General features: G+C 47.2%; 5 protein-coding genes across 20 annotated transcripts; 4 read left to right on the top strand and 1 right to left on the bottom strand.

The window, feature by feature from the left end:
* Positions 1–22492: 22492 nt before the first annotated feature.
* SMPD4 (sphingomyelin phosphodiesterase 4) lies at positions 22493–46461 on the top strand. Of its 6 annotated transcripts, XM_081338708.1 has the most exons (19): positions 22493–22594; positions 24683–24769; positions 26456–26598; positions 26832–26907; positions 27552–27660; positions 28681–28733; positions 30398–30549; positions 31217–31349; positions 31834–31905; positions 35137–35217; positions 37280–37425; positions 39581–39671; positions 41058–41158; positions 41584–41747; positions 41971–42176; positions 42900–43133; positions 43847–43978; positions 45517–45645; positions 45978–46461. In XM_081338708.1, the coding sequence occupies exons 1-19, from the start codon at positions 22520–22522 to the stop codon at positions 46296–46298; spliced, it is 2505 nt and encodes an 834-aa protein (XP_081194834.1). In that variant the 5' UTR covers positions 22493–22519; the 3' UTR covers positions 46299–46461. The 6 variants fall into 6 exon arrangements, with proteins under 6 accessions (XP_081194834.1, XP_081194835.1, XP_081194836.1 ...); XM_081338709.1 differs by lacking the exon at positions 35137–35217; XM_081338710.1 differs by lacking the exons at positions 26456–26598; positions 26832–26907.
* A 1702-nt stretch (positions 46462–48163) lies between these two features.
* On the top strand, positions 48164–55138 carry CCDC74B (coiled-coil domain containing 74B; the record flags this gene model as incomplete). Its single annotated transcript, XM_081338810.1, has 7 exons — positions 48164–48404; positions 48492–48536; positions 49188–49344; positions 52603–52822; positions 52915–52997; positions 54025–54075; positions 54648–55138. The coding sequence occupies 7 exons, from the start codon at positions 48164–48166 to the stop codon at positions 54784–54786; spliced, it is 936 nt and encodes a 311-aa protein (XP_081194936.1). The 3' UTR covers positions 54787–55138.
* Positions 55092–90999, bottom strand: MED15 (mediator complex subunit 15). 4 transcript variants are annotated; one of them, XM_081338929.1, is made up of 18 exons: positions 90881–90999; positions 76776–76863; positions 75605–75656; positions 74851–74880; positions 74382–74597; positions 73915–74162; positions 73319–73597; positions 69561–69701; positions 64078–64197; positions 61480–61622; positions 61254–61381; positions 60559–60693; positions 58293–58356; positions 57859–57925; positions 57175–57335; positions 56370–56536; positions 56049–56147; positions 55092–55771 (listed from the first exon to the last, which is right to left on the bottom strand). In XM_081338929.1, the coding sequence occupies exons 1-18, from the start codon at positions 90934–90936 to the stop codon at positions 55635–55637; spliced, it is 2331 nt and encodes a 776-aa protein (XP_081195055.1). In that variant the 5' UTR covers positions 90937–90999; the 3' UTR covers positions 55092–55634. The 4 variants fall into 4 exon arrangements, with proteins under 4 accessions (XP_081195055.1, XP_081195056.1, XP_081195057.1 ...); XM_081338930.1 differs by having other exon boundaries at positions 76776–76858; positions 90881–90898; XM_081338931.1 differs by lacking the exon at positions 64078–64197.
* Positions 91000–91072: 73 nt separating this feature from the next.
* On the top strand, positions 91073–123868 carry KLHL22 (kelch like family member 22). 6 transcript variants are annotated; one of them, XM_081338922.1, is made up of 8 exons: positions 91147–91343; positions 93297–93512; positions 99492–99846; positions 101536–101701; positions 102463–103181; positions 103688–103880; positions 119111–119344; positions 122553–123868. In XM_081338922.1, the coding sequence occupies exons 3-8, from the start codon at positions 99620–99622 to the stop codon at positions 122928–122930; spliced, it is 1917 nt and encodes a 638-aa protein (XP_081195048.1). In that variant the 5' UTR covers positions 91147–91343; positions 93297–93512; positions 99492–99619; the 3' UTR covers positions 122931–123868. The 6 variants fall into 6 exon arrangements, with proteins under 6 accessions (XP_081195050.1, XP_081195048.1, XP_081195051.1 ...); XM_081338921.1 differs by having other exon boundaries at positions 91167–91688; XM_081338924.1 differs by lacking the exon at positions 93297–93512 and having other exon boundaries at positions 91073–91151.
* An 81-nt stretch (positions 123869–123949) lies between these two features.
* CRKL (CRK like proto-oncogene, adaptor protein) lies at positions 123950–140373 on the top strand. 3 transcript variants are annotated; one of them, XM_081338928.1, is made up of 4 exons: positions 123950–124783; positions 125905–126358; positions 136754–136793; positions 138685–140373. In XM_081338928.1, exons 1-4 carry the CDS (start codon positions 124422–124424, stop codon positions 138831–138833), a joined length of 1005 nt encoding a protein of 334 aa, XP_081195054.1. In that variant the 5' UTR covers positions 123950–124421; the 3' UTR covers positions 138834–140373. The 3 variants fall into 3 exon arrangements, 2 of the variants coding, with proteins under 2 accessions (XP_081195054.1, XP_081195053.1); XR_014027888.1 differs by having other exon boundaries at positions 124326–124783; positions 136754–137095; positions 138685–138822; XM_081338927.1 differs by having other exon boundaries at positions 124326–124783; positions 136754–140373.
* Positions 140374–140769: the final 396 nt, after the last annotated feature.

The raw sequence follows: 140769 nt of genomic DNA, 5'->3' as shown, positions 1-140769 counted from the left end.
TTCTCAGTGGGTGCGCCTGCCCTTTGGAACCAGCTGCCCGTGGAGCTTAGGACTGCCCCCGACCTTCGGTCATTCCACCGGGACCTGAAGACCTGGCTCTTTGAGCTTTCCGGCCCAGGCTGAGAGTTTTTTTAACTGTTTTTAACTCTTGTATTGTATTGATGTTTTTAAATACTTTGTAAACCGCCCTGAGTCCTACGGGAAAAGGGCAGTATATAAATTCAATAAACTTAAACTTAGATTGCAGCAAATGTTCAATCTTAAATCTTTCCTGACCATAAAGGTAGAAAAGTTCTGAACAAACCTGTATCTTCTACAGACTCAAATATTAATTCTGTATTGCTTCCCGGTCTGTTCCCAAATTAGATCTTCACTAATAGAAGGAATTCAAAATCCACGTGGTCTGATACCAAATACAGAGATTTGAGAAGGCTTGGGAAGAAACAAATGAAAAGAGAACATAATTCTTTAAACTACAAAATCTTAAAATTTATGCTTGATCTTGGACAAGTATCAAAAAAGAGTTCTAATAAAAAAGCTGCCTATTTGGAGGAAGCTTGACAAAATTGGAACAGGACTCAAAATAGAAAACCTAACACATTTGCGGGGTTTAGTTGAAGCTGGACTAAGAGCTTCATGAAACGGTCTTGAATCCATGTGTAGGCTCCTGCTTCGGGAGATTTTATGCAGCCATTCTGTTTGTCAGGAAAGGGCTTTTGTTGCTCTGCCAAATGACCACTTATTATTGCACAGAAAATAAAATAATTAAGTCATTAAAATAATAAAGTCCAGAGAAGATTTTATGCTCCCAGAGCTTTTTAAAGACAATGTGGATTGGTGGGTTATCATATTGGCCATGTTCTGTTCCAGCCTACAACCGGCCCTGCAGAAATGTCGGGGACAACCCCTTTGTTATATTCAAGAGGCTGGATTTAAGCCAACCAAATTTATTTACAAAAACTAAACAAAACAGTTCAAAACAGAGTAAAACAAATACAGACCGAGACTATATCAGAAGCTCTGCAAACGGTTGCCTTCAGCAACCAACACCTCCCACACATTCCCCTTTTAAACAACAGTCTCAGGGCGTGGCTTCTCTTTGCCTCCTCCCGAGGTGCCTCATTGCTTTTCTTTGTTCACTTCTGCTTGTCTGCCTCCTGCTTCGAGCATCCTTGAACAAAGCCAGCTGAGGATCGTCTTCGTCTAATCTTTCAGGCTCACACAGCTGGGTCTGAGGAGGAACAAGATGGGAGGGGCCTGGCTGAGAGCTCTGCGATGCATCTGCAACCAAAGGCTCTCCAAACCCCTCCTCCTCCTCCTCCTCCTCAGAATTGTCCGATTCAGCTGTCGAAACCACAGGCTGATGCTGAATCACAACAGGCCATTCCATAAATAATTCAGAGTACAATCCCAAAGAATGGAAGTTTAAGAGTTCCATTGTTTAAGAAAGGGAACTGGGCAGATCTTAAAAACTATGGTAGTCTTCAACTTACAACTGTTCGCTTGGTTACGCCACTGAAAAAAGTGACTTATAACCGTTTTTCACACCTACAACCGTTGCAGCCTCCCCAGGGTCACATGATCAAAATTCAGACAACTGACTCACATTTATGATGGTTGCAGGGTCCCGGGGTCACGTGATCCCCTTTTGCGACCTTCTGACAAGCAAAGTCAATGGGAAAGCTGGAGTCGCTTAATAACCGTGTTACTAACTTAACAAGTGCAGTGATTCACTTAAGAACTGTGGCAAGAAAGATCATAAAATGAGGCAAAACTCATTTAACAGATTTCTCACTTAGCAACATAAATATTGGGCTCAATTGTGGATGCAAGTACAGGCTAATTAATTCAATCGGAGCCTCAAAAGAAAATTGCAAAATTCTTGCTCCAGAAACTGCAGTATTGGACAGAGAAAAATTCCATCTTTGCAAGGCTGGTGTTTGCCCTGCAAGCTGGTCCAGATAAGAACCACCACCAGGACAGGCCACCTCCCCACTCTGGGAAGGGTCCCTTCTGAGGTGCTTTCTCCATCCCTTCTTTTTCAGACTCAATTTTCTTTTATCAGGCTGCTGTCTCGGCTGTGGCTCTTCCTTCTGTCCCCCAAGGTCATTCCCATATACCATTACAATTACCGGAGAGGGGGGTTGGATTGTTCTAGATGGCAACTCCTCTTGAACCCTTTGAATCAAATATTGGACTCAGGGATTTATATTGCTTTTTGTTCTTTGATATACAGTATTTTTTAAAATGATTATAAGCTGCCCAGATCGTGTATTTTAGGGTGGGGCATATAAATTGATGTAATAAGTAAACACATAAAATCTTTAGTCTTGAATAGAATAACACTTCAGTGTGGTAGCTTCTCTGAATTCACAGCTGAAAGAACAGGTGGCATTTGTGGCGAGGAAGGCCTTGAACTTCAGTTGCCCTTGTTCCTGGACTGGGAGCCCTTCCAAACACCTCCTCATGCCACAGTTTCCTCAAGAGTAGTTGTCAGAACCCATTCCTATTTCATTTCATTTCTATCTACCATCTAAAACCAAATCCCACCTTTCCATGGGTTCTGCCATTCTCCCAAGGGGGAGGGGGGATGTTCCTGCAGGGCTATTACTTTCACTTCCTCTATTCACTAGAATGTAATCCTTTACTTCATTTATTGGGTCTGTATCCTCAACCAGCCCACTGAAATGTAACAACTTGTTTCCTGCGTTATCTCTCTCTCTCTGAACTCTTATCTTTTAAACTGTCAGAAGAACAAAGGTGGGAATAAGGAATGTCACCTCAGTGCCTGGTTTATATCTACGCTCTCAGAGGAGGGTGTGAAGAAGCTGCCAATCCTCACTGCGTGAGCTGGAAATAGGCCAATGTTATCTCCCAAAGTTCCCACAACGGACTTAACACTTGGGGATTGGCCATCCCACATTGGGCGGTCGATCTGTGGGGTGGGGTCTTGTTTGGGGATACTATAATCTACAGCGCTGTGCAGGAAATCTCAGATCCTGTCTATTATGCCTGCTATCAACTACTCTTAATAAAAGTTCCTATTGGAAGAAACTGTTTCCAAGAGTTCTGCTTGCTTAAGATGTGGAGTTGAAGTGGGTCCTGACAGTAGTTGATCATAATGCATTCTACATGGGGCTGCCCTTGAAGACCATTCAGAAGCTCCATCTTGTGTGCAGAATGCAGGAGTAGGTAACACCTCTGCTTTGCTAGCTGTACTGGTTGCCAGTCAGTGTCTCGGTGCAATTCAAGCTACTGGTTACCACATCTAAAACTCTTCGTGGCATTGGACATAGCTATCTGAGGGACCATCAAGTCATTTCTGGCCCAAGTGTTGGCATGCTCCAGGTCCCATCAATCAAACAATGTCACATGATGGGACCCCCAAAGCAGGCTTTCTCTGTCACTGCACCTGCTCTCTGGAACGACATTCCTCAGAGATCTGTATGGCTCTTACTCTGCCTCCATTTAATAGGTACAAGATTTTACCCTGGCATATTTCCAGCCAGTGTATAAGGATACAGAGTAGTTGAAGTCTGCTGTGTGGATGAGCCCTACTTGTTATGTAATTCAAACTGGTTGATTCATAGCTGTAGACATACTTAATTATGGACTCCTTTTGTAAGCAGGATCTCCAGGAGGGACTTAAAGGACCTTTCCTACTGCACCATTGCTCTCTGTCTATCCCAGAGTCAGCAGAAAATTAATCTCACATGGGACATGTCCCTGTTGCCACCGCTTCCTTCATCACTGTTTCAAATTGCAGCAGCCACCTGACTTGCCTCCAGAAAAAGGAGGTTTAAGGTTAAGTCAGCACCAGATCTTCGGGTAGCTTTAAGGATTTGTTACTGTCTTTTCAGGCTAATCTCTTTCTTTGCCTGGCATGAATGGGGGACAGTAAAGAGAGTAAATGGGAAGAGGAGCAGTGAAGTAAAGTCCTAAAGCAGCATAAAGCAATATTGCTGGGGGCGTGGCACAGCAGGAAGGAAGGGAAAAGGAATTAAGATCAGAAGAAGTGCAGATGGGCCCTGGAGGGAGGTCATTTGGTGGGGATGCTACACATCCTGAGACCATGGCGGTAGGAAGGTGCTTTGCCAAAGTGCCCAAAGTGGCAAGCAGGAGACTGTTCCCCAGAAGGGAAAATGTGTGGACTAGAAGGCAGAGGTGCCCTGGCTATACTGGAAGCAAGTGGTGGGCAAGAGCAACAGTCTGGAAGCAGAGGAAGGGGGGGGGCTAGGTAGGGAAAAACCCTCCCTCTGCACCCCCAGAGACAGCAGGTGCTGAGGGACTGAGAGGGAGTGAATTTCCTCATTGCCGGACTGTCTTCTGTTTCCATGATGAATCTGTTGAGTTGTGGTTATTTGCTCCATAGGAGGGGGCGGGGGGAGTTGTGGAACTTCACAAGACTTTACACATGGAGATCTATTTCCACACTGTGGTGGACTGTCTTTTGTGGAAGAAGGGGATCTGCAATACACTGCCGGGGATCAGTCAACAAAGCCAAGTGGGAGATATAACGTTGAAGAAAATGAAGCACATCACTAGTCTGTGGAAGTAATTTTTGCATAGCTTGGATGGCCTCAAAGGGGACTGCATAAAGGCATAGAGAAGAGGCTGAAGAACTGTTGGTACTACAGGCTCAAAATTAGAGCCTGTAGCGGAGATCGAAGAAGATTCTCAGGCATCCAGGTAGACTTGTCTGGAAATTGAGTTATGGCAACTGGACTTCTTTTCTGTTTTGGTTTGAAACATTTTGCTAATTGGATAAGAGCAAATATTTCAAACCCAATGTGATGACCCAGGGCACAGCACAGAGGCAATGCAGTCAGCTGGCAATTCAAACCGCCCTTTAATTGTTCCAAATTTTCCCCAAATGCTCCCACGTTTCTGGCAAGCCTCAGAACAAGGGAAGTCACAAACACTTTCAGCTGCCTCTGGCTGCAAGTAGTTTCACATACAATTTGATTAGAAGAATAATTTACTCAAGGTCACGTAGATAACCAGGAATGAAACATAGATCCAAAATCTAACAAGTCTGTGGAAATACAAGCTTGCCTGAGCAGTTTCAGAAGAGAAGCCAAAATACAGTCTGAGGCCTTTGAACATCCAAGCAACATTGTCAGTCAGTCCAATGGTCAGAGTTTCAGGGTTTCCAAGCAGAAATCACAACACAGAACAAGAGATCAGCACAAAACTCCAAGGAATCAGCGTTTGTTCCCGACAAATGCCTCTCCCCACAGCGTCTCCTTAAGTCTCAGTCTCCAGGTGTGCCTTGTAGAGAGGGCGGGATGCTCTCCTCCCGAGTAGTTGAGCCTGCCTGCGTTGTTCCCTCCTTCTCTCCACTCTCTATGCTTTAGGATCAGGAAGGGGTGACCCTTGCTCATTGCCTGAACTCTGTCTCTCCTGTTCATCCTCTCCCAATCCTGAAAAGCCCTGGCCTGCCTCGGCCTGCTCTTCCCCACGTTCCTCTGAAGCCACAGACACCTCTCCCTCGACTTCCATAGGGTCCTGTCCAGCAGATTCAGGCTCCGATGGAGGCATGACACCCAAGAACCAGATGTTCCCTGGTCAGCAAGTCTCCAAATGTTCTGTCCCAGCGTACGTGAGTCCTTGTTATGCTCACAAGGAGAAATCCCTCTTCCAACAAGCAGGCAGGAACCGCAGGAAAAAACCAAAATCCCTTTTATTATTCACAGACCTGAGTCAATGTCCAAGGCAAACAAACACAGTCCACAGAAACTCGATCCTCAACAGGAACGGTTGCCTTTGGCAACTGGCACCTCCCACACCTTCCCTTTTATAATTCAGCCAGGGCATGGCTTCCTAATGCCTTGTTTTTTGCTGTTGGAGCCACCCCATTGTATTCCTCTGTCCTACTCTCTTTTCTTGCCAGTGTTTTCCTGCATCCTGAATATTTCCCAGCTGTGCTTCATCGCTGTCCAACTCAGACTCCCAGCATAGCTGTGTCTCAGCCTGAGGGCGAGTAGAGGAGCCAGGCTCCTCGTCAGACTGTAAGTCTTGGAGCTCCTCAGAGCCTTCCTCTGACTCTGATGTCACTCCAGGCCCCTCCTCCTCATCTGATTCCTCAGACTCAGCTGCCGGATCCACTGCCTGGCAAGGAATCACAATACCAAATCCCATAATGATGGCAGGCAAGAATTATGGGGGGAGTCCTAGGTCTTAGCTCCAGTGGTGGGATTCAGCCAGTTTGCACCACTTTGGAAGAATCAGTAGCTAATTTTTTGTTGCCCAGGCCCAGAATGGACTTCCGGAAGCAGCATCCACACAGAGAATTGGTTGTTCACATATTTGAATCCCACCACTGCTTAGCTCCTGCTTGTAAGCACCCAGAAACAACTGGATGGCCACTGTGAAGAACAAAATGCCTGGCCTTGGACTGAACCACAGCCCATTGTCTTCTCGATGGTGCCCACTGTGCCTGTTGTTTTGGCAGAGATAGAAATTAGATTTGAGATTTTTGTTTGAAAGCAACCAGAATTTGCTTCTGTCTCATACAGCCAGCAATGGCTTCCTTTGTGCACTTAAAGACTTTTCCCACAGAGAGGGCCACAAGATCTAAAGATCTAACAACAACTTGCACCTAAACATCGGCAAGATGAAAGAGATGGTGTTAGACTTCCGGAGAAAAAAGGAGGAACCTGCCCCACTTCACATCGGAGAGAACTGTGTAGAGAGAGTTTCCTCCTTTAAATTTCTGGGAGTCTACCTCTGTGAAGATCTGACCTGGAAAGTTAACACAACTCAGGTGGCTAGAAAGGCCCAACAGAGGCTTCACTTTCTTAGGGTCTTGCGGAAGAACAGGGTAGAACAACAGCTTATGACCCTCTTTTACCGGTCTACTATAGAGAGCGTCGTCTCGTATGGTATTGTGGTTTGGTATGCTGGTCTGACAGCCGTGGACAGGAAAGTATTACAGAGGGTAGTGAGCACAGCACAAGACATTGTGGGCTGTTCCCTGACAACACTGGATGACATCACCAGGGCTCGTTGCCTTGGAAGAGTGAGGAAGATTCTCAGGGATGACTCACACCCTGGACGGTATCTCTTTACTCTCCTACCATCGGGTAGGAGATATAGGAGTATAGCCATCCGCACCAACAGGCTGAAAAACAGCTTTTATCCGTGGGCTGTTAGGCTTTTAAATGGGACATAATCTTATGTAGAATTGACTTGGGAGGCCGGTGTGTGGTGTTGTTGGTTCACATAGTGTGGTAGGAGGGAGGGTTTGTTGTCACTGTGTGTTGGGGGGAGAGAGCACGGGGGGAGGCTCAGCTAATCTCAATGTACACATGTTGTACTTTGACAATAAAGGTTTATTATTATTATTATTTATTATTATTACATTGTCCTGCTTATTCCAGAATTTATGGCTTGTTAAGCAATGCACAATTGCAACATATTAATTTCCAATAGGGAATAAAATGTACAGATTACAGATGCCAAAGAGAGAAAGCTATTTCTCCAACTGATTCCAGCTGTTCTTCATTTAAGTCTTAATTGATTGCAATCACTGGGGAACTCTGCCAGCTTTCATGTTGAGTATGCAAAGTTGGCACTTTTTTTGAGATGTTCTCTCCTGACTATTGGACCAGAGTAGCATTCATGTAGTGTTGGCATCATGCCAGGATCTCGAGAAGGGCAACCAGGGTGCACCATTCTACTGGGGTTCTGCTGCATCTCTTCTCACACTTTCTGCATTTCCCCCTGCCAGCCTTCTTTCCTTTGGCTGCACCCAGGCCGGAGACCCAGAATTGCCTCTTATGGTGATCTGGAGTGACGGGTGGGGCTCTCTCCTCCCCTTCTGTGCTCAGCTGCCAGGCAGTGGGGGGGGCAGCATGGGCAGCAGACCCCTTGGAACAAACCCAGCATTTGACACAGGCTGATGCTTGAGCTTGGGCTGGCCATTTTGAAGCTACTTTTTAGAAGTATAGCCTTCCTTTCCTTCAGGAGCAAAAGAAAGCATTTTCCATTTTGGTTCAACATCCGGCTGTATCTCCCCCCTTTCAGCACCAGAACAACCATTTTCTGCCAATATTTCATTAGCAAATGAGGAATGTAGGAACAAGAAGAACTTCGAAGAAAACAGCAACCAAGAGCAAAGCCCCTACTATCTACCCCGGCCCACTCCAGTGAAGCCCCTCTGGAACTGAACGATCGCTTTCCTAGCCTCCTCCTGGAAGAAAATGTGCAGACACTCACAAAAGGGCACTCATCGATAGTTTCTAAAAATCAGACACAACCCAGCATTCCTGCGACAGGAAGAAAAGTATTCCAGACTTCTCTAAGGAAAAAAAGGTGAATATTGGTGATAGGAGATTCAATGCTTTGGGGAATAGAAACTATAGTCTGCATTCCAGGCAGTCAATCTAGGGAGGTATGTTGTCTCCCTGGAGCAAAAATCAAAGCTGTAACTGAGAAACTTAGTAAAATAATCCCATGGATTACTACCCTTTCTTTTCCTACACGTGGTGACCAATGACACAACAATGACTCTGAAAACAATAAGAAGAGATTATGAATAGCTAAGGAAGAAATTTAAAGAATTAGGAGCACAAGTGGTGTTTTCATCTATACTTCCAACAACAGGCCAACATCCAATAAGGGAGCAAAGGATTTTAGAAACAAATCACTAGATTAAAAACTGGTGTCATCAAGAGAACTTCAGTTTGTATAAGATTGTTATACACAATACCCTGTATTCTGCTTTGGGAAGTCTGGGGGGGAGGGGTGATGGGGAGGGGAGTTCAATTTATATGTTTTTTAAATTTTGTAAAACTTTTCAATTAAAAAAAGAGAACTTCAGTTTCCTAGACTATGGTTTGCATTACCTACATGAAGGGCTACTGGGAAGGGATGGACCGCACCTCACAAGAACTAGAAAGAATATATTTGGAAACTGACTGGCTCATCTTATCAAAAGGGCTTTAAACTAAAAATGAAGGGGAAGGGGGGCAAACTTCACGACCTATAGCAGTGATGGCGAACCTTTTAGAGACCGAGTGCTCCCAAACCGCCACCGCCCTGCCCCCCATCCCGCCCTACACCCCCCCGCAGGGCCACTCACCACCTCCACAGCCCACTGTAGATCGCCCAGGCAGCCCAACAGTGCCATGGCAGCCACAGCCTCCGCCTGCACCCTAGAGCATAATTTTTTTAAAAAATTCCATTTATATCCCACCCTTCTCTGAAGACTCAGGGCGGCTTACAAGCTTAGCAGTAGCCTTCATTCTATGCATATGCCTGCTTATTAGGGCTTTCACACACAGCTGGTGTTACTTAAGGAGGCATTAGCCCACTGCTCCACCAAGGCTCTTTGCATGCGATGGGGCGCGAGGGCAGTCTTGTCCCCGCTGCCCGGCTGCCATGTCCTTGGCTGTGCTGCAATGCACGGGCCGCGCTCAGGGGTGACTCTCCTGGGGGGGGGCTGCTGGTAAGGAGGGAGCCGCGGGGGGAGGCAGGGCTGGGGCGACGGCATGTGTGCCCATAGAGAGGGCTCTGAGTGCTGCCTCTGGCTTGCGTGCCATAGGTTCGCCACCACTGACCTATAGAACCTAGTTCCAAGCAAAAACCACTAGATAACCAATCACATAAGAAGGAAGGGAGCAAAGAGAAAAAAGAAAGTAAAAGAAGGAAAACATAATGAAATAGTGATGGAAAGGATGGATATCCCAGTTACAAAGTAGAAGATACAAGAAACATACTCAAGATACATAAAGGACTCTAATGGCTATACATGAATGCTGAAAGTTTAGGGAAAGAAACAGGGTGACCTTAAAGTATTAATACATGAAGGTAGATACGATATAGTTGCCATTACTGAAACCTGGTGGGATGAAACTCATGACTGGAATGTAGTGATTGAAGGATACAAACTATTCAAAAGAAATAGACCCAACAAAAGAGCAGGTGAAGTTGCATTATTTATATAAAATATCACTACATCCCTATAGAAATACACAAAACCAAGCATGAAAATCTCCTAGAATCCATATGGGTCAATGTAAAAGGGGGGAAAATGACATTGCTATAGCCGTATACTACAGGCCATCCATCAAGCAGAAGAAATAGATGAACTCTTTGCTAATCAATTAACGAATGTATGTAGGAAATACACCACAGTAGTAATGTGAGACTTTAACTACCTGTCAGAATCCATTTATATCACATTTCATAATTGTATAGGTAGAACAACGTGCTATTTCTGGGGATTCTGCCATCTCTCCGAGGGGGGGGGAGAGAGGATGGTTACTAAAGCGATTTTCAAACAACAGGGGATGTTTTAACTGGGGGAGGGAGGGGGACAGACAGGTCTGGATTGTATCTTCATTTACAACTGAAAAGAAAAGCAATAACCATAAAACCAAGGAGAGTTCCCTTTCCCATGGAAGGACCTGACACCTAGCAACTGATGACAGCCTGACCAAATGGATGAGGGGAGGGGCTGGAATGGGAATGGTTTATATAGGATTGAAATGTAACTTTGTTAGATTCCGTCTTGTATTCCCACAATCGATTCCATCCTAGTAAACATTTTCCTTTTGGACTAAACTTGCATCCAAGAGTTCTTATTTCCTAAGATGTGGATTGAGGTGGGTCCTGACAGTAGACGGAATCTGCTTTAAGAGTCAACCTGGAAGGGAAAACCTTACCGGGGGACTTTGCAACAAAAAAAAAATGTCTCGCGACGAAGCAAGAGAGGAGGGAAGCCCCATGGAGGGGGAATCTTCCCCCCCAATGGAATCCCAGAGACAATGGGAAGCTGAAGCAGCATATTCCCCCGGGGAAGAAGCGGTGGAGCAGTACGACCGAAAACCCCGGTGGTTGATGGGCGTTGGAAGGAAAAGTGAGTGGGAAAAGGCTTCGGGAGAAACGACCCTGAGGCGTAGTAACCACCAACCGGAATGGAGGCAAGAGATGGAGAGTTCCCTGCACGCCAGCGAGGAGGAGCGGATCCTGGAAAAGGCCATTGATCTGATGAAAGCAACCCTGAGTTCACTGAGGGAGGAGAGAGCTGAAAATCGCAACCGAGGCAGCGCCTGGGGATGCAACTGGAAAGGTAACGGAGGGGATCCAACACCTGAAACCCCGGGGCCGTCCAATGGAACAGGAATTGCTGCCTCAGCAGTACCCACCCACCCCAGAACCACAGACGGGGACCAGGATGAGGAGCGATACCGGCCACGGCGCAGACAACGCTCCAGCCAAAGACTCCCGCCCCTGGAAGTCAAATTCAAGGGGGAGCCATCACGACTGGGATTTTTCCTAACCCAAGTCCTCAGCTACATGGAAGAGTACGGACGGGACATCCCCAGTGACAAAACACGCATCCGAATTGTGCAATATGCCCTGGACGGGACGGCTGCAGACTGGGTGGTGAACTTGCATGACTCCAACGCCCCAGAACTCAACGACTTCAACCGATTCATGTCATCTTTGAGGCGACGGTTCGAGGATCCTTTGGCTGACCGTAAGGCCCGGGAGAGAATCAAAACGGTGAGGCAGGGCAGGCGAGCAGTGGCTGATTATACCCAAGAATTCCGAGCCATTGCCAGCAAGCTGAACTGGCCAGAAGACATCCTCCTTAGCCACTTCAAAGACGGTCTGAACTACGACCTGTATGACGCTTGCCTGCCTCGAGGAGACCCACCCCACCTCGACGACTGGTACATCCTGGCGGAGGAAGTGGAAATAGACCTACTGAAGAGACACTGCAGAGGAAAACCATGGGGCCGCCTGCCACCCGAGCAAACACGCGAGGGGGAAAAACCACCAGCCACAGCCAAAAAATCAACAAGTTGCTTCAACTGCGGGAGAGAGGGCCACCGTGCTGCAGAATGTCGTTCAAAAGCCCCCCCACGAAAACCAGAGGCATCATCCTCCAAGAAGCCGGGGAAGCCCCAAGGCAACACAAAAGAATCTTCCATGAAGGGGACAGAGGCTGTAGAGTCCACAATTCCTGCCAGGAACTGGGACTGGACTCCGGCCTGCACCGCAGGGACGGTGGACAACTCGGAAGACAGCTCAGAGGGAGAACCATTGGTAAGTGGACCCCTTCCACCCATACTTAAGACAGTGACTATATTAGCTTCCCCTATGCCTGAAGCAGCCAAAATAAAAGCTCTGATAGACTCTGGGTGCATCCGCTGCCTTATCAGCCCAACGCTGGTGGAGAGATTGAGCATCCCAGTGAGGAGGCTAAAACAACCAATCTCTTTTAGTCAATTAGATGGGACAATAGCAGGGGGAGGACCAGCCACCCTAGCCACTTTACCAATCCACCTATCACTGGGGTCCCATGAGGAGGACATAACGTTTATAGTGGCCCCAGGCATGGAATGCCCAATGATCCTAGGACTGGAATGGCTGAAGAAATGGAACCCCGGGATAAACTGGAGGACAGCAGAACTCAATTTCCCAAAGGGGGGGCAGAAGAACTTAGACTCCAAAAGCACCCCCCCAACCCAGAGGGAGGAGACAGCAGCGGTGGGGAAAGAGAAGGGATTACCAGAGATACCGGAGGAATACAGGGACCTGGCTGAGGTTTTCAGTGAGGAAAGAGCAGATGAGCTTCCCCCCCACCGCCCCACAGACTGCACCATAGAATTCAAACCGGGGGCAAAACTCCCAAAACCCAGGATGTATGCCATGAGCCCAAGGGAAATGGCAGAAATGGAGAGATTCATAAAGAAAAACTTAGAAAGAGGATTTATTGAGCCTGCCAAACCCAAAGTGGCCGCCCCGGTTCTGTTCAGGGAGAAGAAGGATGGGTCCTTTCGTTTGGTTGTGGACTATAGAAATTTGAACACAATTAGTGAATGTAATCTGTACCCCCTTCCCCTAATGAAGGATATGTTATCCCACCTATCGAAAGGAAAGATTTTTACCAAACTAGACCTGAGGGAAGCATACTACCGTATTAGGATTAAGGAAGGAGACGAATGGAAGACTGCATTCAACTGCCCAATGGGGTGCTATCAATTCAAAGTATTGCCATTCGGACTGCAAGGGGCCCCCGCAGTCTTTATGCAATTAATTAATGACGTGCTGAGAGAGCACCTATATAAGGGGGTCCTGGTTTACCTCGATGACATCCTTATCTTCACAGAAACCAAAGAGGAACATATCAAACTAGTCAGAGCAGTCCTGAAGAAGTTGCGAGCTGCCCACTTATATGCTAAATTATCGAAGTGTGAATTCCATCAGGAAAAAATCGACTACCTGGGATATCGCATATCTCCAGAGGGCATCGAAATGGACCCTGAGAAGGTCAGGGCAGTACTAGAGTGGGCACCCCCCCGCACACGGAAGCAATTGCAAAGCTTCCTGGGGTTTGCAAACTTCTACCGCCAATTCATCCCCGCATTTGGCCAAATAGCCATGCCCCTCACAAATTTGTTGAAAACGAAGGGGGGGTCACCCGTGAAACCCAGCCAGCCTCTGAAATGGTCAATGGAATGTCAAGCATCATTTGAGAGGCTAAAGAGACTTTTTTCTGCTGAACCTGTCCTAAAACACCCAGATCCCGACAAACCTTTTGTAATACAGGCAGATGCGAGTGATGTAGCGGTAGGAGCCGTACTATTACAAGAAAATGATGGGGGGACATTGCAACCATGCGCATACACATCCAGAAAACTCACAGAAACAGAACAACGCTGGCCAATATGGGAAAAAGAGGCATTCTCGTTGAGGTGGGCATTACTAACATGGCGCCAATTTTTAGAAGGAAATAAAATACCTTTCCAGGTCTGGACAGACCACAAAAATTTGGAAGCACTAAAAACGCCCAGGAAACTCACTCCTAAGCAAGCCCGCTGGTCCCAACATTTTCACCGATTCAATTTCACTCTCAAACACTTACCGGGGGGGAAGAACTTCCTGGCAGATGCATTATCCCACATGCCCCAATATAACAGCACAAGAGTTACTGACTTTAAACCACTTGTACCGGAACAACAACTGGCAGCACCAGTCACCACCAGGGCACAAGAAAAAATGAAGCCGAAGGTAGATAGCCAAACTGGAATAGAATTCAGGAAATCTTTGGAAAGTGATGAATGGTTCCAGAAAAATAAACATGTGTGCACAATTAAAGATGGACTGCCGTGGGTGGGGGAGAAGCTATATATACCTGCCACACAGAGAATCAATTTCATGCAACTGTGCCATGATACAAAATCAGCAGGACACTTTGGCTTTGTAAAAACCTTACACTTAACTAAAAGGCAATTTTGGTGGCCATCTATGAAAAAGGACATAGAAAGCTATGTGGGTAGCTGTCAAATTTGCGCAATGGCCAAGAGACTGCAAGGGAAACCGCCAGGTCTGTTACAACCGGTGGCAAACCCCTCAGCCCCATGGAAAGAAATAGCCATGGATTTTATCGTAGAACTGCCAGAAAGTAATGGAAACACCGTAGTCTGGACTGTCACAGATCTGTTCTCTAAGCAAGTACATTTCATACCTTGCCAAAAAATCCCGACTGCAAAAGCATTAGCAAAACTTTTTGTACAGCATATTTACAGATTGCATGGGGTACCACAACGCATCATATCCGACAGAGGGGTGCAATTTACGTCAGCATTTTGGAAAGAATTTTTATCCCTCTTAGGAACCACCCATGGACTGTCATCTAGTCACCATCCTCAGACAGACGGAGCTTCTGAAAGACTTAATAATATACTTGAACAATATCTGAGATGCTATATTAATTTTCAGCAGTCCGACTGGACGGACCTACTGCCTTTTGCAGAAGTAGCATATAATAATGCAGTCCACTCAAGCACAGGTTACACTCCTTTTCAAGTAGCTACATGCCAGAGTTTCAACCCAATACCAGAACTAACCCCAAAAGAACCGGTTATCCCTGATCTGAAGGAATGGATTGCTCAATTACAAAATACATGGCCAATCGTTAGGAAAGTGTTGGAAGATGCCAGAAAAGCATACAAGACACAGGCAGACAAAAAAAGAACCGATCCCACACCATTTAGGGTAGGAGAGATGGTATATTTATCCACAAAATACCTGAAATCACTCCAACCCTGTAAAAAACTAGGACCAAAATATATTGGACCCTTTCCAATTAAAAGAATCATAAACCCAGTAACAGTTGAATTAGAACTACCCAAAAATCTTAGACGAATACAACCAACCTTCCACTGCAGTCTATTAAAGAGAGAACAACAATCACCACTACGAGAAAAAATCCCACCACCACCACCCCCCATCATGGTGGAAGGAGAACAACATTTTGAAGTGAAAGAAATCTTAGATTCCAGAAAACACCATGGAACGATACAATATTTAGTGGCATGGAAACACCTCCCCTCCTCAGAAAATGAGTGGGTTAACAAACTCCATGTTAAAGCACCTAAGTTGCTTAAGAGGTTTCATACAGAATATCCGAACAAACCAGGCTAACATTTATATGTTTTCTTTCCCCACAGATGGACTCATCCTTTTTCTGAAAGGAGAGCCGAATGTCAGAATCCATTTATATCACATTTCATAATTGTATAGGTAGAACAACGTGCTATTTCTGGGGATTCTGCCATCTCTCCGAGGGGGGGGGAAAGGATGGTTACTAAAGCGATTTTCAAACAACAGGGGATGTTTTAACGGGGGAAGGGAGGGGGACAGACAGGTCTGGATTGTATCTTCATTTACAACTGAAAAGAAAAGCAATAACCATAAAACCAAGGAGAGTTCCCTTTCCCATGGAAGGACCTGACACCTAGCAACTGATGACAGCCTGACCAAATGGATGAGGGGAGGGGCTGAAATGGGAATGGTTTATATAGGATTGAAATGTAACTTTTGTCAGATTCCGTCTTGTATTCCCACAATCGATTCCATCCTAGTAAACATTTTCCTTTTGGACTAAACTTGCATCCAAGAGTTCTTATTTCCTAAGATGTGGATTGAGGTGGGTCCTGACACTACCCTGTTATAAACTGGGACACAAACAAAAATGCTAGTGAGAAATATTACTGGGGAAAAAAAGAATTGATGGGAAAGCTAGATACACAGATAATAAAGAAGGTAAAATATCTGGGGATTCACCTGACAGCAAGATGCACAACAATTAAAGAAGATAACTATCACAAATTGAAAAGACAAATCGAAGTAGATTTGAATAAATGGAAAAATGTGCAACTATCATTAATGGGAAGGATTGCGATAATCAAAATGAATATACTACCACGATTGTTGTTTTTGTTTTCAACAATACCAATAAGATTGGAAAAGAAATATTTTGAGGGGCTTAATAAAATAATTTTGAAATATATTTGGCAGGGAAAAAAGGCAAGGATTAATCTAAAAATGTTACAAGATGCAAGACTCAGAGGTGGGTTTGGTTTACCTAATTGTGAATTATATTATCAGGCTGCAGCATTATCATGGATGAGAGAATGGACCTTACTGAGAAACATGAGATTATTGACATTAGAGGGACATGATTTACAGTTGGGATGACACACTTTCATATGGTATGGGAAAAATAGATTACATAGCTATTTTCAGAGACATCATATAAGGAATTCTTTATTGGTAGTTTGGGAGAAAATAAAGAGAAAGCATTATTTGAGGATTGCAGATTGGCTCTCAACTGTGGAAGTGCTAATACACCCCAATATGTTTAATATGGGAAGTATTATAAGATATAAAGACTTACTAACAGACATGGGGGAACTGAAAACCAAACAATTAGGAACAAGGAATAAAGATGGGATTGGTACATGAGAACGCAAATACAATCTAGATACGAAAAAGATGTTAAAATAGATGGTTTTAATTTGGGGACAACAGAGTTAGATGAAATACTCACGGGAACTGAAGAAAAATGGATAAAAAATGTATAGCTACTTACTACATAGGGAATTAGAGGAGGAGCAAGTGAAAGAGTCAATGATAAAATGGACAAGAAATTTTGGATATACGATTGAATTAGATAGATGGCAGGAATTACGGGAAAGAAACTATAAACTGACAATGGCAACAGCGTATAAAGAAAATATGTACAAAATGTTTTATAGATGGCACATGTCTCCAGAAAGACTAGCTAAAATGTTTAAGGACAGATCTATGAAATGTTGGAAATATCAAATACCAGGCTCTTTTTATCATATGTGGTGGACGTGTGTAGAAGATAAAACTTATTGGAATATAATCAGAACATGGATAGAAAAGATGATACAACAACATATTGAACTAAGACCAGAAATATTCCTGTTGGGTATTTTTCCAGAGAAATACAGAAAAGAGAAAACATATTTGATTATTCATATAACCACTGCAGCTAGGATTGTGTTTGCACAAAACTGGAAGGCACTGAAAGCCCCCCCCCCCAAGAGGGAGAGGTGATTGGGAAAATATAAGAATGTGTGGAAATGAATAGATTAACAATGATAAACATAAGATAGAGTCAAGAGTATTATGAAATTTGGGAAAATTTGTACGATTGGGTAAAAAAGAGAATATGCCTAAAAGATAGCTAACACTAATTTAGATGGAAGAAAAAGGAGGAGATAAGGAGGGAGACCCAGGCGACACAGTATTGGATAACCAGAGATAGTATAAATATTTAAAGTATATACCAAGAAGGTCAGATTTATAGAAGTATTAGCGTAATAGAAAATTAATGTTATTATACCTAATATAGATATTGAAAATCTAGGGAGAGGAGTTGCTCAGACATCACCCCTGAATTGTATCTGAAGAGGGATGAGAGGGAAGAAAGGAGAGGAGAGAGGGAAAGAGTAGAGGAGGGGGAAGGAAGTAAGAAGGTTGGAGGAAAAGAGGAGGATAAGTGGGTAGAAACGGGAGGGGAGCGGTGAAGGAAAGAGGAGAGGAGAGGAACAAGAGGGAAATAGGAAAGAGAGAGAAGAAAGGGAGAAAGAAGGTAGAGAAGAGAAAAGAGAGATAAGGAGTGTAGATACAGTGAAAGGGGAAATGGACAAACAATACCAAAATTTACGTGTATGTATTTATGCTGTTGTTGTTAGCTGTGAAGTCGTGTCTGACCCATCGCGACCCTATGGACAACGTTCCTCCAGGCCTTCCTGTCCTCTACCATCTTCTGGAGTCCATTTAAGCTCACGTCTCCTGCTTCAGGGACTCCATCCAGCCACCTCGTTCTCTGTTGTCCCCTTCTTCTCTTGGCCTCAACCTTTCCCAGCATGAGGCTCTTCTCCAGTGAGTCCTTCCTTCTCATTAGGTGGCCAAAGTATTTGAGTTTCAGCTTCAGGATCTGGCCTTCCAAAGAGCAGTTAGGGTTGATCTCCTCTAGGACTGACCGGTTTGATCGCCTTGCAGTCCAAGGGACTCACAGGAGTCTTCTCCAGCACCATAGTTCAAAGGCTTCAATTCTTTGGCGCTCAGCCTTTCTTATGGTCCAGCTTTCACTGCCATACATTGCAACTGGGAAGACCATAGCCTTGACTATACGCACTTTTGTTGGCAGGGTGATGTCTCTGCTTTTTAGGGTGCTGTCTAGATTTGCCATGGCTTTCCTCCCCAGGAGCAAATGTCTTTTAATTTCTTGGCTGCAGTCCCTGTCTGCAGTGATCTTGGAGCCCAGGAAAATAAAATCTGTCACTACCTCCATTTCTTCCCCATCTATTTGCCAGGAATTGAGAGGGCCGGATGCCATGATCTTGGTTTTCTTAATGTTTAGTTTATGTATTTATGTATTACAGTATATTTGTTGATGTGTATGGGGGAAAAAGGGACGCGGTGGCTCAGTGGGTTAGGACACTGAGCTTGTCGATCAGAAGGTCGGCAGTTTGGTGGATCAAATCCCGAGTGCCGCGTAACAGAGTGAGCGCCTGTTACTCGTCCCAGCTTCTGCCCACCTAGCAGTTCGAAAGCACGTAAAAATGCAAGTAGAAAAATAGGGACCACTACGGTGGGAAGGTAACAGCGTTCCGTGCGCCTTTGGCGTCTAGTCATGCCGGCCACATGACCACGGAGACGTCCTCGGACAATCGCTGGCTCTTCGGCTTTGAAACGGAGATGAGCACCGGCCCCTAGAGTCGGGAACGACTAGCACGCATGTGCGGGGGAACCTTTACCTTTACCTTTATGGGGGAAAAGTTGGAAAAAATAATAAAAAAATTTAAAATAGTAAGAGGAATTAACTGTAAGAGAAAGTAGCTTCAAGAGGAAATAGGTAGCTGAAAGATAAAACTGAATTGGGTAACAGGAAAACTAGCTGAATGGGATAACGGGAAAATCAAACTAAACTGAAAAATAGGAAAGAACCTATTGTTCTAAGGAGCCATAAAATATCCCCAGAACTCAAAACAGGCAACTGAGCATGTCTAATATCTTATTGAATATTATTTGACACATCTTGCATATATTGTCTCCTAATTTTAATGTACATGTGATGTATGATTTAGTACGTAGGAGGAAATATTTAGAAGGTGGTCGGGAAGAGTGTAACTTCATAGTACCTCAGCCAGTGGGGAATGAGGAGGAATGGACAACCAGTGCAGGGAATGTATAAAGATGATCATCTGAGATGATGAATTTTGGAGAACCAAGCCTTGATGGCTTCTTCCTACCTATAGCAATAAACGAAACAAAAGGGCTTCCCTGTGTCTTGGCTGGTTATAAGTCAGACGAACTTGCCATTGGTTGTGAAGGTAGTCAGGAGCACATAAGGATACTGCTTATAAGCACTATGTGCTTAGAGCTTGACGCATTGTTAGAAATCCAGTCACTTCACGGTCTGCTTCTGTTGCTCCCCCCTGGGATGAAGTTTCGAAGTATTTATAGCGGAACTACTAGATTCTAATAATAATAATAAAGTCGGAAGATACCTTGGAGGTCATCTAGTCCAACCCCCTGCTCAGGCAGGAGACCCTATACCATTTCAGACAAATGGCTGTTCAGTCTCTCCTTAAAAACTTCCAGTGTTGGAGCATTCACGGCTTCTGGAGGCAAGTTGTTCCACTGGTTAATTGTTCTATCAGGAAGTTTCTTCTTAGTTCTAGGTTGCTTCTCTCCTTGACTAGTTTCCATCTGTTATTTCTTGTCCTGCCTTCAGGCGCTTTGGAGAATAGCTTGACTCCCTCTTCTTTGTGGCAACCCCTGAGATATTGGAACGCTGCTATCATGTCACCCCTTACCCTTCTCTTCATTAAACTAGACATACCCAATTCCAGCAGCTGTTCCTTATATGTTTTAGCCTCCAGTCCCCTGATCATCTTTGTTGCTCTTCTCTGCACTCTTTCTAGTCTCAACATCTTTTTTACATCGTGGTGACCAAAACTGGATGCAGTATTCCAAGTGTGGCCTTACCCAGGCATTGTAAAGTGGTATTAATACTTCACATGATCTTGATTCTATCCCTGTTAATGCAGCCTAGCACTGTATTGGCTTTTTTGGCAGCTGCAGCACACTGCTGGCTCATATTTAAGTGATTGTCCACTAGGAACAGCTTTGTTTTGTTACACCGTCTTGTAAATTTCTCGGATTTTTTTTGGCCAGATATATGTATACATTCAAACTAGACTATGATGTTTCTGTGTCATGTGTGTCTGTGTATGTATAATGGTATTTGAGAGGTGAATGCAACAAAATTTCATTTTAATGTATGCTAATGCATACTATACATAGAATCAAGATCACAGAAAGTATTAGTACCGCTTTATAAACCCCTAGTGAGACCACACCTGGAATACTGCAACCAATTTTGGTCACCATACAAAAAAAAGTTGAGACTTTGGAAAAAATTCAGAGAAGAGCAACTGAGATGATCAAAGGCCTGGAGGCTAAAACGTATGAAGAACGGCTGCGGGACTTAGGTCTGGCTAGTCTAAAGAAAAGAAGAAATAGGGGGGACATGATATGAAATGAAAAAATGAAATGAACCTTTATTGTGAAAGTACAACTATGTGTACATTGAGATTAGCTGAGGCTCCCTTTGTGCTCCCACCCCACAACACACAGTGACAACAAACCCTCCATCTTACTACACCATGTGAACCAACTACACCAGACACCGGCCTCAAGTCAATTCTGCATAAAGTTCACAAAAGTTATTTCTCATTCAAAAGCCTAACAGCTCACGGATAGAAGCTGTTTTTCAGCCTGTTGGTGCGGCTGGCTATACTCCTATATCTCCTACCCTATGGTAGGAGAGTAAAGAGATACCGTCCAGGGTGAGAGTCATCCCTGAGAATTTTCCTCACTCTTCCAAGGCAACGAGCCCTGGCAATGACATCCAGTGGTGTCAGGGGACAGCCCACAATGTCTTGTGCTGTGCTCACCACCCTCTGTAATACTTTCCTATCCACGGCTGTCAGATGAGCATACCAAACCACAATACCATACGAGAGGACACTCTCTATAGTAGACCGATAAAACAGGGTCATTAGCCGTTGTTCTACCCTGTTCTTCTGCAAGACCCTGAGAAAGTGAAGCCTCTGTTGGGCCTTTCTAGCCACCTGGGTTGTATTAACTTTCCAGGTCAGATCTTCACAGAGGTAGACTCCCAGAAATTTAAAGGAGGAAACTCTCTCCACACAGTCCTCCCTGATGTAAAGTGGGGCAGGTTCCTCCTTTTTTCTCCAGAAGTCTAGCACCATCTCTTTCGTCTTGCCAATGTTCAGGTGCAAGTGTTCCAGTATTTGAGGGGCTGCCACAAAGAAGAGGGGGACAGGTTGTTCACCAAAGCACCAGAGGGCAGGTCAAGAAACAATGGTTGGAAACTGAACAAAGAGAAGCAACCTGGAATTAAGAAGAAACTTCCTGACAGTGAGGACAATCAACCAGTGGAACAGCTTGCCTCCAGAAATCGTGGGTGCTCCATCACTGGAGGTTTTCAAGAAGAGACTAGACAATCACCTGTCTGAGACGTTATAGTTTCCCCTGCTTGAGCAGGGGGTTGGACTAGAAGACCTCCAAGGTCCCTTCCAGCTCTATTCTATTATCCTATTCTACTCCATTCCATTCCATATTCCATTCCATTCTATTGTTTATTCTATTATATTTTCATTAGCGTACACTTAAAGTGACAATAACGTTTTTATTCTATTCTATTATTCTATTTTATTCTTTAGTTGCTTAGTGCCAGAATACGCTCCCTGCTGTTGCTGAAAAGCAGACTTCCCGGATTCCTACAAACGGCTTTGGATAGACGAAAACAAAGTTTCCCAAACTCCAGAAGGAGCAGCGCCGGCCATGCTGAAACGCGAACCTCTCCTTCAGGAGAAAGGAGCTTGCAGAGGGAGCAGACCCCCCTCCGGGCACCCGCCGTCCGCACAGCCACCGTCGCGCCATGAGAAACCCGATCCCCGCCCAAGGGAGGCCCGTCTGGGGGTCTCCAGGCCTCCTTCGGCCCCTGGCCCGGCCTCGTCCTCCACAGCAGAGCCGCGGGGAGTCGCCGCGCCGAAGCGGCCTCTCTGCTCTGACGGGCCTCAGCGCCGGAAGCAGCGCGGCGGTCAGTGACGTCATCGGGGCGCGCGGCAGCGACGTTTCCTCCGCCATGAGGGCCGCGCCGGGCCGCGCCAAGAGCCCCGAGCCGGCCGCGTCGCCTTTCCCTCTGCCCAGCTACCTTCTGGTAAGCCGGGCCCGAAGAGCGCGAAGGGGCCCCGGATGGCTGGCTGCGTTTGGGGGGGAGCGGGCTGGGGGGCGGCCCCCTCCCTCCCTCCCTCCCTGAGCGGAGCCCGGCGGGGCGGGCGGGCCGGAGGGGGCTCCCTGGGGAAGGAGGCTGTTGGGGCCCTGAAATCATCGCGGCGTCCCCTCTCCTCCTCCGAGCAGGAGGGCTTCGGTGAAAGGAGCCGGTTCCCTCCGCTGCTCTTCCCACGACTCGGCTTTTGCTCTTTCCCCAGCACCGACCCGCCCACCCATTCACCCCGAAGACCCGCAGCCTGGGACCCACAAAACATATTTTCAAAAGTCAGATAGAGTAAAAAGGAAGCAGCCTTGCCTTCTCCGCCTTAAAAATGTACACAATTAATAGAATTCATACGCATAAAATACTAATAAAACATATCTGCTTTTTAAAATAAAAGTTAAGTCATATATTAATGCCGCCAAGAAAATTGTGAACATTACATTAAATTTTTAATACTATTACTTTTTTGAAGGAAAAGGTCCACAAAGACAAAAGTGCCTAGGGCCAAAAGCAGGTCATAATGCGGCCTAGACTTAGCATGAGAAAGGACTAAAAGGAAAAATAAAACTCTGCTGATGCCCACATTGCAGTGACGCTGGATATTGACTACAGAGTAGTCATTTCTATGTTTATTATAAATTTGGGTGCGCCTGACCTGTGGAACCATTTACCGGTTGAGCTCCGGATGGCTCCCGACCTTCGCTCCTTCCGACGCGACCTAAAAACCTATTTGTTTGAACAAGCCGGCCTGGTCTGATGGGTTTTGTTTTAATTATTGTTTTAATGTAATTTATTTTCTGCATTGGGCACTAGGGTTTAATTTGTTTTTAATTTCTGTATTTTGGGTATTTTGGTATTTATGTCCCTGTTCACCGCCCTGAGTCCTTCGGGAGAAGGGCGGTATACAAATCAAATCAAATCAAATCAAATCAATAAATAAATAAATAAATAAATAAATAAATAAATAAATAAATAAATAATAAATCTTGATCAGAATTCCCCCCCTGAATTGTATGCAGCCTTTTATTTGGCATTTGGATAAGCTAGCTAATAAGTACCACTTCTAGCAAAATTTGTCTTGGGTCTCTGGCAAAATATTGGGTCGCACCTCTTCTTTTACTTTCAGGCAAAGTCAGCGGCACACTTTAAAGTGTTTCTTTTCTACTCTGTAAAAAGGGAGACAGAAGTCTATGCATTTGTTGACTCACAAGGAGAGTGAACATGGGTCTCGAGCAGAGGATCATCAGCAGGAATTTTTGAGGTTTATATGCCCCCTCATTGCCAGGCCCAATACAGCCTTAAACCAGGCCTGAAAGAAAGGGTATTATAAGTCTCTATTAAGACTTATGTCAGGGGTGAGCAACCTGAAACAGTGAAAGAGCCACTCGGAACCGGTTCCCTCACAAAAGGATAAACTGGGAGCTGCAAAAAATGTGTGCACATGTACGTACATGCGCACATGCGCAGAACAGGGTTTGACTGAAGAGTGGAGCCAATGTGAGATATGCACCTACCCTGCATATTTGAATTGATTGGTTGAACTTTTTTAGTCCCACTTTTTTTTTTGGACTGCACATGGCAGAGGACTGGGAGCCGCAGGAGACGGCTGAAAGAGCCGCATGCGGCTCCGGAGCTGCAGGTTGCAGACCTGTGACTTAAGTCATATTCCAACAGCATATTCCGAGTTTATTTACCACTAGCTTAAGTGGTTTCTTGTAGATAATTGGAATTAAAACATAATTCTGTGTAAAATTCTGTTTGAATTAAGAGAAACAGAATTGCTGCTACAGTTCTCATCCAATTCATATTTGCTCTGGTTCTAGGTTGCTTAAATGTTGAAATCAATCAATATGGTAATTGTGTTGATATGAAGGAAACATTTGCCAAACATTTAAATAGAGTTTCATTGCTTTGTTTCAGAAAGGTGAATTGACAGGTTCTCCTGCTTGAGCAGGGGGTTGGACTAGAAGACCTCCAAAGTCCCAGCTCTATGCTGATTGATTGATTGATACGCTTTTCTGTTTGAAACAGGCTAATTTAAAGGCTGACTGTCTGAACAAGCCTTTCGCTCAGAGGTGTCATGATCTCATGACAATCATTGAAGATTTTCCTGCCAAGGTAGGAAGTTTGCCCCTAGTCAGGGCCTTTGATAACTTATTTTTTCTTCTTTCAAGGGAAGAGGCCTTATTGCTTTCAGGCTAAGGCAAGGTATGGACAGGAAGAAGTGGCTGGAAAGAGGAGGCCTTTTCATATTTTACCTTGAAATCAAGATTTTTAACCAGGCTAATTAGACTGAGAAAGGACCAGAAGAAGAAATAAAACTCTGGGGCTCTAAATAGAAAAAGTAAAAGATGAATAGTCAGGAGTCTCTAATAGTGACCTACACTGCTTGTGCCATGGGTTTTTTCCTGCTTGAAAGCAACCTGGCCTCTTTTTCTAACAAGCACAAACTCTCAGCAGCTCTGGAAAAGCAGTGAGTGGCTGTGCTTCAGCCAGTAGAAAGGGCAATTGTTCATTAGGTGTAAAACTATAATTGTGTGTGGAAATGACCTTGGACACAGGAGGAAGAGCTGCAGACTAGATAATGGTCAGGTAAGAGGCAGCTAAGCCTGCAGAAGTGGTGGTGGGGGGCATGACAAACATCTCAGGCAAACATCTTCCTAGTTTCTTGGACTATAAAGGCAAGAGGAGAGGATATTCCTTTCAGACTTGCTTCTGTTAATGTAACCTCACAGTAAAGTTACTGGTATTACTAGTTCTTCCGGGGATGCTTTTCGTCTGGGCTACCTCGCAAGGCTGACAAGAACGGAAACTGATCTCGGAAGCAATTCTCTGTAAGTTAGGCTGATTGCGCCCTCTGGCCTGTGAGCCCTCTGGCTTAGCAAGGGAAGCAGGTCAGGGATTTGACAGAAGCGCTTCTAGAGGCATGCAGAGACACGTGGTACTACAAGGAATCCGAAATAAGCCCAAGAGTCTGTGGGCATGAGTGGTATTCTCATCTGCCTTCCAGTCCCTGAAAAAGAACCAGAAAGGGGTTTTTTAAAAAAAATAAATAAATCTGAAAAATTAATTCTGAAAATTATGGTCCACTTGAAGCTGCCAAGAGGGCTTTTCAGAAGGCTGAGGAAGTCACAAGGATCAACTGTCCTTGAAGTGATACAAATCGATATGAGAAATGTTTGTGGGAGTGGAAGTAGCAGGGACTTGAAAGAAAAGGACCTCTGCGGTGCTTCAGATTCTCCTAGTAAGGCAGACGGAAGCGATGCAGGCAGGTGAAGTGGGCTTCAAAGAAGTGGATTTTAGTAGACCCAGAGCAGAGGATCCCATGGGAAAAGGAGCCCAGGAGAGGCGGAATGCTGAAATAAGGGGATGCTAAGAGCAGAGTTGCAAACAGTGGAGGAGAAAAGAGGGAAGGCAGCAGAAGAAGCCAGGAAAGAGCCTAGTGAAGCTCTAAAGACAAACGTGGACCCGGGCAGGTAGTCCTCGAGTTACTATGCTAATTGGGACCAGATTTCCTATCACTAAGCAATGTGGTTGTAAAGCTTGACATCGTGTGACCATATCGCTTAGCAACAGCAATCTCAGCAGTCACTGTTGCTGTTAACCGAATCCCGTATGTCATTAGGTGAGGACCCCCGCATGCGCGTATGTGTGATTATAATTATAAATAAAAATTAAGCCAAAGATTGAAGTGGCTCTTCTGTCCACCGGCAAGGAAAGCCTGGCTCTCCCGGGAGCCGGAAATGGCCCAGGGGGCGCGAGGCTCTCTTCTGATTCCAGCCACGGCTTTTCTCTTCTGCAAAGGAGCTGCACGCCATCTTTCCTTGGCTGGTAGAGAACATTTTTGGCAGTTTGGATGGCATCATTGCAGGGTGGAACCTCCGCTGCCTGCAAGCCAGAACAAACTACACCGAGTACAACGTCGCTCTGGACTTCCTGTCCCCCGGGTGAGTTGGCTCAGTCCTGCGCCAGTGCCGTTTGGAGCCCTTTCTGGAGAATTGTGCACTAGTTTATTAGATCTGTGACCGAAATCATCCAGTGGTTTGGTTAGATGATAATGCTCATCGAATACACACAAACGTTCACGTTAAATAATAACAACATAAAAACAAAGCTGGCTGTGGGAGATCCCCAGGGTGCTTCATTAACTTTTTTCTTTTCTTTCTTCCTTTCTTTGCAGAGGCCCAATGATGAAGTTGGTCTACAAGCTGCAAGCTGAGGAATACAGACATGAGTTCCCCGTCTCCTACCTTCCCGTTAGTGCCTGGAAAGGAAATGACATGAGAGGGACAGAGCTTGGCAGTCTTAATTCCTTGCATGGAAATTCTATTCGGCTATGAACTTTCTGAGTTGCTCTTCAACTCCCCCACCTGCCTTTCTCCCAGCCCCCTTTTGGCCACCCTGCACAGTGCCACCTGGCAGCAGTGGTGATGCCAGTGGTACTGGGGGCTGAAGTAGCAGCCTCGGCCAGCTGCAGCTGCCCCTGAGCCACTATTCCAACGCTGGCGCAGTCACCGTGGCTGAACCGTGATGCTGTGCAGGGCAGCCAAAAGGGCAGAGATGGGGGGAGGGAGGATAAGGTGGGTAGGGGAATTCAGGAGGAGGCAGTCCCATCCCTTCCCAAGGCTTGGGGCTCAGAGGGACCACACCGGGAATGGTAGGATCGGTGTAGGTCCTCACCTAACAACCAGTGGGATACGATTGGCAACAGGAACGGCTGTCAGTAAGTGATGTGGTCACATGACATTGTGCTTTGCTTTGCCTAGCGGTAGAAATGCTGGTCTCAGTTACCATCGTTAACTGAGGACTACCAGTACAATTAAGGGCAATTCTTAGCCTATATTTGATGTGTTTTCATTATGTTGCATCTTATGAGACATGTCCCTGTTTACCCTTTCAGGGCCCAGTGAAAACTTCGATTCAAGAACGGATTTTACCAGAATGTTCTTTATATCACAACAAAGTCCAGTTTTCTCCCACCGGGGGCCTGAGTTTGAACTTGATTCTTAGTATCCTTTGGCCTTGTGAGTGTGGAGTGGTTTCCCTGCAGAGGGGTGAGTGAGTGAGTTGATTGTCAGAGAGGGGCTGGAGGGAACCAGCAGAACACAGGCAGCAGCTGCCCCCAGTAATGAATGGAAGAGAGGCCCCCCGCTTTCTCCCCTGCACTTGGCTGGCACCCTCGAATTGGGAACCATGCTGCTCTCACTGCTGCTTTGACCATGGAGCTCGGCAGTCCGTTTGCTCTTCCAAGGATGTGGTTTGCAGACCAGGTGGTTGCATGCTGTGACCAGGAAGACAATTGGCAGCTGCTTTGAACCACAAAGCAGTTTCCCACCATTCCTTTCACCCGGTTTATTGAAGGGGAAAAGGGATTATTCTACAGCAGGGGTGTCAAACTGCCGGCCCGCAAGCCGGTTGCATCATGCAGAGGCTGCACCCACCCCAGCTCCAGCAAAGTGGAAAAAGTCACGTCACATGACACGGCGAGTTTGACACCCGTGTTCTATAGCAATCTTGGCAAATGTTTAGTGCTTAATTTTTTCTAAGTTTATAATGTGCTTTCTTGATCTCTTGCTAACCACCTGCTAATGCATTGAGGAGATGGCTGCCTGCTCTCCTGATAAAGGAAGAATGTACAACTGTCCTGTGCTTGCAGCAGCCTGCAAACCCCTGTGCTGTTGTCACTTTAGAGAAGGCCATTACAGTTGAGTTGCCTGCTGTGAAGCCACTAGCTCTCGCTCCCCGCTGAATGGATGGGGAGCCTTCCCCCTTCCCTGCTTTCATGGGGAGGAAATTCTTTGGGTGGGTGCGGCTTGCAAGGCATGAACTTTCCTGCGAGTCGAGGTGTGGCAAGCAAGATCGACACTCTTGGAGGTTCCTCCTGCTACTTCAGTTGCGTGGGAATCTTTGTGCTATGAATGAAGTCGTCGTAATCTGAAGGACTGTGTAAAACTGGGGTCAGGGAGTCTTAGCCAGCCTGCTTTTCTTCTTGCTTGGAGGAAGTTGCCCCCTTGACTCACTCCTGCCAGATCCATATGAATACTACATGTTCTACTTTGCCATCAGCCTCCTTACCCAGAGGGTGAGTACACCTTGGCCTTCCTTGCTGAGGCCACTCTCCTTGTTGACAGAGGAAGGGAGAATAAGCTGAAGTGCCGTTTATTTACCCCCAGTGCTTTTAAGCCACTTTGTTATTAATCAGCTCTACTTTCTAAAGCAGGGCTCCCCAAGGCCCAGTCTGCAGCCAGGTACTGGTCCGTGGCCTGCTGGGAACTGGGTTGTGCAAGTGGCAGGCGTGCACGCAGACCCATCCCTTCCTACCCCCACCCCCACCGTTGCGAGAGCTGGAAAGATTGGCAACTACTGTTTTTTTTATTGAAAAGTTTTATTAAAAGTTACAATATTATCCTCTTCCCTAAGCCCCCCTCCCCCACTTCCCAAAGCTGATTACAGGTTACAAATATATAGTAATCATAATCTAACTAACATTAATCAACTATATAAAAAAACAAATACATAATGCACTTTAACCTGCCTTTAACATAATTACCAACACTCTAAAATACCCAACTTCTAGGAACAATTTAAATTATAACAATAACAATCTAAAATTTACTCATAAGCTAAATGGAACTTTTTAGTCCCATGTTTTTTCTGAATATAATCTATCCATCTTCTCCAAACCAAAATGTATCTCTCTTGTGAATGATCTTTCAAGTAAGCAGAAATCTTAGCCGTTTCTGCTAGATTTGACACTTTAAGCGTCCACTCCTCTATAGTAGGCAGACAATCCTTCTTCCAATATTGCCCTACCAATAACCTTGCAGCTGTTATCAAATTCAACATCAAATTAATTTCTTTAGTGTCACAGTCTGTAATAACACCCAATAGAAATAATTGTGGAGTAAACTTTTATCTTTCTCTTAAAAATCTTCGTTCCACCAAATTTTAATCCAAAAAGCTTTTATATTTCTACAAATCCACCAAATATGAAAATAGGTAGCATCCAAATTACCACATCTCCAACATTTGGGCTGTAAATTGGAATACATACAAGACAGCTTTTTAGGATCCAAATGCCATCTATAAAACATTTTATAAAACATTTTATAAAAATTTTCTCTTAAGTTTTGGGCTTGAGTAAATTTTACATTTCTAACCCAAATTACCTCCCACACATCCAATGGAATCGGTTCTTGAATATTTTGAGCCCACTTTACCATGCAATCTTTCACCAATTCCATTTCCGAGTCCAGTTCTATTAAAGCATTATAAATTCTCTATATGCACTCGAGTTTGATCTTTGATCTGTTTTACAAAACAGGGCAACTACTGTTTTAAAGTGCTGGAAATATTGCAGCTGTCTCTGCCATTCAGGTCCGTTATTGTTTCATTGCTCATCCAAACCCTTTGTGGGGTTTCCAGTTTGAGCCAGTTCTGCTCATCAAAGGAAAGTTTTCATTTTTGTTAATCTGCAGGAGTTGATCACTTTTAGCACTGGCCTGTTGTTTGCCAAAGTTGCCATTTGGTGGTTGTTCGTGAATACCAGATGGGGTAATAAGCTTGTGTGTGCATTGTGCCATATTAGGTTATATGGAGATGAAATAGTGGCTTGTTGCTCCAGATGGAAAGTTATCTGAGCCTTCCTAGGTGGCAAGGAAGCTTTAAGCATCTTGAGTTGAAGTCTTGGCCTCCTGTAGATTGGACTGTGAAACCCTAAGATGACTCTTTCTGTTTGTGCTTCAGAGCATCTCCACCACCTGTCCCATCAGCATGTCAAACAGCGCTTACTTCATCCTGGTGGACCGGTACTTGAAGTGGTTCTTGCCCACAGAAGGGAGTGTCCCTCCCATCCCTTCCTCAGAGCCTGGAGGGGTGGTCCCTTCACCTGCTCCCCGGTGGGTGCTTGCTGTCCTGCTCTCCTCCTCTGCTGGTTGCAGCTGTAGAAAAGGCAGCACTGGGAGGTGGGATGGGGGGAATATGTGGAAGGAGTTGCAAATTAGGACTCTGCAAAGAAGAAGCCTCCAGTGGCTTTTCAGGACGCCAGGAATTTATAAGCTGGGATGCTAACAGTTGGCAAATTGCCATGTGTAGCAAGTGTATTATGTATGTTTGCCGCTTTAAGTTACCAATAAGGTAATACAGGTAGGATAAAATCTAATAAGTGGCAGCAACAGGAACAGTGCTACAAAATGCAATTTCTGAAATAGTTCCTGTTTTCATTTTCTGCAAATAGGAATAAATTAATTGACTAAAATGTATTCAAGAAACTGACTTAGCAGCACACTAAAGACATTAACCTCTTTGGCCTTTTTCAGTAATGCTGACTAGATATTTAGCAAAGCATTTGCAAAAAAAGGGGGGGGAGCAAAAATGGGTGTATTCTTCATAGAGTAAAAGTGGAGGCTTCGGGCGATCAAGCTGCTCTGCTCCGTGTCAGAAGAGCTGTCCCGATCAGGTTTGAAGCTGCACACTGAGAAATGGCTAGCTTGCTCCGGCCTTGCATGTCCTTCTTCTGGCGTGTCTGGATTATCTCTTTTGACGTGGCCTTCTCCCTTTTCAAAGCTCTCCCACAATGCCTTTCACCTCCTACGGGATGCATCCCACCAGTCTTCTGAAAAGGCACGTCGCTCACCAGACTTCGGTGAATGCAGACCCTGCTTCCCAAGAGATCTGGAGGTCTGAAACGTTGCTTCAGGTGTGTGTGGCTGGCAGGTGCTTGTGCCCTCAAGAGAGCTGCCCTCCAGCTTGGCGGCGGCTGTGAGGGCTCTTTCGTTGACGAGGGGAGAGAGCCCTCCTTGCAAGGGCTGTGCCTGGGCCTTGGAAGGGGCCCTGTGGCTGGTTATGCAGCATTTCTTCTGGAGCTGAGAGGCCCCTTGCTCCTTCATGGGGAGCTGATCTTAGTCGAACGGGGCCCGTGGATTGAAACACAGCTGTCCTTTGAGGGCGTATGGTTCAGCTTATTAGGGCAGATAATTAATATCTGGTAAAAAGAGTAAAAAAAGATTTTAGTGGCACGTGTTGCATAAGAGTGCCTCAAATTGTATGATTAATAATGGAATAAATAGTCATAACCTTGGAAAGATGGGGCATGATCTGGCAGGTCGATGCCTCCTTGTCCCTCCCTGAGTGGCTCGTTTTGGGGTTCCCTTCGGCTGCTGATTGAGCCCCTTCTCCCTCAGGTCTTTGTGGAGATGTGGCTCCACCACTATTCGCTGGACATGTATCAGAAGATGCAGTCTCCCCACATCAAGGTAAGCAGAGGGACGGTGCTTCCTTTGGGGAGGGAAGGAGCTGCTAGACCTGGGCAGAGGCAGGGAATGGAGGGAGCTCCTCTGCAGCAGGGTGATAAACAGCGGCCACCTTCATGAGGACTTAAGGAGTTGGAAAAGGTGGAGGTTTTCCTGGAATTAGGAAACGATTTGGTAAGGCTGGGTGGCATGGATTACTCAGAGGAAGGGCTTTGGCTGCTGTAGCCACTGGAGTTCACTACCAGAAGCTCTTGCTGGCGAATGGGTTTGACAAGAGGTCCTAGAAAGTCGTGGGGGAGGAGGCCTTTCTGACTGGCAGCAGCCTTCAGAGGGACAAGAGGCTCTGGCCGTCCTGTTGGGCTCTCCAGAGGCAGCTGCTTGACCACGGGGAAGAGCGCTGGCCTTGGGTCGGACAGATGTGGGCCTCTAATCTCATTAGACTTTGCATAGCCATTAGAATCAGGAAGTGCAGGCAGGGCCAGTGTGGCTACTGCTCAGCCTTTTCACGCAACCCTAACCTGAGCTAGATAAAAGCTGGTGAAGAGCTTAGGACGGACGGAGCCACTAGGGCCAATCCGGTATTTGGACAGCTGCGAAGAGGCTTGGGAATCACAAGCTAACCTGATGCAGGAACTGGTCGGTGTGGAACCGCTGTACTCTCTCTGTTGAGTTAAAATAGGATTGCTCAGTGAAAGCCTGGCAAATGGAATTGCCTCCAGGTTTCCTGATGTAACAACAACATTCTCCTCTCTCTTGCTAATAAGAAACAGAATTTCCCTTGCCCTTGAGGATTCAGCATGATCAGCCCTTGTAATGATCCACACAGCCCCGTCTTATCCATAACCTGCAATGGAGGCTGAGAGCGTGAATCTCTCTCTCTCTCGATCCATATAACAGCAACAAAGCTTAGAGAAGCTGTTCTAAAATTTTAGATCTCAGAATGTTTTCAACAAACGTGTTGAAATACTGCCAAAAATACAGAATTCTTTGGAGTCTCACCTTGCTCCTCACTCCCAGGGTTTCCCAGCCAGCAGAGGCCATTGGAAGCGCAGTTCCCGTTGTGTGTCGTGCCCGGGTGTTGCTGTCATTAAATGGAGGAAAGCTGGATCGGGGCTCCCTTGGAAAGGCGCTCTCTCAGTGAAGCTCCTTAGCGGCTGCGTCCCGTCTCCCTGCCCCCTGAAAGAGGGAGATGGAGGAGCCGGGGGGCTGCCTGGTTGGGCCTCCGGCCGACCCCTTGCTAAGTGAAGGGGAGCTTTTGGCAGACCCGCTTCCCCTCTGCACCTGGAGTGGTGGCGCCGCTTGCTTACTCCTTGCCAGCGGCTTCAGCCGGCTTGTTATTTGTGCTGCCCCGGCTGCAGTCCCTGGCTGCCTGTCCTGACTGGTGGCCCTGCTGCTCTGGGAGGCCGCTGTCATTTACGTGATCTGCCAGCTCAGAATCCCAGAAAGGTCCCCTTCATTTCTATGGGCCCCGGCTGGGAGTTGGCAACGGAACCCAGTTTTTGGCCTCTTCCCTCGAACGAAGACGGAGTTGCAGTAAGGGTGGAGTCCAGAAGCAGATCAGGGGATTGATTGGTTGGTTTGTTTGTTTCTTTTCGATAGCGCCCAAAAGACTTTCCCCAGAGTTTATCTTCTTGGGTGGTTCCTTTCCTTGAGAACTCTTCCCCCCCCCCCCCGTGAGCAGCACGCTTGTTTGCCACTCTGCTGGGTTCTTGGCCAGCTGAGCAGGGCAAGTGCTGATGCCCTTCTGCATCCTGTTGGCACTTGAGAGTTTAATTTGCTGAATTCTTAAATGCTGCTGATCCTCATAAGTTGGAGGTGAACAGCTGGAGGCGTAGAAGAGCTCTGACTGGTTTGAGTAGGCGAGGTGGAGGGGACAAACGAGCCACCAGATGGACATAGGTTTGTTTCTGCAAAAGTGAAATATTACAGTCTCGGTTCTTTACTATATGTGAAAGTTCTGTGCAGTAATTTTGGGACTTGGTTTTCTCATTTTCAGAGTATTTCTAGGTGATGGGACCACAATTTTATATGCTATGATACAGGGGGGAAATGCCTGAGCTGGCTGTTAACTCCTTGCCATAGCACAGCCTACAACCTCAGGTGTCCTGTGAACAGAGCCGTGCTTTTCTCTCCCGTCCTGGGTTCCTTCCAGAACTGGATAACCTATGGGAAGTCCACCCTTGGTGGCTGGTAGCACTTATCTGTGGTCTGTAGGACTTGCCGGTTCTGGACCTGAAAATAATAAAATATTGGGCAAGAGCTCTGGATAGAAAAGATCTGAAAGCCCTTTGGTTCAAATTAAGCCTTTCTGGAGTGTTCTTTGTTGTTACTTTTTCATATCATTTATATCATGTGTGCCCTGAGACATGTATAGTTTACGGGCGGGGAAACTACGGAGGAAGGGGAAGAAATGTTGCCTGGAAGCGGTACAAGTCTGGATGGGGAAGAACAGGCTCCCACTCAACCCGGCCAAGACCGAGTGGCTATATGTGCTGGCATCTTGGGTAATCCAGGATATTCCATCTTTGGTTATGGGGGGAGAGGTGTTACCCCCCATTGAAAGGGTGCGCAACTTAGGTGTCCTCCTGGATGCACGACTCAGTTTAGAAGATCATATAGGAGTCGTGGCCAGGGGGGCATTTGCCCAGGTTCGCCTGGTGCGCCAGTTGCACCCCTATCTGGACCGAGATGCCCTGCGTACGGTCACTCGTGCTCGTTACCTCCCGTATAGACTACTGCAATGCTCTCTACATGGGGCTGCCCTTGAAGACCACCCGAAGGCTTCAACTGGTGCAGAATGCAGCTGCGCGGGTTGTGATGGGAGCATCCCGATACTCCCATATTACACCCATATTCAGAGTCAGGAAGCGAGCCAGAATTAATTTCTAGGCAAGGACAATGCAGATTGAACATGGGGCCAGAACTTGGTTAGGGCTGGTTATGGTAGAAACATGGGGTGTGTCATAGGGCGATCCTCTGCAGGCACAGCTGCCAAGGGGGCTGTGGCATTGTGATGATTGACTCTCTGGGACCTTGTCTTTCATCCCCATCTTCCTGGGTCCGTTCTCACTGGGTTTTTTTTTTTGTTTCTTTTTCATCTCTCTCTCTCTCTCTCTCTCTCTCTCTCTCTCTCTCTCTCTCTCTCTCTCTCTCTCTCTCTCTCCTCCCTCCCTCCCTCCCTCCCTCCCTCCCTCCCTCCCCTATCCTCTTTTACATCCTTCTCTTGTCTCTCAGCTGGAGGTTCTCCACTACCGGCTCTCTTTATCCAGCATCCATCCTGCCCAATCCAGCCACCAGGCCCTCCATACATACCAAGTATTTCCATCTTTTCATTTCATTTCATTTTCTTTGTATTTTAAACAAAACACCCGTTGAAATGGAAGCACATAAAACCTGCAGGGCAGAAAGGAGCTAAATAACTCTCCCCTTTCCCCACGGGGGGGGGGGTAGCTCTCCAGGGACTCTCGGGAGCCTGTGGCCAGGGTCTTCAGCCCCCACTGCACTGATCATTGCTGCTGTGGTGTTAGATAACCACCCAGCAAGATTAAAGGCCAGGAGAATTGGGGCAGTGTGGAGGCAGCAGCCCAGCCACAGCAAGAAGTCTCCGGAGTCAGCGCAGCTAAGGAGAAGCTCAGAGCTAAGAAATGGGTCCTGCCGGTCTTGGCTTTGCGGAAGGCTCCACGTGACCATGTCCCTCATGAAGGCGAGTGCCTCAGGCCTCGGGGTTTGAGAGATGTATCCACAGGAGGGACACCAGTTCACTTCTAGCCAAAATCAGCTGCTCACAAATCAATTGAGGAGGAAGCCCTGTAAGTTCTGCACAGCCGGTCCTGCTGGGATCAGATTTTCTGCATCCTTTCGTTCTTCCTTTGTAACATCTGCGGCCAAGAGATTAATGGCTCTCTTGAGAATGAGCATTTTACCTGTCACTCTGTGCCATGAGTTCTGATTCATGACTTGTGCTAGACTGGGCTCTGTCCCCTTACCTGCCACATAGCTCTTTCACACACACACACTCCTGCTGAGCCACAATCAAACCAGGTTCATCTTGGCCCAGCCATTCTGAGTGCTGGGGGCCTTTTATTCTTTACGCCCGAGTCCCTGCGGCTCAGAGGCAGGTGGGGAAAGACCACCAGCCCTCCTTGTGAGGTGCCCCAGTCGAGAGGTAGCAAGTTAGCAGTGATCCAAACTGTTTAGCATCTGTTCTGTGTGGAGCCCTATTATTACCCTTCCACCACAGTCTTAATGAATTTTTGCTTATATTTTTTTTATCTCATCTTCCATATTTTTATAAATAATTCAAGGCGGCTAACATATCAAATACCCTTCCCCCTCCTGTTTCCCCCACAACAACCCTGTGAGGTGAGTTTGGCTCAGAAGGAGTGACTGGCCTAAAGTACCCCGGCTGTCTTGCCTAAGGCGGGACTTGAACTCACCACCTCCTGCTCTTAGACCAAACCGGTTCTTATGCTGAAAGGGCCAGTTTGAGTCATGCAGATTTTTTTTTTAGATTTTGAAGTCTCTTCACTCTGTTGGCCCATAAATGTTCTAGGGAGGCTTTGATAACATTTTGCATCTTGGCTGTGTATTTAAAAGAAACGGTCTGTCTCAAACGTCCTGTGTTTTAGGGTGATATGATAGCAGTAATCTATAAGCCTGAACTCATCTGACCCAGATAAGTTCTTCTGCACGAACTATTATTCAGTTCCCCCCCTCCCCCCATTTGTGTGAATTCTTCACAGGGTAAATTTCCCCTCCTAAAAATAGTTTGTAGGTACAATATTTTGATCCATGAGAAGGTATCCAAATGAATTCCGTCAGTTGGCTTGTGCTAATTGGCAGAATTCCAAGGGCCCCAGGAGTGGCAGGGAGGATGGGGGACTTTTGCATGGGGTGCTTTGAACCATGTTCCCCCTTATCCTTGGCTGTCCAAGCTCACGTTCACATAGAAGGCGGGTGAGAGCCAAGAGAGAGCGCTTGTGAGGAAACATGTCCTCCTTACTTGTATTTGCTCTACAGAGATTGTATTTGATCCTTCCCGGTGACACCCCCCTCCCCCGTCTATTCATCCACTGGGGCTCGTGTGTCTAGGAAGCGGAGAAAGCTGGCCAAATCCACTCTCCCTTGGACAACCACTTTAATTGCTCCCTCCTTAGTAGCAACCAATTTTGCTTTCTGAGCTCAAGTTGTCAAGTGTATTTTACTTCTGAGCCATGGAATTAGTTGGCCCCATTAGTTGTGCGTGTGTAGATGTTCTTGGTTCAGGTGCCTTTTCTGTGCCTCTTCTGGACTTCCTTTGTGATGGGGACCTAACTTTACTTCTCTCCTTCTTCTTCGTTTTCTTTGTCTTTGTGTTCTGCTGTTGCTTTCAATCTAGGAGTCCTTCAAACCCACCGAGGAACACGTCTTGGTTATCCGGTTGCTTCTGAAACACCTACACACTTTCAGCAACAGCATAAAGTCAGAACCAATTTCTCCTTCAGGGCATTCCCACACTGCCAGTTCACTAGAGGAATTCAAAAGGTCTGTACTTAACAGAGAAAATAAAACCTGGGTTTGTTGGGGGGTTGGCTCAAACAGTGTTTCTCAACCTCGCTAGCCTGGCAGGGGAATTCTGGCAGTTGAAGTCCACCCATCTTCAAGCTGCCGAGGTTGAGAAATGCTGGGCTAGAAACACTGGTTTTCCTTGAATAAAAAAATGTGTGCATTCAACAAAATAACACTGTTTTCTGTACTGCCAGGGCCCTCTTCTTGTTCTCACAAATGGTGCCTCTTCTTCAGTGGTGATGGCAAATGAGCTTAACAATGTGGAAGCTAGAATACTCCGTACTTCAGCAAGCATAGTTTATTTCTGTGCAGCCAGACCACTTTGCCTATTTTGTGTACATTATTAATTTAGCAGTTTTGGGAAATGTTTTGCCTTAGTTTCAGGAAAAAAGTCATTTTGAAAAATAAAAATTTACTGCAAGTTGAACCTGAACCTGAAAATTAATAACAACAAGAAGAACAATAGCTCTTAGGTCCTTGTTAAGTTTTTGCCAGTTCTAGACTGTGAATCAAATTGAAGACTAAATCAACAACAAGAACTATAATAATAATAATATATTAGGATGTTGTATTGCTATAAATAAGAGGGAGGGTGTATTCCTTCTATTTGGCTTTCCTGTGGTCAAACTTCTGGGATGCTGTGTTGTTTTGGATGCCACAGAAAATGTAGACAGATTGGAGGAACAAATTTCAGGGATTGTGGAAGCTAACCAAAAATTGGAAGTTATTGGGTGTATTTTGTCTGAAGCATTTAAGATGAGAGGTGGGGCACATGTGGCTTCTCTACAAGATATTGACACGTAAAAGATCTCTGGTCTAATAAATCGAACTGCCTGGGCACACAGCCTGGTCGAGAGCTTGTTGGGTTTTTTTAGTCTTAAGAAGTCTAAGAAGTGAGCTCTGGACTGAGGAAATTCTGGGCTCTGGAAGGTGTGAACAAATTCTCGTCCTGCTGTTGTCTTGAGCCAATAGTCTAAAGTAGCAGCTCCCTGATTCAGTATTCTGCAAAACTCAATTTTGCTCTTTGAAGAGAAGAAAAAGGTCACACACACCCCAACTTGTAAAGCTCTCTTTTCCAACTTCCTTTACCCCCTGAAATTTTCAGCATAAACCAAAAGGTTAATTAGAACGTTTTGGTTTTTTATTTTTCCAGGAACTCTGGAGCTGAAGCTTTCAACTAGCCTGATAAGATACTTGCTCAGATGGCTTGGCAGGAAATCAGAGTTGGCAGGAGGAAGCATTGAGGCCTCGAGTCACTAGAACCATCCCAGTTAAAGCCCTGCAGGCAGTTGACTGTCCAGTTGCTGCTAGAATTTTTTATTTATTTTATTTTAATCCTATTTATATCCCGCCCTTCTCCGAAGACTCAGGGCAGCTTACAATTTAAGCACAAACCAATGTGCTTAGCAATAGCCTACATTCTATGTATATGCCTGCTTATTAGGGCTTTCGCCCCCCCCCCCAGCGGCATTATTACAAAGTCAGCTTATTGCCCCCAACAATCTGGGTCCTCATTTTACCTACCTTGGAAGGATGGAAGGCTGAGTCAACCTTGAGCCTGGTGGGACTCGAACCTGCACTAATTGCAGGCAGCTGGTGTTACTTAAGGAGGCATTAGCCCACTGCTCCACCAAGGCTCCTTAATTGCTCCGGCAAAGGAGGGCCTCCACCTTTTGGGGTAGTTGGCTCCTTGTCAAACTGCCTTAACACTTAAAGAAAGTGTCGGAATCTTCCTTCCTCTAACTCAGAGGTCTCCAACCCCTGATCCGTGGACCGGCACCAGTCCACAGCATGCCAGCAATCGGTCCGCGCAAACAAGCCAAGTCCCAGCATCCGAAACCAGGCCTCCTCCGGTCTGTGGAAGAACCTTTCTCCATGGAACCGGTCCCTGGAGCCCAAAAGGTTGGGGACCTCTGCTCTAACTGGCATCACTGTTTCCTGTGCTATTACAAAAGGCCTTACACTTCCTGTGTATGATGTCAAATGTGGTACTTGTAGAAAGTTGTCATGAAAGTTGAACAGGTTTTGTATCTATGGAGCATAGCTGTCTCCTTTGCATCACATTTAACTGGGACAGAGTGCTTTTTTCCTTATAGGGACCATTGACTAACTTTGTGAGATGTCTTTGCAGGATTGTGATCCCTCGGTTTGTTCAGCAGAAACTCTACATATTCCTTCAGCACTGCTTTGGTCACTGGCCTCTGGATGCGTCTTTCAGAGCCGTAGGTACCGTTTGGATGTTGGTTGTGCTTGTATGCATCCTTTCAGGGTGAGGATTTGAATTTCAGAGCATTGATGGAAGTAGTACCACTAATTTCTAGGAAGTCTTGGAAATCCTGCCATGTCTTGTAAAGAAGGATCAAGTTGCACAGCCTCAATCAGTAAAATAATAGTGGTGCTTAAAAAAAATCTCAAGATTATTAAAAATCTCACTCTTACCTTCTACAGAGAAATTATTCTACATAATAATAATAATAATAGCATATTTACTGATATTTATCACACAAATAGGAATTAAATTACATAATATCAGCTGATTATTCATTAAAGTAATAATATGTGATCTGTAATGTAATCGAAAGGGCCAAAAAAAGAGACAACTAGCAAGTTTTGTATTGGAAATTAAGATGATGGAATGAGAGAAATTACTCTTGAAAATGCAGCTAACAGTGAACAAAACAAGAAAGGGACCCAAGTAAATGCAATAACAATTATGGCATATAAAATTTACAACCCAGATTTAAACAGTTAATTAAATCTTGACCCTACGGAAGGACAGTGTGGAGTCTTTACATTAGCAAAGTGTCCCTTAAAAGGCAGAGTTCACAGCATCATTTTCAAATGGAACAGTTGGGCTTCCAGGGACCTTTTTAGCAATTCTATAGGTATGGTAAGTCCAAATTTATTAAGAGAGAGATAAATTCCAATGTTGGGAATATAATTGAACAAGGTATCGACATATTCAAATGATTTTCAAGAGCCTGGTTTACTACGATGAGATAATCATCTGACGTAAGGCAGTTGAAATGGGCTATGAGGATAACCCTTAGGAAGAGGAAGACAACAGATGGGAGAAATCTTGGGCCAAAGCAGGAAGTTGGAGAATGCATTTCACTGGATCTCCTTCGTTCTCTTTAGGGTAAAGGTAGCAGAGGAAGGTGGCACATCCAAAGTCCCAAGGCTCTATTTCTGTGGGTCCAGGACAAAGCACGTGGCCAACTTGCCACGGCCAACTAGCCGTGGGGCAAGATTGAATATTGAAGAAATGATGGAATAGAATAACTAAAGAAAGGATGCTAAAGGGACAAAATGAAACGGGAATGACAAAAATTAGAATATTTGTAAAATTATTTTAATTAAATTGCATTGTTGAATTGTCCTGTGGTGAGTTGACCATGGCGAGTTGCCTCGTTCCATATTACCATAATTCTACATGTAATAAAAGTAGTTTCGGTATTCATAACTTTTGGTGTTCACATCTGGTCTACCTTGTCGCCCCATCCACTCTGGGATGGATGTTGGTATCCTTAACCATAAGTTCACAATATGGTTGATGAAGAAAGTTTTAAGTGCAGATGTACATTTAAACACCACATTTGTTCCTGCAGGTTCTGGAAATGTGGTTAAGCTACTTACAGCCTTGGAGATATGCACCAGAAAAACAACCGCCAAGCGCAGAGGCCCCACTTCGTAGCGTGTCGGAGAAATGGTGTGTCCTGGGCTGGGGACCTCGGGGCCCCTACAAATCTGGCCGGCTGCCTTTGCTCCAGGCATAGGGCGGGTTGGGTACAGGAGGGAGGAGGTTTGCCTGGGTGAGCTCATTCGAGGTGGCTGGAGGCAGCAATGGGTGTGGCTGCAGCATGAGCATGTGGGGCAGGGGGGAGTTGGGGTGTTTTTCTGGCCCCTCTTCTCTCCAGCCCTGGCCGTTGCTGCTTACACGGGGGCATTGGGGCCCATGGAAATGTCCCTCTGGTGTGACGGTCTTTCCGCAGCCTTCTCTCCAGTGCCAGGAAGTGCCCCGCATGCTGTAACCCGGATTTGCTGGAGCTGATTGTCCTGGGTGTCTCTGACCCGGGCAGGAGAGAAACTCTCTCCTCTGACTGACCAGGCCCTCCGCTGGCTCTTTTCTTAAAGGGAGCCTTTTGTCCAGGAGAATCTGCTGTTGTACACGAAGCTCTTTGTCAGCTTCCTGAACCGAGCTCTCCGCACAGACCTGGTCAGCCCCAAGAATGCCCTGATGGTGTTCAGGGTGGCCAAGGTTTTTGCTCAGCCCCACCTGGCTGAGATGATCCAGAGAGGTAAAGAAACACCCCCACCCCACCTTCTCTCTGGGTGCAGCCTTGGGGGAGGGCGCTTTGGGGGCTCTTCTAGACCCTTTTCCGGTCAGTGTATCCCAGAAGGCCAGGCAAGAGCCTGAGCCCCCGCCAGCTGCTTGGTCCTGGGACGCGGCCCCCTTCATGGCGGCCAGAAGGAGCTTGCCCAGGCCTGAGGCCGGCCGGCCGTTGCCGTCTCTCTCTGCAGCAGAGCAGCTCTTCCTGGAGGCCGACCTGAGCCTGCCCCCCCGCCAGCACCGCCTCTTCGTGAGCCCCTCGCTTGGAGGCAGCTTCCTGTCGGGCCGGGCTCCCACCGTCACAGACGCCTCCTTCAAAGTGAAGAGCCACGTCTTCAGCCTCGAAGGACAGGACTTCCAGTACAAGCAGATGTTTGGGACAGAAGCCAGGAACCTGGTAGGTTGCTTGGCGCTGCTGAGCGGACTGGGAAGCCCCTCCAGCAGCAGAACTGTGGCACCAAAGCCCCCCGCCCCGGCACAGCGCCGGATTACTGGGTGAACCCCTCCCTCGTCCGCTGAGCCTGCCCTGCTCCCTACCTGCCGAGGATCCCGCTCGTCAAGGATGAGAGGATCTGGGAGGGGAGCCGCCTCTGCTGCAGTGTTGGCCCTCTGGGATATCCGGCCCTCCCCGGGTGATGTTTGCTTCCACCCCCCCGTCCTTCCAGACGAGCCTGAAGGTCTGGGGGGGCCGCAGGGGAGTCCATCACCGGAGGAGGCTGCTGACCCCCACCCCTCCCTGGTGCGCCCTGCTCCCCCCCCGTCTTCTTTAATTTCATATTATTGCACTTCCAGTTCACTTTTTTGTTTTATTCCTTTAGTATTGTTATTTTTACATTTTTTTCTGTTTTATTGTAAGCCGCCCAGAGTAGCCCCATGGCAAGACGGGCAACAAATAATAATAATAATAATAATAATAATAACAACAACAACAACAACAACAACAACAACAACAATAATAATAATATAGATAAAGACGTGCAGAAATGAATCATTGCTTAACTGGTTGTTTGGGGAGAGGTGCTGCCTCCCGGTTTCCTAGCGAAGGGGGTCCCTTGCTCTTGGCTGGGCCTCAGGCCGGCCGTCTTCTGAGCTGCCCTGACTCAGCTGCTCTCCTGTCCAGGTGCTGCGACTAGCCCAGCTAATCGACCAGGCCCAGCAGGCGGCCAGATCCCTCTCGGACCGCTCGGCGGAGGCCAGCTCCGGCCAGTCCTTCCTCTCCTGGCTCTGCTTTGGCTCAAGCGACCTGAACGGCTCCTATCTGGGGAACGACATGGACGACATGGGGCAAGAGCATATAAGGAAAACGGATGAATACCTGGAGAAAGCGCTGGAGTATTTATGCCAGATATTCCGGGTAGGAATTGGGGCTCTCCAGGCTCCGGCGACAGCCCCAGTCAGTGCTAGGAATCCAGCCTGGCTCCTGGCCTGCGGTTGAGCCCGGCTCACCTGTTCTAGCCCTGGGTTTGTGGGCGTTGCTGGAGAGGTCCGGGCTGGAGAGGTCAGCGGAACAAGAGACCTCTCGGGCTTCTGTGCTGCCTTGGGAGGGGGAGGGCCGCCCCTCCTCTGCAAGTGAAGAAGGGCGGCTGTTTCGCCAGGCCACGGACACAGGCTGCAGCTGGCTAAAACGTGCCAGCCACGCGAAGCCTCCCTTGGGCTGCATTTGGTTTTTCTGGCAGCTTTTTCAGTTTAATTAAGGGATTTTGAGCAAGAACACCTTTAAAGTTGCCAGCATATATCTTCTAGAGCTGGGGTCCCCAATCCTCGGTCCGTGGCATGCCAGCAACCAGTCCGCACAAACGAAGCCCCATTTGTGGGATGCAGGCAGCACACAAAACCACGCGTGCTCTGGTCCGTGGAAGAATCTTTGTCCACAGAACCGGTCCCTGGTACCCAAAAGGTTGGGGGCCTCTGTTCTAGAGACGGAATGATTTGGGGTCCAAATTCCCCAAATTCTTCTGAGATGTGAGAACCATTAAGCCTTGCGATTAGAGGCCTCTCACATTTTCTCATGTAACAGGGCAATTAATGTGCCTAATAGATGGGGGTGTCTTGTTTCATTTTTGCCAGTTGAACGAAGCCCAGCTGAGCCAGCTGATCCTGAACAGGGGAGCGGCTCCCGAGGAGAACGGCAAGAAGTTGCTGCCAGACTGCGTTGAGGGCGAAAATGGGCTGATGCTCACGCCGCTTGGGAGATACCAGGTAGGCCAGTGACCTGCTCAGGAAGTTATGTAAAGTAGCAGATAAGAATATAGGCAGGGCTCTGATATGAGAGAGAGAGAGAGAGAGAGAGAGAGAGAGAGAGAGAAAGAGGATGGATGGATAGATAGATAGATGATAGATAGATAGATAGATAGATAGATAGATAGATAGATAGATAGATAGATGATAGATAGATAGATAGATAGATAGATAGATAGATAGATAGATGATAGATAGATGATATTTATTTATTTATTTATTAAACTTATATACCCCCCTTCTCCCGTAGGACCCAGGGCGGCTCACAAGGCAATTAAAACAACATTACAATACAAAAATTTTAAGAAAAGATTGGACAGTCATTTGTCTGAAATGGTCTAGCTTGGAGCTTGGAACTAGAAGATCTCCAAGGTCCCTTCCAACTCTATTATTCTGTATTTAGTAATTTATTGTTTGTAGCAATTTCCACTATGTTCTTGGAACAGATGTTAATCAAACATGCCTAAAAAACTTTGTGCCTGCCCATGAGCCAATTCTTAAAAGTTTGATTTCCCTTCTGGTCTTCAATTAGAGAGGCTGAGTGTAGAGGCGGGTTGCGTGTGTCAGTTGAGAAGCCCACAGTCTCGGCTTTAACGATTCTTAACAACTCTTAGTGGGGCCTTCAGAGCCTGCTGAGGTGTTGGTGGCCTTCAGTTTGTCACCTCTTGTTGCACTCTGCGGCTCAGTTCCTCTGATTCCGTCCCTGAGGATGGAGTCACGTTTCCTTTTTTCAAAAATGATTGTTTTATGTTGCTGCTAAAATTAATACATTTATTGGTAAGGAAGTAGGTGGCTCAGGAACAAATGTAAGAAAGAAGAAAATGACATGCATTTTGACATTTCATGGGAAACCAATTATTCAGAAAAGTTTTCCAGCATATAATCGTGTCAGCCAGAAATTTGGCTACCACCAGAAATAGCAGGAGCCCAAAGTCAGCTGAGAGAACCCTTGAATATACATAGTTTAAACATTCTGGTTGAAAAACATTATATAAATAAAGATTTGTCTCAAATCAGTATACACTCCACAAACTGTTAAGCTTCTGTGGTTTACAATAACTTTCATCAAAGCTCAATATCATCTTGGAACTGAGTATTTTCACACTTCTGCTGGTACACATATCTGTGCGCACACACACACACACCACACTGTTGAAGGCTGAAGAAAGCAGGAGATAGTTAAAAAAAACCCCAAACATCGTGGATTATGATGAGCTAGAGAGCTTTGCTGTGGGAGAGAAGACCGCCTTGCCGGGGGATCAGCTGGCCCCAAGAAAGGCTGCTCCTCTGGGAGGCCAGCCGGCTGTTTCCCGTGGTGGGGGGAGGCAGCGGGTCACTGAGCCACGCCCTTGGATCCAAGGCTCTTGGAGATTTGAGGGGGATGCAATTCACCCGGTTGTCCAGCTCAGCTGGAAGGCTAGATTGCAGCAGCTCTCCTGCAGGTTCTCTCTGAGATAGGCGATGGGTCTCACGATCCAGGGCTTTCCTTCTTGCGCTAGATCATCAATGGCCTGCGCAGGTTCCAGATAGAGTACCAGGGAGACCCGGAGCTTCAGCCAATCCGAAGTTACGAAAGCACCACCCTCGTCCGGCTGTTCTTCCGGCTGTCTTTGGCCATTAACGAGCGCGTAAGTGAGCGGCCTTTCTTCCCTTTGCCTTCACATTCCGAGCGCCTCCAGACTGGCCTCTTCTCACCACCAGGGTCTAGATGCCAGAGTAGATCTAGATCTGGCTGGCATCGCCTCATGAGGACTAGAAGCCCGTGGCGTGTTGGACAAGGCCACAGGGGACTAGGACAGCGCTCTTTTTGGCTAAGCAATTTGCCGTGGCAGCAAACTCTGTGATTAGCCGTCCCTCAGGCGGGGGGGGGGGTTGTCCCTTTGGCTTTCACGCTTGTGATTAAGGGCTCCTCCGTCTCATTTCCCTCATCTTGCATTGCTTTCACCTTGCTCCCTTCTAGTTTGGAAGCCGGATGGAGAGGCTCTGTGCCAGAGGAGACTTCCTTGGCAGTTTCTGCCGCTATCACCTCACCAACCCCTCCCTGGCGACCAAGGCCCAGCGCAGCCCACAGACCCAGTGGCACGTGGGGCAGATTCAGCGGCCGAGAGTCAGCCTGAGGTTTCTGGCCAGCTACAGGGCTCTCTTCTCCACGCTGATAGTTTACTTGGTGGCATCCTGGTTCTGCCTTGGGCCAGCGGCCTGCACCTTCCTCCTCCTCCTGGGATACCTTCTCTTTGCCTGCGGGATGACCATTTGGACTGAGAGAACGCAGCTTCATTGACAGAGAAGGCCCAAGTAAGCCCTACTTTCAGCTGGGTGTGCAGACTCTCCTGGCTGCTGAAGAAGTCTCTCACTGCACATCCAGAGGGTGTAATTCTATCTGTCAGACTGTTGCTATGTATACATTCTATTTTGATAAAGTTTTTTTTTAAAAAAAAAAAACCAACAGCACAGCCTTGGGAGATTCCTGGTGGCACGGGGAAGCCGAAAGAAGCAGGGCCTCTGAGCCACTCTGGCGTCCCCGGTGTGGCAAGGCTGCTTGGGCTGTGCCGGCTTCTGCACCTGGGTCCCAATCCAGTGCCCAGGGTAGCCAGCCGTTGCATCAGTCTCCTTGCAGCTTTCCAGCTTAGCAGGCTTCATTTTGCAGTTTGAGGACCCGTTCACTTGTGCAAGCAGTGCCTTGGATTGCAATATAATGTGGGGGTGCTTTACTGAATTGTGGGGTCCAGCTGTCGGCTGCCCCAACTTGGTTAGTTAGAAAAGAAAAACTCTTAGGCCCATAGGTACACTTTACTAAAGCCAAGCAGTTACGGAAGAAGCAAAGCTGGATCTCAGGTTTTCCTGCCCAAAGTATATGGCTAATCTTTCCGTGTCCCTCTCTACCCCCCACTATCAAGAAGTGTCCAGTTAGGTGCTAACAAATGGTTTTGGGAAACAGTCCCTGTCCCTGGACTTTCTCATGGGACGGTCCAAGGCTTGGTTTCATTTCCTCAGGCTATCCCCTGGCAACCCTCCCTCATACACGCAATGCCCTCCCCCTTTTAATGGCAGGCTGCAACAGCAAGCAAGATGCAGCTAGTAAGGGCACCCTGACACCAGCCCTCATGCATCGTAAGGGGAGGGGGCTGAACGGACAGAAAATAGTGACTGAAAAAGTGGCAAACCACGGTTCTGAGGACCAGGTGGATGCAAAACTGGTCATAAGTGATCATTTATTACCTAATTTCTAGGCTTCTCTTTGTAGCCTAAGGCCAGTGGGCAAGGTGTGACAACAGCACCCCCCCCTGCACCCCCACATGTAGAGAAATTTAAGGAGAGTCTTGTTCTCCTGTCTAAAGGCCTCTTACAGGGCACACCCCAGGGAAAGAAAGCTTCCTGCCCCCCCCCCCCCATCCCTGCCCTGTTAGTTCCATGGAAGTTGCACAAAGTACCTTCCCAACAATTCTACCTGGAGCAGGGCATCCCAAAGGGCTAAGCAGCCACAATAGCCGCCAACTCCGTGATGAGGGGCGACTGTGGAGTCGGCCTCCGCCTTCCCATCCGCACCTGGCCACACCTGCATTAAGGGGGGTCTCCAAAGGGGCTGCTCAAAGGAAGGGCTGGATGTCGGGCTGAAAGAGGCCAGGGAGGAGCAGAGTCAGGAGCGTCCAGGTGGAGCGGCCCTTCGGGGGGGGGGGGCACCGGGGCCTGAGGGGGGCTTCCGAAGAGCGGGGGGGTTTCTGAGCAGCCCCTTTTTCCCTTCGGGGGGGCTAAAGCCAAGCGCCCTCCGCCCGGGCCCGCTCCCGGCTTCCGTCGGGCCGAGGGTGCAGATGGACGCCCGGGCCGCCGCCGCCGCCGCCTCGCGCAGTCCCGCCAGGAGGTTTCGGAGCGGGGAAGCCGAGGGCCGCCGGCCTGGCTCCCACCGCCGCGGCCTGCCCAGAGCCGCCTCTCCCTCCTCCAGCGCGCGGCGGCCTCGGCTGGGCTCTCTCGGGAGGAGAGCGCGCGGGGGGGGGCGGCCCCTCCCCGGAGACCCCGCGCGCGCCCCCGGCCCTCGGCCGCGCGTCCGGTCTCCTTGGCGACGGGGACGCGGCGGCGGTCGAGCGAGCGAGAGAGGCTCGAGCGGCCCCGCTCGGCTTGCCCGCGATGCGCCCCGGGCGCTGGTAGCGCATGCAGGGCTCGGGCTTCCCGCCGCTGGGCCACCTGCCGCACTGGCCGCGCGCGGGGCAGGCGGAGCGGCCCGGCCGGCCCTTCGCGCCCGGCCCGCCCGACGACGCCCCGCCGCCCGCGCCCCCCCCGAGACGGGCGGCCCCCGAGCTGGAGCGCAGCCTGCAGTTCCTGCAGCAGCAACACGGCGAGACGCTCCGGCTGCTGCACCAGGAGATCGACCGGCTGAAGCGGCGCAACCAGGGTGCGGGCGGGGGGTGGAGGGGGCGGGGCGGGGCCGCCTCGACCCCCCCCGCCCTGACTCCGCCCTCTCCGCTCTCTCTCCTCGCAGATCTGCAGTACCGGCTCATCATGCAGCCGCTGCTCCAGCAGGCAGGTGGGCGAGCGGGCCGGGGGCGGGGGCGGGGGCGGGGCGGGGCCTTCCGGAGCGCCCTCTCGCCAGGCTTCCTCTCCGCGGGCAGCGAAGGCGCCTCTGCTCGCCGGGACGAGGCGAAGCGGGCCGGCGGCGGCCGCGGCGAGTTGGCGGGGCGCCCGGAAGGTAGGCGGGCGGTTACCCGGGAGGGGCTCCTTGGGGGTCGGGCGCCGCCGGGAAGTAGCTCGGAGGGGCGACGGGGGGCGCCTGGGCCCAGAGCCGGCCCGCCGGAACGAGCGAGGCGACTCGGCTGGAGCGTCTGGCGGCGGCGGCGGCTCCCTCGAGGGACTCCCGGGGCAGCCCGCTCGGCCGGACGCCGCGAGAGAAGCCGCCGCGGAACAGCGTCGCTCCGGGTTCTGACTCGGCCTGGCGGGCAGCTGGCGAAGGAGCAGCCCCCCTTCAGGCTCTCCACCGCTCGGCCTTCCTCGGGACGGGCCGCCCAAGAGCTCCGGTCGGTCGGGTGCCTTCGCGCCCGGAGCCGGGCCGGCCGGCTGACCGGTGGAAGGAAGGGTCGGTGCCGCCGGAGGCCGCAGAGGGCTTGACGGGCAGCGGCCTCGGTTGCCGCCCCTGCCCGGGTTTGCGAGCGGGCGCCGCGGCGTCTCCCTCCTGTTGCAGATGCGGAGCCCCCGGAGCAGAAGGCCGGCAAAGGCGAGCGCCTGGCCGAAGAGGAGGCGGCCCCGGAGGGGAGCCCCGAGTGGGAGAGGGATGCCGACGGCCTCGGTCCGGAGCCTCAGGCGGCGGCGGCGACGGCAGCAGCAGCAGCCCCGGGCAGGTGGGAGAGCCCAGCCGGCCGCGCAGCTTCTGCCCCGGTGCAAAAGCGGCCGCCTCTCCCCGTGCGCCGATGAGCAGAGGAAGGGGAGAGGCTCTGCTGGCCGGTCCGGAGCCGATTAGATTCCCGCGATCCTCCCTGGGGAGGGGGGGGAATTGGCCCCGCTGCCCCTCCGGAGTCCCCCAAGCCCTCGAATCGGCTTTGCACTACTAGCTGACCCGGGTGGCCGGGCAGTCGTAAGAGAGCTCTTGTTCCGTGTTGATGAACTTCTGAAGTCCGGCTTTGTACGTGTGAACCGAGGCTTCCGTGCAAGCCTTGAGTAGGCTGCTGGTCAAGATGTGTTCGCAAGAGCTGACCGCGCTTTCCCTCGGCTGGCAGAAAAGCGCCCCCCCCCCGGCTGTTTCCGGCTCTTCGAGTGGAGCTGGGGAGGGAGGATGGCCGACTGGTAATTCCAGGAGGGTGTTTTTGTTTTTGCCTTTTTGGATTATGAAAAAGAGAAATATACACAAAGTTACAACGAAGAAACAGAGAAACACATATTCACATATAAAGGCATTTCAGTGAATGGAAGTCATAGTTCATCATAATCATCCACAGCTGATCCAACACATTCTGCAGGCAGTTGAGTAATTGGAACAATGTACTAGGGTTGATTGAAAAATATTCCCTCTACTGCCATTATTATCTTAATCAGAAATATTTTAATATATAAACAGGAAAATAGCCCTTATAAATTAGCTTTTTTCCTTGCATTTATTTCTTTGTAGAGTCACCTCCATTCACTACACATTTCTGCCACTGATGGTCAGGTCCCTTAAAACCATCACAAAGGAACTCCACCCTTTGTCTTTTCAACCAGCATCTTTCCTTTTGTTTCTCTTCTTAATCAGCCTCTTTCCTTTTGTTCATTCAGTAGACACCCAGGAAGGTTTCCTTCCATTTTGAGAACAGATGGAAGTCTCATGGTGCCAAGTTTGAGCTGTGTGGTGGGTGGAGGAAGCCAGTGAAATGCAAGTTTGTGTCTTTGGTGGCTCACCAGGTGTGAGGCCTGGCATTGTGTGGCAGCAAAATTAACTTTCCTTTGCAAACTCCTCTTAACCATTATTTCAAAGTTTTGAGCCTTACATATAGAACTCTGAGCTGATAAAGAGGTCAGATTTAGGAAATTCATGTGATAAACACCGTCTACATTCTCAAAAAGTATAATCCTGAATTTTCCTGCCAAATTTCCTGAACTTTGAATTCTTTCCCCCCCTTACATGAAGTTTTGTGATGAAATTCCATGGACTTGCACTTTGTGGGTCCAAACAACGATCCCTTGTTTTTTTGGCTGTTATGATGCTGTGAAGAAATTCCTCACCTTCATTTTTATAATGTCACAATTGCTGGCTTCAAGCTTTCATTTCTGTCATTTATGTGGAAGCAACTCAAATGCACAAACCTCCCAATACTGAAGAACATTAATAATGACCTGTAAATTCCCATGAAATCCCAAGCTTGAGAACAGATTCCCTTTGAATGATTTTCTGAATCAGTTCATGACCCTTTCTCATGTGAAACTGATAAGTTGCTGTCACAAATTATTTCATCCTTTTTCAAACCAACAAATTCTTGGTTCACCATCTTTGCTGTCTTGGCTCAGAGGGGAAGTGGATTCATGTCCTCACCATAAGCAACCTGCATTCAGTGATGAATTTTAGTTGGGGGCGCTCCGACATCCAATCCTGGCACGTTGCTTAAACTCTCACTGTAGGCTTCCATTCCACAGACAGGAGCAATCACACCTTTTCTCCCAACAACTGCAAGGGAACAACTGCCTGGAGATGAATCTCTTCCTATATTGAATAAATGCATGGAATATTATGCAGAAATGGAGTAACTACAGGATAAGAAGGACTGACTTCCACTGATTTCCAACAATTTGACAAACTGCTCGAGCCTGGAGCTAAGCAACTCCAAGATACCTTTTGTCCAAGTAGACTACTCTCTACTAAAGTTTTTGCTACCATCAGTGTTTTGTTAACACTTTTCCACTGTGCAGGCAAAATAGGAATCCCTCATTTTTCATTCCAGCCATTAAAAGCTCTATTTCTCCCACAGATTCTTCTGAAGGGTAATTGTAGGTTGTTAAAGGATTTAATTGCCATTTGGAGTAGATTAGGCTTTTGGTAAGGCTGAAAATTATGCATATTCCAATTAAGGTGCCTGGAGATGTTGCAATGGCCAATAGCGGGCAAACATTTGTCCTTTGCAGCAGAAAATAAGAAAAGCACAATCGTTCTCAAAATCAATCCATAACTTAATCCCACCTTCTATCCAGATTTTCCATGTATTCATTTTTAAAATTATTTCTGAAACGTAGCTTAGTTCGCCTGTAGCATCAACTTAGGTTGGGAAAAGAAGATCAAAAGTGCTTTTCTGGAAGTCATTAAATCATTGCAATGCTAAGAGAACTTTTGAAACCCATTATATTTGCATTCCAAGAGTCTATTTAACATGCCACATATGAATGTTCTGGAGGAGGCCCAGAAGAAATATTTCAACTAAGCAGATTGTCCCAAATTTAGTCCTAGCCAACAGATGCGGCTAACAAATATACAGTAAGATTTGATATACAGTAAGATTTGAAAAAATCTAATTGACAAGATTTTGAAACATCTAATAGGTGCATCTTAGTTCCTCACTGGAATTTATGAAACATATTAAATATCTGAATTTAAATTTGAAAGTATATTATGTATGTGTGTATGTATACACACACACACACACACACACACAAACGACTTGCATGTCAGGTATATAGTATTCTAGGGAATACATTCTACTAAACTTGCCCCAAGGTTTAAAGACTGACATCTCTGATGTACTGTATTCATATTTTAAATTATTAAATGATTTTGTGTATTGGGGGATTGGAGTCACATTCTACCTAGATCATTCTTATTGGTTCTCATCTAAATTTGATAAGATTTAATTTTTAATTTAAGCCCGCTTTTCTGGTGATACAAAAAAACTGAGAAATAATTGTATTTATTTAAGCTCCTGGTTTTTTTAATGTCGGAGTGTTATTAACCTTTAGTTTTTACAGTTTAACACAACTGTGTTGTTCTGTTGTCCACATTTGTAATGACTTGAGCTTTTTGTGATAGTGACCAGCATTCCTTTTAGAGGGTCTACTTTTCAGAGTCCTGACTTTGAGAGCCTTGTGGAGGCTGTGCTGGACTCTTTCCAGTGCTAATCCTGCCCTGCCTGGCATTGCAGAGACATTGTGGATGTCTGCGAGCGGAGGATGTCACCGCTGTCTCTGCCTCGTCCCTCAGCAAGCCAGAGCAGGGCTGGAGACGTGAGAATCCCAGCTGCCTCGTCCAACCCCTTCTTGGTGAATGTGCTGCCTTCCTACATGCGGAAGCCCCCCAGCCTGGAGGAATGTGAGGTGGTGATTCGCCAGCTGTGGAACATTAACCACATGCAGATGCAAGAGGTGAGGCCTTTGCTCACTGGGGGTGCCCAAGATGCCCTGGGCCGGACTCATGGAGGGCTCTGCAAGAGCCATTTTCTGCTCTCTTCCCGCAGCTGATGTACTTGAGATCATGCCTGGATGATATACACAAGACCAAAAGAATTCCTGAAGATTACATGTTAGCTGGTCAACTTGGGTAAGCTGGTTTCAGAGCTGAAGGTTGAAAGGTCCAGCACACTTTTTTCTGGAGCCGAGAGTCTGAAATGAGCATTGTGCAATTATTTCCCCCCCAACTAAGAGGGCTGATTGGTAAATGTCAATTGCCTTCTCAAATTTTAGAAAATACGTGTTTTCCTCACAGTCTCGGGTTTTAAGAAGACCTCTGTGGTCTTGACTCTCCAGGGGGGCTTCCAGGGTCCTGAATGTGGCACTGAAGAAAATGGGATCACTTCTCAAGCAAGAAAAGTTAAGATGCCACATCTACTGGCCTCGTAACTGATTCCGCTCTGCTTCACCGAGTCCCACAGAATCGACCTGATTTGCTTATGTTCTGGCCAATTCAACCCTCTCTGGTCCTACTTCAGGACTCTCGTTCTTGGACTGGGAGGGAGAAGCTGGCCTATGCCGCCCACCCCCCGGCCCCAGTCAGGGAAATCCATGGCCAAGGAGAGGCTGGAACTGGATCCACCCTCCTAGCCCACCCTCTTCACCACTACCCTTACCACCTGGCTCTTGTGTTGGAGCAGAGCAGCCGAGACACATCTTGTGAGCTCCAGTTGTTAAAGGATCCCACTGGATCATGCTGGCGCTCTTGGTAATTTCCATTGGAAAAATACAGCCACGGAATACTCTTCCTGGGATTGGTTTGGTGATAGTGGGGTGAAAAGGCAAAGATTGGGTTCTGCCCACTCTGATGCCAGGTTCAGGGCAGGACACACACACAATCCATGGGCTTATTTGTAAAGGACACTCCATGATTGTTAGCTTGTTGTCTTGTTAGTGATTATGAAGTTGTGGTTGAGGGAAGAGCATGCCCCCTCCCCAGCCCACCTGAGCCTCTGCAGCCCCTTGGTCTCTGGCATTCTCTTTGCTGGCTCTTTGACCAAGAGCCAAGGCTGACCGCAGGCTCCCTTCAGCTGGCTGGCTGGCACTCTCTGTCAAGGGGCCAGGCAAGGTTTCTGGGCCAAACCCTTTGGGGAACTTATCCGAGCCCTTTCATTTAGGAGCCAGGAGAGCACCAAGTTACCCAGAGTGAGGAACGCCCCAAAGAAATGGTAAGCAGGCTTTCTGGCTTTACACAGGCCCCTTTTAATATTCCCCTTAATTAGTATTATGAAATTAACATTCTGCACTGTGCACCTTGAAATATCTCAGTTCAGCAACAGAAATGCTTCCAGGTTCTGGTTTTACTTGTAGAAAAATACCAAATGCAGACAATTAAGATCATAGAAAAACATCCAAATATGTTTTGCCTACATCTGGGCAAGACAAAACATGGTGCTTTGCCTTCTACCTCTTGAAAATAATAATTTGGAACTTTTAAAGAACTTCAGACCTTAAAATTTGAAATGAAGCTGGGTTGCTTGTTTGGAAGTGTACCTGTATGCAGTTGTGCGCTTGGTCTGCACGGCTGAAAGCAGCTTTTGACCAGCATATTCCAAAACATGTTAATACTGACATCAACCCATTATTCTTGATGTAACCCCAATAAAAATGTATTTTTGAGCATTTTCCCTTTGTTGGCTGCAACCAGAGAATAGCTTTTGCTTGAAAATTGAGTCCCTTACAAGCCCTTAAGGAAAGGCGTCCCCCTTGAAGTCTCCCCTCGGCACGCTTTGTTTTCCAGCCGGATCCTGACCCCGCTGCCTGCTGCTGAGAGAGCCGTGCTGCCCGCCCTGAAGCAGACGCTAGGGAACGCCTTTGCCGAGAGGCAGAAGCGAGCACAAGCCGTTCAGAGGAACAGGCTGCACAGGACCGCCTTGTAGCCAGAAAACTCCACAGCCGCCTGCCCCTGGCACCGCCGTTCAGAGCCCCTCAGGCTGTTTCTGAGGCCTTTTCCCCTCACCTGATTTTTGTTAGACTTTGTATGTATGCCGGCTTTCGTGCTCACTACACTGCAGAAAGCCACTGTTATAGTGCTTAACTGCTAAGACGGGTTTGCCTTCAAAAGCAGCGGTTTACTCTGCCTTTAATGCCACAGTTGGAGCTTGGAGGCCAAATACAGGCAAGCCTGCTTAGATCAAAGGGATTTGTGAAAATACAAGCATGGGTTGGCAAAAAAGCCTGGATGTTAAGTACTGTAACAATAGATTTATTACAATAAAACAAATGCAATGATTCGTGTCTGAAAGGTTGCACCTGTTGTACTACAATTAATTAGCATCCTGCAAAGTAATTACTTGAAAATCTTCAAAATGGCAGAGTGCGCAGAGATTGACAGAAGAGGCAGCATCCAGGATGCCTTCATAACAATGCCAACATTCAGAAAGGCTGCCAAGGCGGAGAATGGGGGGTCCAAACAGTCCAATCCCTGGTAGACACCCACCGGCCCCCACGATGCCTTGTGAGAAGCACAGCGCAGAGGTGGTCTTGCCGATTGAGGGCAGGGCTGGCACTGGACCGGCTGCCCGTCTTTCCATGGGGGGGGGGCTCCCAGGACTCAGTTCGCTTTCCGCAAACTCTTCTCTGCAAAGGCATTTTTAACCCTCCCCTGAAAACTAGACATTCCCGTAGGCCTCAAGAGCCTGGCCAGGCGCCAAGGCAGAAGCAGCGCAAGCAGAAAGGCCAGCTCTGAGCCCACAGAGGCTCTCAATTCCGGTGCCTGACCAGCCGGTCAAGCAGCAGACAAGCAGGCCTGCCGGATGCTCTGGGCCCAGGTGTGGAGGAGGGCGGTGACCGAGTGCTTGTCCGGCAGCTGCAACAATTTAGACATCATGTAGCGATACACCGACTGCAGGAAAGGGTTTGCTTCTGCGAAGGGAGACAACATTACAAGAAGAGGCACAATGACAGGCTGTGTGCGTCGCAATACCCTGAATAATCAGGAGAGAAAGGCTGTTCTTCCTCTTATCGCTTCCTTCTTTAAAAATGAAGCATTAATCTCTGGAAGCAATTTCCCCCCCTCCAATCATACAGATCCTGAAAGGTCTTTGGCTTAGCGGTGTGATTCCAGGATTTTCCCCCACCGGCTTAGGGGAGGACAGGAGAGAGCGGCTGGGCACAGAAGGGCCGGCCCCCAGCGACCTACCGTATTGCTGAGGGTTGTCAATCCAGAGGGGGCTCTGGTCCGGGTAGTCGGCCGGGACGCTGAGCTGCAGCGGAGGAACGTTCGGAAGGTTCTTGTCATCTGGAACCAGATGTGCCATTTGTTTTTGGGGGGGAATCTTGCAAAAACCACCTGAAAGCTTTTTTGCACATCAATCAAAAGTGCCAACCCTTCTTTCCTATTCCAAAGGTCCCCAAGTCCCCTTTGGCCTCAGCTGCCGCCCCTGCCAGGCACCGACTGGCACTTGGGGGGGCCAGACCCTGCAGTGGGTCCACCCTGGAGGCCGCCGTCTTCGCCACTCACCTATCTTGCATATGAGATGGACTGTGCCATTGTTGCTGCAGTGGGCGGGGTCAAGGTTGACTAGGAACTTGGGGTTTAATCTCGCCACCTCCCCTTGCAGCACATTTGGGATGGTCTGCCTTTCATCCTCTTCGTATTTCCGCTTCCGAGGAGACGGCGCCGGAGCCCTGGGCAACGAGAGGCCATCCAGGCAGCCAAGCGTTTATGACTGCCTCAGGATATCCGGGTAGTCCTCAACTTACAACAGTTCATTTAGTGACCTTTCTAGGTTGCAACAGCACTGAGAAAAGTGACTCAGGACCTTTCTTCACACTTATGACCAAAGCAGCCTCCCCAGGTTCATGTGATCTAAATTCGGATGCTTGGCAACATATTTATGATGGTTGCAGGATCCTGGGGTTGTGTGATCCCCTTTTGCGACCTCCTGACAAAGTCGATGGGAAAGCCGGATTCACTTAACAACCATGCTAATTTAACAACTGCAATGATTCACTCAACAACTATGACTAGAAAGGTCATAAAATGAGGCAAAACTCACAACTGTCTCACTTAGCAACAGAAATGTTTGGTTCAATTGTGGATGTAAGTTGAGGACCATCTGTAAACACAATTAAGCAAACTTGATTTTTTATTTTTCTTATTTTTAATTAAGACAAGGGAAGGCGTAACAGGACATGTTTTAGATCCCATTTATGCAAAACTATGGCAAATCCCCAAACACTTCAGCCCCGCTGCGCTTCCCAAAACCTCCCCCCATTTGAGACCTGCTTGCTCCGTCCCTCAAGAGTCCAACAGCAACACCTACGTGATTGGGGGCCCATGGATAGCGGTCACGGCCGGCATGAAGGTTCGATACAGGGAATGATTGAAGACTGGCGAGCGGATATTGGCAAGGACAGCATCCAGCAACGGTTGGCACAAGTACTGCTGCTTTGTGGGAGGCACTGCAGGGGGGGGAGGGGTGGGCTGGCATACAACAGAGACACCAATTACCTGCGCATGAACCAAGCACCTTTGTGGCTACCTCTATCTGCTCAGGTCCTAAACTTGGCAAAAAGTCACAAAGAAGATGGCACTTGAAATGCCAAGTCTGTTTCTTGACCATCTTTCTAGTGATTTAAGTTCAGACACTCTCTGGAGACCCGTTTTTCCCACCCTCATCAACACAAAAGAGAGTAACTAGGATCAGAACGGGAGTCTTTCCAATCCGGTGCTTTTCCACTGGTTGCCCCAGCTGCCGGCCCTTCTCGGCTCGGCTCTGGGCTGACCCATCACTGCCAGCCTGGCTCCCCTTACCTGCTGTCTCCTGCACAATCTGCTCCCTGCTCAGCATCGAGAACTCAAGATTCAGACCCTGCTTAGCCAGCATTTTTTCACCTGCAACTTCAGGTCCCCACTGAAGTGCAGAATCCAAGGCTCTGAGGAACGTGCAGGCTGGCATATTACGGGATATTAGAAAGGTGAGAAAAATCCTCCTCCCTTCACTTACCACGGCCATGTCGTTCTTGAGCTTCTCCAGAGCAATTTCACATTTCTGCAAAGTTTTCAGAGGACAGCTAAGAAGGGAAGAAGGGACTCTCAGACTTCCCTCTTGGGGAAAACAGGACCGCACAGACATTCCTCGGATCAGCTTGGCCAAAGCCACTACCAGGATGCTTGGCTGGCCATCTCCAAGGAAGTGAATGCGGTCCCTGCTTCTCAGCATGCAGGTGGGGCCGGGAAGAACAAAGGCTACAATGGGGCTGCTAGTTGCTGAGAACACCTGTGTGATGCTGTGCCCGACCGTAGAGTGGAGGCTGGTGGTGGTGATGAGGAGCAGGTGAGAGGCCCAGCAGAAGAATAGAGGTTTCCCCCCCCCCCTTCATTGCAAGAGGAAAGCAGCAGAGACTCACAGAGGGAAACATGCAACCGCCAAGAATTTACCGCTTCTTAGGATCTGTCAGAATGTCCAGCAGACTCTTCATCTTGCTTAGGTCCTTCTTCCTGTCTGAATGGAAAAAGGCAGGGAGGCCCAGGCCGGTCAGAAGAAAGCAAGGGGGACCATGCGTGATCTATTTAGTGGCCGTTTAGTGCTTTTCCTTCACTGAGGAACTCAGAAAGAAAATGTAAAATTACCCCAAACACAACAGTCAGAAAAAACAGCAGTCAAAACACAATCCCACCCTTGAAGGCCTGGCTTTAAAGAGAAAACCCACCAGCTAAGCCACCTCAAAAGATCAGTTCTTCAAGGGGACTGAGGAGACCTCCTTTGCTGCCGGCCAAGATGGTGAAGAAGCCAAATTTAATACCCAAGTTTGTGAGGGCCCAACTGCAAGAATGCCATCATAATAAAATTGTAAAAGATTCTGACAAAGAGGTGGCTGAACACCAGTCAACAGAATCTTACATAAACCAGTTTCCAGATCAGACAAAGCAACCAAGAGTGCTGCCTTCTTTATGACTCTTTCAGTAGCAGCTGGCACAAAAGTCCTCCCTGCCACGCCGGGGCCAAGATGGCTGCAAGAGGCTGGTGGCTCCTTCGTGGGACCTTGTGCACATTCACAGTCCCAGAATGCACCCCTGCAGCTCACCAAGTAACTATTGCCCAACTTCTTCCTCTTAACTTCCCAAGCTGAACAATATCTGACAATGAAACAGGACATGCCTGGTTCTACAAGATCCTAAGTAAGAACCTGGGATCTCAGATCACTGACAGATGCTCTCAAGGCCCGTGTGCACCCAGGGACCCTTCAGTGGCTGTGGAGGAGCAGCCACACATCCTGCCCAGAGACTCCTATGACAACTGACTGACTCCAACCCACACATGTGGGGTGGGGTGGGGGGGGGGTTTCCGCTGTTCTTCTCCCATCCTTCTGGACTTCTAGTGGAGAAATGTCAGACTGAGTGGCTCCCTTGAAAAGGGAGAGGTCTCTTCCCCCCACGCCCCCAAAGCTGACCCGGGGCTCAAGGTAGGACTCTCGCAGTCTGAAGAATTCTCTGGAATCAAATGAGAATCCAGGGAACTACCCCTGGGGAGTTGATCTGCAATCAGCTGGCAAACTGAGTGGTGCTCCCAACGTACGTGGAGCTATGGTGGCGTGGCCAAATGAGACAGGACCCGAGAGCCGATCTCCCCTTTTCTAAAGCACTTCCTACAGTTTTATCCCCTTTAAGCAGAAGAGAGACTTTCTTCAGATACAGGTAAGCATTTCTGCTGGGAGTTTTCCAGTGTTTTTGTGGCTATGATATAAAAACTGGACATGGATGTTGGGATTTGCACATTTAGTAAAAAAGAAAAAAAAAGTTGGATTACTGCCTTTATGAGGGAACTTGTTTTTAATGGATGGAGCTCATCTACGGCAGGTTAATCCCAGGCTCCAATACCACAACCACAGATTTGCCACAGGTGGCACTGGAGCCTGGAATTCCCAATAGTGACCTTGCAGGAACACTGGGGTCCCGTTCCACCCTCCCCTCCGCCATCTCCCCTGCGCTGAGTGGTCTGAATCAATAACACAAAGGTAAGTAGGGAAGTTTCCGATTGCTTCTTCCTTTTTCTCTGCTTCCAGTGGCATTGCTAGCTGAAATGTATGTTTTGAACCTTGAAGAGGGGGGCCCTTGACTAACGTGTGTTGACGGTCATGGATTTACACGCAAAGAGTGTGCTATTCACTACGGCTGCGAAATTAAATCACAGCATCAAGGATTGGATGAAAATGATTTTTTTAGATCCAGGTATGATGAAGTTACATTTAAAGTGACAAAGTTTATAAAGCCTAAATTTGAGACTTTGGCAAAGCAAAATGACAAAGTGAGTAAAATTATTGATGATACTAAGGAAGAATGACAGGGTGAACTTTTTAGAAAATAGTGGAAACCACTTTTGCACTTTTTGCTTGAAACTGGAATGAATGAAACTTTAATTTGGGGATTAGATTATTAAAACTGTTTTTGATTACAGAAATACTGTGTAGCATTGAACTTTCTAGCAAAAGGTTAATGTTTTTTTATATTTGTAACTGTACTGAAGGAACTCAGAAGTTATTCTATTTTCTTTATTCCTTGCACTCTCCATTTCTTTCAATTTTTTTTCTTTTGTACAAATTCAATAAAGTGTATGTGGAGAGAGAGGGAGAGGGAGAGGGAAGAGGGAGAGGGAGTGTGTGTGTGTGAAAGGACAAACACCCCCTCTCCCCCAAAGGACCCAGACCTTCATTTTTGTCGATCTTGTTGATCATTCGGCGCAGAGGCTCAATGTATTTGGACAGCTGCTTGAGCTTCTCCAGGTACTGCTGCTCCTCAGACTGGCTGGAGCTGGCTGGGCTCATGACAGAGCCGGGGTTGCCTTGGGGGAAGAAAAAGCAGCATGTTCAGTGGTGGGAGGGTTGGCTTAACAGGAAGGGGCTGACCTCATCCTGAAACAGGGCCCGTTTGCAACATTCATTCCATCGAGTGCAGGCAAAAGAGCTCCCCACCACACAAGGAGAGGCACCAGGCAGAAAATTAAACTGAGTTTCCTTTACTTTCAGTCAAAGTAAGATTAGTCTCCTGTTACTAGGTAATACTTTCCTCCCCTTATCATGTTAAAATACAGTTTAGCTGTAACTTCAGGCAGTTTATAGGAGCTGGAAACTAACCAGAGAGAGAAGCAACCTAGAACTAAGGAGAAATTTCCTATCAATGAGAACAATTAACCAGTGGAATTAATCTCTGGAATGACAGAGGGTCTCCTGCTTGAGCAGGAGATAGAAGACCTCTTCCAACTCTGTCATTCTGTTAATCGGCTCCCAAAGGAAGGCACTGGGCCTCCTTCTCTGACCTGGCCATGCTGCCAAGATAGCTCCTTCTGGAGGGATCCACCACGGACACCACCCTTGTTTTAGAAGCCTGAGGGATGCCAGTTACCGGGCGTGTTGAGTGGCCCTGGAGATGGGACGCTGAAATTCTGCGGGGTCCGGGCAGCTGCTGGGCTCTGCGAAGGTTGTGGAGATGGACTGGGAAGGAAGCTGCTGGGAGACGGGGCTGGGCCAGAACTGGAAGAGGAGGAAGAGGTTTCAGGCCCGCAGCAGAGATGGGCCAGCGGCTTCCACTTTCCTCAAGAGGAGCTGCCCATCGAGAGACTGGCCCGCACCTGACGTTGGAGTTGGGCTGGGAGTTGGGCTGCCCAGACTGAGGAGAAGGCTGTGGCTGAGGTGGGGGAGGCATTGGCTGGGGTGTCTGGGCTTGCTGGACAGGCGACGGAGAAGACATCAGGGTGATGCTGCTCTGGCTGACCTGGAAGAGAAAGACGGTCTTTGGAAAGAGAGGCCTCAGCAGAGCAGGCAGCCTTCGGGCCCCACGCTCAGGCCAGCAGGGAAGGGGCCCAAGGAGCCCTTGGGAATCTTTGGAAATCTGTGCCAGAGGTCCACAGGGAGGCACCATCTCAGCTGAACCCCAACATTCCTAGGGGACCCCGAGCCATTTCCTCAGCTGCACAAAGCAAGTCCATAACACAAAGACTGAAAATCCTCGCAGAGAAGTTGGCCGATTTGTGTCTCCTATGACTCCACCGCGCTTCCTGGGTCTGAGCGGCTCTGAGTAATTAATTCAAGAGGGACTAGGATAAACTGGCATCAGAAAATAGGGGCCTTCGGTTAGCTGATTAATATATGGCTGCCCAGTTCACAAACTGCAACTCCTCAGGTGCAGAATTAGCTCACCTTAGCCTAAGGTCCCCAAATCCTATCCACTTCCCTCATAATCCACAATTGAAAAAGATGCCACGCCAGCAACACTGAGGCTCACTGACAACTAAGGGAGCCTTAAAGACGCTCGGGGACAAGGTCAGCCAGCCAGAGAAAGCCCAGCAGGTCTCTGCCAGTGCCCACCAACCCCTATTTCTACCAGAGCACAATGGCTGGGTTCTGCCAGGGCTCAGCTTTCCATAAACCTTAACTAGGGACCTCCAGCCTGGAGTTACAAACATGCCAATGTTAACTCTTTCCTCTCAGGATTGACCCACTACTTGGCAGCAGATGTTTCCCTTGGTTGTTTTGAGCGTAAAGTATGTTAAAATTAGAAGCTTCTTTATTTAAGCTCTCAGCTGCCTTTGCAGAAAGCAAATTTCGTGACCCAAAGCCTGATCAGATCTGTCCTCCATCCTCACCACACAACAACGCCTTTAGTCAGGAGCTGCTGTGTGAAGGAAAACTCTCAAAGACGAGACAATGGAATTTAGAGGGTTGCAGCCTTTTCTCAGCCCCAAAGAACAGAATGGAGTTTCCAGAAATCGCACTTGGCAGAGATGCTACAGCACTGAAGAGGAAGGAGGGCTGGGCCGGCCCGGCAGGAAATTCTGCAAGCAGAGCTGATGGGAGGCCCTAGGGCACGCCAAGAGAGCCAGAAGAACGGAAGTGCAACAGGGGTGCTGCTATAAACCCAAGTCCCCTCTTGCCACAAAGAGCCCTGAGCTGACTCAGGGCCACACTGTTTCGGGTTGATGTGCTGCCAGCTAAGTCAAGTGCAAGCTTTGCTGCAGACCAAAAATGGCTTTCAAGACCCGTCTCTATCTTGCCAGCAAAAGATGACTAAACCTGAACGTGGTCTCACCTTTTCCTAGACTTGTTCTGTGTTGGAGCCACTTTCACCACCAGTCCAGAGCAATGAAGCCAGAGATTTATTGCTTAATCTCCAGGTTCAGTTCCGACTGGTGGAATGGGAATAGCCAGAGGAAGAGAGAAGGGCAGCTGCTGCAAGGGGGTGGGGGTGGGGGGTACCGGGCAGACCTAGCCAAACTGGTCACAACCCGATGGCTGCCCGAATGAGGACAGAGGCAACCCCTACAATCAGCTGGTGGGAACTCCTCCAAGGAGGCCACCGGCACAAATAAAAGGCAGGAAAAGCAGAAGGGAAAGGAGGGTGTGGCTATTCTGACCCAAAGCAGCCTGGGGCACGGGGGAGAAACCTACCCAGAAACAGCCCAATTAACAGGACCCTTCCCAGTTCTTTAATGACTTAATTCACAGGACATGGCCAACCAAGAGTAAAGATAGATAAGAGGAAGCCAAGCTGAAGCCAAGCCAGCAACCTGGAGGCTGTTATTGGGCGATCATCCTTGGAGCTCTTTCTTGCCCCCACCCTGACACCCCCAGAGATCAAGGCAGTGGAAAAAATGAACCTCTTAGATGCAAGTTCAGTGAAGATTTGGACAGTACAGCAGAAAGCCTGCAAAAATGATAAAAAACTGAGAAAATTACTCTTTTAGCTCCAGGAACTGGAAATAAGTCTGATGTGTAAAGTTCTCTTCCGTTTACCTTCCACCTTATTAAGACTTGCACAGTGGAGCCCAGGGCCGCCACTGATCTCTGTGGACGGGCGCAATTCCAGGGTTTAAGAGAAGAGGCAGGAGGGAATCTGGAGCAGAGGAACCATCTGAATGGCGGTTGGGGTGGAATTCAGTCACACCCCTCGATGGAAATCTCCCCCAGGACTCAACCCCACACTGTCCAGACCTGTCATTGAGGATGTGTCAGGTACATCTCACACCGGAGCAGGTGTGGTGTCTCCTTCCAGTTCGAGAGACCTCACCTGCATCCCTGTCTCGGCCCCCGGGCACCATCTGCCATCGGTCCGACGTGGCCCCCGAGCAGCAGCTGCTCCAAGTGTAGGTCAAAGGTGGGAGACGACCAAGACCAGACAATGAGCCCTCGCACAAGCCCCCAGCCACAACCCACTCCGTTCCACGAAGTACCTGAGGCATTTGTGGTCCACCCAAAGGCATGGTGCTTGGAGGCGTGGCAGAGACAGCGGTGGTGGGCGGGAACCGTGGTCTTATTGGCATCCCACCTCGGGCCATACTTGCGGTGATCATCTTGGGAGGACAGAGGGACAGACAAAAGTAATCGCAACACGAGAAATGCAGCACATTGGCAGGATAAGAAGCACATGCAGCATCTGGGCAGCTGGAAGCCAAGCGCACTCATCCAAGGAAGGCGCCTGGCAGCAGCCGGCTTACCAAAGTAGCTATGGTTAATGCGGTGGGAGGGGGCGGCTGCGGTCCAGTTGCAGGAGAGAGACACACCATTGCCCAGGTGTGATGGGCGTGTGTGTCACATCTAGGTGGGAGCCTGGAGGCCACTAGCCCTGGGCTTGCCTCCTTCCAGAAAGGTGGCCCAGGCTTGGACTGGGACACAAGCCGGGGTCCAGACACAGATGGACAGGCCACCCACAGCTCAGTCACTATCTGTGGCTGGATCAGTGCCTGACAAGCACTCAACTAAGCAAGCAAAAAAGCATTAATGTGTTGGCACCAATTTGACAGCCTCTTTGGGGAATCGCCACTAAGTCGGAGACTGCAGCAGCCTAGCACACATTTCAGGAGATCAGTGCTGGCAACCACCACTGCAAAACAGAAGCATGCGAGCGTCACAACCAAAGGGGAAAAAGGCCACAGCTTAGGAGCATCAAATGGAGCGTCATGGTGAGTTCATGGGGAACAAGAAAGCTCCGTTCCCAGCATGGGTTGGGAAGAGTCATTCAGAAGCCACAATGGGGATGAGACACAGATCACATGCACACGCGTAACATCCACCACATGCAGAGGAAGGCCAGAAGGACGAGAAGGGCAGTGCTGTGCAACTCCAGCTTCCAAGCAAAGGCAGAGGGATGATGGGAGGCAGCGCCAGCAAGACAAGGGGGGCAGCGGCAGATGGACTCCCTCCAGGCATTCCTCCACATTCTGAGCCACACAGGAGGCCTAGCATGGATGCAATGCTGCAAGAACACTGTGGCTCAACCAAGCGGGCTGCCTTGGCCTTGCCTTCTGCCACACCGCCAAAGGAAACCCAGCGGGAGCCAGAAGGCAGCCCTGACCCGGAGCAGGAGCACCACCACCACCGTCAGCACCAACAGGGACCCCCGCGGGCAGCAGCCTCCGTCCGAGGGGAGGCTCCAGCAAGGCAGCCACCCCGCAGCTTCAAAAAAGGCAATTCGTCAAATCTGCCCTCGTTCGTGAGTGGCGCCTGACCCGGGAGAGAAGCTGCTGAATCGCTCAGGGCAGGAACAGGCAGCCCAAAGGAGAGGCAGGCTCAGAGGGCCCTTGTGCTCCAGCCAGGCCCGGGGAAGGTAAGGCCTGCTTTTCTCTCTTACAGAGGCCAAGAGGAACGATGGGCGAAGATGCTGCCTCTGAACAAAGAAGCTGAGAGAGTGAAGCCGGGACAGCGGCCCAGGAGCAACTGCCTAATTCTGCCCCCTCCCAAATGGAGTTATGAACGGCCAACCTGACTGGAAGACTGGGCAAGACAATGCACAAAGAGTCGTGTGCTTGTCCTAGAAAGCCTTCCGGAAGGGAAGAGCCACTCCAGGTGTTCTCCGATGTGGACAGAAGCGCCTGTTACCGGCTTCAGTCCACCAGAATGTGCTCAAGTGAACTGCAGGGCCAGTAGCCCATCAAGACAGAGCCTCAAGCAACTCTTCTCTGCCCCCCCCCCCTGAGATTCCACTGCACGGCCAGAATCACCCCTGGGGAGCCGAAGAGCTGGAATTATCAAAAGTGAGACAGGAGCGCATCCCCTTTTACCACTTTCAAAGAGGCACCAAACTGGCTGTCCCAGAGGGGTCTTCTCATCCAGGTGGAGGCCATTTTGGAGCCAGCTGGGCGCCCTGGAATTTTCAGCAGATTCGCGGCTCCCTCCCCAAACTGAGTCTCTAGTGTAGCTACCCAGATAACTTTCTACCCCTCCAGCTCCTGCCCTTTTCTCCCCGAGATGTGTCTAAAGGCGCGGGGGGGGGAGAGACTGTAGCTGCCCCCCTTTCCTTCCCTAAGCATGCCAAAGAGGCTTTCTTAAACAAGGCGATGCACACTAGAGGGGCTATACTCGCTCTGCGGTGTGCCAGTCTGCCTCCTGCTCATTTTAGGAATGCAGGTAAAAGAAAGGAACAGAGGCGGTGAGGCACCAAGTGTGGCACCTGCTGGCAGCTGGAGGTCAAGGTCGGCCCGCGGTCGTCCTCTCGCACTCTCCCTCTCCTTGACGATCCGGGGAGCCCCGTCTTAAGGTCATCAGTTATTTCTGGAGCTGCAGCTCTTGTCACCAGCTGAGGCACTTCTTCTCCCAGCCTCCCACTGCCAAGGCCCTTAGGACCCGGTGCCACAGCCGGGGCGGCCTCTAACCAGACAGGCTTCCTTGGAAAGGGTCAACGGCATGGAAAAAGCTCAGAGAGACTCCCAGCTCCATGTCACAACCCAAGTTTCCAAGAAAGACCACAGAACACGAAAAGCCACCCAAAGACAGCAGTGGCGGAGAATGGGATCGCTCGCAAAAAAGGTTTCAAAAAGTGCCTGGGACAAACCCAAATGATGCAAGCTGGATGTGGGAGCAGGGCCAGCCGTTCAGCTCCCAGAAACCTCTCATTTTAATCCATGAGGACTTTGCATTATCCTTCATCCCATCTACAAAGTTTTAGATGCAAGCAGCCCCTGGGCCTCTGCCAAGCCCCTTCTTTTGAGACCCTTTCCTACACCGCACAAGATGCAGCAACCACTCAGCCACTATGAGCTTCTTGTTTTCTCTGAGCCATTCCTGATCTTCTGAGCCCCCCCCCCCCGCAGCCTCTCTTCCCCCAGTGGGGACAGCCCAGTCTGCCCCAAGCCCCCACCCTGGACCCTCCAGCAAGGAGAGGGATCCCTGGGAAGGCTCACTTTTCAGATGGCGTCTCACTCTCACTTGCTGCAAAGGCCAAAAAGTTCCAATGGGGTTTCGGGGGGGCAGGAGAGACATCTCCCCCCCCCACACACAAACGCTTTGGGCATGATATGGCAGAAAGACAAGCCCAGAAAAGAACAGCTGAGAAAGGCAGGAGAGAAACGGTCCAATATGCTCCAATAGGCCTTTCTCCTCTTTCCTGCCCCAGACTTTGAGACATTCTACAAAGATCAGGGAACCTTTCCTGCAGGGGAGCCGGGGGCACCGCAGATCTTTCAGAGCTGCTGTTTCACTGGCCACATGCAGCAGCCACGGCTGTGGCCCTCTGCCTTCCTAGCACTCAGGACCTGGAAGGACCAGGACTGCTGCTGCCGCTGGGTGCTGGGAGTCTGGCGGCTTGGGATCCCAACTGGGACAGGGCGAAGCTGAACTGAACTTATCCCTCTGGGGGAGAGAGGAGAATGTGTCGGGAGAGAGCAGGGCCTCAGAGGGAGAGGCTGGAGACGAGGTGAGCTAGAATGTGGGATGGGTTGCCCAAGCCAAAGGCCCCAAAGGCCGGCTGGCCTTTGTGTCTCTCACACTGAATGGGCTGAGCTGGAGAGTTTGGGATGGGCAAGGCCATTCCTTGGCACTGGGGGCAGGATCCTTACTTTGCTGGTGATATTCGACTCTCCATTCCCCCCCCCCAAGCCAGGCATGTGGTGCCATTCAGGGGCTCCCCCAGACACGTCAGGCTGCGGGCATCTGGACGAGGAAGAGCTGGCTGCAACTCAGCCTAGTGAGATGAATCGAGTCACCATCTCTGACGCTCGACAGGATGGAGCCAAGGACAGTCTGGGGCTCCTCAGGGGGCACCCAGTGCAAAAATGTCAGTTCTGTCCCTTCCAGGATTGGGAGCCGCTGCGCAGCATCACTCGGGTCTTAAGTTACTTCCCAACTAAACTACAGCAATGCTCTCCACTTGGGGCCGGAAGCTTCAGCTGCTCCGGGATGTGGAGGTTTGTCTCTGTTGCACTGGTTCCCCGTCACCCTCCGGCTGCGATGCCTTGGGGCCCTGGGACCCCCCCAAGGTCTTCTAAGTGTGGCTCTGCTTAGAGTCGAGACAGGGAACAATGACTTTTACATTTGTTAACTGAAGTTATTATTTTAGGGCCCAGTTTGGACTTCTTGCTGACAACTGGGTTAGAGAAGATGTTATTTATTGGATTTGCCTATACACACCTCACCAAATTATGAGCTGAAGAGTTTTATATTTGTTAATGTCCAGCTGGCTTCAGACAAGCAAAGTCAATGGGGGAAAGCCAGATTTGCTTAATGAATGAACGATTCCTTTAACGCACTGATTTGCTTAACAACTGTGGCAAAAAAATTGTAAAATGAGGTGCAAATTCACTTAACAACTGTCTTGCTTAGCAATGGAAATTTTGGGCTCTATCGTGGTTGTAAGTCAAGGACTAGCTGCAGCCCCCAACCCAGAAGGGGAACTCACATCTCTCTGAAATGGCAACGCCTCCAATTCAAATCTGCTGCAAGATCTTTGCTCACAGCATTCAAAGAGCAGCCAGCCTCTTATTCTTCCTCCCACATGTTTATTTAAGTGGGGCAGCGTTTCTCAATCTCAGCAAATCTAAGAATTTTCCAGCCAGCGTGGCTTCCAAGTTGCCAAGTCTGAGAAACGCTGAATTAGGGATTTTATGCTAAATTTCCAATGGAAGCCATTCGAGTTCTCTCTTTTAAGTCAGATTTCTGCAGAGCTCTGAAGATCCCAAAACATTCACCCTCCCCTGCTCTTCACTCTGCGCAAGAGAGATGCAGCCCTCCACTGCTTGGCCCTATCCTCAGTCTGCTCCCGACTTGCCTTCCACTCTTCCAAGGGATCCCTGACAATAGCAGAGAGGCTCTCTCTCGAAGAGGCTTCGAGGGCTAGGCAGAGATAACAGACTTTTCCCAATGCCAGCAAGACTGAACTCTCCTACCGAGGGCGCCCAGCCAGGATGCTGAGAAGGAAACGGAGCCTCCCTAGGGCAGCCTCCTGGGGCCAAGGGCTTCCAGGGCTCCTGCAGGAACAGCTCCAAGTGAGCCAGGAAGGGAAAGGCTGCACAGGGATCAGTTCCAGGGATCTTTCCTTAGCACTTTTTTCCTGGAAGAACAGCAGGCAATCAGGCAGCGGGCTGGAAATGAGTCGCCAGCCCAGCATGACAGGGCCACGATCAGGGCCACATGGAACTGGCTCCTTGAAACAAGGCGGCACCCAAAAGTTCAGGTGACCCAGACGAGAGAAGAGGAAGGGAGGCGTATCCAACCAAGCCTTCTGGTAGGAGAAAGGGATAAAACCTCTTTCAGAAAGAGCCAGGAAGCCCCTCTAAAGCGGCCTGGAGGCCTCGCCAAGCACAGGGCAATGATGCCGGGTTCCCCCACTGCAGGAGGCAGAAACTGCACTCGAAAGAGGGGCAGAACTGAAATGCCCCCCTCCTCCCCCCAGGACTAGGAAAGAGGTCCTACCCAGCCTGCAGCTTCTGGGGTAGCAGCTTACCTGGCTGGATGCTCCCATCTGAGCAGCCTGGACTTGGGAAGCCTGCTGCTGCTGCTGCTGCTGCTGCTGCTGCTGCTGCTGCTGCTGCTGTTGCTGCTGCTGCTGTTGCTGCTGCTGCTGCTGCTGCTGCAAAGCTCTGACCTTAAGGAACAGAACCAAGAGTGGGTTCTATAGCGCTCAATCTCAGGGCCATCGTCTCTCAAGCGTGCAGGGATTCCTGCCTGCCTCTTTCCCATCTGTGTCCTGAGGCCCAGACGCAGCCCGATTCCTGGGCAGCCTGGCAGCCGCTTCCAAGGTCCAACTGAAGGATTTCTTTCAGGCCTGCTACAAATTTGGGAACCCCCCAGTGGGAGCCTGAATGGAGAGCATGCTGAGTCCATGCACAGAAATGCCAACGCTGCCAGGGGAAGCCTAGCAGGGCCTCCTCTGGTCTGCTAGACTTTAAAAGACTGAGAATCACCCGGGTTTGTGAACTGCACGCCCAGAAACTGTTGCCCACAAACATGAATCCAATATTAAAGAGCAGGCACGTAATTTCACAACAATTACCTTTCAGGGTAAGAAGTATTATACCAAGAGTATGAAGACACAAAGGAAAAAATCAAAAGGCAGGAGATAGAAGAAAAGAAAATTCAGCAATATCAGCGCTGGTTACTGAATTCCTCAATAGCTCTCTATCTCGCAAAGCTATCTTGCTTATACTATACATTACCTCATAATTGTACTGTTCAAATGTGTTATTTTTCCACAAAACCAATTTTCTTGGTCTTCCTTAATTTTGTTAATTATTTATATATAATCGAACTATCACAACATACTTATTTCATACAGTCACTCGCTTTTGTATTCCTCTTTGCAAATGAGCCTGACTGCAGCCATTTTCATCTCATTTGAAGTTGCCACATGGAATGGAGCGGGGGGGGGGAGTTTCCCAGGTGCTTTGCTAGTCAAAACAGACTACTGTCCCGTGGGAACCAAGGTCAAAGTCAACCATTAAAGTGGACGGGGGACAGCCAAGCTGCTTTCGAGAAACTTAAAATACTTTTTTTCCATGGAGCTGGTTTTGAAGCATCCGGAACCAGAACAGCCGTTTATAATTCAAGCTGATGCCAGCACTGTGGCTGTGGGAGCAGTTCTATTACAGAGAAATAAAGAGGGACAATTGCAACCCTGCGCTTATACCTCTAGGAAATTATCTGAGACTGAACAGAGGTGGGCGGCTTGGGTGAAGGAAGCTTAGGCTGTGCGAAGGGCTCTCCTCACCTGGAGACATTTCATAGAAGGAAGTGAAATACCATTTCAAGTATGAACCAATCATAAGAATCTTGAAGCGATGAAAACTTCTAGGAAACTCTCTCCTAGACAAGCAAGATGGTCCCAACACTTTCACCACTTTGATTTTACTGCCTCTATAAAACCCCGTTCTAAATTCTTTTTGATGAACTTTCCCAGTTCATCTAATTTCCTCTGCAGCTTACTCAAACCGGAGGTTGCCTCCAGCACCCCAGGTGCCCACACCTATCATGATGGAAGGGGAACAACATTTTGAAATTAAAGACATTTTAAATTCTCACAAACACCATGGGGACACACAATACTGGGTAGCCTGGAAGGACCTTCCTTCCTCTCAAAACAAGTGGGTGTATAAGAAACACGTTAGGGCATTTCCATTCTAAATATCCTGATAAACCTAAATAATGTAAATATTTTGGCTCTGTTTCCCTCTCCATTTTTAATGTCTTCTAGGTGGATTTCCCGTTCTAGGGGGGGTTGTATGTCAGGTCCCCAAATCCCTATTATATCCCTGCTTATTTAGCTATACTTTGGGGCCTGCCATTCTGGTGAGGGGAGGGAGAATACTTTCACTTGGGGCAACTTTCACTTTCTACTTTCTCTATCTATGCTTAGTCCTAACCCTTCCTCCTTCCCCTATCCTCCTGGGAAGGGAAGAAACGAAACTGGAAAAGACCTTGAGAAGCGAGCCAACTGTACCAGTTACCCAAACATTCTGCGACCTGTGGATTGGCTGGATTTCAAATGAACTTTATGACTTTGGCAGGAGGAGGAAGAATGCCTCTTGAATTATACCGTTTATGCCGGTTTTCCCCCAGATCTCGCCTTGACTTCTCTACTGTCACTAACCCCCAATAAAAGTGCCTTTTGAGACGATGCCTGTTTCAAGAGTTCTGCTTTCTTATTAGCTGAGGTGGGTCCTTACAGGACAGAAGCATAATCTTATATCTAGCTACTTTATAGTTTTTTTAAAAAAAATAGATTATATACTATCAGTTTTTTTGGCCAGTATTTGCATTTCTTCATTTAGCCATACTTAGAAAACATTTCAAAAATTATAATAAAGTTGGAAGGGACTTTGGAGGTCATCTAGTCCAGGGCTTTTCAACCAGTGGTACGGGTACCACCTGTGGTATGTTGGCACCTGGCAGGTGGTACGCGACCATCCTAGAGAAGTTGTAGTGGGGGAGGGGAATGGCAGCACCACACAAGCCTGAGCGACAGATGGCTGGAGCTGCAGGGCTGTCAGGGCTCAGTGGAAGTGCCAGGATCAGCACTGGAGCTCGGCGCTGATCCCGGTGCTTCTGCTGAGCCCAGAAGAAGTGCCCCCTCGTCTTTCTCTTCATTAAACTAGACATATCCAATTCAAGCAACCATTCCTTATATGTTTTAGCCTCCAGTCCCCTAATCATCAACATCTTTTTTACATTGTGATGACCAAAACTGGATGCAGTATTCCAAGTGTGGCCTTACCAAGGCATCATAAAGTGGTATTATCACTTCATGTGATCTTGATTCTATCCCTCTGTTAATGCAGCCTAGCACTGTGTTGGCTTTTTTGGATGCTGCTGCACACTGCTGGCTCATATCTAAGTGATTGTCCACCAGGACTCCAAGATCCAAGATTTTCTCATCTATTTTTGTAATAAATTGATATATAGATAAATACAACTTGCAACTGTTCACTCCATTTTCACCGACAAACACATTGATCCTGCTTTGATACATTAACTTTCATATATTTTATTCCTTGTTGTATCGCATTATCTATTAAAGATTTGCTGAAGACCAGGTTTTAATCAACAAGCTATGCATTTCTGTCTCTCTACACTTCTATCACCACAAGCATTTCATATACTTTTAATCCACAAATATATTTTTCTGAGCAAGGGGAGATCATCTCAGTGCGAAACACTGCTAGGCATTTCATCTACATTTACATAAACTTTACTTTCAAGAAATGCCACTCTTAATTACATTCAGCAACACATCTTAAACTGCACATTCCTGCAACTCTCTCTCAATTCACATTTATTCACTCTATCATGCTTTAACATCTCTAAATATACACCATCTAAATTCACCGCCTTACAATTGTTCAACATTTTTACACTTACTTTTCATCATTGTTTAATCCTAACATTTATATCATTATAGTATCCACCTCTTGACATCAACAGCATTTCTCTACGAGTTCCAAAATATTATCGCCAGGTATCTCTGACTGGAGCTGCACAGCAAATAATTTCCTGAGTTTTAGTTTCAATTCCATTCTCTCTGTTGAAGACTTCTTGCTTAGCCTTTTTTCTAGTTTCAAAATTAATTATTATTTCCATCAAAACTGTTCTGCATTTTGTTAATCTTAGCCATTTCCTTGCTTTCTTTGACTATTCTATATTACTGGCTTTAGGGGCCAGAGGGAAAACGGAGGTGGGCAATCAGAGGCAGCCATTCTGAGCACTTACCTGCATGGCTTTTAACTGCTGGGGCAGGATGGCCATGGACATGACCTGGCCAGGGATCTGTCCCGGAACGGTCTGTGCCTGAGAGACCAGGGGCTGGGGAGGGGCCTGGGCCACCTGCTGCTGCTGCTGCATCGGTTGCGGCGGTGGGGGCTGAGGCTGCTGCTGCTGCTGCTGCTGCTGCTGCTGCTGCTGGGCCTGAACAGCCTGAGCAGCCTGCTGTTGCAGCTGTTGCTGCATCTGAGCAATTCGCTGCAGTTGCTGCTGCTGCTGCTGCTGCATCTGAAGTCAGAAGTGGAAGAGAAGGAAGTGCTAGCAGAAAGGCCCTGGGGAGGCTCCGCTGCCCCAGGTGCTGGAGGCCTCGGGAGCTGCACCAAAGTCCACCTGGATTCCTTTTTCTGCACTTGGGAGCAGATTCAGAGACCCAGCTATGTAAATGCAGGCTCTCTTTCCCTCGGGCCCCAAGTGGAGCAGACTGATGGCCTCTGGGGAGCCAGCCCAGCCCCTTCTCAGTATGCCCACAGTAACTGGCCAGCCCTTGGCCACCAGAGCCTGCCTCCCTCTCCTGCTGCTGGAGACTATGAAGCTTTTGCTCTCACCTGCTGCTGGCTTTGTTGATGCAGCTGCAACTTGAGCATTTGCTGCTGCTGCTGCTGCTGGGCCACCTGCATTTGCTGCTGAGCTACTGCTGCTGCTTGCTGCTGCTGCTGCACCTGGAACTGCTGCTGCTGCATTGCTGACTGCTGGGCCTGGAACTGCTGCTGCTGCAGGGCAGCCTGCTGCTGCTGCTGCTGGAACTGCTGCTGCTGCTGCTGCTGCGCAGCCATCTGCTGCAGCTGGAGCTGGGCTGAAGTGTCACAAAGGGCCACATGCTGAATGTGCACCAAGAGACGTTTTGGAGTGAAGGTCCCTGATTCTGCACAAGAGCGGCCCTCCTACTTGGCTGCCATCTCGTGTTCAAAAAGACCCCCTTGCGATCGTCTACTGAGACAAAGCGTTTGCTGTCCCGGGGGAGGCTTCCCCACAATTCCGAACCCATGAGAGGGAACCTGCCCCAAGTACTTACTCGGCTGGCTGGCAGCAGGGATGTTGGGGATGCCGTGAGGGGCCATCCCGGCAGGTCCAGGAGGCTGCTGTCCTGGGAGATTCATCGGCTGCCCCATGGGGGGCCCGAGCCCACTCAACCCGGCCAGGGAGGCCCCCTGAGGACGAGAAGTCATCCCCATGGCCCCTGGTCCTGCTGGAGGACCACCAGTCAGGTTCTGCAGCGCATTCATAGGGTCTGGGGAGAATAAACAGACAGCTGCATCTGCTCTGCTCCCTCAACTCAGACGAAGATGTAGCCGTGCCCCCCCTTCCCCCAGCGCCAACCCGTCTTCCGTGCTGATTCTGGCAACCTTGGAAGAGGCTGAAGCGGTGTCACTTCCTCTTTCCATCCAGCAGCCTCGGGCAGCCCAGGATACCCACCCCTCCAGCCTGGCCTTCGCTTTCGGAAGCGTCACTACAAAGGAAGGGGACAAAGAGGGGCTCCTTACCGCTGACAGAGGCCAGGGACTTCTTGTTGTCTAGGAAACAAAAGGGGGTAACAGTTGTACACAAAGATTTAGGGAATGACCCAACTGGGCCAATCGGGCTTCTGCTGGGGAACATGGGTTTTTCCTTTAAGGTCTTTTCAAATTTGTAGCTGGAAATGAGAAGTGGGGCTCTGGAGCCCCTAAAATCTTTGGCTCTCCCTCCAATGGGCTTTAGGCCCAAAACAAAGTGTCATTTCTGAGGATGTTTGGGGGCTCAGAGTTAATGCCAATATCCCTCATTCCCTGGAAAAGACTCATTTTCCAGAAATATAATTAGGCCACCTGAAACAAGATGAGTAATTATATTCTCACTATTATTATTGCATAGGATCCTCAAATGCAAAGGAGACTCCTTCCCCCGAGAGCTGCTCAAGCCCTTCAACGGGAGGACTTGGATGCTGGGCTTGGCTTTCTCATCCCTCATTTTCAGCTCCCTCCCTCCCTCCTCTTTCCTTCCTCCCCCGCTTCCCCTTCCCTCCTCCTTCCTTCCTTCCAAGAGCTCAGCATCACACAAACAATTCTCCTTGGATTTCCGAGACCAGGCCCAGCTCGAGCGCTTTCTCCACTGTTGGGAACCTGGCTCCAAATTCCAGCTTGGGGGGGGGTGTTTAAGACTTGATGCGAGCTCCCCAATCTGGCTCCTTCCCACCCCAGGACAAGGCAGCCAGGAAAAATGGCCTTAAGCCAACCCACAGGAACAAAAAGGGCTACTTACGAATATCCCGGAAATGGATGATGAGTCTTGCCACGAGAGAGAGATATTCGTCCTGAAATTAGGAAATTAGGAAAACACACTGTGGAAGGCAGCAGGGAGGCAGGCCAGGGCTGATGCAACTTGTTGCCCCATCAGGCTGGGGCTGCCGGTCTTTGCGGAGCAGGGGAGAAAGGCCAGCCAGCCACCACCGGAGCAAAAGGACTTGGCGGGTTCCAGGGATCTCTCCTTGGATCCAGTGGAACCGATCTCCTCGATCCGTGGGGCTCAGAAACTCACGGCCACAGCTTCACAAACCCCTCCTGCACTGTATTGCATACCATGCAGTCTGGGACACCTGGGGCCACAGAGCTGGGAAGAGCGGATTACCAGTTCACTTCAGGTTACAGTGACGGGGTGGGGGGGAGCCGGCTGAACTCTGGGGGGCGGAGGGGGGGCGCCGTCCCTGCTCTGACCCTTCGACTTCTCAGCTGCTTCCACTCGCCTGGGCCCTTCCCAAGCAAGCAGTCTCCCTGCTCCTAGTCTGGCACCTTAGCCACTAGGACACCCTTCCTTTTGGCCCAGGGGGGAGGGGAACCTCCTCCCCTCAGGAAGAGTTTCCAGCCTACAAGCAGAACCTCCTTTTCTGAAACCTAAGTCCCATCCTGCTCAGGGCTCCTCCCCCCTGGAGAGAGGGGTCAGAGCCTTCCTGAGAGAACATCTCGAGGAGGCGGCGGCAGGAACCCAGATTCTAAGCACCTTCACCGGAAAGTACCTCTCACCTACTGGGTCTGGATGCCTTTCGCTCACACGAAGCGAATAATGTGCCATCTCAAGCTGCTTTCTTGACGCAGCTGGTTGGGCATCTTCTGGTGCCTCCTGCTTGGGCCCGCAGAAGTGCCCCATGGGGAGGAAGGGAAGGGGCTTGGTGGGGGGCGGGAGCAGCCCAGCTGGGCCACACAATGTCCAGAGCGCAGGGAGCAGCCCCTTCGGCTTTCTTGCGGTGCTGCTCGGCAAGGTGCCCGCATGACGTAATCTGCCAGGTGGGGATGGAGCCCTGGACAGGACAGAACCCCTGGCAGGCAGGGGAACGTGTGCGGAGGCCGCCTCGCCTGCGGGGCCACCGGTCAGCCACTTCTCCTTGCAAGGGGCTCCCTCCCACCCGACTCCTCCAGCCAGGAAAGGAACTTCTTACCCGCGTCTTGGCCTTCATGAAAACATGGTTTTCCATTTCTTTGCTGGTCTTACTGTGAGCAACGCCAGCCTTTCTCATGGCATCTTCACTGCAAGAAAGAAGAGTCTGCTCAGGCTCAACTGGGGCAGCCTGAGAAAACTTTCCAATATTTATGGCACGTCTCTTATGAATGAGCCCGGTGCTTCGGCTGGCTCCTCTTCGTGAAAAGAGGTATGTGTCAGAATCCATTTATATCACATTTCATAAATGTATAGGTAGAACATTGTGCTTATTCTGGGGATTCTGCCATCTCTCCGAGGGGGGGGGAGAGGATGGTTACTTAGATTGAAATAGGCGATCTTCAAACAACAGGGAAGGGGAGGGAGGAGGAGAGACGGATCTGGATCCATCTTCATTTACAACTGAAAAGGAAGAAGCAATAACAATAAAACCAAAGAGAGTTCCCTTTCCCACGGAAGGGCCTGACACCTAAGTAAATGATGGGAGCCTGACCAAATGGATGAGGGGAGGGGGCTGAAATGGGAATGCTTTATATAGGATTGAAATGTAACTTTGTTAGATTCCATCTTGTATTGCCACAATCGATTCCATCCTAGTAAACATTTTCCTTTTGGACTAAACTTGCATCCAAGAGTTCTTATTTCCTAAGATGTGGATTGAGGTGGGTCCTGACAGTATGGATTTTGTTTAGTAGTGTTTTTCTACCAATAATGAACTCCTGGGAAATTTGGTGGACAAAGCCTCTTCGCCGCCGGTCAGGTGGCTCTTTCTTGAAGGGATGCTGGGGCTTCTCCTGCACCAGCCCCACAATCTGGATTGAGCTTGGTTGCCATGCAGGACACTTCCTTGCCTATAAGCCACCAGGGGCAGGGACAGCGCAAGGAACCACAGCTGCATGGGCTCACTTGGGCCAAGGAGCCATGGCACTCGCCATCGTCTGCTGAAATACTTCTCTTGAAGGAGGAATTCTGAGTCAGGGCATCTAAATGGGTCCGAATTGGGAGGGGGTATCAGAGGAAACCCACCCCCATTTGAAAGCTGAGGAAACTAGACTCCTCCAGTTATATGGAGGGCTTTACTATTCATTTATCTTCATTTATCATTTCAGTTTGTGATTTCCATATACAATTATAGCCAGCTTCCAAGAGTGGGAAACAAAAATATAGACAAATTAACACAGGAGCAGAAAGGCCTGTACACCTACGAACAAGCCATTCAGACTCAACAGCAAGCTCATGGACATCCTGGCACGAGGCCTTCCAAGGCCTTCCTGAAGGTCTGAGGGGGAAGAACATTCCAGAAGGCATGCCTTCCTTGTGCTGGAAGACCAAACAACCCACCTACTCAAGTCTTATTGGTCAGGCAGATTCAACGGAAGATGGGTGATCCTGAAAACAGGTTATACAGATGGCAACCAGCATGCTGGATCACATCTGGAAGCCAGCCCATAACCACTGCAGCTCACACCACTGTATTCTGAATAGGGCTGTGGTTTTGAGGTCGTCTCCAAGGGCAGCTTCATCCACTGTAACCTCTGTCCTCTTCTATAGGTACATGTCATAATTCATATACAAGGCTGACTGAGCCATGAGTGGCCATGAACAGGGTACCATGATCCAATAAAAGGCACAATTAGTACAATGTGTGCAAAGCCTTTCTTGGCTGTAGCTGCTATCTCTTCCTCAAGCAACAGCTATCATTCCAGAAAGAAAACCAAATTGCACACTGTAACATGGTGAAATGCAGCTCCATTGAAAAATGGGATTAATAAATTCCTTGAACTAGATGATCTTGCTCTAGTTCAGTTTCAATTTATTCCTTCCCATCCAGACCTGAACAGCCTCTAGAAACTGAGATATTCTGACCACACTATATTTGATCCAGATGGATACCATGATTGATAGTCTCCAAGGCTGCTAAGAGATCTGAATTTGACGTGAATCTACAAATGCAATCTATTTATTTATTTGTTAAATTTATTTGTCACCTATCTCGCCATGGGGCTACTTTAGGCAGCTTACAATAATAAAAAGAAACAAAAAAAGTATAAACAGAAGTAAAACAGAACAATAAAGCAAAGAAAAAGAACACAATAAGAATACATCAATATGATAACCAAAAGATGGATGGGTGGAAAGCAGAAGGGGGGAAGTGGAGTCTGCCATCAATCCAGCAGCACCCTCCAGCGTAAAACTCCCCAGTCTTCAGGCTGTGAATGCCATCTCCCTCTCCATCCTACAACCAGGATTGAAACTGGACTGAAAAAAGGCAGCTAATCCACTTCTTCTAGCCCCCCGCCCTCCCGGAGCTGCAAAGTGAATGCCTAATATCTCAACAACCTTCCCCCAAAAGGGAAGGCTGGAGACTGGATGGATGAACACTGTTGGGTCCAGAGATGTTTTAAGGTGCACTTCTCCATCAATGGACCATCCCCTTAACTCAAGAACAAATTTACCACCACTTGGACCCTCCATATCCCACTTCCCAGGAGGCCTTAACCCAGTCAGGAGGGGCATGGATCTAACATTCATTTGGTCACATTTGCAGTTCCTACTCTACTCCAGTTCCTCAAGGGTTACAGACTCAAACTCTTCCCAGAAAACAGGCAATAGCCAGCTTCGATTAACCAGACTGGAAGTTCTGAAGTTTTCCCTACAATTAGCAGGCACCCCTCTCAAGGATCTTGCCCCCTGTAGCATCAGGCCCTCCTGCTTCTACACCCTTTCTTACACCTCTGGCTGATTCCAACATGCCTCAAAAACATGCCAGTCCAAAACAGGGGTAGGAACCTTTAGATTCTTCATGGAATTGGAAGGAATGTGTCTTAAATAATTAAGGAAAACATTTTACTCCTTAACCCACCTGCTTTGCAATATTTTGGACCCATTCAATACAGGGAATAGGAACTCTGGTGGTTATATTGGGAGGATAAGAGAGATCCCTGGACTGTCCACCCTTGAGCTGTTAGAAAGGATCTTCCCTTTTGAATATCTAAATCAAAAGGGATCTTCCCTTTTGAACAGATCTGTAAACATAGCATATTTAGTATATTTAGACTTCAGCAAGGCATTTGACAAAGTAGACCACAACATACTTCTTGATAAGCTAGAAAAATGTGGGACAGACAGCATCACCATCAGATGGATTTGTAACTCAAACCGTACTCAATGAGTAATCCTTAATGGTACTACATCTACAGTATATAGGTGGAAAGGAGGCAGCTGACGGCAGCGCGAGGCAGACCGCTGGTGGGATGGCTGGGGAAGCGAAAAGGAGATGGCCAGCGGAAATGTGAGGCAGCGGACTGGTGAGGTGGCTGGGGACAGCACAGAGGTGGCAGGCGGCGGCAGCAGGTGACTGGGAGGCTCGTGGGCGATGGACATGCAGCAGCAATGAGCCGGGAGGACTACAGATGGTGGTGAGGCAGCAGCAGCAAACCAGAGGCCTGCAGGCGATGGCATCCTTTTCTGAGGACTGGCAGGCCTGCAGGCAGAAGTGAGATAGCAGCAGCAAACCAGGAAGCCTGCAGGTGGAGGGAAGGCAGCAGTGGCGGACCGGGAGGCCTGCAAGTGAAGGCAAGGCAGCAGCAGCAGACCGGGAGGCCTGTAGGCAGCAGCAGTGAAGCAGCAGCGGACCAGAGGCCTACAGGTGGCAGCAAGGAGGCAAGACCAAACACCAAACTCATGGAACAGACAACTGAGGCTATTGTGGTATGCAATACATGTTCCATGTATGCACTGATGCCCAAAGAACACCCCAATATACATGCATCAAATGTAAATTATGTGAACTACTACAGGAAAAGGTTAGGAACTTAGAAGCAACTCTAGCCAAACCCCAGTTCCACCCAAACAGAACCAAACAACAAATAACTCCTAGAGGACTTGACCCCAGCGATAAAACCCTCGGAGGAAGACACACACAGAAGAAAACACAATACCCAAAGAAACAGCATACAACAAATCCCCTCTGCCCAACCTTGCCCAACCAGAAACAGCCCCACTAAAACTGATCAATCAATTTCTCCCCTTAGACGGAAACACGCAGACACACAACCCCACCCCCCAGAAGACATGCAGAGACCTAGCAAAAAGACAACTTGAAACATCCCTAAAAAGGTCACTTCAAATATCCCTAAAAAAGTCACTTCAACAAACACACCTGAGATAAACAGAAAAGCACCCCAGACTGCAGCCCCCCCACCAAAAATAAGAAAGGAGAGTGTTCTTAATAGGAGACTCCATCCTCAAAGGAACAGAACCATCCATCTGCAGACCAGACATACAATCAGGGAGCTTTGCTGTCAGGTTTCCGACATATGGGCTTTTCAAGTGACTCTGAGGCATTGTTTACCTTAAAAGTCCTTTGTTAGCCTAATACACCGGCAAATGCTTGCTCGAAGGAAGTTGGAATCTGAAATCTCCGCCCCTTGCACATCTCTTAGTTACAGATGGCCTTGAAAGGTGCAATCCTACTCATCCCCCCTCCTAACCTTAAACTAAAGCAATGCAAAGTCTTAAAGCAATACTCAAGTTTAACATATAAAATAGCTACTTCTTCATCTCTTGTCAAGCAATAACATTCGATGTTAGCAGCGTTGACATCCACCCCCCCCTTAGAAAAAGGACAGATCTTGTAATGTAAACAAAACACAAGCTAGGAACTGGCTTTTGGTTTGTTGGGGTGTTTCTCATAAAACCTTTTGATAGGTCTGTCAGCTTTCACATCAGTAGATTTCACCCAAATGGCTTCCTTTCCATTGTACTAGGTATTGCAATTTTCCCTTAAAGATTCTAGAGCAGGGGTATCAAACTCAATTTCATTGAGGGCCACATCAGCATTGCGGTTGCCCTTAGGGGGCCGGGTGGGTATGGCCAGGGTGAGTGTGGCCTACTGGGTGGGCGTGGCTAGAGCGCGTATGGCCTACTGGGTGAGCATGGCCAGCTCTACATCGTTCACATCAAGGGTGCCTATGGGGGCCTGGGAAGGAGTGGGACAAATCTGAGGGTCTCTGGCAGGAGGAGGGTCTCTGGGCCAGGGCCAAGGCAGTGGGGGCCGTTCCCTCACTGTTTCCAGGATGGCTTCGTGGGCCACATGAAACCACTTCGCGGGCCGGATCCGGCCCCTGGGCCTTGTGTTTGACATGTCTGTTCTAGAGTCAAGAATACGGGTCTGACCTGCTACCATGAGGGGTCTAGGTGCTTTCTTAGGGGGAGGTCTTAAAGTGGAGGTTCGAAAAGGTTTCAGCAAGCTACAATGGAACACCCGGTGAATTTCCCCCAAAAGTCTGGGTAGTTTCAACTTTACTGTGACCGGGTTGATGATTTTCCCAATGGGGAAAGGCCCCAAGAATTTCGGTCCCAATTTCTTATTGGGTAGTTTCAGGCATAAGTATTTGGTCGACAAATAGACCTTTTCCCCAACTTGGAATGATTTTTGGGGAGCTCTCTTTTTGTCAGCTTGCTTTTCGTAGGTCTCAAAAGTCTTTTTTAAGGCCACTTTTGTATTTTTCCAAACTTCTTCCCAACCCCTCACCCACTGATCGAGAGTCTGGGAAGCGGAGGGTAACTGAGGGTATTCCGGTATGGGGTTGAAATCTTTCCCTGTGGCTACACGGAAAGGAGTGTAGCCGGTGCTGCTAAGTACTGAATTATTGTAAGCCACCTCTGAAAAAGGGAGGAGGTCGGTCCAGTTTGTTTGTTGGTAAGAGACGTAGCATCTAAGGTATTGTTCCACCATTTTGTTGGCGGATTTTGCAGCTCCGTTAGTAGCCGGGTGAAAAGCAGCTGATAGGCCTTGAGATGATCCAATTAATTTAAGAAAGTTTCTCCAAAATTTTGCTGTGAACTATACCCCTCTGTCCGAATTATTCGCTTAGAGGCACCATGTAGTCGATAGATATGTTTTAGGAACAATGTAGTCAGGCATTGAGCCTGTTTGAAAATAGGTCTATCACAGTCCAAATGACAGTATTTCCTCTACTGTCGGGTAGGTCTACTATAAAGTCCGTAGCTATTTCTTCCCATGGTTGAGAAGGTTCGGCCACCGGTTGCAGTAACACAGGGGTCTTTCCTGAGATTCTTTTCATGGTGGCACATACAGTACAGCTCTTGACATAGTATTCTACATCTCATTTTAGTCCTGGCCACCAAAATTGCCGGCGAGTGAGATGTACAGTTTTTAGATATCCAAAATGTCCAGCCTGTTTGACATCATGGCTGTGTTTGAGGGCATTAAGACGAAGACCTTCAGGCAAGTACAATTTTCCCCCCTTGTAAGCCAGACCATCCCTGCATGTTAGGGATGTCTGATTGTCTTTAAACCATTGATCAGTGAGGAATTCTCGCTTTATTTTGTTTACCCCGGGGTCATCAGGAATAGGGGTCCTGCGAGGTGTGAGTTGGGACACAGTTTGTGGACTGGAAATAATTGCCTCGTGAACTTCTTCGCATTCGCTTTTGTATTGTGGCAATCGGGAGAGCGCATCAGCTAGGAAGATTTTCTTCCTGGTATGTACTTTAGAGTAAAGTTGAAACGACTGAGGTACTGTGCCCATCGTACTTGTTTTGGGGACAATTTGCGGGGGGTTTTTAGTGCCTCTAAATTTTTGTGATCTGTCCATACTTCAAAAGGCACCTTGCTCCCTTCTAAGTAGTGCCACCAGGTTAATAGCCCCCACCTAATAGCGAAGGCCTTTTTCTCCCAGACTGTCCATCTTCTCTCGCTTTTAGTAAATTTCTTAGCAGGACCCACTTTTATTCTTTTGCAATAACACCACTCCGACTGCCATGTCCCTGGCGTCTGCCTGAATTACTAAGGGCTCCCCTGGGTAGGGGTGCTTTAGGACTGGTTAAGCCGCAAATAAGTCTTTTTAAATTCTCAAAAGCTTTCTGATAACTCATAGTCCATGCTAGCGGTTGGCCAGGTCGCGGTTTCCCCCCTCCCTTGCCCGTTTTGAGTAGTTCTGTAAGAGGTAGAGCAATCTCGGCAAAAGAGATTGATGGTAGAAGTTGGCAAAACCCTAGGAAGCTCTGGAGCTGTTTGCAGGTTTTTGGGGGCTGCCATTCAATTATGGTTTTTACTTTGGCTGGGTCCATTTCGATACCCTCATTGGAGATTCTATAGCCAAGATAATCTAATCGGGTTTGGTGAAATTCACATTTCGACAATTTGACATAAAGTTTGGCATTCAATAGTTTCTTTAACACTTCTCTGACCAGTTTTATGTGGTCAGTCATATTCGTGCTGTATATCAGGATGTCATCAAGGTATACTAGGACCCCTTTGTATAGGTGTTCATGTAGGACCTCATTAATCAACTGCATAAATACAGCTAGGGCCCCTTGCAGTCCAAATGGCATGACTTTGAATTGGTAGCTCCCCAAGGGGCAGTTGAAGGCTGTCTTCCACTCATCCCCCTCTTTTATTCTTACCTGGTAATATGCTTCTCTCAGGTCTAACTTGGTGAAGATGCTCCCCTTCACCAGGTGGGTTAGCAAGTCTTTCAGTAGGGGAGAGGGTATTTATTTCCCACACTCACAGCGTTTAGGCCTTTATAGTCCACGCAGAGACGTAGAGACCCATCTTTTTTCTCTTTGAACAACACAGGGGCTCCCACAGTAGACTTGGCCCGTTCGATGAATCCCCTCACTAGGTTTGTATCCACATATCGCTGCATCTCCTCCGTTTCAAGGGGGGACATAGTGTACATTCTTGGTCGGGGGAGTTTGGCCCCTGGTAATAGTTCAATGGAACAATCATTGGGACGGTGAGGAGGCAAGGTGTTGCATTCTTTTTCAGTAAATGCCTCCGCTAGGCCCTGGTACTCGCTGGGGATGAGCAGCTTGCCAGGTGGCCATAAGGCAGCCATGTGCACTCGCTCATTGGGTGGGCTAAATTCTCCTGCAACATCAGTTGAATCAATGGGGGGATCGGGCCCTATGGGTAGTGTCACAGTTCTCATTCCCTTTTCCCACCAGATCAATGGCTTCCATTTGTCTAGCCAGGCTAGTCCTACAATCACAGTTTCAGACATCTTTGGAGCTACCAGGAAGCGAATAAATTCCCACTGCTCGCCTATTTCTAGGCGTAAGGGCTCCGTTAATTATGTGACTAAAGTCCCTCCCATTAGGGAGCCATCAGCTTGTTCAAGCCTCACAGGTTTGGACAACGGCTTAGCCCGTATGCCCAGTCTCAAGGCGCATGACGGCTAATGATGCATCGGGAACAACCAATATCGACTAGCACTTTCAGGTCTACTTGTGTCCCTGACTTAGGGACTATGAGTTTAGCTGATAATAAAAAAGGTAGGATACGTCCACCCACCATCGGGTCGTTCTCCCCTCCATCGTCGCTGTCAACACCGGGTAAAGTGGGGGTGGGTCCGGTCAGTGGGCCAGCGTTCTCCTGGGTGGGGCACGTAACCTGGATAACAGGCTCCTGGGTGACCCAGTTGGACTTTTCTCTCAGTGGCTGTTGTGCAGGTTTCTTCCTTGTTGTTGGATCTGGTCTACTCTGCTGTTGCGGGTAAGGAACTGGGCAGGTTGCTGCTCGATGTCCCTGCTGTCCACATCGAAAGCACTTGATTGGCAGACCTGTAGGTGGTCTAGGTCTTTCGGCAGTAGCAGTTGTTGGGGGTTTTCGAGGGGGTGGTAGCCATCTGGATCCTGGTTTTGGCACAGTTTTAGGTGGGGGAGGCTTTTTATAGTGGGCGAGCTGGACATCTAATTTCACCGCTGCCTGGTACCATTCACACAGCTGGTCAGGTACAGCTCAGTAGATACATGACTGAGAGAGGTGGTCATCTAACCCTTCTCTAAAAAGATGAATTATTGATTGCTCAGGCCATCTCTCTATCCGACCTGCCATCTTTCGAAACTCCCGCACGTAATCTAGGGCAGGCCGGTCAGCTTCCTTTATCTTATGGATTTGTTCTTCTGCTTTGAGGGCAATGGATGGGTCCTCAAATCTTTCCCTCAGCCCCAGGAGGAAAAGGTGGGGGTCCTGCTCGTTATATAAATTGTTCAGACGCTTCTCCCTCTAGGTTGGATGCAATCACATCAAGCATCGCACCCGGGTCCGGGTAAGTGTGACCCCAGCGATTCAAGTGAGAGCGTACTTGGTTGAGGAAAAAATCAGTTTCTCTGGGTCCCCATCAAAGGTTGCTTTGAAGAGTGGGCTCATCGCTTGCTGGGGCCCCCATTGCTGCTGGCCCCACCTTGGCTGTTGGATCAACAGTTGTTGGGGCCCCCACTGCTGTTGTTGTGCCCCCAGGTGCTGCTGGCCCCCTCCTGGTTGTTGATTCACTGGCTGCCAAGGCCCCCACTGCTGCTGTTGGACTCCCAAATGCTGTCTACCCCATTGGTGCTGTTGTAGACCCAGGGGTTGCACGTTTGGGCCCTGCTGCTGCCTCCCCTGCTGTGGTTGTCTGTGGGGAGGATGCTGTTGGTCGGCTGGACGTTGTGGCACCATCTCCTGTTGTAGGACCCTCAATGGTTGTTGGATGGGTGGGGGTTGCTGTTGTCTGCTCTGGATTTTGGCTGCAGGGAATGGCAGCGCCCTCTGCTGCTGATCTACTAACAGTCATGGTAAGTCTCAAAGGTTGTGGTGTCTCCCTCACTTGCGGGCCCCTCAGTGGCTGCTTGGCACTCGGGGGTGGTGACCAGTCTCCATGGGATGGTTGTTCCCCAATTGGCTGTTTCCCTCCAGGCTTCTGCAATACCCCAATCTGCTGCAAGGCCTCTATCAGCTGATTTAGGCTCAGAGGTTGCTGCCCCTCCTTCTGTGGGGGCTGCCACACTGCCCACTGCTGAGGGGCCCCTAGTTCCTCTTCTTCTGTGGGACTGGAGGCCCTAGCAGGGAACTCCAGGGGTTGGAGGGCCGTTAGCTCTGTGTAAAGGGGGCTGGGGGCCTCTTTTGGTAGGAGCTGTTCTGAGCTTCTCACTCCTAGTTCTTCAAACTTTTCTGCTAAATTGTCAACTGATTGGCTTTGGGTTGCAGACGGATATTTCCACTCACCCGAGTCTTCAATCTCAGCTGGCCTGGCTGCTCCCCACCGGTCTGGGGAATATGATGTGCAGGATTCTCTTTGTTGCCGTCCCACCTCCTCTGCCTTTGAAGCCCTTGGGGATGGCCTGGCTGCTCCGAGTCTCCACTGGGCTTAATCCACTCTGACGACCAGACCAATCCTCCTGGTTGTTTGGGTCTAGCTCCCAGCTGGGAGGATTGCTGAAACTCTTTCTCTGCCAGCTACTTTGTTGGCCCTTCCCCCACTGGGGAGGCTGCTGGTGCCGGGGAGCTAGACAATTTTTCTTCCTCCATTGTGGGATCTTTTCCAACTCTTTGCCAGACTGCCTCCCAAACTTAGAGACAGTGACGGGAGGTCGGGACTCCCTAATTAGTTTAAAAAGTAGGAAGATTCCAGCTTGATGTCAAGCTTCCGAAGTATGGGCTTTTCAAGTGACTCTGAGGCATTGTTTACCTTAAAAGTCCTTTATTAGCCTAATACACCGGCAAATGCTTGCTCGAAGGAAGCTGGAATCTGAAATCTCCGCCCCTTGCACAATATATTAAAACACAATTCTCCACCTTTCTAATTTTGTCATTAATTATATTCTCCAATTAATTTAAAGAATCAGTTTCCCTTCCGTTAGAAAACCCACCAAGGCCTTATCTTAGTTAGAGATGGCCTTGAAAGGTGCAATCCTACTCATCCCCCCTCCTAATCTTAAACTAAAGCAATACACAAGTCTTAAAGCAATACACAAGTTTAACATATGAAATAGCTACTTCTTCATCTCTTGTCAAGCAATAACAAAGTTGTGGCTGACAACCTAACCAAAATAATTAGGCTACAGATTACTACCCCTTCCTCCTCCTCAACATTGGGACTAACGACACAATAAACAACCTGAGTGCAATAGTGAGGGACTACAAACAACTAGGCAACAGAGTTAAGCAGCTAGGAGCACAAACAGTGTTCTCATCAGTGCTCCCAACGAAAAGCCAACACCCATTGAGGGGGAAAAGACTTTTAGGGACTTCCGGTTTTGCGCCCGTAGCGAATGGCTGTGCGAGAGCGGACTCCACTTCTTACAGCTAGTTTTGTCCTGCCAGGGGGACCCTAGATAGGTCTGAAGTCTCCCTGAAGAGGTGACTGTGAAGGAGGGGCACCCCACTGATCATGAAGCGACAGCAATCGCTTCGTCTGATCCAAGAGAAGCCCTCCGAACCTGACAGGAGAAAGGCTAGCGTGAGATCAGCATCTCGCCCAAGCTACTTGCAGCCGAAGTCCCAGAGCACGAACCTGAACATCGGTGAACAGCCTGCTTGGAATTGGTGACAGTACTGATCTTATTTCTTCTATCTACTAATTGAATCCTTGAGAAAGATCCCCACAGCAAGAAAAACTCCGAAAGTGAAGGGAGGGGACTATATACCCATTCCCTTACAGATGGAAGTGGCGAATTAATATTAAGGAGGAAAGAGATATACTAAAATTTGATTTAAAATACTACAGTCTGCATAAATTTAGGAACTAAAAAAACTGTCAAGATTATACCCTAAAGAGTTTTTGATGGAATTATAAAAATATATAACAAAAATAACTTTTTGATTGGAAAAAAAACCCTGAAAAAAGAAATAACTGCTGACTACTGGAGAATCAGAATCTGTCATGGTTTCAACAGATGAAACTCTTCAAAAGAACTTCGAGGGATTGTTATTATTATTATTTATTATTATTATTTATTAAATTTATATGCCGCCCTTCTCCCTAAGGACTCAGGGCGGCTCACAACAATAAAAAAATAAAAAACATAGAATACAAAGATTAAAAAAGAATTAAACAATAAATAAAGGACATTTTAAGCCGATAAAGAATCTTACCTTAAAGAATCTTTTATTTGAGAAACAACGTACTGGCACTACATAGTAGAAACCAGAAACTAAATTCCCCTCCCCTGGATACAAAGTAACAAAGTGCAATCCCCTCCTCCAATAAACAGTCATAAATCACATTCCCCAATTAGCTTGAAGCGCGGGCTTTCTCCCTAGCTCTCCAGCCTGCCAAAATGCTATCAGCTCTGAGCCCAATGTTCTTCGGTTACCATGACTAAATTATTATTGTTATGACTAGCTGGACTCTCATCCCTATTCCTCCTCCCAGCAGCAACTAATTCTAAAAGCAATAGAGAAAATGGCTGCATTTCCATCTGTTGTCAAAGCAAGAACATCTGATGTTAGCAGCGTTGACAACTATCCAACAAAATGAATTTCAATGTGGAAAAAAGCAAAGTCTTACATTGAGGCAAGAAAAATCATTAGCTGCTTCCCCATCGCCCACAAAACCAAAGCCAGGAAAGGAATTGGGGCTAATATACTAAAAATCTTGCAATGCTAACTAAAAGCTTTGAAATAATCCATTTCCAGGCATTAAGTGCAAAGAAAGTTAGTCGGAAGATCAATTGTAAGCCCAGAAAATGTTTGCTAATGACAAAATCTTGAATAACCGACTTAGTTTTCTAGGATCCCAAGTAGAAAACATCCGCGTGTCACAGGTACTCCTGCTCTTTGGGTAGAGTAAATCAGAAAGCTTTGCAGAGATATGTTTACGCTGCTGGCTGACTTAACTGAAATCGAGCACGTTAACACAATCACCCTGATATAAATATTTATAGCCCGCTTTGGTGTCATAATGAAGGCATCAGGCTAGAAACAGAGATGGTGAGTTATAGTCCTGCCTGAGGAAGAAGTCAACTGGGAGACTTTGGGGCAGTCTCTGAGAATCAGACATGAAACAACAGAAGGGGAAAAAACCCTAAATTTTACATCAAAGGCCAGAATCAGTTTAATTACTGCCACTCTTGTTTGGCTACTACAAGAGAAAAGATTCTGTCTGACAAGATTCAGTGAACTCTCAGTTAGAATTGGGTCCCAGCAACTGAAGCATAAAATACCCACTTCTACTACACTACCAAAGATGTAGCACAAATGTGCTTTTCTTTTATGTGTTGCATCAGCTTCCAAGGGGAAACGTAAACATTTTTTATATTTTTTTTCTGTTTTATTGTTAGCCACTCAGAGTAGCCCTTTTTTGTGTTTTGAGGGGAATATGAAAAATATCAAATGTGATTTATAAAAATTAACTGGAGTCTTGACATGTCTAACTCCTTCTTAGTATAGCTAGCTGAATAAGCATTTAAGAGTTAAAATCATATCATCTGCAACTAAATTTAAAAGATACATCTTATCTCCCATTTCCACCCCACAAATCTGATTATAGGATCGGAGTACTATTACAATGCTTGTATGGCTATGTTAACTAACAAAGGTGATAAAAGAGGCATTTGCTTGGAACCATTTTTAAAAAAGTAAGGGGATATGAATCATAGCTGTTGAGTCATATCTGAGTTTAGTCTATAAATATGTTCAATCATCTTAAGAAAACTGGTCCCAAAATTTAATATTGGTTTAAAAAATAGTATTTCCAGGGAATCAAAAGCTTTACATGTATCTAAGGAACAAATGGCTAGGGAAGTTTAATTTTACTAAATTGTAAAATAATTTGTTATGGTAGATACAGATCGCACAGTGTTTGTACAGAAGAGGTATGAATAAATCTTTGGGTTACCATGAGATCAAAAGAGGTTCTATGCCCTGAATTCTAGCAAGAATTCGCAACAGCCCCTCATTTGAATTTGAGGGAGGGGTGACCTTTTCAGGTATCCCTGCAGGCCAAACCTCACCTGCCACCACCCCCCAGGCAAGGCGGCCCACCTGGCCGGGCCCCTCCTTCCCGCCCAGCCGGGCCCAGCAGGGGGCTGCATCGCGGGCGGCACCCGGCCTGGCTGTTCCTCGGACGGGGCAGAGCTTCCGCCCGCCTCCGGGGACGGCGGGGCGACTGCGGCCTCCGCGGGGCTCTTGCCCAGCGCCCAGCTTCGGCCTCAGGCCGGACACCCGCTGGCGCCTTCTCCCCGCCCCGAGCCCGCCCGGGCAGCCCTTCCCTTGGCGCAGATGTCCGGCCACGCGGGCCCCCCGCCGAGCAGCTCCGCAGGCGAGGCCCCCCCGCCCGCCGACCCCGCGGGGCTCCCCGCCCCGCCACTCACATCTGGCTGACCAGCTTCTGCCGGAAGTTGGCGCTGCGCCAGTCGCCGTCCTCCATCCCGCCGCCGCCGCCGCTGCCGCCCGAGCCAGAGCGCCTCCGCAGGCCCGACGGAAGTGGGTGGCGGCGCGCGGCACGCCGGGAAATGCAGTTCCGCACCCGCGCTTCCTGCTTCCGCCCCGGCCGATTCCGCGGGCTGGGAGGCCGCCAAAGCAGGCGCGGGCGGAGCCTCCTGCGGCGCTGGGCGGGCCTCGCCGAGCCTCGTCTGCGGCCAGGTAGGGGCGGCGGGGGCCCGCGGCCGGCCTCGGGGGGAGGCGGGCGTGAGCGAGGCCGGCCCCTGCCCCGGAGAGGCCCCGAGCCTGAACCCGCGGTCTCCCCGCGGGGCCGGTCGGCGGCTCCTTCGCGTGGAGCCTGCCCGGGGCAGAGACCGACGGGCGAGCAGGGGCCCCGAGAAGCCCCGCCGACAGGTGGGGAGCCAGAGGGGGCTGTCAGGGGGTCTCCGCTGGGTAAGCGCCCCCCCCATTCACGGGGTTCCCTGCTCCCCTCCCTCAGGCTGGGCCGTTTCCCTTCAGTCTGGGGGCTCTTCGGCTCCCGCCGTCTCCCCTTGGACTGAAGGGGGGCGGCCGGGGGGAGGTTCGCCGTTGCTGCTGCCTCTTCCCCGCCCCCCCCCCCCGAGTCGGTGCCTGGGAGGAGGCCGCTGGGCATAGCCCAGGGGAATCCCCAGAGGGTGTTGGGGTGGGTAACATACCGGCGCTGCGTGGAAAGTCCAGGCGCCCAAAGCTTTGGCTGCAAATCCAGGCAAGATCTTTGGGGTAAGAGTGGAGTAGTTCTGTTTCAGAGGATCGTATTGTCTCCCTCAAAGAGTGTATACAAATTAAGGGGAGGCAAGAGATTAAAATTAGCTGGAAGGTGAAGGGAGGATTAACCAGCCCCACCGGTGACTATTCTCCAGGGCTTCTGCGAGGCCGCAGCACCATGCCTAAGCTCCTTTTTGGAAAGCCAAGGGAGTTGGGGGCTGCCTCACCTCTGGGGGAAGAATATTCCACAGAGAAGGCCGTCTTCCTAAACCCCACCAGTGGGGGCTCTTTAACTGACAGGGCCTGCAATATACCTTCCCTGCCTGACCAGTGGGATGGGCTGGTGTAATTGGACAAAGGCATTTTCATTGGTAGGCTAGGCCAATGTCAACGTAGGGCTTTGTAGGTCACAACCAACACCTTGAATTGGACCTGGAAACAAACTGGCACCCAATGCAGCTCAAAGAGCACAGGTACACTTTTTGGGTACCTAAAATTGGCTGCATGGCCACAGCTAAAATGTCCATGGGGTAGCCGCATATAGAGCATGTTGCAGTAGTCCAGGGCATGAGTGATTGGTGATTGAGTGGAGGTCCTCCCTATCCAGGAAAGGGTGTAATTAGCACACCACAGGAAGCTGAGCAAAGGCCCTCTTGGCCACAGCTGCCACCAGCTCTTTGAGCAGGAACTATCAGTCTAGGAGGACCCGCAGGTTACTCACTAGCTCTATACGTGTTAGTGCAACCCCATCTAAGACCAAAGTTGATAAATTCCTGGATGCAGAGGGGCATAGGTTTGAAGTCTTGCCAAGTAGCCACTCAAAAAGGGGTAAAACCAGTATGTACAGAGGTATAGAGCCTTGGTGGAGCAGTGGGCTAATGCCTCCTTAAGTAACACCAGCTGCCTGCAATTAGTGCAGGTTCGAGTCCCACCAGGCTCAAGGTTGACTCAGCCTTCCATCCTTCCGAGGTAGGTAAAATGAGGACCCAGATTGTTGGGGGCAATTAAGCTGACTTTGTAATAATGCCGCTGGGGTGTGTGTGAAAGCCCTAATAAGCAGGCATATACATAGAATGAAGGCTACTGCTAAACTTGTAAGCCGCCCTGAGTCTTCGGAGAAGGGCAGGATATAAATGGATTTTTAAAAAAAATTGTAGGCCACTTCTGCAATCAGCAGGAGGTCAGTCCAATTATCTTGTTGATAATAAAGCATTTAAGGTATTGTTCCAGTACTGAGTTTTTACGTTCACCACCACCATCCCAATTTGTTTGGGGGTGATGACTAGAACTAAGTCCTTGGACGCTCCCCAATAAGTCCAGAAAGGCTCGCCAAAACTTGGATGTGAATTGTACCCCCCAATGTGAGATAATGCTCTGGGGTGCTCCATGTACTCAATAGATGTGATGCAGGAACAGTTTTGCCAGGCCCCAGGTAGAAGTGATTTTGACAAGGGATAAAATGCACTTGCTTGGAGAATAAATCAGTCACCACTCAAATCACTGTGTTTCCTGAGCTTTGGGCAAATTCTACGATCAAATCTATAGAAATCTCTCCAAGGTGCTAACAGCTCAGCTACTGTTTGAAGAAGCCTTGGAGTTTTCCCTTGCTGCCATTTTGCCTAGGCATGTACTGGACAGCTAGCAACATAGCTATCAACATCTTTTTTGAGGGACAGTCACCAGAACTGTCTTGACAAGGTATAATGTTTTCACAAAACCAAAATGTCCTGCCGTCTTTGAGTCATGACAACTCCTCAAGACCATGAGTTTCTGGCTGTCTGGAACATAGAGCTTCGCCCACACTGAAAATAGTCCATCTCGGATTGAGCAAACGTTGCTGTGAGTCTGGAACCATTTATCATTCCTTAGTGCTGCTTTTAGGACCAAGGTCACGTCTTTTGAAATTTGAATTTTTTCTCTTCCCTGGGCTTGAGTGGTCACCTGAGCAGCTAGTTGATGGGATGGAAGCACTGGTTTGACTACTTCCACATTTGAGCAGTTGTACGCGGTTGCTCAGCGGGTTAGGACGCTGAGCTTGTCGATCAGAAGGTCGGCAGTTTGGCGGGTCGAATCCCGAGTGCCGCATAACAGAGTGAGCGTCTGTTACTCGTCCCAGCTTCTGCCAACCTAGCAGTTCGAAAGCACGTAAAAATACAAGTAGAAAAATAGGGACCACTCCGGTGGGAAGGTAACAGCGTTCCGTGCGCCTTTGGCATTAGTCATGATGGCCACATGACCACTGAGACGTCCTCGGACAAGCGCTGGCTCTTCGGCTTTGAAACGGAGATGAGCACCGGCCCCTAGAGTTGGAAACGACTAGCACGCATGTGCGGGGGAACCTTTACCTTTACTGTGGCATATGTGACTGTGTCGGCCAGGAAATTCTTTCCCTCAGGGAAGTAGCATAGGGAGAAATCAAAGTGGTTAAAGTACTGTACCTCCTTTAGGAGAGAGCTTGCGAAGAGGTTTTCAGTGCCTCTAGGTTTTTATGATCAGTCCAGATCTCAAAAGGTATTTTACTCCCTTCTAGAAAATGCCTCCAGGACAGGAGTGCCCATCTCACGGCGTATGCTTCTTCTGCCCACACCACCCATCGTTGCTGAGTCTCAGAAAGTTGTAAGCACAGGGCTGCAGCTGCCCACTTTCATTTTCCTGCAGCAGGACTGCTCTGATAGCTACGTCACTCTCATTGGCTTGTATAGCAAATGGCTTTGTTGGGTCAGGGTGCTTCAAAACTGGCTTGGCTGCAAAGAAGCGCTTGAGCTTCTCAAATGCGGCTTGGCATTCCATCGACCACTTAAGCGGCTGACTGGGTTTGGGCTTGTCTCCCCTTTTGTCAAGTAAGTTCATGATGGGGAGAACTATCTGGGCGAACGAAGGGATAAATTGCTGGTAAAAAATTGCTTCCTAATGCGGAGTGGCGCTCAGTCCAACACAGCTCTGACTTTTCAGGGTCCATCTCAGTTCCTTCATGCAAGATGCGGTAGCTAAGGTAGTCTATTTTACTTTGGTGGAACTCGCATTTGGAAAGTTTGGCATACAGCTTGACAGCTCATAGTTTTTAGAGAACCGCCTTCACAAGCTTCAGATGCTCCACTTTAGTTTCAGTGTAGATTAAAATGTGATCCAAATACACAAGCACTCCTTTGTACAGATGCAGGACCTCATTGATCAATTGCATAAATACAGCTGGGGCTCCCTGCAGTCCAAATGGGAGTACTTTGAATTGGAAACAACCCAGCGGGTAATTGAAAGCAGTTTTCTATTCAACCCCTCCTTGATTCTCACGCGGTAATATACCTCCTTCAAATCCAGTTTAGTAAATATTTTTCCTTTGGCAAGATGGGCCAGCATATCTTCAGAGAAAGGGGATAAACATTCTCCCCACATACCTCATTTAACCCTCTATAGTCTATGCATAGACAAAGGGTCCTATCTTTTCCCGGAACAGGACTGGAGCCAGCATCCATGGCTGTGCTGGCCGAATGAAGCCTCGAGCTAGGTTTTTTTCAATGAATAACTGAAGTTCTTCCAGCTCTCTGGGGGTCATTGAGTATAGGCTTGGGTTTGGCAATTTGGCAGGATTTCTATAGCAGAGTCAATAGGTTTATGAAGGGCATCCGAGCCCTTCTCGCTAAACATCTCTCGGAGGTGTTGATACTCTTTGGGGATGACAGGAAGGTCCTTTCCTTGCATGACTGCCCCTAATTTGCACTTCAGGATATTCACTTTAGGTTCCTTTCGGGTTTGGGAGGCATGGTTTATCCAGAACTTTTAGCAGTTTTTTTTTCTCCAGTTCACATAAGGGTTCCACTTTTTTAACTAAGCTAGCCCTAGAACTAGTGGTCTCTCCATCCCGAGTGCTACTACGAAGCTCATAACTTCTGAATGTGCTCCCATTTGCATTCCTGTGGGTTCAGTGGCAAAAGTGGCTGGGATGCCCCACATAACCAAATGGTCCAATTGACAAAAGGCCACTGGGACTTTTAACCGCCTCAGTCAAATTCCCAACTTCTCAACCAGTGTTGGATTTACTAAGCAACTGGTGCATCCCGAATCTAACTGGGCTCTGAGATTAGCCTTTAACACAGGGAGGCTCAGTTCTATAGGAACCATCACTGGCATGACTGGATCAGTTACTAGGGGGGAAGAGTCGGTGTCTGTGAACCCCTGGCCATCATCTGATGAGGTCGGAGTTCCCTCAGTACTTTTAGGTGGTGAACTACACGACCACCCCCTTCAGCACCGTCTCTTTGGCCTGTGATGGCACCTTGGTAGGTTTCCCCGTGTGATTCGGGCTGGCCTTCTTGGCCAGGTTTGCATTCTGCAGCCCAATGCCCCCTTTGGCCACATTTAAAGTAGGTGGTTGATCTGGCTTGCGAAGGTTGAGGTTTTGCTGTTTCTCTCTTCTCAAGGGGATTTCTTCCAGGACCTCGCTGTGCAGTATTTGTTATGGGCTTCGTCAATTTCCACCACCTCAACAAGCACACACCAGTTGTGTGGGGTTGCCAAGGCCCCTCTGGCCACACAAGCATTGTATAGGCCGTCGTTCAGTCCATCTTTAAAACAGCTGATGAAGATGTCTTCCTGCCAGTTGAGTCGGCATGCCAAGTTGCGGAACACTTTGGTGTACTCTGCCACAGCTCTTGCCTCACGGTTTGACGCAATCTAATTTTTTGGTCAGCGAGGGGGTCCGCAAACCAACAATGAAGCATAGTCATAAAACGGTCGAAGTTCCTCAATTCAAGAGTGTTTGCATTGTGGAGGATTACCATCCAGCAGGTTCTGCTCCTTCCAGAGCCAATGTAACAACCCCCACTTTGGCACCTTTTGTAGGGAAATCTGGCCCATACTCTTGTACGTAGGCCAAGACGTGGGCCAGGAAGAATTCCAGTTGTTGGGAGTCCCTGTCAAATTTCACTCCCAGCAGTGGAGCTTTTCTTCTTTGTGGATTAGAGGCTCCAGTGGTTCTGGCACGACCCCTGCAGTTGCAGCTGCTGTGGCTGATGTCGCAGAGGGGGTCTCCATGGTGTCTAAGGGCGAGGCTCTCCCACTGGCATCTTCCTCTTGGGTTTGATGAGTATCCGTAGAGATCGTTCCGGTTAGTGTCTCGCATGCCTTAAGACTCTGGAATGCTTCCATCATCTTGCGCTTAGCTTGCTTCATCAGATGTTGCTTCAGCAGCGTGATGGACTTCACTGCTTTCTTCCTGTTCAACTTCAAACTCTTCCAGCTCTGCTTGCCACTCGCGTCATCAGCTGCCCCTGGTGAGAGTCACTTCTGCCTTTTAGTTCTCCCTTCCCAGTCATCTTTCTTTCCGACGCCAGTGGACCACCTGGGTTTGGACCAGTCTCCCAGGCTGGTGGCCTCTCTCATCCATCTGGAGAGGTCTGTCCTAGGCTTAGCCTTGGTGTTGTGGTCTGTCGGCTGCCAGCAGAGCTAGCAGCAGAGTCAGACAAGGAGGGGCAGGGGCAGGGGCAGCCTGGGTCAACTTCAGAGCCTTTGGAAGGCTCTGATGAGGAAGCAGAATCGGAGGCAGAGCTGGGCCATCAGTTCGCATGCAGGTGGAGAGGCCGCTGTCTTCAGGGCCTCTACCGAGTGAGGGAGAGGAACAGATGAGGCCCGTCTCAGGTGTGTATGCGTAGAGAGGAGAGGAAGGTAATAAGCTGGCTCTCAAGGAAAAGAAGAAGGAGACATTAGCCAGCACCCCCCTGGTTGGGAAATAAAGAGGGGTTTGGGAATGGCCTGTTGTCTCAGACAACCATTCGTTTTCTAGGATACATCAATCAAGTCAGATTCCTTTGCCAGGACCCAGGTTTGTCGGGACTACTTGCTCTGTATTTGAAGTGCCAACTGAGTCATCTTTCTGGGAATTTGCCTCAGCCAGTGTGAACAGGGACTGTTTGTGCTTGGTTAATCATTGAAAGACTTGTTATCTGGAGTTCTCATGTGAACAGAGACGGTCCTTGCCCTGTTTCAGAAGGGGAAAAGACTTTCCTTTGGGACTATTTTTTTTTTGTCTCCCCAACGTGAACAAAGGTTGTTCCTGCTGGTTTAATAAAAGGGGTTTACTCATGAGTAAACAGTTTCTCATTATTTGTAAAGGCTGGGTCAGAACACTTGGCAGAGGCTTCTCCCAAGCACTCAGCTTCCTCTTGGTCGCTACCTTGTGCAGACATTCCTTGACAGTCCCCACGGTAGAGGTTGGTGCTTCTCCAGGTTGACCATAATTGCAGATTCCGCTTAACGTAAGGACTTGCCCCAGTTGGCCCTCTCAGGAAAGTACGACTCTTGACTCTATATGGTTAATCAAAAGAAATTTTACTGAGAGACAGTGGTGGCAGCAAAGTCAAGTGGAATCTAACATTCCCATGCAAAGCAGTAAGCCAGGGGTGCCAAACTCGCAACATCACATGACATGTGACGTATCGCAACTTTTCCCCCATTGCTGGCAATGGGGTGGGAGCACTTTCACCGGCCAAGCTATTCTTCCCACTTCACCCCCCCAGGCCCCCAGCCCTCTCCCTGAGCAGTCCACCGGCAGCCAACACAGTTGCCACAAGGTTGTTTTGAGAACACTGAAACGACAAACAACAGGTCATCTTCAGGGTGCAGCAACCTTGGAGTCAGGCTGGAACCAGCTGGGAGAGAGTCCGTTCCATCTCCAGAGATGATCCCCCTTCCTAACTCTCAAGCAGCTATAGGGTTGCAGCAAAATTGAAAGAATGCAAAGAATGCTTTCCCAAGGCGCCCTTCTCCCCGCTCCACCAGAATAGCAGGGGTCCCCAAAAAGGGGACCTGGCACCAGGTCGGTATGGGCTAGTGCAACCCCATCTAAGACCAAAGTTGATAAACTCCTGGATGCAGAGGGGCCCACCCAGAGCCAGTACATCTTACCAGGCTTTAGCTGAAATTTGTTGTTCTCCATCCAGGCCTCCAAAAGGGCATCCACTGCATTACTCAGTTCACCTGGGACGGAGGTACAGTATATAGAGCTGGGTATCATCGGCATATGGGTGACACCTCATCCCGTGTTGACGGATGATCTTGCACAGTGGTTTCATGTAGATGTTAAAAAGGAGTAGAGGGAGCCCCATGGCACCCCACAAAGCAGGGGCTGAGAGCTGGCTTAACTGGAATTGACGTTGGAGGAAAGAACTATGCATCCCACCCCAAACTCCCTAAATCAGCCCACAAGGCTATCCTAGTTGATGGTATCAAAAGCCACGGAGAAATCAAGAAGAAAAAGGATGGAGCAGCACCTCTATCCTGCTCCTACCAGAGATCATCCATGAGTGTGAACAATGCCATTTTGGTCCCATGTCCAGACCTGAAGCCTGACTGAAAAGGGTCCAGATAATCCATCTAAAAACTATTTAAAATAGTTTAGTGCTCTTCCAGAAGAGAGCTACACCTAAATGGCTGTTACAAAATGCTGATTGGGCCTCTGTCTTTGGTCCTGAAGACCAAAATGGCTGGGGGCAGGTGGAAGAGTCCATTGACTGAAGATGAAAGCAGCCTAATGTCATCTCCAGACTCCATCACCAGTGAGATGTCCTAGGTTGTACTACAAGACTTGCATTGGTAGAAGGGGGAAAATGACACCAGAACAGCTAAAGAGGAGTTTAGGCTGTCTCTGAGGCAGGATGGGGCAAACCAAAGACCATACAAGTGACAGGCAGTGTCTTCTTTGTGATGAGCCACCTGCCTTCCATGCATTTCAAAGCCACAAAGCCCGTTGATGTGTCAGTTAGGGGTTTGCCTTGGGTTGCCTTTTTGTGCCAAAATGATTGGATTCCATTCATCTCTTTCTTGTAGGTAAGAACCTGCAATTTGTGTTCGTGGCAATGGGTTTTGAATGAGGAAATCAACCTAACTGAAACCAGTTGCTCCTCAGGAAACACCAGTTGCTCTGCCCTCTGATTCCCGAGGAGATTCTGCCCAAGATGGCGGGTCAGCAGGAGGAAATGGAGCCCCTCAAGATCCCTCTGGAGCCTTTCACCAAGAAGTGCTCCAGCAAGACCTACCATAGCACTGGGCACTCCCAGACGCTGCTGAGTGGCCTGGGGTCTCTCCGGGACTGCGGCATCCTCTTTGATGTTGTTCTGCATGTAGAGGGGAAGACCATTGATGCTCATCGCATTCTCCTAGCAGCATCGTGTGATTACTTCAGGTCTGTGCCTGTAACAAAACTAAAATCTGAAATTGCTGGATCCTGAGCAGTGAAAAAGTAAAACCCGGCTGTTTGAGCTGGCAAACACTGACTTTTGTATGCTTGATGATTAAGCAAAGCTGCATCTAATTTAATCATTAGATTTAATCAAATTTAATCAAACAAAATTTAGCATTTGTCTTCCCACTTCTGACTTGTAATGCACACAGCAAGTTCTGCCTGTTTAAAAGTATTTGCAAAACATGGATGTTGCTTGGCCCATTGTTTTGTTTGTATCCTTCTTTACAAAATTCTGCAATAGAATCAGCCAAAGGGAGCATTAAGAAGCCCATTCTCTTTTCAGTGCAGAATGCTGACATGGCTGCTCAGCTTTACCTAGAAAGATCCTCAAGTAACTAAATCAGTGTTTTGACTTATATAAACAGCTCTGATAATGGGCATCTAAAATTGCAGTGCGCTTTCCTGAAGTTAGTTGTAGCATAATTCCCTGGAGGAAACAGAGTGTTTGCTGTCTTCCATCTCCAGCTGTGAGGACTAATTGTGCCTCCCTTTAATGGATAGCTTGGGTGTGTGGTGGCTCAGTGGTTAAAGATGCTGAGCTTGTCAGTTGGAAAACTGACAGCTGGGTTCGAGACTTGAGTGCCGCACTATGCGGTGAGCTCCTGTTACTTGCCCCAGTTCCTGCCATCTAGCACTTCAAAAGCATGCAAATGCAAGTAGATAAATAGGTGCCACTTCGGTGGGAAAGTAACAGCATTCCATGCACCGCAGCGTATAGTCATGCTGGTCACATGACCATGGAACTGCTGGCTCCCTTGGCCAAGAAATGGAGGTGAGCACCACCCCTAGAGTTGGATATGACTGGATAGAGGAAACCTTTACCTTTTAATCTGTAGACTAAATATGCTCCCTTCCTCCCATGACTTGGTCTCCAGGTCTTCTCTCCCCATCACAATCCTGGAAGTTCTTCTCTTATGTGCCACATTCTGTCACCCTTAAAATGTGAGGGGGGTGGGATTCCAGATTCTTGAGACCCTCACCTGCACAAAGACAAGCTTTTGTTTCCTCTAACTGGAGCATTGTGCATCTGTTAATGCAACCTGGCTTTTTACAAATCTGAATTGAGTTCCTGGTTCAGGTTCTCTTTGTCACTTACTATGGCCACAGATTCCATTCCTTTGTGCTGTGTCTCTGCCAGTCATCCTGATCTCACTCAGGCTCTCTGCTATCACTTAAAGATGAGCCTTGGTGGCACAGTGGTTAGAATGCAGTACTGCAGGCTCAAGATTCTCAGTGGCTCAAGGTTGACTCAGCCTTCCATCCTTCCAAGGTCGATAAAATGAGGACCCAGATTGTTGGGGGCAAGAGGCTGACTCTGTATACTGCTTAGAGAGGGCTGTGAGGGTATATAAGTCTAAGTGCTATTGCTATGATGGTTCAGAGAGAAATCTCAGATGTGGCATGCTGGTTGTGTACAGAGGTGGTGGTGATGTGGATCCCAGCTTGGCGAGTCATCTCATGCATGCCTGAGTGGACCATAAAAGTTGGTTCCTACTGTCAGCGCATCTCACCTTGCCATCTCTGGAGGAAACAGGGCAGCACAAAGATGAGTTTAAAAACTGCCTTAGGGGATGTTGTCCATTATATTTTTCATTAGGAGGAGTAACTGAAAGATCTTTCCTTTTGTAGGGGAATGTTTGCTGGGGGACTCAGAGAAATGGAACAGGAAGAAATTCATATTCAGGGCATATCTTATAATGCCATGTGCAAAATCCTGAACTTCATATATACTTCGGACCTGGAACTTGGCTTAAACAATGTGCAAGAAATTCTAGCTGCATCCTGTCAGCTTCAGGTGAGCTTTGGCAGATCTAAAAGATGTGAGGTGGGTTGGGGAAGACAGCTTCTTCATTTATTAAGAGATATCAGATTGTTTTGTAGCCAGGAAGAGAGATGAGCCTGCTGTACAATATGATTTATATGTTTGCTTTTTTCCTTTATTACTTTTATTAACAAGTTCCTTACACTGGATAATTTTAATCTGTGTTACCGATCCAGAGTTGCCTGGCAACTGATAACAGAAAATTGTTACTTTCAAAAGGCGAGAGATGCCATACAACAAGGTAACTTCTTCACCATATTTCAGATTAGTTGACTTCCCAGCAGTATTCAGAATCTGGGTTACATTTGCATTTGTTTTCTCCTATAAATTTAGTATTTGGCATGTTTATTATCCAACCTTTTGGTAATAATCTTGCGATGTGTTTAGTGTTACTATAGAAACCAGAGAATCAACCCCATGGAAACCTCCTCTTGGGTTGGATCCAAGATGTTCTCCTCTTGCACTATCCTGATGCTTGAAATGGTCACTTCTTGGGGAAAAGGATATATTGTCCCTTTCTTGCATGAATGTTCCATGTTGTCATTAGTCTGGTCTCAATCCATCAAACAAATAATTTTTGCAATAGTGATATTTACAGTTTAAGTTTATTTTGATCCAATCTATGAACTTACCAGAAACATGCAATTACAAAGATTAGGTATATCATTTTGAAAGCCCAGAATTGCTTCCTCTCCTGTCACATTCCTATCCATTCGTGCCTTTCTCCTTTGTAGATCTCTGAGATCATCAAGTTCTGCTGTGATTTCCTGATGCTTTGGGTGGATGATGAGAACATTGTGGATATGTATAGACTGGCTGATCTCTTTGATTTGTGTTACCTGACAGAGAAGCTGGATTCCTACTTTCTGAAAAACTTTGTTACCCTCTCAAAGACAGAAACGTACCGCCAACTTCCCCTGGAGAAGGTCTACACGCTCCTCAACAGTAACCTCTTGGAGGTGAACTCTGAGAATGAGGTCTACGAAGGGGCCCTCCTTTACCATTACACACCAGAACAACTGGAGACGGATCAGGTTTCGCTGATGGAGCCTCCTAAGCTGCTGGAGACAGTCCGTTTTCCTCTGATTGAGTTCCAAATTCTGCAGAGACTTTACAACAAGTTAAGCTCCTGTCCGTTAAAGGAGACGGTAGCTAATGCCCTAATGTACCATAAGAACGAGTGCCTCCAGCCGGTGCTTCAGAACAGGCATACACAACTGAGGTCTGAGTTCCACTGTGTGGTAGGCTTTGGGGGGATGCATTCAACCCCCTCTACTGCCCTCAGCAACCAAGCCCGGTACTTGAATCCACTTTTGGGAGAATGGCGGCATTTCACAACAGCCTTGTCCCCAACAATGTCCAATCAGGGAATAGCTGTTCTCAACAATTTTGTATATCTGATTGGCGGAGATAACAATGTTCGAGGTTTTCGAGCAGAGTCCAGATGTTGGAGGTAAGAGAATCCCTTTCAGAAATGTATAAATTGCCAACATTCCCAGTGCCTGTGGTGTGTTCAGCTTCGGGACAAATGGGCCCAGAGCCCTCCCAACAATCCCAGAGCCACCTTGAAGCATGGCTCAGTTACTTCAGCTTGGTTCTTCAACACACCTTCCTTTCGGGGTGGGAAAGATGAGCAGATCCGTTTTGGCAATGGAAAGATTGCAAGCACAACTGTTTTAGTCCTGTGTCGTTTCAACAGAGCAAAAAGTGGAACAGAAATGGTTTGGAAGCAGCTGATGATGGTGACTAACCAGATGGGTGAGAGCAGAAGAGCACATAATGACAACGTACCGCTGCTCAGTTACTCAGTGGGAGACAGTTGTGATTTGCACAGGCAGAGTCCAAGAAATGCTGGTGGCCCCCACTCGTGGGGCAACAACCATTAACCTTGTAGTGGGATTTGCTTGAGACCCCACCCCTGTACCTCTTGTAGAGCTATCTGTCCTGTTTCTTTGCAAGGTATGACCCAAGACACAATACGTGGCTTCAGATCCAGCCCTTGCAGCAGGAGCACGCCGATCTCTGTGTCTGCATGGTGGGCGGGGCGATCTATGCAGTGGCTGGGCGCAACTACCGAGAGGACCTTCGGGAAGTGGAAAAATATGACCCCCAAACCAACAGCTGGGAGTACGTGGCTCCTCTCCAGAGGGAGGTAAGGAGGGAGAGGCAGACGAGTGAGGGCAGGCAGGTCTTTGGCCTGAAGTGGCCCCCGGAGATGAGTGCCACACCTTGTTAGGCTGGCAGGCTGACCCATCTGAGAACACCAAGGCAGTTTGGTGGGAGTCTTGCCAAAAAGCTCCCCAAAGCTGGTCCTGGGGATCAGAAGTCGATCCCGCTGCGTCTTGGAGTGGCCCCACTAAATGTGGCTGTGTCCCTGATGTGAACAAGGCCCTCGCTAGAGGTATCCAGGAGGGAGGGAAAAGCTTTGGATTCCTCAGCCCTGCCCACTTTGTGAAACTTCCCTTCAAGCCACACTCTATTAGTGGAGGACCAATTCTGGGTGCAAAAGCAATCCTGGGGTATTTGCCTCTCAGAGGTTAAGTGCTGACACTCACCTGATGTCCCAGGATAATTTGCATGACCAAATGCAAAACTGCTTCTGTGCTCTTTATGGAGAGTTGTGATTCTTTGCCCTTTCCTGGCTCCCAGGGGGCTTGGAATAAAGCCAAAGTGCATTAAACACACCGAAGGGATATAAAACAAGCTGTTAACATGAACCGAGAACAGAGTTAAATCACCTGCCAATTTCAAAAAGATAAACTGACTTTCTTAGGACAAATCAGGCTTTTGCCTGGTACCTAAAGGTAGCACTGTGTAGCAGGGCCAGGTTACAGATAGTCCTCGTTTAATAATGACAGTAAGGACCAGAGTTTTCCTCGCTAAGTGATACGATTGTAAACCAGGATGTCATGTGACCAGGCTGCTTTGTGAAGGAAATTCTGGCTCTTCCAATAGCCATGTTAAGCAAAAGAGCAGGGCTCAGTAAGTGAGAATGTTAGCTAGTCACTATGTGCAATAACACTGGCCTCTGGCTTTTTGGACACTCCCTGGCAAGAAGAAATTTGGTGGAAAGGTAGACAAAACCATAGCTCTGGGAGGCTTAACTTACTGGGAAAAGTAAGTTTTTCTAATCCTCTGGAATAGTTGGGTGGTATTTCACATCAGATAGCAGCTACTGAGAATGTAATCTTTTGGGAACTTCTCAGAAGAGCCTTACTTGATATGATTTATTGAACAGAAAAGCATAAAGCTATAGGAATTTCAGCAACTGAATTTCTGTTAGAAAAAAGCTGATTTACCTCTGAAATACCTTAGGGCAGAAACTTACTCAGTTTCTTCTTGATAAATTTCCTGTGAAGTGGCAAAGAAGTGGACCTCTTCGTGGATAAGCCAGGCTACTGGTGGCAGCCACCTCTCCGATAATGACAATTGCAGAAGCGGAGGGGAAATGCCCCCCACTCCTCTTGTATATCTTTGGCCAGCTGGCTGGGTTCACAGGCAGAGCTCCTGCTTGCTGATATAAGCAGCCTCCTAAACTACTACTCTCCCCTCCGCCCCACCCCAGTTTTCCTGCCCTGAGGAACTTCTCCTGAACTGGGCTGGGGAAGGGTGAAGAAAGGAGGGGGTCTCCTCTGCGATCCCTGCCTGCTTCCCCCACCAGTCCTGCAGCCTTAAAACTTTTCTGGAGGGAAAGTTTTCCAGTAAGTTCCTGGACGCAAGTAAATGCAAAATGTGGAAGGTGGGTGGTGTGAATTTATGAACTATTTGTGGGTTATAGAAGTTAGTGGATTATACGTACTTCATCAACTATTAGAAACTCCTGGTTTAAGACAGCTGTTTGCAAAATGCCACCCTTCCCACAACATCGTTGATGCATTGTTGAAGTATTAGCAGGACAGTCTTATGTTGAGTCTGTTTCTTTTGAATAGTTTGTATCTTTCCATCAGAACATTCCAGTCATGAGTTTCATCCCACCAAGTTTGAGTAATGGCAACTGTATCATATCTGCCTTCATGTACTAATACTTCATGTTCATCCTGTTTCTTTCCCTAAACTTTGAGCGTTCATGTATAGGCATTTGAGTCCTTTATGAATCTTCTTAGATATGTTTCTTATAACTCCTACTTTGTATTTGTTTTCCATCCTTTCCATCATTCTACTTCATTGTGTTTTTCCTTTTTCTTCTTCTTTCTATTCACTCCCTGCCTCCTTATGTGATTGGTTATCTAGTGGTTTTTGCTTGGAATCAGGTTCTAAAGGTCTTGAAGATTGCCCCACCCCCTGATTTTTAGTTTAAAGTCCTTTTGATAAGATGGTCGTTTTCTGAATATATACTTTCCAGTTCTTGTGAGGGTAACTCCATCCCTTGCCAGTAGCCCTTCATGTAGGTAATTCAGACCATGGTCTAGGAAACCGAAGTTCTCTCGATGACACCAGTTTTTAAGCCAGTGATTTGTTTCTAAAATCCTTTGCTCCCTTATTGGATGTTGGTCTTTTGTTGGAAATATAGATGAAAACACCATTTATGCTCCTAATTCTTTAACTTTCTTCCTTAGCTGTTCATAATCTCATTAGATTCGTTGTTGTGTTCATTGGTCCCCACGTGTAGGAGAAGAAATGGGTAGTAATCTGTGGGGTTGATTATTTTACTACGTTTCTCAGTTACTTCTTTGATTTTTGCTCCAGCGATACAATATACCTCCCTAGATTGACTGCAAGATCTGCATACTATAGTTTCTATTCCCTAAAGCATTGAATCTTCTATCTCCAATATTCACCTTTTTTCCCCTAGGAAAGTGTGGGATACTATTCTTCCTGTCACAGGAATGCTGGGTTGTGCCTCTTTTTTAGAAACCATCAATGAATGCTCTTTTGTTCTAGCTTCTTTTGCCAACCAGGCTTCCATACCAGTGTTTTAAATCATCAAATAGATCTCCCTTCATTCTTGTATGTATTGTTTGAATTAAGGGAGACCATCTCATTGCTAACTTTCTGAAAAATATGGCCCATTTACAATCTTTAGGGTGTCGCCCTGATACCCCAGATCCCCGTGTTTGTTCTGATATAGTTGTCTACAATTCAAATTTTCTCAAATTTCTTCTGGTTTGCATAGAAGGTGACTTCCAGTTTTGGAATTATTGTTTCGTTGTCTGGATTTTCAGTAGACTGTGCTTGTTGCTCTGTAAAGTCCTCTGGATACACTTGTTCCACTCCTGTTGTTTTTTGAGTTAATCGTTTTCTAGCTGCAATCAGGATTTTGCTTTCTGGAGGTAAGATGGCACCTTTTTCTTTCAAGTTAGCTTTAAGTTTTTCAGTGTGTGCCAATATGATTTCAAGTATAAGCTTTTTACATAGTTCTCCACATCTTTCTTTAACCCTGGCAACGAAAATTACCGCCAAATTAAATGCAGGATTTTCAAGTAACCGAACTGGCCAGCCTGTTTTACATCATGGCTGCACTGGAGCGCTTGGAGTCTGAGTGATCAGGCAAATATAATTTTCCCCCCTTGTAAGCCAACACATCCTTATGGGTAAGGAGGGTTTGATTGTCTTTAAACCATTGATCATTGATCAGTTCTTGTTTTAACTTCTTTGTTAACAGATCGTCGGGGTTAGGAGTTTTTACAGATTTGGGTCTCTGTGGGGTTATCTGAGAAATAAACTGTGGTGCTAACATAATGGAATCAATAACCTGCTTGCACTGGCTTTTTTATTGGGGTAATCTGGATAGGGCATCAGCCAAGAAATTCTTCCCCTCCGGTATATACTTAAGGGTGAAATTAAAATGATTAAAGTACTGTGCCCAGCGTACTTGTTTGGGGGATAGTTTATGGGGAGTTTTCAATGCTTCTAGGTTTTTGTGATCAGTCCATACTTCAAAAAGCACCTTGCTCCCCTCTAGGAAATGGCGCCATGTCAGTAAAGCCCATCTAATTGCAAAGGCTTCTTTCTCCCAAATGGCCCATCTCCTCTGTGTCAGTGAATTTTTTTTGCAAGCTTCTTATAGTATATTTTCATTTTAGGAAATTTGCTTTCCTGTTAATGATTCATAGGAATGCAGGATTTACAATCTACACACAATAGAACTAACACAAAATGAAGCAGATTTTCATTTATTGGGCAAAATAATGTGAATTTCTAATGCCTTAATTTTTCAGTTTACTATTACAAATTAAGTATATTATTAAGTATATTCTTGCCCAACCCTATTGCTCCTACCACTTTTTTTTTATTTAAAAAGTTTTACAATACATTTTAACTTTAATCCCCCCGTCCCCCACCCCCATCTAACCCTCCCTATCCCTCTCCCCCATTCCCACCTCCCCCCCCCCGACTTCCCAGAGCTAAATACAGGGTATAAAAATGAAAAACAAACATAAGCATCCATATGCTATCAATAATAAACTATTAATTCTATCACCCTCTGGCTCATGTAAAATGATTACAAACAGTAATAATATTACAGATAAGAAAAAAAAGGAAGAAAACAGAAAAGGAATTTTACTCAAATGCTAAATAAAATTTCTTAATCCCAATCCTTATTCATATTAATTTCAAAGAAAAAACTTTCATCTACTATTTACATTCTCCCACATTTCTCTAATCTCTAGACAAATTCTCAATTACGCACCAAAAGCGCCTATCTCTATTAACCTTATTAATCTCCAACCAAACTGAACTATAATCAAAAATAGTTCTTGCATATATCACGCCAAATATCTCGCAGTTCCAGATCATCCATCTATACGTCTAGGACACCATTCCAATCTCCAATAAGAATAAAATAAAAAATTTAAAAAAATTATAATCCAATTAGGTAACCTTTGTTTATAGTAAGTTAAGAAAAATCAACTTGTTGTTGATTAGAAGCTTGCGTACAAATACTTTTAGTCCACAACCCTAATATACGTTTCTTACAAACAGATAACATCAGTCTTAAATTGTTTTAAATATTAAAAAGCTTTCTTTCTCCTCTATGATGAATTCAATCCGTTGACATTCTAATTAGAAATTTAGTCACCAATCTTGACACTCCAAAGCTTTTGGAGCATATCTGAAATGACCCCTTCAACTTCTTTAGACCGCGCCCCTCCCACAGCTTCACTGTAAGTACGCTTTGGAGGTTCCATAACTTTCTGCTGGTCTTGCTCTTGCTCTCGTCTCGCTCGTTTTAGGGCGGCACGCGTCATCCTCTGCTCTCCTGCAGCAACCGATGAGACTGTAACTTGATCCCCTCCAGCACCATTCTCCTCTGTCTGTCTATCTGCAACTTCTTGAAGCTTTCCCTCACCATATCCCTTTGCAGCTTCCAGAAGTGGTAGGGGGATTGCTTTTAACACATTGCTATAAAAATCACGTGCCTGAGCCACAGTAACCAAACGATGTCTTTTACCTTCATGCATCACCACCAGTCCAACTGGAATCTCCCATCTGAACTTAATATCACATTTCTTAAGTTCCTGTACAAGAAATGCAAAATCTTTCCTTCTCTTTAAAATCTTTGGAGGAATCTCTTTTAAAACCAAGACTTCTTGCTCAGCAACTACCAATTTAGTATCATAAGCAGCTTGAATGACTTCATCTCTAATTACTCTCTTTGTAAAATAGACCACCACATCTCTGGGTAACTTCCTCTGTCTTGCAATCCATGAATTAACACGAAAAATTTTATCCATACTTCCCTCAATTTCAGATGCTGGCTGGCCCAATACCGCTTCCAAAGCTTCAGAGATCAGCTGCTTTAAATCTTCTTTAGAATTCTCCTTTAAGCCCCTAATTCTAATAGCATACTGCATCTGATGATACTGAGCGAGGCTCAATTCTCCGTCCACTTTATCCCTTATATTTTCATTCTCTAATACCTTTGCTTCTAATATAGAGTTCTTTTGACTGAGATCTTCCACTTTTGCATCCAGCTGTTGCACACATTCAGCTACACTTTCAATCATAGACAACATGTCTACCCTCATTGCTCTAAACTTCTCTTCCATCTTCTTCTCCAACTTCTCCTCCAGCTTTTTCAACTTTTCATCCATCATATCAGATATTAATTGTGAATGCTTTTCAAGGGCATCTTGTAAATCCTTAGGCGTCAACGCCGGAGGAGGTACAGGAGGAAGCAAAGCTTGCAACGAGGTCTGTTGCACCGGGGAAAACCCCGCATTCCGAAGAGCTTTAGAAGTTTTGGCCGCCATCTTTCGTCACTTTCACTTATTGCGCACTTTCACTTTAAAGCTATAAAATCCGTTGAGCTAGAGAGTAAAAATAAAAGTCCACATCACCTTGACCTCCTGTACCGCTCTGCCTGCATCTTTATACTCAAAAGTATTCCTTCTGGCAGGGGTGGTTGCTAACGCCTGGCTCTGCTCCAAAAATCACGGAGCAGAGACACTGCGCAGCTCGGAGCAACCCAGGCTTCGGGGGGGCTCAATCCTTCAGCCGCCCAAACTCTCAGTTCAGGCGGCCCCGGAGAGCTCAACCCCTACCTGGGGCCTCACCCCCTCCTCTTCTCCCGAGGAGGGGGCTTCAAATCCATCTAAACAGCTGATCGGCGCTGTTTACGATGGAAAAACACAGCTGTGGAGCGGACAGCCCCGAGGCGGCTGTCTTCGGCGCCGCGTCGCCACCGGAAGTCCCCTGTGTCAGTGAAATTTTTTGAAATGTAAGCACAGCGCTGTAAAATCCCGCTACAATTTTTTTTGTAAGAGCCCCTACAGCTACATCACTGGCATCGGCTTGAATCACGAATGGTTGCTCTGGGTAAGGGTGCTTTAGGACTGGCTCAGCAGCAAAAAGTCTTTTTAAGTTCTCAAAAGCGGTTTGACATTCCATAATCCATTGCAGTGGCTGACCAGGTAGCGGCTTCCCCCCTTCTTTGCCCGTTTTTAACAGTTCTGTCAGGGGTAAAGCGATCTAAGTAAACAAAGGGATGAATTGATGGTAGAAATTTGCAAATCCCAAAAAGCTCTGTAGCTGCTTTCGAGTTTTTGGAGGTTGCCATTCAATAACAGCCTTCACTTTTATTGGATCCATCTTGATGCCTTTGCTGGAAATTCAATAGCCTAAGTAATCCAAGCACGTTTGATGAAATTCACAGTTTGACAGCTTGTCTTGCACTAAGCTTACATGTTCTGTCATAGTCTCTGTATAGATTAAGATGTCATCAAGATACACAAAAATACCTTTGTACAGATGATCGTGTAACACCTGGTTAATCAGCTGCTTGAACACAGCAGGAGCACCTAGTAGTCCAAACAGCATAACCTTGAACTGATCGCTACCCAACGCGCTGTTAAAAGCAGTTTTCCATGTATCGCCTTCTTTTATTCTCACGTGATAGTACGCCTCTCTTAGATCTTATTTGGTAAAAATCTGTCCCTTTGGCAGGTGGGTTAATAAGTCCTTCATTAGAGGAAGGGGATACATATTCTCCACACTCACACAACGGAGCCCCTTAAAATCCACAGAGAGCCTGAGAAACCGATCTTTCTTTTCCCTGAACAATACTGGGGCTGCTACTTTGGATTTGGCAGGCTCTATGAATCCTCTGGCCAAATTCTTGTCGATGTATTGCCGCATATCCTTCACCTCGAGGGGGGTCATGGCATACATTTTCGGGTTTGGCAGTTTGGCTCCTGGTAGAATTTCAGTGGCGCAGTCATTCGGCCTGTGGGGTGGCAGAACATCACATTCCTTTTCACTGAACGCTTCTGCCAAGTCTTGGTATTTGCTGGGAATGGGTGGCTCTCCTGGCAGGGGGATGGTGGCAGTTTTTATTGTATCTGCTGGTGTCTCCATCTCACCGCTAATGTCAAAGGAGGAACTGGAGGGAGATGGCCCGATGGGCAATCTCATGGTCCTTTTCCCACCAGATAAAGGGTTTCCAGTTGTGTAACCAAGCTAGACCTAGTATCACTGCTTCAGTCATTTTTGGAGCCACCACAAGTCCGATGAATTCCCAATGTTCACTTATTTCTAGCTGCACCAGCTCCGTTACGTGGGTGATTAAAGTTCCTCCCATTAAAGACCCATCTGCCTGCTCAAATTTCATGGGTTTAGAGAGTAACCTCGCCTGAATGCCCAGTTTGAGAGCAATCGGCAGGCTGGTAATGCATCGTCAGCACCTTCAGTCTACCAGTACCCCTAAGTCCATTTGAGCTCCTGTCTTAGGAACTATAAGTTTGGCCGAGGGGGAAAAAGATGGAATAGGTTGACTCACCATCGGGTCGCTCTCCCCCTCATCATTGCTGTCATAAGGAACCAGTGCAGTAGCCGGGTCAGTGGGGGTCTCGACCTTTTCTTGAGTAGGCGAGGTAACCTGGGCAACTGGTTCCTGAGTGAACCAATTTGATTTTTCTCTGGCAGACGGCTGGCTTACTTTTCTTTTCTCTGGTGGGGCTGAGCTGCTTTTCTGCTGTGGGAACGGGACAGGGCAAACTGCTGCTCGGTGACCCAGCTGGCCACATCTAAACCATTTGATTGGTGGGCCCAAGGATGGTTTGGGAGGTTCCGCTGCTCCTGTCGCTGGGGCTCGTTGGGCAGGTGGTCATCTAGCCTGTTCTGACCTCAGTCCAGGTCCAGGAGTCACTGGCTTCTTCTAACGGGTCAACTCAATGTCCATCTTCACTGCCACCTGGTACCACTCCTGTAGCTGGTCAGGAATTCCATGGTAAACACAGGCTTGGAATAGATTACGGTCCAGGCCATTCTTGAAATGGTGTACCAGGGATCTTTCTGGCTACCGCTCAGTTCGACCCGCCACTCTCCAGAATTCGTGCACATATTCCTTTGCTGGTCTGCCTACCTGTTTTACTTCATGAATGTCCTTCTCGGCCTGCAGAGCTATGGATTTATCCTCAAACCTGGCTCTCAGCCCTTGGATGAATAGGTCGTAGTCCCATAGCTCGGGCACTTGCTCATTGTGCAAGCTATTCAGCCATTCTGATGCCTCCCCCTCTAGGTTTGCTGCTATGACATTGACCACAGCGGCAGGGTCCAGGTAGGTGTTGGCATTACGGTTCATGTAGGAACACACTTGGTTCAGAAAGAAGGCTAACTTTCAGGGTCTCACATCAAACGTGGGTTTGAAAGGAGCCGTTATGGGTTGCTGCCTCTCCAGTAAAGCGTGCAGCCATCCATACTGTTGCATCAGGTCACATTGGATGCCCTCTGCCCGATCAAACCTTGGCATGGGCCCTGGGCTGGTGTAGCGTCAGTGGCAGTATTCAGGGCTGTGACACCAATGGCGAGGCTCTGTGCTCCGTTAGTGATAGTGGCGCTCTGGGCTGGCCTGGTATCAGTAAGTATCAGGGCTCTCCCTGTGTCAATGGCAGTCTGGACGAAGGTGACGTGTGGCGGTTGGGGCTCGCATAGGGGCGGCGCTGCTCGGGGCTGACCTACCGTTCTCGCCCAGGGCTGTCACAACGTCGATGATGGTCAGGTCTCAGCTGTTGCCGATGACAGTCGGGGCTAGCATGCTACTGGCGATGTTCTGGGCTTCTCCTCCCAACTGGGCTTGAGGTTAAAGCAGGTGGCCTCTGACGCAGGGAGGCAGCCCTGGCCCTGATTATGGGACTTGGACTTCTTCTAGACTGGGGACGATGTCGGAGATGCTTGTCATCCCGCTCGATGGTCAGTAGCTGACGGGTGACCTTGCTTCCCACATCTAGCCCCTCAGATTTCTCCCTCAAACATTCAACTGACTGGCTTCAGATTGCCGTCAGGTATTTCCACTCACCTGACTCCTCCAACGGTGCTACACACTTAGCCCCTCTTCTGTCAGGAGAGCGCGACTTGTGGGAGGTAGTCAGTAGAAATTCAGCTTCAGCGGACTTTGAAGAACTCTCTTTATGTTGGACTGCCTCCGAACGCCACGAGTCTCCGCTAGGCAGGGTCCGTTCTGATGACCAGATGTGCTGTTGTGTCTTTGGTCTCGCCCCCACCACTGGAGTCTCCAAAACCACACTTTCTATCAGTGTGATAGCCTGCGCTCCATCCACTGATGTAGTAGCCATGGTTACGGTGCTGGTAACAGGTTTCTTCTTCATTTTGGGATCTTCCCTGAGTCTTTGTCAGCCTCCCTTCTGCCTTGGGTAGGTGACTGGAACTCAGGACCCCGTAGGTTTAAGATAAAAGGGAGTCTTGGGTTAATGTCATGGTTCCGATAGATGAAGCCAATTAAAAGAACTTCAAGGCAAAGATTTCTTCCTTAAAGAACATTTTATTCAGGAAACAAAGTATCAGCACTTACATAGTTGAACCCAAGACTAAAAGTTCCCTCCCCCTCCATGCAATGTAACAAGTTGCAATTCCCACCCCAGAAAGGCTGTCATAAATCATATTCACCAATTATTTTAAAATGCGGGCTCTCCTCCCTACTTTTCAGCCCGCCAAAACTTTATCTAGAATTGACCTTGATTCTCACCCAGCTACAAATGTTATGGCTAGCAGAAAACGCTCAAGCATTGCCCCCTTCCCCCCTTCCACATCTGAGAATCCCAAACCACACAAACAGCACAAGGAAAGCAAAAGGTAAAATGGCTACAGTTTCTCAATCGCTGACAGTCTGCACATTTTCTTCCAGGGGGAGGCTAGGAAAGCGATTGGTCAGCTCCAGAGGGTCTTCAGTGGAGTGGGCTAGGGGCTTTGCTCTTGGTTGCTGTTTTCTTCTAAAAGTGACATGTTTCCATCGGTTTTCCTCTTGGGGTTCATACGGTGTATACAGTAACTTTTTTCAGAAGCTGTTTGTTCCCTATTGTGGTCAATTTTGGTGTATCGATTTTCTTCTTTTTGTTCATATATGGGGTCATTTTTTAGAAGCTGTTCGCTCCCTAATGTTTTTAATTTTGGTGTAGTCTTCTTGTTTAGGTTGGAGATTTTTGCTTTGTTCATTAAGTTTCAGAGTGGTTAGAGCTGCTTCTAGACCTTTTATATTTTCTTCTAGTACCGTAATTCATATGATTTACATTTGATACATATATAGTTTGGGTCAATTTGGAGCATAAGCTCAAACATGATATATTTTGCAAGTCACTATAATGTCAGTCTCTATGTCCATGATTTTTTTGTTTGTTAAAAAATTAAAAATTTCTAAAAATTTATTTTCCTTGTTGTGAAGTGTCAGTTTACAATAGTTTACAAAAGTTCTTGACCCTTTGTTCTCTGTCTTGAATTCATCACTATCTTCCCTGCTTTAAGTACCTCTCTTTTTCTGTGATTTTTTAAAATTTCTTTTCCTCTTTAGATCATCAAGAATTTAAAAATGTCTAAAGAATTAAGATAAGTAAACTTTTTTCAAATGTTTATTTAAAAAAAGAAATTGAAAAATTGAAAAAATTGAAAAAAATAATTTTATTTAAAAAATTGAAAAAAGATTTACAAATTGAAAATGGGATTTAAAATTAAAAAGAAATTTAAAACTTGAAAAATTAAAAAATAAAAACTTAAAAAATGAAAATTTAAAAAAGAAATTTGAAAATTTGAAAAAAGATTTTAAACAACCTTCAGAAATTTTAAAAAATTAAGAATTTACAAAAGTTCTTAGCCCTTTATGAAGTGTTAGTCACTTTTTTATGTTGGAATTCTCAGACTTTTTTCTAGGAGATGCTTAGCTCTTCACCCTCTACACTCTGCCTTTAAAGTTTATCCCTTTCCTCTCTGTCCACAAGTGTAATGTACTTATCCTTTTCCTCTCTGCCTTCTTGCCCTTCAATTGCTTGGCCACTGCTGGGGTTTTTAGGTGCGATGTGCTGATCTTGGTGCTTAGCTGCTGCGCTGCTCTCAGCTGCTGCTGATCCACCGCGGTGCTCTCAGCCACTATTGTTTGGGCACTCCAGCCTGCTGTCATACTTAGCTCTGTACTGCCGCTACTCAGTTGGTCCGCCACGCTGCTCTCAGCCACTGCTGGTCCGCTGCGCCGCTCTCAGTTGCTTCTTGGGCACTCTGCTCCTTTGCCACTTAGCTCTGCACAGCTGCTGCTCAAGAGTCCACCGTGCTGCTCTCAGCCCTCGGTCTGCTGCCACCTAGCTCTGTTTCACCTCTGCCCAGTGACCCCCATTTGCACCTGACTGCCTCTGCTCAGCTGCCAGGCTGGGTTGCTAGGTTTCCTCTCCGCCTCTCAGCTGGGCTGGGCTGCTGGGCTCTCAGCTGGGGCACTGGGCCACCTCATAGCAGGGTCACCTCTCAGCTGTGCCGTCTCTCAGTTGGAACATCTGGCTGCCTCATTAAAGAACTTTTTTCCCCAAAATTTTAAGAATTCTAGAAGTTTATTTTCATAAATCCCAAAATTTAGAAGATTTTTTTAAAAGAAAATTTAAACTGAAATTTCTGTTCTTAGATGTTAGCCTTCTAGAATAATAGAGCAACAGAGTTGAAGGGAGCTATACTATTTTGGACAAATGGCTGTCCAATTTCTTCTGAAAAACCTCCAGTGATACGGCACCTGCACCTCTGTAGTCAAGCCGTTCTAATTATTTACACTATCGGGAGTTCTTGGGGTTCTAAATTCTTCTTTTGGTCCCTTCTTTGGCAATGTTGATGTTGCCCTGTTGATTTAGTTTGAAATCCACAGATGTATTAAAAAATGAAAGATGAATAAAATTTGAAAAGGGAAAAAAATATCCCAGCTGAGAGTAAAAAAAATGGAATGTCAGCTTGTTGTTAGTGTAAAAAAGTTTTTTAAAAATATGTTTTATTAACTTTTAACGTAATCACCTTAATATTCAGTAAACTGTGTTTGTCTAGGTTTACATTTAAGAAACATTCACTAACAATTGATTTCTATAATCTATAATCCACATAATAACTTCACTTGATTTCCTCTTTTTCCCATAATGTTCTCTTTTACCAACCTTAAGTTAATACAATTCTTGTTGTTTTAATGAATGATGATTGAGTATAAAAGTTTTCTAATATTTTTACAGATATTAATCGCATCAATATAATATTCCTTTTCTATCTAGTCATTCTGGTTGTCTCATCATAGATCCTGTTTACAGTTCTTGTTTACATTTGTTTTTCCCACAATGTTCAAAACATTCTTACGGGTTAAGATTTTCTCAAAGTTAATTATATTTAAATATTTAAGTCTATTTTTTTCTCATGTAAGCCAACCCAATACTTTTACCTTTCTTAAGGAATAAATAAGACTAAAAAAAGAAATAAGAATAAGAAAAAAATTAAAAGATAGTATGCTACTTAAAATCCCTATTTCCTATAAGCTAATACATATTTATTTCCAAAAAAAATTTCTTCTTTACCATAATTAAAAATATATTTAAATATTCCATTTAATAAATCTAGTTCTCTAGTCTTTTAACTCTTATTCAAAACATTTTTAATCTATTGTAATTTTCTTAAAGTCAATCACCTTTAGATACCTAAAACATTTCCTTTATATAAGCCATTCCAATTCTTTTATATTACTCATATCAAAAAATAAAATAAAATAAAGAAGAAAAGGGAAGTACTATGTTACTTGAGGGGCTCTTCCCTCTTAAAGTCAAATTCACATCCAAAATTTTTCTATTTCTTTAACCATATTCGAAAAGGTGTTTCTTTTTTAAATATTCTCTCTGATAGGCTCCATCGTCTAATTTTTTTAATTTTCACTTTAGCCTTTTTCTTTTGCCCAGTATCTTTCTTAATCAATATGTTCTACTGAGTCAAAGAATCTTTCCATATTCTTGTAGGTGTTACTGTAGATATAAAAGGCAAGTCAAGTACAATATCTTTGTGAGAGGCATTTGCCCATTCACTTTTCTTGAAAATCTTTTTCTTTCATTTTCTCTCTGCTTCTCTTATCATTTTTTGTCTCTCCAGTTCTAGTGTTTTTTCTGGCATCTCTGCAGTCCATTTTGTCCAATCTTTTTTCTTATCCTCAAATTCATTTTCAGAGGTTTTTGGCTTTGGGGGATTTTTTTTTCCTTGAGGAAAGTTGATAAGTAGGATAGAGAAAATTGATGTTCCTACCCAGATTGAAAGGCGCTGTTTACAATCAGCTTAAAATAGTGTTTTTGACTTTGGTTGCTTGCAGCTTGGGCTAGACTCCAAAGTTCGGCTAGCTTTTCTCCTGTTGGTTTCTGGAAGGCTTCTCCTGAACCAATTGGGTCGACCGCCATCTCTCCAAGGTCCCCGGGACTTACTTCCTTCTTTGCCGCCTCTTCGGGGCGACTTCTGGCCCATTTAGGGTCCCCTAACAGGAAGAAACTCAGCCGAAAGGCACGGAGTCCTGAACCCCTCGACTGCTGCGCTGCTGCGCAGGACAGGACGTTGTAAAAAAGGGTCTCTGTGTGTGTGTGTTATAAAAATAGTCCATAAGAATATTTAAAAATATTGTAAAAATATTGCTGTCTCTGATCATTTGTAATCCACAAAAGAGGGTAGAGTGATAATTGCAGCCCAGGGCAATAGTTATAACTATCTGGTGATAGTTGTAACAACTTTTTAAAATGATCACTCCGTTTTCTCAGGAACATTTAATATATACAAAATTTGTATTCAATTATTTTATTAATAAATACTGTAATCCCTATAAATATACAGAGAAAAAAGAAAAAAACCCAGATCTGTACCAATTCATTAAAGTGGGGTGGAAGAACTCATGCAAACAGATTTGTTTCTAATTCATTTTGAACTATGTCTGTGTAAGTATGCACTATTAATGGTAAAAAGTCTACAATATCTACAACATCAAAATCAAAGTACTCATAAAACAAATATTTGGCTTGCCCTCATTCATGATTTGATCCCCCAGCTTTGTTGATTTCAGGGTAGCTCAGATGTTCATGGTCTCCAGGACAACCAATAGCCCAGGGCTTTTCAACCTTTTCACCCATTGTACCACTTTTAGGATATGGCAACATCCAAGTACCACCAGTCGCCTAGCAAGGTGTCAAAAACTTGATGACACCCCCCCAAAAAGGAAAAAAGTGATGAAGTACAGAGAACCCTGCAGAGAACCCTGGCGGTACTGAGCTGCATCTTACTTCAATGCACATTGGCTAGACTACTGTAGGATGTAAACTGGGGTGCAGAAGGGAGATGGGCTATGCAGATGCCGGTTGCACTTGAGATAGATTACAACTCTTATCAATTGACAATTATGATGTGTTAAAAATCCAGTGATTGAGACCTTCTAAACTTATGCCTTTTAGTAACACGTCAGTCAGAAAAGGCGCTACCAGACTCCTGATTTTTTGCTACCAAGGCTAACGTGGATGTCCTCCTCCAGTGTTTTCCCAGAGTAGCTAAAGGTCCATTGAGGGCATTGCTGCTGAAAATCGTGAAAATTAAGGAACTTTGCAAGGGGTGTGGTGGAGGAGAGAAAACCAAGAGCGCAGTCTCCCTCTCTGCTACTTCTTGCTTTCTGTCCCATTGATGCAGGTCTATGCCCATGCAGGAGCAGAACTGGAAGGCAAGATCTACATCACTTGCGGGAGGCGAGGAGAAGACTACATAAAAGAGCTGCAGTGCTACGACCCAGCCATCAATCGCTGGGACATCTTAAGTGACAGTCCCATCAGGAGAGCCTGGCACGGGATGGCTGCACTGTTGGGAAGGCTCTACGTGATTGGAGGCAGTAACAATGACTCCGGCTACAGAAGAGATGTTCATGAGGTGAGGCAGCCTTTGGCTTGGCTAATGGCCTTTTTATTGCATGCTGCTGCTATTTAGAAGACTTGTGGTAGCTTAACGACCGGATAGAAACACCATGCACCCCCAAAATACAAAATACTTGCATACGTTACTTGAAACTGTTAACCAAATATAGTGCCAATACATCATCATCCAGTCCCCATAGCACCTCGTCATTCCCCAAGTGCCCTTTAAGAAATTGCTTAACTGCTGGAAGATCAGTCTCGCTTCCACAGGGAACCCTCCGAGGTAAAGAAGCCGTGCCTGAAGAACACGTGTTCTGGTTTCAGGTATAAAAGTCACAGAAATGGAGCTGGCAGAGAACTTCTTGCCAGCTTCAGCTTCAAACCTGTTTTGTCCCATCGAAACTTGAGGACAGGACAGCACCTCCAGCTAAACGGGGATGGGGGGGAAGGGAGGGGAGGAGTGAATCCTATGGACTTTCCTTCCTTGCCAAATTTGCAACTGAAATAGGAATGGAGACACTGTAGCCCCATGACCCCAAATCCCAGCCCTATGAGGCAATTGGAGATGGAGAAGCAACCTGGAGTTAAGGAGAAACTTCCTAACAGTGAGAACAATTAACCAGTGAAAACCACTGGAGGTTTTTTAAGAAGAGACTGGACAGGGCCTCCTGCTTGAGCAGGGGTTTTGGACTAGAAGACCTCCAAGGCCCCTTCCAGCTCTATTCTGATGGATGGTTAACGGTATCAAAAGTAGCTAAGAGATCAGGTGGGCACAAAGGAAGCGCATTTGTCCCTAGGTGCTCTTCAGGAGCCCTCCAGATCCATCGGGCTGAGCTGGACCCGCCTAATAGGTTCCAGAGTACTCGGCAGTTTATGGCAGTTTGACCACAAAAAAGCAATGCTTGCCATATTGGTATCACCCAGTATCTATTAATCTGTGTGTCAGACTTACATTTAGAATATGCAAGAAGAATATTAAACAAGAATACCAAAAGAGATGTCAGAATTTTAATAAATCTTTTTAAAGGTTTATTAAATACCACATGAGTAGATACGACCCCGGTCAGCCAGCTGAGCCCTAACGAGAAAAGTTCATCTTCAGGAAGTGGATTCAGGAGGAAGCTGGGAAAAAGAGGTCCATCTGCTAGACCTTTTTCCCCACTCCCCATCGTTTGGAATCTCTGTTCGGGGATAATTAGCAAGGGGAGATCCATTTACAATCATTGGAAAGGAAGAGATTACAAGAGAATAAGCAAGCACACAGTGGAGAATAGGCTTTGAAAGGAATGCCTTGGCCCCCATCTTAGAAGCCAAAAGAAAGCCTTTGGGGGAAACTGATAATCAAAAAACAGATCTGCAAACAACTAGAAGCAAACAAAGTTATAACCAGTAGCCAGCACGGGTTTGTCAAAAACAGATCATGCCAGGCTTATCTTATTTCATTCTTTGATAAAGTGACTAAAGTAATAGACCAGCGAAACGCTGTGGACGTAGTATACTTAGATTTCAGTAAGGCATTTGATAAGGTAGACCACGGATCTGTAGCTGGCTGACAAACCGTACTCAACGAGTAGTCCTCAATGGCACTACATTCACATGGAGAGAAGTAAGGGGGTACCACAAGGTTCCGTCTTAGGCCCAGTAGTCTTCGATATCTTCATAAATGACTTAGATGAGGGAATTGAGGGGAACTCATCAAATGTGCAGATGACACCAAACGCAGGAATAGCCAACACCTCAGAAGACAAGTTCAGGATCCAAAAAGATCTTTACAAACTTGAACAATGGGCTCTATCTAACAAAACGAGTTTCAATGTGGAGAAAAGCAGTTTTACATTTAGGTAGGAAAAATCAAAGGCACAAGTATAGACTGGGCAAGACTTGGCTTAAAAACAGTAACTGTGAGAGGGACCTTGGAGTCCTAGTGGACGATTAGTTGATCATGAGCCAGCCGTGCGCAGCAGCAACCAAAAAAGCTAATACAATCCTGGGTTGTATAAACGGGCATAGGATCAAGATCACGCGAAGTATTAGTACTGCTTTATAAAACCCTAGTAAGATCACACCTGGAATACTGCAACCAATTTTGGTCACCATATCACAAAAAAGATGTTGAGAATTTAGAAAAAATTCAGAGAAGAGTAACTAAGATGATCAAAGGCCTGAGACTAAAACATACGAAGAACGGCTACAGGACTTGGGTTTGGCTAGTCTAAAGAAAAGAAGAGATAGGGGAGACATGATAGCAGTATTCTAGTATCTGAGCGGGTGCCACCAAGAAGAGGGGGTCACATTATTCTCCAAAGCACCAGAGGGCAGGACAAGAAACAACGGTTGGAAACTGATCAAAGAGAGAAGCAAGCTGGAATTAAGAAGAAACTTCCTGACAATGAGGACAATCAACCAGTGAAACAGCTTACTCCCAGAAATTGTGGGCGCTTCATCACTGGAGATTTTTAAGAAGAGGCTAGACAGTCACTTGTCTGAGATGGTATAGGTTCTCCTGCTTGAGCAGGGGACTGGACTAGAAGATCTCCAAGGTTCCTTCCAGATTCTATTGTTTTATTCTATGTCAAAGAGCAGGGCAAGCTGACTGAAGGTTGCAAAGATGAACAAGGTGTTAACCTGTGATGAGCACCTTTTACGGAAGTGCTTAAAGCTGTTTAGATAGTTTAAGTCAGTGTTTTTCAACCTTGGCTCCTTGAAGATGGGTGGACTTAAACTCCCCAAATTCCCCAGCCAGTCTTCAAGTGGCCAAGTTTGAGAAATACTGATTTAAACAATCTTTCCCCTATGCAAGGGAGGAAATTTTATGAAAGGGGGGGGGAACACAAATATTGGGATTTAGGCAGCCAGGCACAAGACACACACACCCTGCTCCAGAGCAGACATGATCATCTGCCAACGTCAAACCTTGGGGCAAGCCTACAGCCACACAGAGGCCAAGCATTCTGTAGCTTTCCCAAACGCAGGGTGTGGAATTGGTTATCCAGTGCCAAAATCTCCAGCACCAGTCCAAAGACCAGAGTGGTGCCCAATGAAAGTCATGTTTACTTATCTGTAGTCCATAGTAAAGCAAGTTCCTGCTTTCAGAACTGGTTTGACAACTTTGCAGGGTGTTTCCAGTAACCCTGACCCCCAAGGGTGCTTATTCTCAAGCTCAGAGAGCTGCTCCCAAATGTTCTTCCTAAAATGACCATTCTTTTAATGTTGTTTTCTACCAGGTTGCTTACTATACCCCAAGCACTTCTCAGTGGACAAGTGTCCGTCCTCTTCATGCTGGGCATGGTGAGCCCGGCATTGCTGTCCTGGGCCACAGGATTTACGTCTTGGGGGGGAGATCTCATAACCGTGGGATCTGCATGGACTATGTCCACATCTATGATGCCGAGAGAGACTGCTGGGAAGAGGGTCCTCAGTTGGAGGATGATATTTCCGGGATGGCAGCCTGCGTCCTTACTTTACCAAGGGCGATTCTCACAGAGGGCGAAATGGGTGTGTCTGACGGGCAGCAGAAGAGAGTCCAGGATTACTCAGGTGTGTCTGCTGAGGTCCTGAGAATATTAGATTGGGAGGAATTTGATAACACGAATGATAATTAGCTATTACTTTGGGGTTGGCTTTTCTTATTTGGGCTGCCATCAGAGCTCCGTCAAGCTGGAGGAAGCCTGATGCCATCTAGTAGTACAGTAGTTGAGCCATTTAAGAAGCATTTTAAGGTATAGTTCTTTAAACTGATGCAAGATTCTTTGACGAGAAGCGAAACATAGTCCAATTGCCTTTTGCAAAAGCACTTTTGAGACAACCGTGACCTGGATGACTGCGAATCTTCACAGATGTACAACTCGTTGCTTGGCCAGTGGAAAACTTCCCCAAAAATGCAGTATATGTCTTGATCAGTCAGTCAGTCTTCAAATTATTTGCTGACTAGAACATACCTCAGAAGTTTAACAGTAAAACAGATGCATCAAATTAACTAGATACTAAAAGCTTACTGTGCTGCTTAATTCATCACAGAATCTGCATTAAAGATTCAGTTTGGCATATTCTGGCTTTGTTGCACACAACCATGACTTCATTATCTTTGAACTGCTCATGATCATCACTGCATTTCATACAGATGGAAAGAAAAACAACCTGTCTATTTTTTTCAATATTTATTTATTTTTAAATTGCTGCATCAGGTTTCCCATTTATCAAAGCGGCCTTTCCTCCGGAGTAAACTTGTGCCTAGTTAAATCGGAGGAGGAATCTGCCGGGATAAGTCAAAGGATCCTGAAAAATAAAGGAATTAAAATGCTGCTTAAGGTCTCTGCAGGAGGATGGTGGTTTCAATCCACCCTTCTCAGATGTTTTCTTTGCCTCCTTAGTGAAAAACACGTATTTGTAAAGAATTGCTCCTTCTGTTCAGTCGTTTCTCCATCAGAATCTGCTCTGGGTCTCAGAAAGCAACAGCTCAGCTGTCCTGCCATCTTTCTTACTTTCTGGAACATTGGTTGTTATTCCTCTTAATAAATAAATTGCTGGTTTAAGACTCCGAGTGCAGCCCCCAATGCCTCCTTTGCACGCTTGCTTTCCGTATGTTTAATTTTTCCTCCGGCGCTGGACAATGACCGACCGACCGACCATCCTGGCACCGACGGGGTGAAAAGGGCGGCCTGCGGCTGCTCGTCGCCAGAACCGAAGCCGGGAGCCCCGCCGCGGGTCCCTCCCAGGAGCAGCTCTCGACCTTCCGCGCCCGAGCTCCCTTTCGTAGCCTGGCCCGCCCCCGGGCCGGAGCGGGGGCGCGGGGGGGCCCGCCCGGCGGAAGGGGCAGCGCTGGGGCGCCGCTTCCGGCCCTGCCGAGGGCGAGCGGGAGCCGGGCTCGGAGAGCCTCCCTCCGGGCACAGGGCGGGGCCTCGCCCTCGCGGGAAAGCCCGCCTCCCCTCGTCGCGAGGAGCCCCTCGGGCCGGAAGCCCCGCCCGCCCAGGAGGAAGAGGCCGGGCGCGGCGAGCGTGTCGCGCGCGTCCTTCTCCGCTGCAGCGCCATTTTGGCGCGGGCTCCGGCGGGCGCGGCGGCAAGGCCGGAGCAGCGGCGCGAGAGCCCCGCCCGCCATGATGTCGTCGCCGCCGCCGCCGCCGCCGGCCTCGTCCTGCTCGGCGGGGCCCTCAGCGCGCCGCTTCGACGCGTCGGACCGGGCGTCGTGGTACGCGGGCCCGCTGTCGCGCGCGGAGGCGCAGGGCCGGCTGCAGGGCCAGCGGCACGGGACCTTCCTGGTGCGCGACTCGTCCACCTGCCCGGGCGACTACGTGCTGTCGGTGTCGGAGAACGCGCGCGTCTCGCACTACATCATCAACTCGCTGCCCGGGCGGCGCTTCAAGATCGGCGACCAGGAGTTCGAGCACCTGCCGGCCCTGCTGGAGTTCTACAAGGTCCACTACCTGGACACCACCACCCTGCTGGAGCCCGCGCCCAGGTCAGCCGCCGCCCGGGGCCCCGAGGGGGGGGCTTGGCTTTCGACGGGTTGCTTTCAAAAGGCTCCCGGCGTGAGCAGCTTTTCAGGGAAGCGGGGATAATAGCATCCAAGCCTCCCCCCCCCCATTTAGGCCCGAAGGCTTCCCGAGACTGGCCTGTCTTTAACTGAGTGCATTTGATCGAGATGCTGCCAGACTCTAGGAGGATTCTGGGCAGACAACAGAGAGAATAAAAGGCCGTACAGTTCAAAAAAGACAAAATAGAGAACAAGATGGCAGATCGGCTAACCACATAAAATTCAGGTGTCGATAAAACTCACAAGGCGCTCCAGCCACCCTGCCCACGGCCGGGCCAGACAGCAGAAGAAATGTCTGGGGTATCTTTTTACCGCGAGTATAACTACTGAAGTTTCCACGTGCGTACAGAAGTAGAACACTTTCCCCCTTGGACCACCCGTCGTCCACCCATCATTTGCACTCTCTTTGTTTTGGGAACAACTTCCCCAGCTGGTAACCTTGAGGTGTTGGGTCTGTCTCAGGCTTCCAGTTGGCACGCTTGCATTCCAAATTTTCCTCCCAAACTTCCCTTACATTCCAATGCCTTCCCTCCCACCTCCCGTTACAGTTTTCTGGTTGCGAGTGGGGCTTTGGAGCAAGTCAACCATAAGAGCCAGGCCTTTGTGGCCCTGCAGAATGCCATCAGGGTGAGGTGGGATTTCATTACAGGTGGTAGGCACTAAAACGGAAGGCATGCCCTGAGTCCCAAAAGATGATACTGTCTAATGGAAGGGATTTCAAGGGCATCAACCTTGTTGTCTCATGTTATCTGAGTAGAAACCAGCACTATGCCATGTAGGGCTTTATTGGCAACCAGCACCCTGAATTGCACTCGGAAGGAAACAGGTGGCCAGCGTAATGGTGTCACGTGTGCATACAAAGGTGTTTCTATTATTGCTCACATCACCAGATGCTGGACTACTTGCGGCTTGCAGGTGTCTTCAAGGCCAGCTCCATGTAAGCACTTTAGAATAGTTGAGCAGTGAGGTGACTAGAGAACAAAAGATAACGTTACGAGGATGTCATTGTTTCATAAGAGTTTAAGTAATTCCCATGTCGCCTTCAGGTATCCACTGATGGGTTCTGGTACTGGCTCTGGTGCATCAGCTGCAGAGGAGAATGTGGAATATGTTCGGACTCTTTATGACTTTCCTGGTAACGATGCGGAGGATCTGCCATTTAAAAAGGGGGAGATACTTGTCATCATAGAAAAACCTGAAGACCAGTGGTGGAGTGCCAGAAACAAAGATGGGCGCATCGGGATGATCCCTGTCCCTTATGTTGAGAAGCTTGTGAGATCATCTCCTCACGGGAAACATGGTGGCAGGAATTCCAATAGCTATGGGATTCCCGAGCCCGCTCACGCCTATGCTCAGCCTCAGACCTCGAGTCCTCTTCCCACTGCTACCCATACTCCTGTCATCAGTCCCTTGCCTTCAACCCAGAATGGACCAGTTTATGCCAAAGCCATTCAAAAGAGGGTCCCCTGTGCTTATGACAAGACTGCCTTGGCATTGGAGGTAAGCCGTTCAGCTGGAGCAGGCTCCATGCAGCTTAGTTCAGTTTCCTCATCCAGTTGAAAGGGCCTGTCTCAAGCAGGAATTTAGCTGCTCTGGTTTTCATGGACTGATAAATGACTGAATGTTCTGATCCTGCCTCCCACAGTCACTCTTCAATGTGGAGCCCCTGGTAAAACTCTGTGCCTCTGTGGTTAGGCTTAGTGATTAGACGACGTGGGGGGTGCAGCTGACATATTCAGGTTTTGCCATCCATGGAGGCCTTTCAGCTGTTAGTGAACCTGCTTCTCTACTGCAGAATATTAAAAATCCTTGAATGTTATGAAAGGATGACTGCTCACGTTCTAAATATTTAAAATACTCTTCTATAAGTACTCCACGTTCATTCCTTCTGTTGAACCTCAGCTGTAAGGTTCTGTGTTACTCAGGATGGGGTAGATTTAACATTTCTCCAGATTAGGTGAATCACAAGTGAGGTTCAATAGAAGCATAAAGTCATGTCTTCAGAACAAAAAGTGTTTCACTTAGAAATTTTGAAAGCGCCTTATAGTTAAGTTTTTAGGGCTTGTAATAAATAAGCCTTTGATACTTCCCTCTTTCCCCATTCCACAGCTGCATGATACATTCATTCTCTGTATATATTTATTGGTTAATTTTTCTCAGACTGTTCTCAGTGTAAATATCCAGTTATCTTATTGTATATACTATTTTGTTCAGCCTTATTTTCTCATTATATCTTTAACAATTTTGTTTTGAGCAAGTTTAGTCTGAAGTGATCTCCCACTGTGCCAGAAAGCCTAAGCTTTCTTTCACAGTTGTGTTTCTTCATCCTTTCCATTTTTTCTTGAAAAATACAGTAAAAGCCCCAGGCACTTACCCTCTTTGTGTAACTCTGTGGTCATGTTTCCCAGTTGTTTTTATCATATGCTTTTACTCTTTCTTACACCTGATTACTGTTGCCATGGCCTCATTGAACAATTGCCAGTATTTTGAATTCTACCAAAAGAGCTTAAAAAATTTCATCCTGATTGGGCAATTATAGAAAATGCTTTTCTTTGTGGTCCACTTCATAAATGTTAAGATACTTCTGCTTCCTTTTTTATTCAAGGTATTACTAAACTGTGTTGTTTTCAGTTGATTGATATGGCTAGAATTTGGCCTTTACAGATAGTAATCTTAGCCAACATTTTATTCTCTTACGTTTCAAGAGATTTAAAATATTTCTTCAGAATTTCCTTTTGATACTTTTTATGAGGGAGTAAAGAATTGCAAGCAGCATGCAGCACCCCAGTATCCTGAGATTATATTTAATTTAATTTAATTTAATATTTGCATTTGTATACCGCCCTTTCCCTGAGGACTCAGGGCGGTTTACAGGGAATTAAAATCAAAACATACAAAAGTTAAAACCAATTTAAAAAGCATTAAATTCACCCTGTACATTAAAACCCCAGTTAAAATTTTCCCCTCAGCCTGGGCCCGAGAGCTCAAAGAGCCAGGTCTTCAGGCCCCGGCGGAATGATCGGAGGTCGGGAGCAGTCCTCAGCTCTACTGGCAGCTGGTTCCAGAGGGCAGGCGCTCCCACTGAGAAGGCCCTATCCCTGGGTGTCACCCGCCGGCAATCTCTCACCGGCGGAACCCTGAGCAGACCCTCCCTGTGGGAGCGCACTGGGCGAAGGGCGTTTGATGCCGGCAGCAGGTGTTCCCTCAAATAACCCGGACCCAGGCCATATAGGGCTTTATAGGTGATAACCAGCACCTTGAATTTCACCCGGAGGGCAACCGGAAGCCAATGCAGCTCGCGGAGTAGAGGTGTTACATGGGAGTATCGGGAAACCCCCATTACAACTCGCGCGGCCGCATTCTGCACCAGTTGAAGCCTCCGAGTGGTCTTCAAGGGCAGCCCCATGTAGAGAGCGTTACAGTAGTCCAAACGGGAGGTCACAAGCGCATGAGTGACTGTGCGTAGGGCGTCTCGGTCCAGATAGGGACGCAACTGGCGCACCAGGCGAACCTGTGCAAAAGCCCCCCTGGTCACGGCTCCTATGTGATCTTCAAAATTGAGCCGTGAATCCAGGAGGACGCCCAAGTTGCGAGCCCTATCAACGGGGGGTAACACCTCACCCCCCATCATTAGAGGTGGAATAACTTGGTTAACCCGAGACGCCGATATGCACAGCCACTCAGTCTTGGCGGGATTGAGACGAAGCCTGTTTCTCCCCATCCAGACCTGGACCGCCTCCAGGCACCGGGACATCACGGAGAGGGCATCACTGGGTTGGTTCGGGGTGGAAAGAAAAAGTTGGGTATCATCAGCATACTGGTGATACCCCACCCCAAAACCACGAATGATCTCGCCCAGCGGCTTCATGTAGATGTTGAACAGGAGGGGCGAGAGAACCGACCCCTGAGGGACTCCACAAATGAGAGACCTCGGGGCGGATCTCTGCCCTCCTGTCAACACCGACTGCGAGCGGCCCTGGAGGTAGGAGGAGAACCACCGTAAGACGGTGCCTCCCACTCCCAACCCCCTGAGACGCCGCAGCAGGATACCATGGTCGATGGTATCGAAAGCCGCTGAGAGATCTAATAGGACCAGGACAGAGGAGCAACCCCTGTCCCTAGCCCTCCAGAGATCATTCACCAGCGCGACCAATGCCGTCTCCGTGCTGTGTCCGGGCCTGAAGCCCGATTGGTACGGGTCCAGATAATCAGTTTCCTCCAGGAACAGAGGGAGCTGATGCGCCACCACACTCTCAACAACCTTCGCCAGGAAGCGAAGGTTGGAGACTGGACGATAGTTGTTTAAAACAGCCGGGTCCAAAGCAGGCTTCTTGAGGAGGGGTCTCACCACCGCCTCCTTCAAGGCGGCAGGGAAGACACCCTCCTTCAAAGAAGCAGTTATCACTGCATGGAACCAGCCTCGTGTTCCCTCCCGAGCCGCATAAGCTAGCCAGGAGGGGCACGGATCCAACAAACAGGTGGTGGAGCTCAGTCTCCCCATGATCCTGTCCACATCATCAGGGGAAACAGGGTCGAACTCTTACCAACACTCAGCAGGAAAACCCATTTATTAATCAACATATATGCCTGTCCAACTTGCAATGACTATTTTGTGATAGGCAGATAGTAATGATAGCTTCCTGTTCCCATTCCTTCTCTAATGCTCAGGAAAAGGGACACCCCAAATGTCAACCACTTCTCTTGTGGTGGGACTTAGTCCTCTACTATTTGGTGCATTGAAACCCTCCAAACAATTAACTGTGTCTCCTATTCAGTTGCTTTAGAAGTGGGCAATTGAATTTAGAAGCGTTTTACAGAGAAAGGAGTTGGATAATGAAAACATTATTTTCCAAATGACAATTTGGAATTTCCGCAGGAGATGGTGCCTAGGCTTGTGGGTGGTTTGATATTAAAATTCAGTTTTAAAAAATAAAATGTCAAAACTGATGTTTTTCCATTCATACTTGAATTGTTCTTCTAGTGCCCAGTTATATCTTTTCTAAAGGAGGTCCATATTGCTTCTAAATCTCCATATCGCCAACAGTTGGAACTAAGCATCTTCACGATGCATCAGCTGCAGAACTGGGGAGCATTTCCTGGCATCTCCGGATGGCTCCTGAGCAGAGCATCCGGAATGCTGCCAAGATTGTCCTCTTCTCATTTGGTGCTCCTCCTCTTTGAAATTGCTCATGATATCAGTTGCTAGGAAGCAGCAGGGAAGGGCTCTTTCATCCCCCAGGCCAGGCTGAGCAGCTTCCCAAAGAGGCACAGTTGCCAATTGTGTGAGGTGGAGTGCTGGGCTAGATCAGGGCCTGATTCCACCAGGCTCTTCCTGTGTCTTGGTCAACATCTGGAAGCCTGAAAGATTGGATGGGACTGAGTAGCTGGCATTTCATAGACGATGGGCTTTGTATTAAAGGGAGTTGAATGCCGTAAACAGAGGGAGTTAGAAAGGGTGGAAGCATGAGAGAGAAGCGGCAGCCAAATCAGGCCTCTGGGTGTGCGGTGTGGCCCCAAGAACCAATTCTTGACCAGAGGAGCCTTCAGCTCTCCCTCGTTTTTCATATGAATTTCCCTTGGCATATCTGTCTGGGGATGTTTCCGAAGAGGTGGTATTTAATCACTGTCAGTGGCTTGTGGCTGGAGATTTGGGGTGCTGGGTTTATAATGGGAAGCTAAACATGGCCTGATTTGGTACTAATTTAATAAGATAGGAACCCCTTCCCCCACAAAGAAACCTTAAGGCTGTAAACTGCAGAGCAGGAGATTGACGAAAAATCTCGGATGACAGCGGTGGCCAACCACTTCCTGCTTCCTGCCCAGAACACCACACAGATGTGTCCGTGAATTGAGCTCAGCCTCAAGGATATTTTGCATTCCTTTACTTAGATGATGTAGTATGCAGGGGAGGAGGTATTTTTCCATGGAGGCCAGCCTGGTTTATTTTCACCTAACTGTTGCTGGGTCTTCAAATAACTTTGATGCTGCTAATTGGAGCATCATCAGGCTTATCAAACGTTAGAAGTAGACAAGTCAGTTCCCCTTATTTCTTCTGCAAAATTCAGTGAACTTAGAGGGGTTGTAACGTATTAGTTCAATCTCAAAGGGTTGCCTATATGGATGGATTTCTGATATTTATAAGGCTTGGCGGACTCTTGGGAGAAAATAGAAGGAAGTCTGTGAATTCTGCCTTCACTTCTCAAATAAATCTTTTTCTTTATTAATAGCAACACCTTAATGAAGGCTAGGACTTTTTTTCCCAAACCTGAGTTGCAAAGGACCAAAGAGCCTTTGTCCATTCAGCCCGGTCTCCCAAGACTGCCTTGGACCTGCCTCCTGAGCCACAGTTTAGAATGCCAGGCAGAATCTCAGGCGCTGCTCCCTTGCCCCTTTGGCACATGAGGGAGGTGGCTGAGCCCTTAGTATTCCGTAGCACATTCCTCCTCCCTAAGAGACGGCTTGGAGAGAGAGGCAGGCTAACACTGTAGCCCCCCCCCCCCAGCTTAGCCCAGCTTTTTTTTTTAAGGCCAGCAGAACGAAGAGGCCCTACCTGACCTTAAAGTCCATTCTACTCCTTCCTCCTACCCTGCCTGGGAACCCTCTCCCAAAGTTAAATTTGCCTTTGTGCTGCAGCCAACTTGGGAGGCTCGGCAGGAGCCTCCCTGCCAGCCTCATGTGTCCCTGAAGGAGTGGGACAGAGAAAGAGATGGCAGTGAGCAACCCCTTGGCCTGGGGACAGTTCCTCCCACATTGGACAGAGCAGCTGCGTGGAGGCTGAACCCCGTGGGGGTCTCCGGCAGCCAAAACTGCAACAGACCTCCATCAAAATCTTGCACCAGGAGGAAGCCAAAAATGTTTGTCACTGCTTCTTTGAAACAGTCGCTATCTAAAGGAATTGCTAAATGAGATGTGGCTGTTAGATGTAATAATCGCAGCTCAGGGTTATAGACACACACACATGCACACCATTCATATTGGAGTTGAATGCCATTTAGGTATTACCTGCAGCTGCAAAAGTATTTAAGTTGAATCCACATTGACCAAGTTGAATCTTAAAAATCAAGGTGCGCCATCAAGGGGATGATGGGGAGCTGCTCCTTTTCAATTCTGGACTTCTGTTCCCCATCCTGCGTGCCTGACTGAGGAATTCTGGGAGTTGAAATTCACAAGACATAAAAGGGCCAAGTTTGAAGATCCCTGCACTAGTCCCACCTATACAAAACTAGCTGAGAGACCTTGGGCCAGTCAGTCTCAGCCCTAGGAAAGAGCCAATGGCAAACCACTTCCAAAATCTTCCCAAGAAAACCACAGGGCAGGCAGGCAGTCCCCAGGATGAGTCAAAAGGAACTTTTCCTGAGGTCTCTGATGTACTTTGCTTTTCCAAAGGTGAACTCACTTTCAAGTGGTCATTTTTTACATATACATCATTTGAATTGATTCATAGAGAAGTAGACCAGGTTTGCTGGCTTGAAGGCAGCAGAGCTGCTAGCAAGGAATGAACTGATCCATCATCATCATCCACCAAGAGAGTTTATCTGGTTAGCTTCTCTTTGATCTCAGCTTGAGTGGACCTTGTGGCTGCTGAGTGAAAGATGGGATGGAGACTTAACAGATCTCCTTGGGATGGTCCTGCTAATTGCTGTTCTGTAACTCCCTGGCACAGAAGCCTTTTATTGCTGTTTATTAGTCTTCTTAATCCACTGTAAACCATCCAAAGTCATTAGCCAGTGGACGGCCCAGGAAAGGGCTTAGAAGTCAATTATAAATAAAATGAATTATTTGATTCCCATTGACGTTTTAGTGGGGAAGGAGATCCTTGTTACCTGCACTTAATGCCATCGGATACATATGGAAATCCTGAGTTGCAAGTACAATGTTGGTTCTTTTGCTGATGAAGGAGATACTTAGGTTGTGGGATAGTTCAGATTTTTTTAAAAAAATGGGTAATTTTTTGGGAGAATGACATTAAACCAGCTGCCTCATAATAAAATATACTTTGAATTAACAGTTCTAAGAAATTGACTTGTAAAATTTTCACATAAAAAGTAAAAAGTATTTACTTTCAAGCTTCTGTTTAATTCTAATTATTAATCTGCATAATCCTGATAGCATTACTGCTTCTTAGTTCCACATTTGCAGATAGTTGGAAGTAATCAAATGTGGCTTCTAAGCCAGGAAACCCTCTTTTTAAGAAAGAGCAAGCTTGAATGTCCCATCCTGCTAAACTAGTGGAGAATTGTTTTAAATAACATGAAATTAATTTCCTATTCCTTTGTGTATGTTTGATATCTCAGGTTGATTGGAGCCCACTCACTATGAAAGTGCACAGGTGGAGTGTTAACTGCTGGGTTTCTCCTTACCGTGTGAGGGCCAAAATCCCTGGATTGTTAACATGACTCAGTACAGAATAACTGATAGTCCTTGATTTATGACCACAGCTGGGCCCAGAATTTCTGTTGCTAAGCAAGGCAGTTGTTAAGGAAGTTGCACCCTTATTTTATGACTTTTTTTGCCACGATTGTTAAGCAAAACACTGCAGTTGTCAAGTGAATTGTGGTCGTTAAGCAAATCTGGCTTTCTCCCCCTCCCCCCCCCCCCCCCCCGCGCCCCGTTGACTGCCTGTTGGAAGTGAACTGGGAAGATCACAAATGCCAATTGTATGACCCTGGGATGATGCTACCATCGTTGTAGATACACACTAGTTGCCAAGTGCCTGAATTCTGGTCATGTGACTGTGGAGATGCTGGGGTACTTGTAAGCCACATTTTTAGTGTTTTTGAAACTTTGAATAGTTGTTAAAACACGTAACTCAAAGGCTACCCATACACAGAGCTGGGAGGAGGAATCAGTCCTGAAATTACCCCAGTTATTTATACAGCATCTTGGTCAACATTCTGCTAATTCTTTTTTAATAATAAAGGCACATGGAAAAACATTAGCCAGATATTTTAATTACCCAACTAACAATTTTCCAGGCCTTTTCATTTTTTATTCTGCTGATGAATTTATATTAAAACATTTTATAATTTAAATTAGAGAAGATTTCATTGTTTACATTAGCTCAAAAATCCAAATGTTACTTGTAAATTATTTTTTTAAAAAAATGTTTTATTGGTTTTATTTTTACATATCACCATCAATATTTGGTAAACAGTATGTTGTCTGGGTTTGTATTTACAAATAACAGTTTCTATAATTCCATATTCCACATAGTAGCTTTCCTTGATTCTCTCTTCTTCCAATAATGTTCTCTTTTATCAACCTTAAATTAGTACATTTCTTGATGTTTTAAAAGATAACAATTAAATATCTACGAATATCCTCTACCTCGTTATTAAGCTTCTTTTCTAATTAATCATCTAGATCACCTTATCATAGATCCTGTTTTTAGAGTTCTCATTTAAACTTTATTTTCCCCTCAATATTCAAAAGAGAACATTTTTACCTGTTAAAATTTTCCTAGTTAATTATACTTATATATTGAAGTCTTTTTCCTCATATGAACCATACCAACACATATTTTTCATATCTTGAAACAGAAAGAACACAGGACAGAAATAATATATTGTCTAAAAAAATATCCCTCTTAAACTAGAATACATTTATAATCAATATTTCATTTTTAAGCATATTCAAGTCTTCAAAATCCATTATATTTAAGTATAGTACATTTCCCTCCTATAAATCATTCCAAACCTTTTTTTTATTTCTCATATCATAGGCAAAAATACGGTATTGCTTAAGGAGCCTATCCCTCCTAAGCTAAGATTAATTTATATTCAAAATTTTATTTCTTTGACCATATTCAAACAAGTGCTTAGTCTTTAAGTATTCCATCAAGAAGTCCCGTCATCTAACTTCTTAATTCTGGCTTTAGCCCTTTTTTTCCCCCAAACCTTTTTCCTAATCAGTATGTTCCATTGAACCCCAAGATCTTCCCAGGTTTTGTAGATGTTGTTGTCAGTACAAATGATAAGTCAATTAGAGTGTTTTCCTCAGAGATCTTTTTCTTTTTTTCTTTCTTAGTTTCTCCCATTACCTTTTTTCTCTCAAGTTCTTGGAATCTTGACGTATAGGTTATCTTTTCCATGTCCAGTATTTCCTGGAAGCTTTTCTCCATCTGGATTACATCACAGTTCCTTCCATTATTAAATTCCATCTCTAAGTCTCCACTAGTTTACGTTCAGTTATCTGCTTTACTTGATCTCTCTCTCTTTTTGTTTTCTGGTCATTTGTTTGTTGTGAAGTTAAATTGAGAATGTATTCATTTAAATTTTCAAATTTATTTTTAATTTCCTCATGGTTTGAAATTAATGTCATTTGTATTTGTTGTAACATAACATATATTTCCTTCTGGGAAGTATTTATTTTTTCTTTGATATGTTCTTTCTGTAGACCTCTGATGCTCCATAATGACCAAAAATCAAAGTTTTCCTTTCTCTGCCAACCGCTTTAAAGTCACAGTTTAAAAAGTATTTATAATCCAGGAAGGTCATTTTTTTCCCTCTAGATTTTATAGTTCTCGCTTTGTGATAGTCCACAATGTTTTCTTTTATTGCAGCTGTTCTTTGTTTAGTTAAAGCTTTGAAGGTCACACTGACAAGTTTTTTCTGGGCTGTATATTTAGGGCAGTATTTTCATCCACCACTAGATGTCAGCAGCAGTTCATTTTTCAGTTTTCAAAACAAATCATCTTTTCTCAGGAGAATCTTAACATAATCCATCAATTTCACACTTTCCAAGTTTAAATCTTGATTTCATTTCTGTATAATTCTATTCCCCATAAATTTGATTTACCATTTCTGTTTAGAGGAGGGTGGAGCAGAAATCCCCCCCTCACTTTTGGAGGATTTTTACTTCTGGGTTTTGTTTTGTTTTTCAGGAAATCAGTCAGGTAGAAGAGAGAGAGTATTCTTACCCAGTTCAATTACGCTGTTTACGATCACGCTTAATTTAGTACTTTTTGGCTTCGGCTGCATGTAGCTTTGGCTAGACTCACAAATGAAGCTAGTTTTTCTTCTGCTGGTTTCTGGAGAGCTTTCCCCTGGACGCCTGGATTGACTGCTGTCTCTCCACAACTGGCGGGGCTTCTCTTTTTCTTTGCCACCTCTTCGAGGTGGCTTTTGGCCCATTTAGGGTCCCCATATAGAAAGAAATCAGCCGTAGGGTGCGGAGCCCCGCACTGCCTTGGCTGTTGCACTAACTGCGCAAAACTGGAAGCCCGAATATTATTTGTACATTAATGGAGGCCTCCAAGAAAGACCTGGGAAGGCATTGCAGGGGAGAGCCAGGATAGTCTATGGCAGCCAAAAGTCAAGACGAGAAAAGAAAGGAGCACCACAAAAGGTGCTACCAGACACCTAATATGGAGGAGTGGAAATTTGGTTAAAAATGGCAACTTTATGAACAACATGGAAAGAGAAAAGTTTTTCTTCCCTCATATGTGATGTTAGAATTTGAGACCATCCATTGAAATCTACAGAAGGAGAAGCAGTTTGCACATGATCAGAGTATGGAATTGGCTGCCAGCCAGTTTGGGCAGTTTCAGGAGAGAAGGAGAAAGCCACTCTAGTTGCTGCCAAGGCCGTTGACCTTCTGCTTCGAAGACAGCCTACTTCGAGTAGGGCTGCCTGGGACCCCAGGGCAAGAGGCTGCTCTGATGATGAGCTTCCCAAATGCACCCACTGATGACCACGCAGACTGGCTGAGGTCCTGATCGGAGGTGCCTTGTCTTTTGGGGGAGGGGTATGCAGATCACTTGAAGGAATGTAAGAGTGTTCTTGAAATGCAATTCTTGTAGGAAGAAATAACTTGAACCTTTCCAACTTCATCCTGTATTCCTGCTGTATCCTGCAGCTGTATTTATTTTTTTCTTTTTCTTTTTCTTTTTTGCAGGTTGGTGACATTGTGAAGGTCACAAGGATGAATATCAATGGTCAGTGGGAAGGAGAAGTGCATGGTAGAAAAGGGCTCTTCCCCTTCACACACGTCAAAATAATTGACCCTCAGAATCCTGATGAAAATGAATGACCTGCTGGCCCATCTCTGCATTGCTGCTTCCTTTTTCTGGCTATCTTGAGCATCATTTGAAGTGCGATGGTTGCTGATGGCGCATCCTAAGGATTGCCAGTCGCCCATCTTTCCATCTTGCAGTGATTTCACAGCCCGACCACGCCTTTCTTGGGAACGCACCTGGTGGTCTGGCATTTGCAGTTTCTCCTAGAAGGTTTTTGAACTGTGAGCTGATTGTGGTGCTATCTAGGCAGAGGGGGAGGGATTGAGACATCCAGTTTCTTCGCTGAAATGGATATTTTGCTCAGAAAGAGAATTCTAAACAGTTTTGTCTAACTCCAAACAATAATAACATGCATTTTTTATTAGGCATGGAAGATGAGAGCATATAATCATGTTAAACAATTAGAATAATTATGCCTTTAGGGAATTACTGATGCTTCTGTGCCACTAAGAGGGTTTTTTGAGTTTGCCATTGATTTAGAATAAATTGTAGCAAACTCTTTTGAAAACTACATTTCCTCATTGTCATCTTTTTATAACTTATGTATATAATTGATTCATTTGCCATATACCTGCCTAAACCTGTTTGATTCAGATTTATTTAGATCTGAAATGATACTTCAGGCACTAAATACAACTTTTTAGAAGAAACCTACACAAACCTTGATGAAACTACACTTACCCCTTTAAAATCAAAAGTTTTTTCTTTAAGCAAAACCTAAGCATTGATAATCAGTTACAGAGAATGCAACAATAACTCAAAGGATACTCCTGAGCCTTTGTTTTCTGCATAGAAGCACAGGAGTACAAAGTCTCTATAAAGTCATTTCTCTGTGCTAAGTTTAAACACAATAAAATATGATAATTAAGAAACTTGAATGTTGGTTATAGCACGTGAAGACCTTGACTCCCTGAGTGATGTTTTTGAAAGTTCACTGGTGCTGGTCTCTTAAGCCGCTGGACCTCAGGAGTGACGTGTCCAACTTAGTATTCAAGTGCCTTAATCCGAGGATGACAGGTGCCAAAGGGGGCAGTTGGAGCAGTTTGGTCTAGAGAGAAACCTTTTCAGATCCCCAGCAGTGCTCGGCAAGTGGCTGATGGTCTGGGGAAAGGACTGTGAATTAGATTCACCTGGATGCTTCGTAATCAACCATCATGTGGCTGTTCTATTTAAGTACCTGGGCACGTTCGAATGATTGTTGTACTACTGAGCTTTGTGTTAGGAATATTTAAGCTGCACTAAATATCAGTCTGCCGTTCAATAATTCTGCCGTACAGCTGGCCTAATTCTATGAATAGTTCTTCAGGGCAGTATCTAAGCTGTGTATAAATGTTTTGGCTTGATGAGCTGCAGAGTGAGCAGACACCTGGAATTGAGCTACTTGTGGTTCTGCTAGGCTACTGGTAGAACAGCCAACACTTTCCTTTTTCTTTGATTAGCTCCACCCTCAGTTGCTTTCTTGGTAAACAGAGTTTGGAGTTTCATAGACAGCTATGCAAGTGAGTCTCAAGCCATTGTCAAAGGCTACAGGAAGAGAAGTGGCAGTCAGTGTAATAAGATGGAGGGTTTGTAAGTTGGGGGTGGGGGCACGAAGGGAGGCTCAGTCAATCTCAATGTATACATGGTTGTACTTTGACAATAAAGGTTCATTCATTCACACCCATCTGAAGTAGACTTGGGACACTTTGATCAGAGCTGGTAAAGGCAGTTCAGGCACAGCATACTAAATTAATTTGATGGTACATTTCAATGGCATCCAAATGTTGGCTACTTTACTGCTTTTTTCTCTGTTTTGTTCTTTCCTACCTAGAGAAGCTGGATGTGCTCTTGATTGTGAATGTCACAAAGGGTAAACTGTCCTTGCTGTTTCCTTATGACTGGTGTGTTCAGAGGCCTTCCTGTGGAAACCAGCTTCTCTGCATAATTGTGATGATTTTTTCAGTCTGCATTTTCATGTAAGGTATTAAAACCTTTGAAATGGAATCCTTGTCGGGTGACTCAGAAATTAGTTCGCTAATTGAGCAGGAGTTTGCAGGGGCAAACCTTCAAATTGTGCCCATTGGCTGTGGAAGGTCTTCCGTTTCTTCATTGCCACAACTGATGCCTCGGATTAGCAGGCAAGTCCTAAAAGCTGTCTGTCCCTCACCAGGCAAGTCCTGACTGAGATCAAGGGTTGTCATATTAAGGAGTGAAAAGCATTTGTTCTGATATTTCATGTGGGTTTTTATTTTACTTTGCTGGGTGCGTTTGGGTGTGGAATTGAAATGAAATATAGAATGAGAATATCTGGAGACTGGTTTGGCTGCCCCGTCAGTAATAAATTTTTCTGATGTCTCCAGCTGAATGTGATAGTTGGTTGCCATTCTATGGTGGGAAAGGGTAGCCTGAAGCTCACACACCTTTTTAAGTCAGTGAAGCATCATTTGAATTCTGGGCAGTTAGATGTTGGGAGGGGGCTCTGGCCTCTCCAGGAAGATTTGGGGGATGCCTAGCTGAAATAGGCAGTGTAAAGTTATGTGGGAAAGGGGTGTGAGAGAGATGCTGCCTATGGGTGGACCAAGAGGTTCAGAAGGGCCCCCTCCCTAATTTATCAGTCTGTAAAGGACACAGTGGAATATTTTTACTTTCAGACTTGCAATAAAGTTATTAGGCCCAAACCCAGAGACAATACAGTGAAATCCTATCAACTCCAGTCCTTTATTAGTCTACTTCTAATGGCAGAATCTTGCCAAACTAAAGCAGTGACTTTCTACCTTAATAGATGTCATTAGGGTGGATGGACTAGAACAGAGGTCCCCAATCTTTTGGGCACCAGGGACCGGTTCCATGGAGAGAGGTTTTTCCACGAACCAGAGGGGGCCTGGTTTTGTGTGCTGCCTGCATCTTGTGGGTGGGGCTTTGTTTGTGCAGACCACGGAGTGGGGGTTGGGGACCCCTGGACTAGAAGACCTCCAAGGTTCCTTCCAACTCGCTTATCTATCTTGAGAGATTCTAGGTGTGGATCCTCTGAACCACCTGCCTGGCAAAGCTCTGCTTCTCCAGGCACACATTCCGTCACAAAGGTAGGATTAGCTTATTTGGTCATGGTTCCTGCCTGGTCTGCTGACATCAATCTTGCAATCTTTGCAGGCCAAGGGAGAGTCCCTCCTGGGCCTCTTGCTCTGCCCTCTATTCCCTGACCCTGCCCTGGGCTGCCTCTCCTCCCCGTCGTGCCCCAAGGTCTTTCTCACACACCAGGGCAGGCTGCCAGTCCACTTCTTTGGGCCGAATGAGATGGACCGAGGCTCCTGGGATTGGTGGACTTTGAGGGCTTGTCATGGCTTTTTATTTTATGCTACAAATTAACAGTATTAAGTATATTTTTAGAACAGGTGAAATGTGTTAAAAGTAGTGCCTTTTTGTTTTCTTAATATATTTCACTACTGGTCCCACATCGAGCAAAGGAGTTCAGTGCCCTGTTTGTATTACTTTCAATAAAACATGCATCCTGTTTGCAGAATTCTTGTTCCGTTTCTTTCCTTGGCAAACCTGTCACCTGGCTCTGAGTAAAAGGTAAAGAAGGAGGGGTTTTAGTGGCCTGGGCAGCAGAGCTCTCCCTGCTGGCCGCTTCTCTCTTAGGGGCAGGGGGCTCAAAGGCAAAGGACCCCATCCACTACCTGCCCCTCCCCCAAAGCCTTGGTGCAGTCCAGGCAATTTGATTTACATATGGATTGAATTAGTTCTTGTCCTGAGCTCATCCCAAGGAACCACAGAAATGCAGGTGGAACATTTTAAAATGTATTTTATGAACTCCCATCACCAGAGAATAGCTGGACAGAACATTGGAAGAGAGGAGTTATTTTGTTACTCTTCACATTGGAAAGGTGGTGAGAAGGGTTGCACACCCTTCTGCACG

The sequence above is a fragment of the Vipera berus genome (assembly GCF_964194415.1).
Source record: "Vipera berus genome assembly, chromosome: 14".
NCBI lineage: Eukaryota > Metazoa > Chordata > Lepidosauria > Squamata > Viperidae > Vipera > Vipera berus.
This window is presented reverse-complemented; position numbering and strand designations above follow the sequence as displayed.

Excerpts from the sequence above, each read along its gene's own strand:
- KLHL22 (XM_081338924.1), top strand. The coding sequence starts at position 99,620 with ATGGCGGGTCAGCAGGAGGAAATGGAGCCCCTCAAGATCCCTCTGGAG. Across the intron at positions 99,847-101,535 it reads GCATCGTGTGATTACTTCAG|GGGAATGTTTGCTGGGGGAC; the intron begins GTCTGTGCCTGT and ends TTCCTTTTGTAG. Across the intron at positions 103,881-119,110 it reads TGGCTCCTCTCCAGAGGGAG|GTCTATGCCCATGCAGGAGC; the intron begins GTAAGGAGGGAG and ends CCATTGATGCAG.
- MED15 (XM_081338929.1), bottom strand. The coding sequence starts at position 90,936 with ATGGAGGACGGCGACTGGCGCAGCGCCAACTTCCGGCAGAAGCTGGTC. Across the intron at positions 73,598-73,914 it reads ATCAACAAAGCCAGCAGCAG|ATGCAGCAGCAGCAGCAGCA; the intron begins GTGAGAGCAAAA and ends TTCTGACTTCAG. Across the intron at positions 58,357-60,558 it reads CAAGATCGACAAAAATGAAG|ACAGGAAGAAGGACCTAAGC; the intron begins GTCTGGGTCCTT and ends TTTTCCATTCAG.
- CRKL (XM_081338928.1), top strand. The coding sequence starts at position 124,422 with ATGATGTCGTCGCCGCCGCCGCCGCCGCCGGCCTCGTCCTGCTCGGCG. Across the intron at positions 124,784-125,904 it reads CTGCTGGAGCCCGCGCCCAG|GTATCCACTGATGGGTTCTG; the intron begins GTCAGCCGCCGC and ends TGTCGCCTTCAG. Across the intron at positions 136,794-138,684 it reads CACAAGGATGAATATCAATG|AGAAGCTGGATGTGCTCTTG; the intron begins GTCAGTGGGAAG and ends TTTCCTACCTAG.
- SMPD4 (XM_081338708.1), top strand. The coding sequence starts at position 22,520 with ATGAGGGCCGCGCCGGGCCGCGCCAAGAGCCCCGAGCCGGCCGCGTCG. Across the intron at positions 35,218-37,279 it reads AGGCCCTCCATACATACCAA|GAGTCCTTCAAACCCACCGA; the intron begins GTATTTCCATCT and ends CTTTCAATCTAG. Across the intron at positions 43,979-45,516 it reads CGCCGCTTGGGAGATACCAG|ATCATCAATGGCCTGCGCAG; the intron begins GTAGGCCAGTGA and ends TTCTTGCGCTAG.